The sequence below is a fragment of the Lampris incognitus genome, chromosome 1 (assembly GCF_029633865.1).
Source record: "Lampris incognitus isolate fLamInc1 chromosome 1, fLamInc1.hap2, whole genome shotgun sequence".
NCBI classification, from domain to species: Eukaryota; Metazoa; Chordata; class Actinopteri; order Lampriformes; family Lampridae; genus Lampris; species Lampris incognitus.
Genome location: NC_079211.1, coordinates 144988226 through 145132404, shown reverse-complemented (window position 1 = coordinate 145132404; position 144179 = coordinate 144988226). Strand labels below are relative to the sequence as shown.

Below are 144179 nucleotides of genomic sequence, written 5' to 3'. Positions count from 1 at the left end.
GAGGATGTTGATGGAGAAGTGTAGAGGAGGCCAGAAGGCGTTGCATTGTGTCTTTGTGGATTTAGAGAAGGCATATGGCGGTGCCAAGAGAGGAGGTGCAGTATTGTATGAGGAAGTCAGGAGTGGCAGAGAAGTATGTATGAGGGAAGTGTGACAGTGGTGAGGTGTGTGTGGTTGGAAAGACAGATGGGTTCGAGGTGGGATTACATCAAGTATCGGCTCTGAGCCCTTGTTTACTATGACGATGGATGAGATCAGGCAGGAGTCTCTGTGGCGTATCATGTTTGCAGATTACATTGTGATCTGTGGCGAGAGTAGGGTGCAGGTTGAGGAGAGGTGGAGGTATGCACTGGAGAGAAGAGGAATGAAAGTCAGTAGGAGCAAGACAGAATACATATGTGTGAATGAGAGGGAGGACAGTGGAATGGTGAGGACGTAAGAAGTAGAGGCGATGAAGGTGTATGAGTCTAAATACTTGGGGTCAACTGTCCAAAGTAACGGGGAGTGAAGAAGAGTGTAGGCAGGGTGGAGTGGGTGGAGAAGAGTGTCGGGAGTGAATGTGACAGAAGGGTACCAGCAAGAGTTAAAGGGAAGGTTTACAACATTGTTGTGAGACCAGCTATGTTATGTGGTTTGGAGACGGTGGCACTGACAAACACAGGAGGTGGAGGTGGCAGAGTTGAAGATGTTAAGATTTTCACTGGGAGTGATGGGCAGGATTAGGAAGGAGTATATTAGAGGGACAGCTCAGGTTGGACGGTTTGGAGACAAAGCAAGAGAGGCAAAATTGAGATGGTTTGGACATGTGTGGAGGAGAGATGCTGGGTATACTGGGAGAAGGATGCCGAATATGGAGCTGCCAGGGAAGAGGAGAAGAGGAAGGCCAAAGAGGAGGTTTATGGATGTGGTGAGGGAGGACATGTAGGTGGCTGGTGTGACAGAGGAAGATGCAGAGGACGGGAAGAAATGGAAACGGATGATCCGCTGTGGCGCCCCCTAACGGGAGCAGCTGAAAGTAGTAGTAGATGAAAAGAATAGTGGTGGGGAGGCAGAAAAGAGATTTTGACAACTCCTTACCAATGTGGAATATGCCAACTTCTTTTAAACACAATCTTAAATGTTTTATGACGAAATGTATCTTCGGATGCATTTCACTTTTGGGGTTGCAACCTCCCCAAAGCTACTCAGATGGTATAGCTAAATGTCAGTTTGACTTGGCAGGTTCATGAGTCCACATCTAAAAAGCTACTGACACATGCTCAATATTGGTTCATACTGCAACATGAGCAATAAAGAGGTCTGGCAGTCTCACACAGTTGCATTTGATAATGTGTTTCTGGGCATATGTAGTTATAATAGGACCTCGTGCCCCTCTCTTCACTGCATGCTGATTCTGAACATACTTGTAGGGCCACCAACTGCAATGCACACTAGAGAAGCAAAGTCTCATTTTAAAAAGAACCGTCTGGCTCTTACCTTAACAGCTGTTGTTGTGTGCAGGTATTGTGATGGACTCTGGTGATGGTGTAAGCCACACTGTTCCCATCTACGAGGGCTACGCCCTCCCCCATGCCATCCTCCGACTGGACCTCGCTGGAAGAGACCTCACAGACTACCTGATGAAGATCCTCACAGAGAGAGGCTACAGCTTCACCACAACTGGTACATGAACACATACATCCGTCTTTGTGAGGACAACTGACTACATTCATTCCTTAGACATTAACCATCAGATGCCTCACTTTAACCCAAGTCCTAATCCTACAATAAACCCTTTAAAGTAGGAAGGACCGACTAAAATGTCCTCACTCTGATGGTTTAAAAAAAAAAAAAAAACTCAAATTGGTGCTCGAAACTGAACACACAGAGCACGATGCTGACCAACAGAAGGTGGACACTGACATGGCTATTAAACCGCTTGGTGATTTATTTTACTTTTCGTGTTCAGCCATCTCTGGTGGACCAAACGGGTTTGTGAATGACACTCAAAATCAATCTGAGTCACCTACTAATTTCGGCTGCTCCCGTTAGGGGTCGCCACAGCACATCATCCGTTTCTTCCTGTCTTCTGCATCTTCCTGTCTTCTGAGTCACCTACTGTTTCCTTTGGAATTGTGTGTGTGATGGCATTTCTTTTTGCAAGACTGCATCATCTGAACAAAGATCTCGAATTTTTTTTTTTTAAGTTGATTCATTCAGTGGCCTAAATGTGCCTGTTGTGTGGTGCAGCTGAGCGTGAGATCGTCCGGGATATAAAGGAGAAGCTCTGCTACGTGGCTCTGGACTTTGAACAGGAAATGCAGACAGCCGCCTCTTCCTCCTCGCTGGAGAAGAGCTATGAGCTGCCTGATGGCCAGGTCATCACCATCGGAAACGAGAGATTCCGCTGCCCGGAGGCCCTCTTCCAGCCCTCCTTCATCGGTCGGTAAAACGCCACCACTAGTATTTCCAAATCACAAACACCCCCCCCACCCCCAAGTCACCAAAACATAAGGATTAACAGCTAATATTCCCCCTCTCCATATTCCACTTTAAACACTCAAATTTGATGACTACTTTGCACTTTATTGAAAGATGAGTTTGAACCTTTGGTTTTCTATGTCTGATGTGTAGAAGATGCAGGAACCTCTGAGACTGAGGCATTTTGGACTGGAAACGTTTACCTGTTTTTACTCAAACTAACTGGAGTCTGTCTCCTCAGGTATGGAGTCTGCTGGTGTCCATGAAACAACTTACAACAGCATCATGAAATGTGATGTGGACATCCGCAAAGACCTGTATGCCAACACGGTGCTCTCTGGAGGAACCACCATGTATCCGGGAATCGCTGACCGCATGCAGAAGGAGATCACTGCACTGGCACCTCCCACCATGAAGATCAAGGTACACATTCTTTTCCTTGGCTAAGCTGCACTCATCACATGTTGTTCCAGTGTTTTCCTGGGTAACATCTTCCATGGATTTAAAATCCAAAATATCGGTTGCTATTTTAGGAGAATGCAAACTGTTGAGAAGCTGAATATGTAGCCGCAACCATGATGCCAATCAAATCATCATGTGGTTAGTGCTGTCGCCTCACTGCAAGAAGTTGCTGGGTTGGAACCCCGGGGTTGTCTAACCTTGGGGGTCATCCTTTGTGTGGAGTTTGCATGTTCTCCCTGTGTCTACAGTGGGTTTTCTCCATGTGTTCCAGTTTCCTCCCACCATCAAAAAGACATGCATGTTAGGGTTAATACTCCTGTCTGTACCCCTGACCAAGGCAATGGGAAAAGAACTGGAGTTGGGCTCCGCGTGCTGCATGTCAGCTGCCCACTGCTCCTAGGTACATGTCTAGGATGGGTTAAATGCAATAAGGAATTTCCCCACGGGGATCAATATAGTATATCCAACAAACAAAACGGCTCTGCAGACTGGTCCAGAACAACACTCAATCAGTAGGATCTTGAATTTCTTTGCTTAGTGCTTGGTCCCTCGTGTGTTGCCCCCCCCCCCCATTTATTACAACTTGTTGCTTGGGATTTTGACTGTTTGGGAACGTGGGTAAATTCTGCTTTGTAGGAAAAAAGACAGAAATCTAATGGGGACACTGTGCAGCCTCCAACTGACATCTACTCAAATGTACAAGAATTTAAAACCTTTAGAGATTTGTTTTTTTGACCCCATACATGAACTTCCCTGCGCTGAAGGTTTCAGTACTGTTCTAAGTTCATCTGAAACCAGCTGGTTTCCCTTTCTGCCTTCTGACACTTTCTCCTCCCCTCCAGATCATTGCTCCTCCTGAGAGGAAATACTCTGTCTGGATCGGCGGCTCAATCCTGGCCTCCCTCTCCACCTTCCAGCAGATGTGGATCAGCAAGCAGGAGTATGACGAGTCTGGCCCCGGCATCGTACACAGGAAGTGTTTCTGAAGACGCTGCTCCTGGACAGAAGACCACTACTGAAATTTGCTCGGTGCCTGACCTCATCGAGATGCTTTCAGCATCTCCTGTGTTTACTATATAAAGTCTTCTGATGTTTCCCAGGTATGCTCATGACATTCCTAGCCCTCGTGTGCCAAATGTAAGCCAGTCTAAAGTGTCTGCAGACAGTTTGTCATGAGATTAGCTTTTCTAAAATGAGGGGAATGATGTCGCTTCAGAGAGATTTAGGAAGTCCATAATACCTGCTGTGAAGTTTTTTTTGTTTTTTTTTAATAACCTTTGTCACTGTTGATGGTGATTGTACTGAGGATTGTGGTAATGCTGGTGTTCATGAATATATTGTTTATTTCATATATAACCACTATAGTCACATTGCTGTTACACTTTATTATGGTGGTGTCATCACCCCTTATTTTGTACTGCCTCGATGTGTGTGCAATTGTCCTATGTACCTGCTGTCTGTCCTATATGTATGTTCGCACAAAGTTTCCCCAAAGTATTTCATATCTTGATGGTCTGCTTGCCTGTGATTTACAACAGGAAAAAGTGTTGAAAATGACCTGTAAATAAATGTCTGCAATAAGTGGAGTGATAATGTTTCATGACATGTTTTTGCTTCAGATAAAGAATTTCTAGTGGCTCACTTTCATCCTAGGACATTACTTAATTTAACTGGTGGTCCTCACTGAATTCTCTCTCACAAGTATGGGTGGAAGGGCCGTGGTCAGATATGTTAATAAAAAAATAAATAGATTTTTAATCGTCATTCATTGAAACTATGAATAATGCAAATATTAGTTTTGAACATACAGATGCTGCCTTGACTTTTACATGTCTCAGATAGCATTTGAAAGCTGCTGTAGATGACTGGAAGTGGGCAATTTTTACATTAGTCCTCCAAAAAAACAACCGCTGTCCCCCCTCACTCTGCTTCCTCCTTGTCTCCAGGATTTGAGGACATTCGAGGCTTAGCCCAGACTTCTGTGGGGGGGTCTTCCCCCAGAAATTTTTTTTGATAACAAACTCTCTGTTAATACTTTTGATGCACTCTGGCACCTACCCTATTTACATTCAAAGTACATGTCTTAATCTGGAGAGTAAACACCAGTTTTTGAGGTACACGTTTCCATTTTTCAATGATTAATTATGAATTGTGTTAACTACTAATAAGACACGTTAGCCCTTGACTAACGGGTCTGACCCTTTAGCCGAGCGGCTAGCGATGTCGCCTTGTGGTGCAGTACAGCTCGTATCGAATCCCGCACCGGGCGAGAAAATAACCGGTTACATTGGTCGCAACGGTGGGATGCGGAAGTGTGCAGATCCTCAGAAGTCTCTTCAGAGCGCGGGAAGAACAAAGCGCGAGGGCGCGCTTCCGGGGAGGCTGACGACTGTAATCTAATAAGACACGTTAGCCCCTAGCTAACGGGTCTGACCCTTTAGCCGAGCGGTTAACGATGTCGCCTTGTGGTGCAGTACACCCCGTATCGAATCCCGCACCGGACAAGAAAATAACCGGTTACAATTGTGATGTTAAACATATTAGTAGATGTTGATAATTAGCATGAATGGGTCGTTACCATTAGTTCGTTTTATGGACATTTTGATTTATTTACGAGGGAAACCCTACTAAAGGACAAAGGTATGCTGTAGGATCACACGAGTGTGGCCCGCTAGCTAAACGGCATGTCTCTTCATCATGACTGTAGGTGCCGAATCCAGTTCATATTATAAATCATCAGGCACTTTCAGCCGTTATTGTTGTGTCACGAAGGGCAGCCGACGGAACGTTTTGCCAAATGATGCGTACTGACAAGACCGCCATCGGTGCTGCGCCCTCACATGGTACCGACGGAAACTGTCACATCTGCTGCAAACGGGGCGCAAGCCGGAAGAAGAAAGGAGGAGTTACTACATGGGCTAAATTCTTACCCTTCCTTCTCTTTAGGAACGATCCACAAAAAAAGACTCCCCCCCCCCCCCCGCAGGCTCCGCCATTTCTCCTCTCCGCCATTTGTCCTCTACTCGCCTCTTCCCGCCTTAACGTGTCACATGACTCAGCGCGGCCAGTCAGACCCTCCCACATATGCGCGGCGCGCGGAGTTTAGAGACCCGCGTTTATGTCGACAGGCCGTTGTGTTACGGAGACTATCGGACGGTCACACACGTTACACTCAGAAAGTTCGGGGCTTAAACCCCGCCAACATGACCCGGCGGCGCCGATGACTGAAACCACGCGTCCTGACTCAACCACTTCCTGCGTCCGCCTTCGTGAGATTCAGCTTCGTGAGTTCGATACCTGCTGTTTATTCTCTTACTCTCTCCTCCTCCTCTAACCTCTTCATTTGCCCTGCTGACGTCGCTGTTTTCTGTGGTTAGTTCACTTGTTGCTAAATCCGCTAGTCTGCTTCCTCAAGCAGCTTTCTGTTGTATTAGAGGGCAGCCTTTCCTTCCTAGCCCGTTTACTAGTGTAACCGGTTATTTTCTCGCCCGGTGCGGGATTCGACACGGGGTGTACTGCACCACAAGGCGACATCACTAACCGCTCGGCTAAAGGGTCAGAAATGTTAGCTAGGGGCTAACGTGTCGTATTAGTAGTTTACACTAGCTTCGAGCTTAGCCTAGCTTAGCAGTTGGCTCTATTGCGTTTGTGTGGTTTTTTATTTATTTATTTAATGACAAAGAACAAACATGCAAGACATTACAATAAGAATGTGACTGACTGCTGTTTTGATGTCTGACTGCTGTTTTGATGTGACTGACTGCTGTTTTGATAGAACTGACTGCTATTTCGATGTGACTGACTGCTGTTTTGATAGAACTGACTGCTATTTTGATGTGACTGACTGCTGTTTTGATGTCTGACTGCTATTTTGATGTGACTGACTGCTGTTTTGATGTCTGACTGCTGTTTTGATGTGACTGACTGCTGTTTTGATAGAACTGACTGCTATTTCGATGTGACTGACTGCTGTTTTGATAGAACTGACTGCTATTTCGATGTGACTGACTGCTGTTTTGATAGAACTGACTGCTATTTTGACGTGACTGACTGCTGTTTTGATGTCTGACTGCTGTTTTGATGTAACTGACTGCTGTTTTGATATAACTGACTGCTGTTTTGATGTCTGACTGCTGTTTTGATGTAACTGACTGCTGTTTTGATATAACTGACTGCTGTTTTGATGTGACTGACTGTTGTTTTGATAGAACTGACTGCTATTTTTATGTGACTGACTGCTGTTTTGATATAACTGACTGTTTTTATGTAACTGACTGCTGTTTTGATATGACTGACCGCTGTTTTGATGTCTGGCTGCTGCTTTGATATAACTGACTATGTTTTTGATACAACTGACTGTTGTTTTGATAGAACTAACTGCTGTTTTGATATGGCTGACTGCTGTTTTGATAGAACTGACTGTTGTTTTGATATGGCTGGCTGTTGTTTTGATAGAACTGACTGTTGTTTTGATATGGCTGGCTGTTGTTTTGATAGAACTGACTGTTATTTTGATATGGCTGACTTGTTTTGATAGAACTGACTGTTGTTTTGATATGGCTGGCTGTTGTTTTGATAGAACTGACTGTTGTTTTGATGTTACTGACTGCTGTTTTGATGTTACTGACTGCTGTTTTGATGTTACTGACTGCTGTTTTGATATAACTGATTGCTGTGTTTTGATATAACTGACTGTTGTTTTGATAGAACTGAACGCTGCTTTGATATAACTGACTGCTGTTTTGATATGGCTGACTGTTGTTTTGATAGAACTGACTGCTGTTTTGATGTGACTGACTGCTGTTTTGATATAACTGACTGCTGTTTTGATATGGCTGACTGTTGTTTTGATAGAACTGACTGCTGTTTTGATGTGACTGACTGCTGTTTTGATATGACTGACTTGTTTTGATAGAACTGACTGCTGTTTTGATATGGCTGACTGTTGTTTTGATAGAACTGACTGCTGTTTTGATGTGACTGACTGCTGTTTTGATATGACTGACTTGTTTTGATAGAACTGACTGCTGTTTTGATACAACTGACTGTTGTTTTGATAGAACTGACTGCTGTTTTGATGTGACTGACTGCTGTTTTGATATAACTGACTGTTGTTTTGATAGAACTGACTGCTGTTTTGATAGAACTGACTGCTGCTTTGATATAACTGACTGCTGTTTTGATATGGCGGACTGTTGTTTTGATAGAACTGACTGCTATTTTGATGTGACTGACTGCTCTTTTGATGTCTGACTGCTGTTTTGATATAACTGACTGCTGTTTTGATGTGACTGACTGCTGTCATGATGTCTGACGGCTGTTTTGATGGAACTGACTGCTGTTTTGATGTCTGACTGCTGTTTTGATATAACTGACTACTGTTTTGATATAACTGACTGCTGTTTTGATATGACTGACTGCTGTTTTGATATAAATGACTGCTGTTTTTATACGTCTGACTGCTGTTTTGATAGAACTGTTGTTTTGATATGGCTGACAGTTGTTTTGATATAACTGACTGTTGTTTTGATATGTCTGACTCCTGTTTTGATATAACTGACTTGTGCTTTGCTATAACTGACTGCTTTTTTGATATAATGGACTGCTGATATATATTGCACTTTTATTTCAGCACTGCTTTTGCTCTTAGATGCTTATTTAGAGAGAAGATGCACTTATGACCTGTGATGACTAGTAGTTCTCCTGATTTCCTACGTTAAATGCACTTATTGTAAGTCGTGTTTGATAAAAGCGTCGGCTAAATGACCGTAATGTAATGTCGGATGAATTGGCCATACTAAATTGTCCCTAGGTATGAATGGGTGTGTGTGGGGGGGGGGGCCTGTGATGGCTTGTTGGCCTGTCTAGGGTGTCTTCCGCCCCCCACCCAATGACTGCTGGGATAGGTTCCGGCATCCCCGCGGCCAAGAGCAGGCTAAGCGGTTCAGATAATGGATGGATGGGTAAATAAATGGTCTTAATGTAATGAATACACCTAGTTTGGGTTTTTTCCCCATTCCATTTCATTCTATGCACAAAGAATCTGCCAAGAATAATTAATAAATCTACAACAAACATCATGTTCTATTGCATTTATGGTGTGTGGTGACTGTTTCGCAGTTACAGATAGGTTGTCTCTAGAGAGATGTTGTAGAGATCGGGGTGATCTCTGCGGAGTCAATAGATTGGAATGGATGAACACCAGACAAAAATCTTCACACCTCAGCTGTAGTTTTATCAAGGACAGACATTGTTGTGATGCAGGTCATGGTTCCAGCACCGAAAAGCGGATTATTACAAAAACTGGTGACTTGGTCGTTGGTCATTTTTGGCCCTTTTGCCGAGACTTAAACAAAATGAATGTGATTGTGAGTAATTTGTGATTTTGGGCGATACAAATAAAATGGACTTGACTACAGTGCAGATGTGGTTTAGTGTGTTAGTGTACCTGCACTGTTATTTTATCCAAGTCGTTTTGAAAAAGTTGTGTGAGGAAGCTAGGCCTGAGTGGCTAAAATGTAGGAGGCAGAGTCAAGACTTTTTCTATATAATAAAATGAGTTATTTACAGGGTGTAGCTACATACGAATTGAAAAAACTCAACTCCCAATAATTGAGCTTGAACTAACAAATAAATGAACAAAACTCAACAGACAACAACTGAGCTTTAAAGTAACAAATAAACAAAATTCAACTCGTAACAATTGGAACATCTCAGGAATCAGGAACAATTTGTAATTTCTTAGACGTACTAGCATACACAAAGAAATGAAATTTCATTTTCCCCAGCCCACAGCAGTGTAACACAGAAAACACACGTCCAAAATTTCACAAAAACGACACCACCAAAAACATAAAAAACAGAGAAAAGAAAGCAAAAAAAAAAAAATAACCCAGTTAACACGGAGTCCACCCTGCAACGCAGTCCAAAAAAAAAATTTCCTCTGTCCAGAGAACGAACTCCAGCCAGGATGTCTGTCAGAAGTGCTGGTTAGCTTAGCCCGCCCCGCCTCCGCACCCTGCCAGACCGCGCTAGGCGTTTCCTCCCCAGGCACAGCTCCAGGCAGGGGCGTGGTTCATGGGCCCATCGAATGAAGCAGACCAAGCTCTCCCAGCCGATCCAACGCCAGTTCTCCCAGCCAGACACCTTCAACACACGTCCCCCGCACAACGAGCAGACGCAGACAAAAATACTGCACAGTCGACGCTAGGCGAGGCCACCGCCAGACCGCCTCAGTGTTTTCTCTCAGGTACAACTCTGGGCAGGGCCGTACAGCTCCAGTGTGGGTTCCATTTCTGCTCGGGTACAATATCGACTTGGGGGTCCTTCAACTACATATGACGTCATGGACTATGTTGCTAGCTAGCGCTAGCTTTATAGTTATTTAGCTGTATGTTTTTTTTACAATCCACGTTGACATTGAGTTGGTTAGTAAAGGTGCGTGGGCCGAAGGCCTAAGCTGCGTCTAAGGAGCGAGGTCGGGTCCTGGACGAGCAAACACGTGCAAGAGCCGAAGGCTCGAGCTGCATTTAACGTCAATCTACTGTTTCCCGCTGTTCCTATGCTGAACTAGCTCCTACCCAAGCCCCTACCCAATCATAATGCATAAGTAGTGATGTCATCTGTAGTCGCAGGACCTCGAGCAGGGCGAGTAGTTCAAATACCGACACCGGAAAGGGCCGTAAGCTCTCTCAGCTGATCCAACGCTAGCTCTCCCAGCCAACAAACGAAAAAATTGGCGAAAAAAAAAAACTTCACACTAAGACACAAACTTAGACGCCGACAAAGACACTGCATGGTCGGCGCTGGGTGAGGCTGCCGCAAACGCGAGTTTGCGCCGCCATCTTCCCACACTCCAGTCTCATGCACACATCTAACCCTGATGTCCTTCAGCCCCATAACGACTCCAAAGCTACTTCTTAAATACTCCTCGAGTTGATCAACAGCACCTGAGTTTAGGCTGCACCACTGTGGCAAGGAAAGCCAACACCTGGTACCAATTGACATGATGGGACAAATGTTTGTGTTCTCACCCACTTTGTCACACACCTCCCCTCTTAAGACCGTTACTCCTCAGAGTCACGGGACAAGAAGTCAACAACGTCCTGAATCCTTGGACCTCTCCAGTCAGGGCAACTCACCTGACTGAAATGTTCCCCTCTGGACGCCCCCAATGGCTGGGCATCAAGCCTCTCTCAAACAACCTGGCAGCCAGTGTCTTCTGCCCCGAGCTCAGCAGAGGAGTCAGAGACGGGTGCTGCACCTTCTAACAGCTGTGGACACTCCCGATGGTCCTGCTGCACCCCCTGCTGAAGCTGGGCACAATGCTTCCTCGCTAAAAAGAACAGTACAACCAGTGCTTGAATTGGGCTGGTACTCACCAGTACGCAGTACAATAACTTCTGATTTTTACCCGTCCGCGTATTTCGGTGTCTGAATCAAGGTCAACAAGATCATATGCTTCAGCTTCTGGCTTTCTGCTGGCTTGTAACAAGAAGGCAGGTCCTTTGAGCCAGGTGCTGTCACTCAACATAGCTGCAGGCACAGAGCGTGTGCCTATGTCAGCCGGGTTACAGCTTGTGGAGACGTAGTGCCACTGCGTTGGTTCTGAGGCTCTTCGGATACGCTGCACTCTGTTACTAACATATACATAGAACCTCCTTGTCTGGTTGCTTATGGATCCTAAGACTACACAGCTATCTGTGTAGAATTCAGTAGCATCAAGAACAAAGTCCAGTTCGCTGGTGATGACCTCTGCAAATTCTACAGCTAAAACAGCAGCACCCAGTTCTAATCTCAGGACTGTAAGAGCAGACTGTAGAGCTAATTTGGTCTTTCCTAATACAAACCCTACATGAGGCTTCTCTTCTGCGTCAATGACTTTGAGGTAGACGACTGCTGCAATGGCTTTGACTGAGGCGTCTGAGAACACATGTAGCTCTTTTCTGGTGGCTGTTGAAATTGTAGCAGCAGCATATGGTCTCAGAATGTGTAGCTGTTTAAGATCACTGAGAAACCTTCTCCATGCATTCCTCTCTGCTTCCCTTTCTACGGATAGTGGCGAGTCCCAATCTAAGGCCTCGCTTGAGAGCTCCCTGAGCAGCATCTTTCCCTGGATGGTTACTGGTGCAGCAAATCCTAATGGGTCAAAAAGACCATTGATGGTGGCTAGGACACCTCTGCGCATGTAGGGTTTTGCTGAGTCAGCAACTTGAAAGGTGAAAGTGTCTTTCATTAGGTCCCACCTAAGACCAAGGCTTCGCTGAATGGGTGTTGCTTCAGCATCCAGGTTTAGATCTTTAAGCCCCTTGGCACAGTTATCAACAGGAAATGCTTCCATGACCTCCATGCTGTTAGATGCACGTTTGTGAAGATGAAAGTTGCATGTGGCGAGCATCTTCTGCGTCCGCTTCAGCAGATCAATGACTTCATTAGCTGTGGGCCTCGACAAGAGTCCGTCGTCAACATCGAACTCCCTCTCAATGAAGCGTCGTACATCTGACCCGGATTCTTCTTCACCATGAGCTGCAGCACGACGAAGACCATACATAGCAACTGAAAGGGATGGGCTGTTGCCGAACACATGAACTTCCATTCGATACTCACAGATGTCATTAGCAGGATCATTGTGCTCATGCCACAGGAAGCGGAGAAAATCTCGATGGTCTTCTCTCACAACAAAGCTGTAAAACATTTGTTCTATGTCCACAGTTACTGCTATGACCTCACATCTGAACCACAGCAGGACTCCTACCAAGCTGTTATTTAGGTCGGGTCCAGACAGGAGGACATCGTTGAGGAAGACACCATGACACTTTGCACTTGAATCAAAAACCACTCTGATTTGGCCTGGCTTCTGTGGATGGTAAACACCAAAATGGGTAAATACCAACATTCCTTTCCCTTTTGGAGTGGAGGAGCAGGCTCAGCATGGTCAAAATCAAAGATGTTTTGCATCTAGGTGACAAAGTGGTTCATCATCTCAGGCCTTCTCTCCAGTGTGCGCTGAAGAGATGTCAACTGTGTGAGGACCTGGTCCCAATTGTGAGGGAGGCACTGACGGGGTGTTCTGAAAGGGAGTGGCGCCACCCAGCTGTTGCCATCGTCCATGTACATCTCTCTGTTCATGACATCCAGGAAAAGTCTGTCTTCAACAGAGAGCCCTATTTTGTTGTCGTCCTTGAATGTATTAAAGACGAATTCTCCTAGAGTGCATTCATAGGGTGTAAGCATTTCAGGGATGGGGAAGAGTCTGTGCTCAGACTTGGACCCATACTTCTCTATGATGTGAACTTTGTTTGGGCATGGGCTGAAGAAGGAATTCCTTTTTTTTCTCATCAATCTACACACAATACCCCATAATGACAAAGTAAAAAAGGTTTTGTAGAAATTTTTGCAAATTCATTAAAAATGAAAAACTGAAATATTGCATGTACATAAATATTCACACCCTTTGCTATGACACTCAAAATTGAGCTCAGGTTCATCCTGTTTCCACTGATCATCCTTGAGATGTTTCTACATCTTGATTGGAGTCCACCTGTAGTAAATTCAATGGATTGGACATGATTTGGAAAGGCACATACCTGTCTATATAAGGTCCCACTGTTGACAGTGCATTTCAGAGCAGAAACCAAGCCATGAAGTCAAATGAATCGTCTGTGGACCTCCGAGACAAGATTGTATTGAGGCACAGATCTGGGGAGGGATACAAAAAAAATTCTACAGCTTTGAAGGTCCCGAAGAGCACAGTGGTCTCCATCATTCGTAAATGGAAGAAGTTGGATCCACCAGGACTCTTCCTAGAGCTGGCCGCCCAGCCAAACTGAGCAATTGGGGGAGAAGGGCCTTGGTCAGGGAGGTGACCGAGAACCTGATGGTCACTCTGACAGAGCTCCAGTGTTCCTCTGTGGAGATGGGAGAACCTTCCAGAAGGACAACCATCTCTGCAGCACTCCACCAATCAGGCCTTTATGGTAGAGTGGCCAGACGGAAGCCTCTGCTCAGTAAAAGGCACATGACAGCCCGCTTGGAGTTTACCAGAAAGCACCTAAAGGACTCTCAGACCATGAGAAACAAGATTCTCTGGTCTAATGAAACCAAAATTGAACTCTTTGGCCTGAATGCCAAACTCCGCGTCTGGAGGAAACCAGGCACCTCTCATCACCTTGCTAATACCATCCCTACAGTGAACCATGGTGGTAGCAGCATCATGCTGCGGGGATGTTTTTCAGCGGCAGGAACTGGGAGACTAGTCAGGATCGAGGGAAAGATGAATGGAGCAAAGTACAGAGAGATCCTTGATGAAAACCTGCTCCAGAGCACTCAGGACCTCAGACTGGGGCGAAGGTTTACCTTTCAACACATGAACGATCCTAAGCACACAGCCAAGACAAGGAAGGAGTGGCTTCGGGACAAGTCTGTGAATGTCCTTGAGTGGCCCAGCCAGAGCCCAGACTTGAACCCCATTGAACATCTCTGGAAAGACCTGAAAATAGCTGTGCAGCGATGCTCCCCATCTAACCTTACAGAGCTCGAGAGGATCTGCAGAGACGAATCGGAGAAATACCCCAAATATAGGTGTGCCAAGCTTGTAGCTTCATACCTAAGAAGACTTGAGGCTGTAATCGCTGCCAAGGGTGCCTCAACCAAGTACTGAGTAAAGGGTGTGAATACTTATGTACATGCAATATTTCAGTTTTTTATTTTTAATAAATTTGCAAACATTTCTACAAAACCTTTTTCACTTTGTCATTATGGGGTATTGTATGTACATTGATGAGAGAAAAAAGGAATTTAATCCATTTTGGAATAAGGCTGTAACATAACAAAATGTGGGAAAGGTGAAGGGGTGTGAATACTTTCCGGATGCACTGTATAAGGAAAATGCTTTATGACTATAATAAGATGTCACCCAGAGGGAAACCTTTCTGGAATTCACAATTGGATGACATACAATGGCGTAAGGCTTGGTTGTGCCCATTTCAATTCTGTATCTCAAATAAAATGAGAGAAATCCATTCTAAAATCTTACACAACATCTATCCATGCAACACATTAATTTCCAAATTTATTGACACAGAACTTAATTGCACCTTTTGTAGCGCTGAGCCAGAAACGGTTATGCGTTTGTTTTGCCACTGCCCCTCCTCATCTGTGTTTTGGAGTGACAGAGAATTTTATACTTAACAAAACTGGACAGTCTATAATTATGCCTAAAGACATTATTACTAAATTTGAATGTGAAAATAAACCTTTAAGTTACATGACGAATCTTATAATTGCAATTGGTAAATTTCACATACATAAAGTGAGGTTCTCTAGGTCCTTCCCAAACCTTGGTGCTTTTCTGGTTGAGTTCAATATGTATTTAGACACATTGGCCCTTATGACGAATAAAAACAGTGAACGCACACTGTCTTATAAGGAACTATTTTCTGTAGCCTCTGATTAAGTTTCATTGACTTTATTTAGGTTATTGTTTGTTTATCATGTTTAGATACTTTATACTTGTTTACTTTGCATATTTCATTGATAATCTGCCTTTTTCCATTTTCACTTGTAGAAATTTGAATTATATAAGAATGTATGTTTGTTTCACTTAGTTAAAAAAGTTCGTTGTGACCTTTAAACTTTGAGACTATACGATGTCTTAAACATATGTATTTTTTTATGCCCCCTGCTGTATTGTTTGATTTTTTGTATGTATGTGTGTGTGTGTGTATATATATATATATATATATATATATATATATATATATATATATATATATATATATATATAATGTTCTCTTTGTAATGTTTTGAATTGGATTTAAAGTTTTGTTAAAAATTGGGGGGGGGGGACATGTGTGTAACTAGCAGGAGGAAATGAATGAGCAGAAGAATCAAACTCCCAGACAACTGAGTGTACCTGGCATTATTTTTTATTAGACAGTCACAAGTTTGTTTCTCATTTGGCCGATGATTGTCAGTGAAACTGGGATGAAATAGGAACTTAATTTACAAAAATATATGATACAGAATCAATGAAAACAATAAAATAATATAAAAAAACAATAAAAATTCAGCACAGTCAAAAACCCGATGGGTGATGACTTCGGCCTTGACCGATTTCAGGTCTGTTTTCAGTTCATTTTGCAAGGCTTGAATCTGCTTGCTAATGCAATCCAGGTTAGTTTTTTTTTCTTCCCCTTAACATGCTTCTTTAAAAAAAAAAGTGTCTTCTTTACCAAGTGTAAAATAAATAAACAAGTAATAAATAAATTAAAAAAAAGATCCAGGCTAGTTTGAAACGATACCGTTGCGCCACTAGCATGGTTCTCGTCGGCTGAACGTTTTTGGTTTTTTTTACTTGGCTGTCTGGGTTTCTTTTGTTCTGTTTTTTGTTGAACTTCCGCTCATTGTCAGGGGTCTTCGCTGCTTCTGCGTTTACTTGTCAAGTTTTGATTTTTGGCGGAGTTTAACGTTTCGGTGTGAGAGCGTTCACGGCTCAAGCGTGCATGCTGCTCTACCGTCCCACCGGAAGTCCTAACTTTATTTTTTATATCCTTTGGGGTTTCTTGTGATGACTGTTGCTGCTCCATCCTGCTCTTTCTCTGTCCTTTAGCTCTTGGTCTGCAGGGATGGCTCTCTGCTGGTGAGGTGGGTCTTTCTCTTAGTGGCGCCGTCCTTTCTGGCACTTCCTGCCTGGCGAGTTTTGACTGGCACCTCTGCAGTCTTGGGCAGCAGTGGGAGGTTGGGCTGTTTTACTCCTGCAGATGATGGCAGCAGGCCAGTTTGGCATTTCATTTCACTAGCCATTCCGTTCGGTCTGCCACTCATCTACCAGGATGGTTTGAAGCTCCCGGCCGAGGCTCCCTCTGCCTGAGGAATCTGGGGGAACCGTAATCTCAGGGATGGCTCTCTGCTGGTGAGGTGGGTCTTTTTCTTGGCGCAACGTCCTTTCTGGTGCTTCCTGTCTGGCTAGATTTGACCGGCGTGACTGGCACCTCTGCAGTTTTGGGCAGCAGTGGGAGGTTGAGCTGTTTTACTCTTGCAGATAATAGCAGCAGGTCAGTTTGGCATTTCATTTCACTAGCCATTCCGTTCAGTCTGCCACTCATCTACTAGGATGGTTTGAAGCTCCCGGCCGAGGCTCCCTCTGCCTGAGGAATCTGGGGGAACCGTAATCTCAGGGATGGCTCTCTGCTGGTGAGATGGGTCTTTTTCTTGGCGGCGCCGTCCTTTCTGGTGCTTCCTGTCTGGCTAGATTTGACCGGCGTGACTGGCACCTCTGCAGTTTTGGGCAGCAGTGGGAGGTTGAGCTGTTTTACTGTTGCAGATAATAGCAGCAGGTCAGTTTGGCGTTTCATTTCACTAGCCATTCCATTCGGTCTGCCACTCATCGGCCTGGATGGTTTGAAGCTCCCAACCAAGGCTCCCTCTGCCTGAGGAATCGGGGGAACCGTAATCTCAGAGTTGGCTCTCTGCTGGTGAGGTGGGTCTTTTTCTTGGTGGTGCCATCCTTTCTGGCACTTCCTGCCTGGCTGGTTTTGACCGGTTTGACTGGCACCTCTGCAGTGTTAGGCAGCAGTGGGAGGTTGGGCTGTTTTACTCTTGCAGATAATAGCAGCAGGTCAGTTTGGCATTTAATTTCACTAGCCATTCCGTTCGGTCTGCCACTCCTCTACCAGGATGGTTTGAAGCTCCCGGCCGAGGCTCCCTCTGCCTGAGGAATCTGGAGGAACTGTAATCTCAGGGATGGCTCTCTGCTGGTGAGGTGGGTCTTTTCCTTGGCGGCGCCGTCCTTTCTGGTGCTTCCTGTCTGGCTAGATTTGACCGGCGTGACTGGCACCTCTGCAGTTTTGGGCAGCAGTGGGATGTTGAGCAATTTTACTCTTGCAGATAATAGCAGCAGGGCATTTCGGCGTTTCATTTCACTAGCCATTCCATTCGGTCTGTCACTCATCGGCCTGGATGGTTTGAAGCTCCCAACCGAGGCTCCCTCTGCCTGAGGAATCGGGGGGAACCGTAATCTCAGAGTTGGCTCTCTGCTGGTGAGGTGGGTCTTTTTCTTGGTGGCGCCATCCTTTCTGGCACTTCCTGCCTGGCTGGTTTTGACCGGCTTGACTGGCACCTCTGCATTGTTGGGCAGCAGTGGGAAGTTGGGCTGTTTTACTTTTGCAGATGATGGCAACGGGTCAGTTTGGCGTTTCATTTCACTAGCCATTCTTTTCGGTCTGCCACTCATCGGCCTGGATGGTTTGAAGCTCCCAACCGAGGCTTCATCTGCCTGAGGAATCTGGGGGATCTGTAATCTGATGACACGATTCCTGTTAGTGGTGGAGGGCCTCAAAACAACGTCACTCACCTTCTCTGCCCTGTCGGCCTTTTGCTGAACTTGGGCTTTTTTGGTGGCCTCCGACCGGGGCAGACGTGCAGGAGACAGTTTCCTTCGGCTGAGCAGGTTGGCTTCCATGCCAACAAAAGAGTTTCTGGCCACTGTGTGAGAAAATCAAGTCAATAAAAACACATCTTGAAAAGGCTTTGAGAAGAACCACAAAACAAGCGACCTGAGTCAGGAACTGAATGTATTTGAGATGTTTATCAGGCACCTCAATTGCCTACAACAATCAATAAGTATTTGTAAATGAAGTTTCTTGTTCCACAAAGAGATGGCCACTATTTGGAATAGAATAATGGGAATAGTGGATATCACAAGTCCCTTGTTGACAAACTGATGATTTGCTTACAGACCAGATCTTTATTTATTGATTGTTTTGTTGATGTTGAACTTCAGGCAATGCTTTCTTTTTTTTTGCCCCACAAGTAATGTGTAAAATTTTAAATGACCTTTTCTTTTCAGCTGTCTCCTCTTACCATCTGTTGTTGTGACTCGTCTTTTGAGGCTGAACTTAGATCTGCTGCTCTCCTTATGCTGCAAGATCCAAGGATGCTGCATGGCCTCGTCTGGCGTCATCCTTTTGTTCGGGTCCCATCTAGCGAATAACACATTTAGAAAAAAATCGTAAATGATCTTAAACTGATAACTAGATAAGCTTCGCAGTCTTAACACCTTTAGAAACAAACTACAGACACTCGGACAGTGGACATTGAATTTCGGGATATCCATTTGTACTACAAAGTTATTAAAGGCCAGATGTAACTGCTGTCAGGTGACTGGAAACTACTTTGGGTGTAATAATCCAAATGCTTTCATAAGAAGGGCTTACAAAAGCACAAAAAAGATACAAATGATAAATTAACCCACAATCTAAAAATACATGGTTTGCACACAAACTTTTCAGTTATTATCTACAGTTTCTCTGAGGGAGCTGACGTACTCCAAGCAACGCTTAATGAAGTCCAGGAGATGCGGTTCCTTGGTCCTCAACCTGCTGGCTAGATCTGTTCTTATGGACAGCGGAATTCTCTTTGTACTGTTCTGGTTATAAATCAGCATGCCCTTGGAGTCTGATACACACATAACAATGTCAACACACTGACAACTGGATGGCAAGAAATCTTTCCAGTTCAATCACAAAGTAGATCAAGGAATCAAATTGCTTACCAAAGAATATGTTCTTATCTGGTGCCGATGCAAGAAAATCTTGTGGCGGCATACCCAGTGCCTGGTAATACATATAAAACCAAGAGTGATTGATGCATCAAAACCAACACAGTTATCATGTATATACGTACAATTCACACGTACTGCACTCATCCCTCTTCTGCTATGTGTGGGTAGGTGTAAGTGCATGCTATGTGAATGTTGTTTCACTTGCTTTATTTATCCTATTTAACACGAACAGAAAACCTGATGAGATTTTTTTTTTGAGAATGAATATATATAAACTTAAGTCTCAGCTCATTAAATGGTCAAGGAACCATAGTTATTAGTATTATAGTATTCTACCCTTCTTATTACCTCTATCATGAAGGACAGTTGCGCTTCCTTGCCATTACCCTGGAAAAGCTTTTGTCCAGTGCAGAGTTCAAATATAATGCAGCCTAGACTCCACATGTCAATGGCAACACTACAGACATGGCCCAGGATCACCTCTGGAGCACGATAGGTCACAGGCTGGATGTAGGGATTGGCTGTGAGAGAGAAAAGAGTTGAGAGAGAGAGATGTGAGATGGAAGGAGTATTGTTTTGTGTTGTAATGCCATAGCAAGTCTCCTTCAGGACTGTTAATCCCAATTTATGTGTATTTTGTGTACTGTATATATGCTTTGTGTAGTACACGTCCATGTAACTGCCATAAGGAACCAGTGCTTACAGCTGCCTATGGAGTGCTGTGTCTGTTTCCCCACCATGTTTCATATTAACCTTTGCAACGTGATTTACAAGACCCTAAAAACAAACAGACACTCACCTATAGCCTCTTCCTCATAGCGGCATGTGCCAAAGTCAATCACTTTGAGGCCGTCTGGGTTTTCATTTGACAGAACAATGTTCCTCTGAAAGAAACATACACACATGAGCAGGACCATTTTGTTTTACTTCGGCAAGTCGTTCAGCTTTCTTTTCTCAAATGTCTTTAACGACATATTTCTGTACTCAAGGATTGTTTAAATTGTTCACAATGCACTCAATTTGCATTTTAATCATCTTTTTAAATGTTTGCTTAAAATTTGGACAGAAACGTGGTTCAACAAGTGTTGGTGCCGTGCTAAAATAAATCACCCTCTGTTAACTAGCACTGCCCGGGCTTTGTTAGACCAAAGAGTGGTATTCCCGCTGTAGACATGTAATGATGAGCCGTACCGGTTTGAGATCACAGTGTATGATCTTCTCTTTCGTCAGCAGCGAGAGACACTTCAGCAGGGAGGTGGCGTACTTCCTCACCTCTGATGTGCTGAGGCGCTTGTTGCCCCTGTTCTTCTCTTGCAAGGTTATTCTTGGGGATAAACAAGTCAGATCGGAAACAGGTTTAAATACCATCAATTATTCCAAGGGAGATTCAGTTTTGTGGGGCAGTTCAGGTAAACAGTGGACAGCATGCCTCATGTATGCCAGTGAGCAACATTTGTCGCACTTGAATGACGTGTGGCTGGGTAGTCGCTGAAATGCAGACTCGTTAGAAATCAAACAAACAGCCTTTATGTTTAGCTCACCCCAGCAGTTCAAAGGTGATACACAAATGTTCCCGAAAGCAGAAGTGATCCTTCATACGGACGACACTGTCGACGTTCATTTTGTCCTTTTGGAGGGCTTCTAGGATCTCGATCTCTTTCTTCCCAAACCCGTAAAACCTGGACGGCAAAGGACCAACGGGAACAACATGAGAGAATAAAGGTGACTGCAACACTATGTGAATCATAACATCTTAATTGTATCTCATTAGTTTGAACTTAGAACCGGCCCAAATCAGAATCGGATCATTATGCTAGCGTCCATTAGGACAACCAAAGGGAACAATAGGGTAAAGTAAAAAGATTATGTAAATAGATGAAATGATAATTGTTTGCTAATGCATGTGTGCCATGGGGTACAAATACAACAGTGGAACCAGTGGTTATCCGAACACAAGTTCAGGGATATCTTAGATAAACTGTAGCTATGGGACACTGCAGCATGTCTGGACCTATTAATTTCCATAGGGATATTGACGAGAATATTTATAATGTATGTATAAGGTGTCTATGTGTTCTGACTCTGATGTATGAATATGTGTGTTGTTGTGCATGCACAGTTCCACAGATACATTAGCTTTTTCCCAAACGAAGTCTGCTGAGGGCATAATGTGTTATCCAGCATTCTGCATACATGTAAAAATGCATGTGATAAATGTGTCTTAAAATTTGCATTTTCAAAATCTGTTGTATATGCATGTGCAAGAGTTGGCGTTGTTTTTTTGTTTTTTTACCATTCTTCGTTTTTCAGCAGCTTCATAGCCACTAACTCCTCTTCCTTGTGGTCCCAGCATTTTAGGACCTGCGCATAGGTACCTCGACCCAAAACCTCTAACACCTCAAAACGGTAGGCGATGTGGTCATGGGGGACCTGTGGACAAAAAGGATGGTTCTTTGACTGATCGCTAAAACCAAAAGAAAAAGATAAATATGCAACAAGGAAAGAGATTTCAATTATTGATCTAGACAACAAGACAGCATTGTGCCTGCCAACGTTATGGGAAGAGTAGACGAACTGTCAGTACCAGCCACCAGCTAAATTTTTTATTCTTGTGATTAGACCAACTGGGAAGAAGGATGGTCAAATAACAGATACAAAACTAGCATACTTTGTGTTGGCAGGGATTCGGTGCCTTGCTCATGGACCCTTCAACATGAATAGCGCTCATTGTCATGGAGGCCCCAACCCTTTCCATTGGAAGGATGACCTCCCTGATCCCCATGACGCCCTGTTCTCAAAGATTTACCCTCTCTCTACATCACACAGTTGGACAGTTACCTGCAGATAGCACATCTCTGAGTCATCATAGCCGTTGTTCTGCGGGGAGCTCTTTGAACCGCTGATTTTAGGGGACTGCAGACCGAGGTACCAGATCTCTGAGTAATCCGGTATCTCCTGCCACTCGAACTTTGTCAAAAGATGACCAAAGGCCTCCAACGCTTCTGCAAGGACGGAAAGAAAAACTGAAAGAGCCACTCTCTTCTCAGCTTATGTACACACTGAGGAAGGGAAGGTCAAAGCCACAGTGTCTCTGACAATACAAGTAACATGTTTCTCTTAATAAACGTGATACATCAAAGCCCTTAATCATCATGTAATGTCTGTAATAGAAAAGATTTAGTCTGTTCAAATGCAGCTATTGCTTTTAAGTTGCCTCTGAAGTTACTTCGTTGTATCCTCTCCTTCTACCTTCTCTACTCACTTTAAGACTATGAAAGCAACCTTATCCTCCTAACTCTTATCCCAACAACTTCTTGTTTTGTGTTGACCGCCCCCCCTCCCCCCAGAGAACCCGGAAATCTTTTGGACCAGCAGTGGGATGTGTGACCCCCCCACACACACAGAGACTGAGCCTCTATAACAGGTGTGTGTGTGTGTGTGTGTGTGTGTGTGTGTGTGTGTGTGTATGTGTGTGTGTGTGTGTGTGTGTGAGAGAGATCTCTACAATTCATGAACAACCCTTTCCTAGCCCGGCCGGAGGGTGTGCAGCAACGCGGCTTACTAGCTGCCTCCAACCTTTCTGGTGAAATGTGTGTTACAGAGACGCTAAATAAGGAAATGAGAATTCACCTGCAGGGGACATGGGCAATCTGAGTCCCTCAAAGAAGCGTTGTTTCTGCTCTGGCTGTTCACCCAGGCTTGGCTTGAGGCCTGTCCTCTCCTCTTTTGGGCGAGGGGCCTTCGGCTCTCTGTGCTGCTGCTATTCCCAAAGTATTGAGAAATTTAGAAATCACAATCACAATGATGTGCTACTGCTGCTACAACTACCACAACAGACAGGGAGACAGACAAATAACTTGAGGTGAATTGAAAATCGATGACACTGACCATCGGCTTTCTTTTGGGATGCCTGTTCAACTGGCACTGGTCTATTTCTGGCGAGACCATCCTGGACTGCTGATGGTCCGAGGAACGCTGCTGCAGAGTGTCTGAGTCCAGTACAGGGACGAAGTATTTACGCTTTTCCTTCTATGTATAAAAAAAGAGAAAGACAGACTATTTCATAGTGTTTGCATGTATGTGTGTGTGTGTGTGTGTGTGTGCACACGTGTTTGTGTTTAAAGAGAAATATCTCCTTTGGTCAACTCCGAAGGGTCTCACACTCAACATGTGTGTTTGACGGTAACGATGGCCTGTTGGAACCTGGGTCAAGGTGTAAATGTAAATCATGCTCCATATTTATATGTTGCCCAAAGGGATTCTGTTAAGGTCCCAGTGGCGCCCCCAGGAATGTTTAATAGGGGTGGCCTAATGGGGCCACTGAAAATCTTGGGGTGGCACACCAAAAGCCATGACTGAATTTCGGGAATTCTATGATGCTGTTGTAGTATACTGTATAGGCTAGTGGAAAACTGTCAATATGAGAGTTAAGAGAAATATACATTATTGATTTAAATGAACAGCACCTAATGTAAGATATCAGATAGAAGCATATTATGCATAATCAGAAGCATATCCTGCATATGCGACTCGTGGCTGTGGGGGGGGGGCAGGGATAGTATCGGCCACCCCTGGGCACCCCTTGGGGGCGCCACTGTAAGGTCCCCAATTGGATGAAAGAGGAAGGGAGGTTGAGTGAATGGTTTTGTTTTTTACGTGTCATGCTTTTGGGCACTCTTAACACTGAGATTTGTCATGAAATGTGCTTTACAAATGAAACGTGGTCTCATTATCGTGCAAAGGAGCGTGAATGAGAGAAAGCGCGTGAGCGTGAAAAGGAGGAGCGGCTTCGCGTGAGAGAGTAACGGCTGGAAGAACGCGGCGGGAACATGTCCGGGCATGCAGCCCGGCAGTTCCGGCAAGTGCCAGAAGGGGCCGCTGTATTCTGAGAAAACCATGCACACCCACCTTTTCGTGTGACCGTCCGCTCACCTCACGGAGATGTTTCTCCTCCCTCTCCCTCCACCTCCACCTCCTGCGGGAGGAAACAGAAAGGTTGGCTTCACCTTTAAAGAAGCACGGGTCCAAATGGCCTCGGCGTTTCCACACTTACTTCCGCTCCTCTCCGGTGTTCACGTCGTCAAACGAAAGGTTTATTGTGACCTGAAACGTCCCACGTGTGACTTTGCGCGGAAAACTACTAATAGAGTCTCTCGGTGGATATTAATCAGCTTTTTAACAAGGCTCGAAAAAAAAAGCCCTGTCTGTCGGCGGGATTCACGCGCTCTCGACGAAGCAGAAAGTCGATATGAAGATGGAACGCGTTTCCAGCGTTATATATTCGGCTCTTAAGCACGACGTCACGACGCGACGTCACGTGTGGGCGGAGTTATACTTCCGGTGCCTTGGGGAATAGTATCAAGCCAACATGGCGTCAAAGTGGGCGGGTTCTAGAACGCCGCTGCCTGTCTGTCAACCCCCCCCCCGGAAGTAACCTGGATACAACCTGTTATCACATTAACGTCAACACGTACACCATAGAAACGTGCACACGTGTATTTTGGGCCTCTATTCTTATATTTGACGTTTTACTTGTATTTCATTCACGTCAAGCTGCTGTGTTTTTAACCCGTTGTCAGTTCCGTTTTATTTGTAGAGCCCAGTGTCACAGATTTGCCTCAGTTGGCTTTACAGCAACACAACATCACGTCCTTACACCCTCGCATCAGATAAGGAACAACTCCCTTTAAAAAAACACCCTTTAACAGGGGGGGATTTTATTTATTTTCAGTTGAATGTGAAGCACTTTATAGCTTTATTTTTGTAATAAACCTTATTGTTCCAATCGTCACTGTCGTTTAAAGGTTTGCTCACTCAGCCTGCTAGGATAGAAAAGGCGTGTCTCTACAGCCGTACAACGCTGTCCCCATCTGAACTGCAAAATAATAAGTGTTTCCTTGTTTTACTGTAAAATCCTGGCACATGTCATTACACATGTGGCCTTTGTTCTGAATATCAGTCAGGAATCAGGAACATTTATTTGTCATTTCATTTGGTGCATTTCCGCCCATGAAGTGAAACGACATATCGTTTCCCCCTCAGCCCACAGCAGTGTAACACAAAGACAAAAACACATATCCAAACTACAAGAACACATATATCCAAACTACAAGAACACACATATCCAAACTACAAGAACACATATATCCAAATTACAAGAACACATATATCCAAACTACAAGAACACATATACCCAAACTACAAGAACACACATATCCAAACTACAAGAACACATATATCCAAACTACAAGAACACATATACCCAAACTACAAGAACACACATATCCAAACTACAAGAACACATATATCCAAACTACAAGAACACACATATACCAAACTACAAGAACACATATATCCAAACTACAAGAACACACATATCCAAACTACAAGAACACACATATCCAAACTACAAGAACGCATCTATCCAAACTACAAGAACACACATATCCAAACTACAAGAACACACATATCCAAACTATAAGAACACATATATCCAAACTACAAGAACACACATATCCAAACTACAAGAACACATATATCCAAACTACAAGAATACATCTATCCAAACTACAAGAACACACATATCCAAACTACAAGAACACATATACCAAACTACAAGAACACATATACCCAAACTACAAGAACACACATATCCAAACTACAAGAACACATATATCCAAACTACAAGAACACATATACCCAAACTACAAGAACACACATATCCAAACTACAAGAACACATATATCCAAACTACAAGAACACACATATACCAAACTACAAGAACACATATATCCAAACTACAAGAACACACATATCCAAACTACAAGAACACACATATCCAAACTACAAGAACGCATCTATCCAAACTACAAGAACACACATATCCAAACTACAAGAACACACATATCCAAACTATAAGAACACATATATCCAAACTACAAGAACACACATATCCAAACTACAAGAACACATATATCCAAACTACAAGAATACATCTATCCAAACTACAAGAACACACATATCCAAACTACAAGAACACATATACCAAACTACAAGAACACACATATCCAAACTACAAGAACACACATATCCAAACTACAAGAACGCATCTATCCAAACTACAAGAACACACATATCCAAACTATAAGAACACACATATCCAAACTACAAGAACACACATATCCAAACTACAAGAACACACATATCCAAACTACAAGAACACACATATCCAAACTACAAGAACACACATATCCAAACTACAAGAACACATGTATCCAAACTACATCAACACACATATCCAAACTACAAAAAAACAAAAACACACACACAAATGCAATTCATCCATCCATCCATATGTCCAATATATCCCAAAAAAAAATGTCCACTGTCCAAGAGAGCTAACGCCAAGATGACTGTCAGTTCCGACAGTCATCTTGGCGTTAATGACGGTCTGCCCTGCTTCCGCGTCCTGTCAGACCGCCCTCGGTGTTTCCTCCTCGGGCACAGCTCCAGGCAGGGCCGTGGTCCCTGGGCCCACCGGAAGCAGCACACCAGGCAACCCCAGCCAATCCACCTCCAGCTCTCCCAGCCATCAAACGAAGACACAAATAGTCGCAGACGTGGACAAAGACACTGCGTGGACGGTACTGGAAGAGGCCACTGCAAAGGTGAATTTCGCATCACCATCTCCCCGTACCAGAAGCAGAAAAATGCTGGCCATTTAGTCACACTCTACATTACGTCAATAACAGAAAACTGAATGACGATTCAATCATGTTGGTCTGACAGAAGGAGACCCCAAACCCCGACTAGTGAAAGCAAGGGATACTTATTTAGACGTGTTTCAAACGTTTTATTCTAAAGCTGTTCCGTACATCCTCTCAGTTATGCACCTGTTTGTTTGGATTTCTAAGTTTCAACAAAATTAGAGAAATTAACATTATGCAACCACCAACACTGACACCAGAACATGAAGGCCAAATTAATTAATTAATTAATTAAACACATGTACAAGGGTTTTGTTAACCCAATAAGAGGAAACACTTATGCTGTGATAGGATTTTTTGTACATGTGGTTACATAAAAGGAGTATGAATGATGCCACTCGGTATCTTTGTTGGCCTATCGAGAACAGAAACCATGAAACGAAAATAAAAAATCTGTTATTTTAACCCAAAAGTCTCGCAAAAGACTTAATGTCCATCCCTACAATATCTCGTTTTTTTTAACCTAAACTAATCTAACCTTGAAATTATTGGTATTGTGCTGCTGAATCTTGAATTAGTTGCATGAAAATTTGGTCTTTTCTAAAATATACACTACCGTTCAAAAGTTTGGGATCACCCAAACAATTTTGTGTTTTCCATGAAAAGTCACACTTATTCACCACCATATGTTGTGAAATGAATAGAAAATAGAGTCAAGACATTGACAAGGTTAGAAATAATGATTTGTATTTGAAATAAGATTTTTTTTACATCAAACTTTGCTTTCGTCAAAGAATCCTCCATTTGCAGCAATTACATCATTGCAGACCTTTGGCATTCTAGCTGTTAATTTGTTGAGGTAATCTGGAGAAATTGCACCCCACGCTTCCAGAAGCAGCTCCCACAAGTTGGATTGGTTGGATGGGCACTTCTTTGAGCAGATTGAGTTTCTGGAGCATCACATTTGTGGGGTCAATTAAACGCTCAAAATGGCCAGAAAAAGAGAACTTTCATCTGAAACTCGACAGTCTATTCTTGTTCTTAGAAATGAAGGCTATTCCATGCGAGAAATTGCTAAGAAATTGAAGATTTCCTACACCGGTGTGTACTACTCCCTTCAGAGGACAGCACAAACAGGCTCTAACCAGAGTAGAAAAAGAAGTGGGAGGCCGCGTTGCACAACTGAGCAAGAAGATAAGTACATTAGAGTCTCTAGTTTGAGAAACAGACGCCTCACAGGTCCCCAACTGGCATCTTCATTAAATAGTACCTGTTAGAGCCTGTTTGTGCTGTCCTCTGAAGGGAGTAGTACACACCGGTGTAGGAAATCTTCAATTTCTTAGCAATTTCTCGCATGGAATAGCCTTCATTTCTAAGAACAAGAATAGACTGTCGAGTTTCAGATGAAAGTTCTCTTTTTCTGGCCATTTTGAGCGTTTAATTGACCCCACAAATGTGATGCTCCAGAAACTCAATCTGCTCAAAGAAGTGCCCATCCAACCAATCCAACTTGTGGGAGCTGCTTCTGGAAGCGTGGGGTGCAATTTCTCCAGATTACCTCAACAAATTAACAGCTAGAATGCCAAAGGTCTGCAATGCTGTAATTGCTGCAAATGGAGGATTCTTTGACGAAAGCAAAGTTTGATGTAAAAAAAATCTTATTTCAAATACAAATCATTATTTCTAACCTTGTCAATGTCTTGACTCTATTTTCTATTCATTTCACAACATATGGTGGTGAATAAGTGTGACTTTTCATGGAAAACACGAAATTGTTTGGGTGATCCCAAACTTTTGAACGGTAGTGTATATATTTCATAAGACTACCAGCTTTGTTAATCCCAGTTTAATCCCCTTTTGAGATGAGCTTTCTTCCCCACGGGGGCCTTTGCATTATTTTCTATATGTGTACACATACACAAAAGTTTCTTCCTTTCAGATTTTGATCACCTTGAATCTATTTTATCGCCATGTAATTGCACCAAATAAAATTCACCTTTAACCACGTTACTCATCAATGGCAAACGGCCCGTGACTAGATGTGACAAACAGCAAGGGGACGGGCTGTGGGTCACAGACATACAGGACGGGTCACTGTGCCCACAGGTTTAAACTGCGTCGTGGTCGTTAAACTACCTCCTTCGGATTCAAAAAATAATTTCAATTCTAAATTCAATTCAAAATACAGCCGCAAGCGGCGATTAATGGGGTCCAAACAGTATTGCAGCTGCCTACCAACCAACATACATGCTGGTTCAGCAGTTAAATTCTGTAATGCTTTTAATTCATCATCCTTTAATCCCTCTATATCCCTTCTCGATCCAGATGCACTGTTAAATTCATTCAATGATCAGTGCCTATCCATCCTTGACCAAATTGCGCAGTTTAAAACTATGAAACAGTAGAAAATCTGAACAACAATGGAAGGTCAACAAGTCCGAATTAGCACATAACATCCTTAAAAACCAAATGTTAATTTACTAAAACAGTTAAAGATGCGAGATAAGCGTACTTCTCTGAATTGATACCTAGAAATAACCACAATCCTAAAATTTTCTTTAGACTAATTGATTCTGTTATTAATGGTCACTCCACTTCTTTTTTGAACCTGATGCTGAGCTGTCTGAAAAAAATGCTCACTTATTTTCTAAATAAGGTGGAGAATACCAGGTCCCAAATCCAGCCTGGCCCTTGCATTCTTTCCATTCTGCATGTTACTTCTGCCTCTTTTACCCAGTTTCAACCAATTACAATTTCAGTGTTAGAGAGTAAAGTCTATATATGAACTCCTCCTGTATCTTGGACATCATTCCCACTGAGCTGCTCAAGGAGGTATTTTCAACCATGTTAATTCTGCAAATGCTTAATAATTCTCTGGCCTCTGATTCTTTTCCAGATAGTTTTAAGCATGCCATTTTTCACCCATTGCTGAAGAAACCCAATTTAGACCCCTTGTCCTAAGTATCTACAGACCAACCACCAAATTGTTTGTTTTTTTTTAATCCAAGGTTCTGGAGAGAGTAATTTCATATCAATTGATTTGTTTTATGAACACTAATAGTGTTTTTAACAGTTTCCAGTCTGGCTTTAGAGCACTTCATACTACCGAGATAGCTCTAATTAAGGTTAATAATGATCTACTGCTGACTGCAGACAGAGGTGACTGCTCGATTTTAGTTCTTTTAGACTTAAGTGCAGCCTTTGACACAATCGATCACAGTATCCTCTGGCTTAGAGACTTGGGTTGGCATCAAGGCCTCAGCTCTTAGTTTATTATGCGCTTACCTCTCCAACAGAACTTTTTCTATTGTTCTTAGGAACTCTACTTCCTTGATGGCTCAGTTGAGTTGTGGTGTCCCTCAAGGCTCAGTTCTTGGCACCCTTCTCTTTTCTATATAAATGCTGCCCCATGGCCAGGTCATTCAAAATCATGACTTGTTTTACCATTTTTATGCTGATGACACATCAATTATACATTCCACTAAAATCCAAAGTTCCTAGCGCCCTAGCAAGCTCACAACTTTTTTTGAGATATTTTTGATTTTGAGATACTTTATTGATCCCCGTAGGGAAATTACAATTAGCTAGCTAATCAAGTTAGCTAGCTACTATAACATTATTTCGAAAATGTTAGCCCGGCTTAATAGTGTGAAAAGAAAGCGGTTGTCGCTGGACAAGGAGCCGAAAGAAACTCCAGTTAATACTGGTGCAACTGCAAATACAGAAAATGCTGTGTTAGAAATTTTGTCTGACTGGGAGCCTTCTCTGGTTGATCCTCCTGCTCCAAGTTCAGTGGCTCCCACGGAGCCTTCTCTCCCGCTAACGTCATCCAGCCCCTGATACTGCTGCTCCCAAGGCATTCTGGAGCCTTTTTTAAGAATGTGAGTATAAAACAATACATACTAATATTGAAAAAGTATATGTAATGAATACCTACCGATCAGCCACAATACTAAAACCACCTGCTTAAACCAGTTTTTTTTTCATGATAAAAATTCTTTAAACTGTATGTCTAGAAACACTTAATATTTCATTATATGATGTGTACTTACATACGCAGATAATCATAAGTTCTCATAAGTTGCTTCTAAAGTTCTCACTGAAATGTTTAAAAATATAAGTTGTATGTTCAAATTATGCTCCTTATTCACACATTTATTATATGTACCCAAACACTTAATTGTTGACCCATCTTGACCGTCACAGTGTTGATTTGAGTGATTAGTTAAACAATATTTCTGTTTATGTACAGGGAGAAGAAATGGCAAAAGAAAACTGGCCTCCCTCTCTGGATGGAGAGGACTAGACAGATAAATTCAAGAGTGAGTATCTAAGTTGTGATATCTTTATTCCAAGACACTTATATAATCAAGTGGTCATCTCTTGCTCTTTCTCTCTCTCTCTCTCTCTCTCTCTCTCACACACACACACACACACACCTCTGTTCTAATTATTTGTGTCTAATTTGCAGATATGCCTCTTCGGTCAGAGATGACAGAGCTGGGACCAGGGCAAGCAACCTGAGAGACAGAACAAACAAGCCAGCAGAAAGCAAGTAGCTACAATAAAACCACACACAGTTGCCAACTCACGGTACATTGTATCAATTTAGACGAACCCTCTTTTCCCGTACAAAAATATGAACTAAATAAATTTAAAGATAAGGTTTGAAGTTTTTTTTACTCATTATTATTATTATTCTTTACAGGGAAATGTGTCTGAAAATGATCCACTACTATGTGGTTTATCTAAGCAACTAGTTAGAGGGTTTATCTAGGCAAACCAGGCAAAAACACATGGCACCCAGTAGGGCCACAAGCGCGTGTGCCGAGCAGTTGCTGATTCAGAGTACTGGCACCTTGTTGATTCCTATTCAAGCACTGGGTACAACAACGTCAACACAAAAAAGAATACAGTAAGATACACAAACAGATAAAAAAATAAATAATAAATAGTTGTCTGGAAATATTTCAATATTCTCAAAAATATTTTAATCAGGCATTCATTTAGTCGGTGTCATTTCCCATATAAATGTTCCATTTTCCCCAGTTCTTTTTAAAGATATTCTCTTGGACTCTCAAAATGTATGTCCACTTTTCCACAACAAAAATGTCTTGTTCCTGTTTTGGAGTGTGGGGGGGGGGTGAAAAGAAAAAGTTGTCTTTTCTAAATGGGAGGAATACAATTACTACAACAGTTCATAAATCCATTTGTGGAATGGGGAGAAAGGTGAGTTTAATACTGGTTTAAGTCTGATCAGACAGACTACTGACGGAACTGTATTTATTACATGATGGACAGAAAGTCACATATCTGACGGATGTCTCGCATGTGTGCCAAGTATTCTCCAAGTACTACTAGTTAAATATGTTGTGTGCTAGTTTGTAGTTGTGGGTATAGAAGGGGTTTTACTTTAGGCAAAATGAAATGTCTCGTTCCAGTGTAAAACCATGTACACTGAACAAAATGAGCTACCTGGCAGAGATCCTGAGGACCTGATTGAGCAACGCTGCCATCAGTCACAGCCAGCTTTCTCTTTCAGTGTGTGTGTGTGTGTGTTTGTGTGTGTGTGTGTGTGTGTGTGTGTGTGTGTGTGTGTGTGTGTGTGTGTGTGTGTGTGTGTGTAAAAACACTTAAACAGCAGGTGTGTCTACTCGGCTAGCAGAAACACTGCCATACCGTCTGAGCCGCTGCAGGAACGGTCGTATCTGATCTGAAAGGTCAGAGGTCAGACAGATGTGGATGTTGGAGGATAAGGAGACAGGGGAGGAATGTGGACGCTACGACGGCTGGTGGTACGATGAAGTAAATCTGTCTGCCATGACTGTGGCTCTGCAGGACCACCGGGTGGGTGGCGTCCTCGGGGTGGCCTGCTGGCCGGTCCTGGCTTGCAGAGGAGCTGCGTGGTATGTGTGAGGAGCCGGAGGCCTTCACCTGGACCACATCAGGAGGAGGCTTGCCCGCATCTGGACAGTTTTACAGTTTCTCTTGAGATTTGTGTATTTTTTTTTCTCAGGGTGGGCTATTTTTTTTTTTTTTTTGGATTGCTTATTTTTTTTAATTTAAATTTTTTTTTTACATTATGCACTACTACAAACTGGATCCAGGAACGCAGTCTTGTACTTACTGGATAATTCCATTTAATATTTTACAATCTGGCTCTTGTTTCTGTAGTTTTTTTTCATCAAACATATTAGTTATGATATTTCACTCTCCAGCTTCATTTGGGACACCGGAGCACCCCTGACTCGGCTTTACAGCGGTGCGTTATGGTGGGGTGGAGGTGATGGATTGCTGTTTCAGTGGGTGATGTTATAACGCAACACCACCCAATGAAACCTCACATTCTTTTCTTCCCTCTCCAACCCCGCTCCGATTGGTCTGAACGAGGGTTGACAAAGTCAAGTCCTCTGAAGGAACACGAGGAACATGCAGATGTTCTGGATTTTGAAGAGCAGTGCTGTAGCTCTGAAAGGTCAAACCTGGGTGGCGGGGAGGAGGAGGAGGAGGAGGAGGAGGAGGGTGGGTCAGATTCTGTCTGTTGGAGCCCCCCGGCTATGGGGCAGGTGTCTACATGTCCATGGAAGGAGGATAAATAGCAGGAGTCTCTTTCTGTTGAGAAGTAGGTTTTCTTGGGTCCGACACACGGCAGGTTGGTCTGCGATCGTCCGATACCGACGCCATCATGGTCCTGATGAGAGTCGTCGCCTTTGGCTGTAAGTATCTTTAAGCTTCCTTCCGAAACTGGTTTAGAACCACCGTCCATTTCCCGCACATGCCTCTGTCACCGGTGTTAAGGAAGTGTCTTCAGCTGCCAGGCTGTCCTGATGAAGAGCTGGGTGGCTCTTCATCAGGACAGCCCGTTGCTTCAGTCACACGTTAGGTGAACGTCTTACTGTATTCATAATGCTGTTTTTGGTATTCATTATGTCCTTTACTGTATTTAGTGTATTCTTACAGTAGTCACCATATCATACTCTTTACAGTATTTGGAATGTTCTTGCAGTTCTTAGTCGTAATTAAAATTGCAATTTACTTTGTAATAATTGTTGTTTTATTGTTTTTATCTTTTATTATTTTACTTGAAGTATCTCATATGCTCTAAAATTGTACTCTCGTTGACTGCAAAGCACCTTTAAACAAAGTTTTTATTGTATTGTTTTGTGCTTGTGAGTGCTTTAATCAGCTTCTTTCCCATGTAGAGCAGTCTGAGGTGCTATATGAAAGTTTATTGATGTTACTATTACTATTTACAATGTTCTTGCAGTGTGTGAAATACTCAGCATTCACCGGTTGTATTTGTTTAGAGCAGGCGGGTGGAAAGCGACAGCAGCATTCTCTGCAGATGCAGAAGGAAATCACCTGACCTTAACAGAATGGCTGTACTTTCAGACGCTAATAACGACAAACTTGCTGTAGAGTTGTACCATGATTGTTTTATGAGGAGCCCTCCCGACCTTATGTCAAACTCTGCTCACCATTATATTCACCATTGAGCAGAATGGTGGCGCAGTGGTTAGTGCGGTCGCCTCACAGCAAGAAGGTCCTGGGTTCGAGCTCCAGGGTAGTCCAACCTTGGGGGTCGTCCCGGGTCGTCCTCTGTGTGGAGTTTGCATGTTCTCCCCGTGTCTGCGTGGGTTTCCTCCGGGGGCTCCGGTTTCCTCCCACAGTCCAATGACATGTAGGTCAGGTGACTCGGCCGTACTAAATTGTCCCTATGTGTGTGTGTGAGTGAGTGATGGCCTGGCGGCCTGTCCAGGGTGTCTCCCCGCCTGCCGCCCCATGACTGCTGGGATATGCTCCAGCATCCCCGCGAGCAGGATAAGCGGTTCAGATAATGGATAGATGGATATAAATAAATATGGATCACTGATACATACATGGGTGAAACAGGGACATCTTTTCACATAAAACAGTTTTAATAAGGCAGGGATGGACCCCTCGTACTGTTTTAACCAGACTCCTGTGACGATACAACACCCAGCGACAGACTGAATGAAGTGTTCGGGGGACAGAATGAGTCTGATTTGACGCATCCTACAAATAACTGAGTGTGTAAACTTACCTATTGTGAGAAAATGTCTCTTGATTTTTACTGCTGAAGTGGGAAAGAGTCGTGTAAAGCTAATGTGATGCTGACGGCTTCTGTTTGCAGTGCTGGCTGCTGCCTGGTACTTCAGCGGCACGGGTGAGTCTGTAATATTAACACTTGATGGAATATTAATGTGATGATATAATAACACATGATGATGGAATATTAACGTGATATAATAACACATGATGATGGAATATTAACGTGATGATATAATAACACATGATGATGGAATATTAATGTGATATAATAACATGATGATGGAATATTAACGTGATGATATAATAACATGATGATGGAATATTAACGTGATGATATAACAACACATGATGATGGAATATTAACGTGATGATGTAATATTGACACATGATTATGTACACTAGAAGATCGTGTCTGACTAACTTACCTCTCTAACAGACTAACATAGTACCACAGGACATAGTGGCTTTATGATGATGATGATAAGAATAATGAAGACTTCTACATGACACTTGTTATCGGTTATAGAGGGTAAATGTGCAAGCCACTGACTGGTCCAGATGAAGGACTGCAGGCCAGTGATTGGTGGAAAGATGACTTGATGTCGTGTGTTGTTTTGACAGAGGGGGAGGTGGTGTTCGCCTGTCACAACGACACTGCGGAGCTCACATGTGGTAGGAGAACACCAACACTAACACAGACACAAACGGGTCCATTTGAGTTATTTTATTTTCTACGACAGTGCTTCTCAATCGTTTTGGGGTCCTGGACCCCCTGCGTATTTTTGATCTACCCTGAGGACCGCTCCACCTGATCTTGGGGGAGGGGGGTTGCAATTTGATAGAAACAGTAGAAACTGCATTTTAAATTGCAGTATAGCATTTATTCACTCTTTGGGGCAAAAATAAGAGCTTTCAGTTGTAACTTAGATATAGTTAACAAAACAGAATTCTTATGCAGTAACTTTCAGATATATGTAACAAAACAGAATATGTATTCAGTAACTTTCAGATATATGTAACAAAACAGAATATGTATTCAGTAACTTTCAGATATATGTAACAACAGAATTTTTATGCAGTAACTTTTAACAATGCAAACGGGAGCGAGATCTCTTATTAAAATACAATAAATTACACTTGTGAAACAGATGTAATTAGAGAAAAAAGTCCTGTTACCCTTTATAGTTTAGGTAGATAAAGGTCTCAGTCACATTTGAGTAAAATAACCCTATTTCTATAAATGTCATAGGATCTTTTTTTTAAAAGATATTTTATTTTCACGGACCCCTTGCAATTACACCACGGACCACCAGGGGTCCGCGGACCCCCGGTTGAGAAACACTGCTCTACGACATACCAGCTGAGACACCAGCAGACGCAGCAGTAGATAAACTCATGAAAGTCTTAATACTGTAAACTACTAATAAGACACGTGACCGGGACGGCTCGGAAGAGTGGGGTAATTGGCCAAGTACAGTTGGGGAGAAAATCCTCCCCCAAAAAATTTTGATTTCCCTTTACCATGCAATTCAAAATAAAAGAATTGGGTCGGTACCTTGTAGTGGAAAAAGGGCATTTGACTCCCCGTTCAAACCAGCGTTCCTCCCTATCAAGGATGCACACATCCTCATCCTTGAAAGCGGGGCCACTGGCCTCTAGATGGTGTAGACTGTGGAGTCCTGGCCTGACGTGGTAGCTCTGCTGCTGTGCCATCCTCTGTTTGGTTTCCCCGGTGTACCGAGAGGATTGCCATGACTTGTACATTATTCAAGTAGTAGCTGGTGTGCCACCAAAATCTGTGACCTGTCAGATTATGTAACCCTGCCATCAAAATGTGCTACTTCGGCCTCCCCCCAGATGCTAATCCTAATCTTAACCAAAATCTTATCAAACCTACATCTAAAATTAACCTGTGTCCAATGCAGAGCCATAATTTAACCATTGCTAACTTTACGACTAAACTAAACTGTGTGTAACTGCCGTAATCTGTCTGAAATAGCGTGTTTTAAAAGCAGGGTCACATAATCTTGACGGGTCACAGATTTTGGTGTAACACCTGGTTACGTTTACTAACTCTGGTTTAGCAGTAGCTAGCTTCAGTGAAGCCGTAATCCCAGCAGTCTCGTGGCATTTTCCCTGCTCCATAAATTTAAAAAACAAAACACACATTTGCATTCCCTCTTTTCCTTAAACGCACCACCCACTCTCCTCTGCTTCTCCTCTACTCTCTCTGTTCCCCTCGTTCTTCCGCCTCAGAGGTGGGGGAGAAGATTAAATTGAACCACATCTTGTATAAGGTTGGAATGGGAACGCGGTGCGGTGGAGGAAAACGCCATCCGGAGGACGGACCCAACACCTACTGCTCCTTCCCTTGGGCGGAGATGGTGGTGGAGGACCTGTAAGAGACAAACTTCTCCACCTTTACTGGCTGAAACTAAACTCACCATTATACAGAATGTGTCAGTATGGTAACATCTGTACTGACGACACTGACCTGAACATCATGAACTGCATGATGTCTCAGTGTATGAAACCAGAATGACTCATTATACCAGTGTCTGTACAAAAGTCCCTGTCCTGGACTTCAGTCTCAAAAGCTATTTAAACTTGAATGTCAGTAGTATTGTTTGTGTGGTCATTAGTAAGCGGTGTGTGTCTCCTGTCCAGTTGCGGTAACAGGCGGTCCTGTAAGATCCCGGTGACCGAGGTGGTATTTGGAGAGTATGCTTGCAAGGAACAGACCAGATACCTGGAGATCTCCTACGACTGCTCCAAACCTGAAAGCGCTGGTAAGTACACACACACAATAAAACACACAATTTATACACATATAGTACGCACAAATATAGATGATGCTGTGTGTGAGGCAAGTATACAACCATGTTCAGAAAGCGGTGAACATGACTCCGTTAACCTTATACGAACTGCCTCTCGATGAAACTAAACTAATATTAACACTAAAACGTATACTAATGCTAACACTAATACTAATACTAATTGTACACTTATACTCATACTACAACTGAAAGTAGTATAAATGCAACCAAAGATAATTCTAATACTAACATAAATATGAATGACCACAAATACCAATAAAACATTAAAACAAATATGATAAAGTGTGAATAAATATGCTAATACTCTGAATATTGACGCCCACATTAATGCATATTAACACTAATGCTAATTCTTATCCTAATACATAAACTTATACGTGTGTGCTAATTAATGATCATGCTAATACTGGTAGTTCTGTTAACATTTACACTAATGCTAATGCTACTTTGTGATTTTATTTTCTCCAGGAGACAAACAACCCGTGGAGAAGTCTGATTCCCAACAGTAAAAAGATTCAAGTCATCGTTAATTTCTTCATTTATATCATTTAACATTATAATTCAACTCAAACCACCGACATGTAAAACCAACCACCCATCCTGTCTTCCTCCGCTAACGTACTTAGCATCGATCCAGGCTCATTGTGTTTTACTGATGTAGTTCTCCTCAGAGCTCACTCTGCTCTCTCTCTTCTCTCTGTAAATCTGAAATACTTAGGAATATTCTGCATTATATGTGAACGGAGACAGTTGGTAAATCATCGGTCTTTGTTTGAAAGAATACGTTTCAGAGTCACTAAAACTGAAATCAAATGTCTCTTCTTTCATTTTGTTCTTTTGTAGGAATAAATGTTTTTAAAGAGCAAGCATGTTCAGAGTTTTATTTCCAGTCTTTGTGTCTGTTTTGGAAGGATAAAACACGATATGCACTCACGTGTCTGGAATGCGAGGCTCACAAGGTTCTTGTTTTTCATCTTTCTGTGTTTTCACCCGCTGTCCTTTGAAAACACGATCCCTAACAGAAGTGTTGGCAAATAAAATCATAAATACAGTAATGTTAGCACGAATTTTGACAGAACCAATTGTTTTTAAATGAATACATTCATTTAAAGTGGGCATAATATACAAACTAGTAATATAATAAATGATAATCATATAATTTAAGATATAAATTCATACAGATTATGCTTTTACTTTTAAAAGACATAGCTCATCATGCATGGTTAAACTGCGGATCAAAGAAACGTGTTGCTGAAATCACCTTAAAATACAATAAACCTAACCTTACATTTCAACAGACATTTTTTAGGGAACTACCATTTGAAAGAAGTGAGCTAAAGGTAGAAATGCTGTGTGCAAGAGACCAGTTGGAAGGGAAGTAAGGCCAGGAACATCAGAGGTGGGTTCAAGCTCTTCTACCATGGTGTGAATGGGAGGAGAAATGGGGGAGGGGTAATTCTGAAGGAAGAGGATATCAAGAGTGTGCTGGAGGTGAAGAGAGTGATGAGTATGAAGCTGGAAATCGAAGGTGTATTGCTGAATGTTATCAGCACATATGCCCTGCAAGTTGGGTGTGAGATGGAGGGGAAAGAAGAATTCTGGAGTGAGTTGGATGAAATGGTGGACAGGGAGGGTACCCAAAGAGGAGACAGTGGTGATTCGGAGCGGACTTCAGTGGACATGTTGGTGAAGGGAACAGAGGTGATGAGGAGGTGATGGGTAGGTATGGTATCAAGGAGAGAAATGTGGAAGGACAGATGGTGGTGGATTTTGCGAAAAGGATGGAAATGGCTGTAGTGAATACATATTTCAAGAAGAGGGAGGAACACGGAGACGTACAAGAGTGGAGGAAAGTGCACACAGGTGGACTATATCTTATGTAGAAGGCGCCATCTAAAAGGGATTGGAGACTGCAAGGTGGTGACAGGGGAGAGCGTAGCTAGGCAGCATCGGATGGTGGTCTGTAGGATGAGTTTGGAGACCAAGAAGAGGAAGAGTGAAGGCAGAGCCGAAGATCAAATGGTGGAAGTTGAAGAAGGAAGGCTGTTGTATGGAGTTCAGGCAGGAGTTAAGACAGTCACTGGGTGTTAGTGAAGAGTTGCTGGATGGCTGGGCAAGCACTGCAGAAATAGTGAGGGAGACAGCTAGGAAGGTACTTGGTGTGTCATCAGGACAGAGGAAGGAAGACAAGGAGACTTGGTGGTGGAATGAGGAAGAACAGCGAAGTATACAGAGGGAGAGGTTGGCAAAGGAGAAGTGGATATTCAGAGAGATGAAGAAAGTAGACAGGAGTACAAGGAGATGCAGCATAAGGGGAAGAGAGAGGTGGCAAAGGAAAAGGAAAAGGCGTATGGTGAGTTGTATGAGAGGTTAGACACCAAGCAAGGAGAAAAGGACTTGTACTGATTGGGTAGACAGACGGACCAAGCTGGGAAGGACGTGCAGCAGGTTAGGATGATCAAGGACAGAGATGGAAATGTGCTGACAAGCAAAGAGTGTGCTGAGAAGGTGGAAGGAGTACTTTGACGGGCTGATGAATGAAGAAAATGAGAGAGAGGGAAGTTTGGATGATGTGGGGATAGTGAATCAGGAAGTTTGGTGGATCCGATTAGCAAGGAAGAAGTGAGGGCAGCTATGAAGAGGATGAAAAGTGGAAAGGCAGTTGGTCCAGATGACATACCTATGGAGGTGTTTAGGAGAGATGTCAGTGGAGTTTTTAACTAGATTGTTTAACCAGAGGGTGTGCTTCAATTATCGGGGCATCCATAGGCAGCGCTGGGGGGGGGGCTTAGAAGGCTTAAGCCCCCCCCCAAGAAAGGCCATATCACCCGTGTAGCACCCCCAAGAAATTTTGCAACTTCACACATTTCATTTTTTCACTGAATAAAATGAATTGTTCGACTGTGTGACATTATCTGTCATCACACAGTCGAACAATTCTTTTTATTCAGTGAAAAAATGAAATGTGTGAAGAAGTTACAAAATAAATTCCATCCATTATCCGAACCGCTTATCCTGATGAGGGTCACGGGGATGCTGGAGCCTATCCCAGCAGGCATTGGGCGGAAGGCGGGGAGACACCCTGGACAGGTCGCCAGACCATTGCAGACATTAATAAATTAATTTACAATATAAATTGTAACTTAAATTAATTGGATTACCTGTTCAACTGTGTGACATTATCTGGTCGTCACACAATAGTAGGGAGCAGGTTGAGGAGAGCCTGGAGAGGTGGAGGTATGCACTGGAGAGGAGAGGAATGAAAGTCAATAGGAGCAACACAGAGTACATATGCATGAATATGTTGGATGGAGGGGGAGGTCAGGACTGATTTGTTGATGGAGAAGAAGAGGACATATACAACGCAAGACAGGAAAAACACTGCAGTTTGAATTGACCCCATTTTGCTCTCCAGTTCGGACCCCAATTGGGATAAGCGGCTTAGATAATGGATGGACGTGCGTGTGTTTGGATTGAAAACTACTCCAATGATAATGCAACAGACATATAGCATTAATAGAGGCAAACCTTCAAGTTTTCAAAGTTAAGAGTAGAAGAGGACAATCTTATTCTCAAGCCTTCTCATGATGACACAGTTGAAGTGACTTTAGTGAACTGGTTCTGATCAGAGGCAGACAGACACTTGACTTTGATATTGTAACTTACACGAATAGAGACCATTTAGTCGACTGGTTAACGTTGTCGCCTGCGGTGCAGGAGATACGGGTTCGTGTCCCTGCTGTGGCGGTTCCCACGGCTGCCCCCCGAATTCACTGCATTTCCGTGTACGTTACAATATCAAAGCATCTGGTCACTTTCACATTCTCGGATAAAAACTCTGACTGCATGCAAAGGGCCCCTTTCACAAAATGCATCAGAAGTCACAACGTTGACAACAAAAATCCCCTTCTGCTCTGGAGGTGGAGCGTGAGAAGGACGAGGCCCTCCACAGCATGACAGAGGTTTGAGGATCAGAGTTTAAGGATGTCATTTTAGGGAATGAAGAGTGCAACATGATAGTCCCAGGACATCCATTATCCAAGCCGCTTATCCGAATTGACTGCTGGAGCCGATCCCAGCAGTCATTGGGCGGCAGGCAGGGAGACACCCTGGACAGGCCGCCAGTCCATCACAGGGCCGACAGTCACACCTAGAGACGATTTAGTACGGCCGATTCACCTGACCTACATGTCTTTGGACTGTGGGAGGAAACTGGAGCACCCGGAGGAAACCCACGCAGACACGGGGAGAACGTGCAAACTCTACACACCTGGGACGACCTGGGATGATCCCCAAGGTTGGACAACCTCTGGGTTCGAACCCAGGACGTTCTTGCTGTGAGGCGACCACGCTAACCACTGCACCACTCTACCACAAGCCCCAGGGCAGGGATCTGATTTTCTGCAGGGCAGAGAAGGAGAGGACTGACATGTTGTTACTCGAGGTCAAGGGTTAAAAACCATCAATAATCAATCACCAGACCTGGTCACTGATGTCCTCTTCCTTAAAGAACAGTATCAATACATAACCTGTGATCCTGTGATTGTGAAAAAACGTATCTCAATATCAGTAAATGGCACAAAAGATGTTGCAAAAAACTGGTTTGATTCAAAGAGTTATCAACATCTGCAGAGCCAGACCAGGCATGGAATAATATTTGAACTGGGATCCAATATGAGCAGCTGTATTAGATGTTTAAAGCTGCCCATAACAGTTGATTACAGAAAGCAGGAAACTCAACCACTTGATCCAAACCAACCACAACAGCAAATGTTATTTATGACGGAAACAAAAGGACCCGAAATGACTGAAAAACAGGCAGAAAAAGAAGAAGGTGGCTGTGACAGGTGTTTCAACTATAAAAGTAAACATTCGCAGCAGAAGTGCTTTTTTGATGAATGAGGCCTAGTGATGATGAGTACAGTTAACTCAGTGATAAACGTGTATGAATCTTCTGGTTTTGACATCATGATTGGAAACATCAATGGGAATTGGCTGGATCCTTTCACTGGAGGTGCACTGATATGGTGGTGGGGAGACAAATATATTGTTAAGCATGGGTATGGAATGAACCAAATGTTTTGGCATGTTAGCAGGATATCAGAATTATGTTTATTGGCCATGTAGGTTTGCACAAACATGGAATTTGACTCCGGTTTCATGGCTCTCTCAGTGCACTTAACATAGAGTAACACTACAACACAACAATCTTTTTAGATATACGTATACACAAGGATTGACTTATACAGGTGAAATAAGAGGTGATAAAGTGCAATGGTGCAGAGAATACTGGATTATTGCAGTGTAGAACTGAAGCAGCAGTTCCTGAGGCAGGTTGAATTTCTTGAGCTGGCGGAGAAAGTCTGCTGGGCCTTTTTGATGATTGTGTCTATGGTGGATGCCCACCTTAGGTCCTGGGAGATTGTGGAACCCAGAAATCTGTAGGTTTTCACCGAGACATCATGCTGTTGAGTATGGTGATGGGGGGCTCCTCCTGAAGTCCACTGTCATTTCCACTGTTTTGGGCATGTTCAGTTCCAGGTTGTTATGGCCGCACCAGACAGCCAGCTGATCAACCTCCTCCCATCTATGTGCAGACTCGTCACCATCCTCAATAAGGCCAATGATGGTTGTGTCATCCGCAAACTTCAGGAGTTTAACAGATGGGTCATCTGAGGTGCAGTCATTTGTGTAGAAGAGAAGAGTAGAGGGGAGAGCACACATCCCTGGGGGGTGCCAGTGCTGATTGTCTGGGTGCTGGATGTGATTTTCCCCAGCCTTACCAGCTGCCTCCTGTCTGTCAGGAAGTTTTTAATCCACTGGTAGATGGAGGTAGGTACATTGAGCTGGGTGAGTTTGGAGTGGAGGATCTCTGGGACAATGGTGTTGAACACTGGAAAAGCTAAGAGCTAGCACATGTCCTCAACACAGATCCTGAGTGTGGGTGGGGGTTCGGTGGGGAGGGGAGAGTGGCTGGCAGGGAGTGCAGGTGGTTGTGTGTTGTGGTTGGAGAGGGTGAGGGGTGTGAAAGTTTTTCAATCCTGCAGTAAAACACATTTAGGTCATCAGCCAGTTGATGGTTCCCTGCAGTGTGGGGGGATGGTCTCCTGTAGTGGGTAATGTCTTTCAAACCACTCCAGACTGATGATGGGTTGTTGGCAGAGAACCTGTTTTTCAACTTTTCAGATAAGCACCTTTTTGCCACTCTGATCTCCTTTGTGAGTGTATTTCTGGCTTTGTTATACCAGATCCTATCTCCACACCTGCAGGCTTCCTCTTTGGCCTGATGAAGCTGCTGAGCTTTGCTGTGAACCAGGGCTTATTGTTGTTGAAGGTACAGAAAGTTTTGGTGGGCACACACATGTCCTCACAAAAGCTGATGTAAGATGTCAGTGTCAGTAAGTTTGTCCAGGTCTGTAGATGCAGCCTCAAAAACACTCCAGTCAGTGCAGTCGAGGCAGGCCAGGAGCTCCAGTTTTGACTCATTGGTTACATTTCCTCACATTTTTATCCACAGAATTTGCAGAGTTTAGTTCTTGCCTGTAGGTGGGAATGAGATGAATCAGACAGTGATCAGAGAGTCCCAAGGCTGCATGGGGGACAGAGTGATAGACGTCCTTTAATATTGTATAGCAAAGATCCAGTGATTTTCTTTCTGGTGGGACATTTAACATGCTGTCTGTATTGTGGCAGTTCGTGGTTGAGGTTTGCGCTGCTAAATTCCCAAGAATAATGAGAAGGAAGTCTGGATATTTGCATTCCATGTTTGTAATTTGATCAGCCAAGGGTTTTAACGACTCTTTAACGCAGGCCTTGGGTGGTTTATAGACACCGACCAGAATAAATGATGAAAATTCCTGCAGTGAATAGAATGGTTTACAGTCTATGACAGAGAGACAGACAGAGACAGGCAGACAAGCAGACAGACACACAAGACAGTCAAATAGATACAGACAGACAGAAAGAGACACAGACAATCAAACAGACAGAGAGCAAGTAAGAGAGAGAGACAGGCAGACAGCGACAGTGAGACAGACACATCACATATAATTATATCACAGCACAGGTGGCAAAACCCAGTAAACAAGAGTCAAACACCACAAAAAAACAGCACCAGACTGACATTCATGAAACAGGTGCTTTATTATCTCTTGCAGTGGCCCGTCCTTAAACCGGTTATTACAACACTAATGAGAAGCAATGAGAAACAGAAAAATCAAGACATTGACATGTGGAGTTTCTGATTCAGAAAATACGGCATCTACAGACTGAGAAAAAAATTAAACACACACACAGGCCAAGTAGTTTGTTGAGAGATAAGGTTGGTTCAGGTGTTTGCATCCATCTCAGGGTCAGGAAAAAACATACATGAACGTACAAACCTCCGTCTGAAACAGAAACTACAACACTGCAGCCTGCAGGACACACATCTGGAAACCCATGAAAGGCTTACTGTCTGTCTATGGTCCCAGATGACAAACATGTCCCACTTTTGGTTTGGTTCTATCTGAGATACTGCCCCCAAGCGCTGACCAAGTCAATGCTCCAAGAAGAAATGTCTTTCTCTTAAGAAGGAATACTTTACAAGACGAGAGACGGACACCGAAACTAAATTAGGCTTCTTTTGAAAAGACAGGAGGGAGCGTCAGTCCTTGGCTAATTTAAAAGAAAAATATTTTACTGGCTGGATCCTCCTACAGGTTTTAGATATTCAATGACAAACTTCATCTCTGGATTGCAAAAAAAAAAAAATCTTCACAACCTCTTACTTTTGTAATTTTTTCCATCATACATACCAGTTATGATCTCATTTTACTCACCGTCTTCATCCAGTAGATGTTGGACATGGACCACCGCTGGACTCAGCTTCACAAAGGTGTCTAATGGGAAACCTGGACAGGAGGATCAGACATGTTTCAACAAGTCCAGTTTAACCAAATTATCTAAACCAGGTATTTGGAAGTGAAAGTTAAACGTTGTGACGTGAAATGTCCAATATGATCAATGGTGGATGACACTGCTGATCTACTTCCTGGTTCACCCTGCAGGAAGTAGCAGCCTATACTTACCAGGTAGTAGTAACCGCCCATAAACTAGCCGGCCAGCACAGTAGAGAAGTCGTGGATAATGGACAGTCATGGACACGGTCTGACTGAGACACGAGGGGGGTTTGTTGTTTAAAGACTCCTGTTCACTTGTCCCATAACACACCGATGTAGAGCTGAGTCCAGCGGTGGTCCACGTCCAACAGCTACTGAATGAAGCTGGTGAACAAAACGACTTCATAACTGATATATATGCATGATGGTGAAAACTATGAAAATGTGACCTGGCTTGTAAAAAATTGAATTACCCTTTAAGACCGGAAACTTTTTTTTCCCCTCTCAAAAACAAAGTCCCCCACCAAGACAAGTGAAGTCAATCAAGCCTTTAAATGCCACAGAATGAAACCAACATATTTCATTGTAAAATGCTATGCAACCATATTAGAAAATAAATAGAACTCGGTAATCATTTCAGAAACAGATGATCCTATCCTCAAAACACAAGACCTCTGCAATGGTCTTAAGATGACTTGTAAATTCACCACTATCAAATTACATGTTTTACTTTGTCAAAGCAATCATTTTGTCAGGGTAGGTGGGCAGTTGGTTGCTATTTAGTAGAGAACTCTATGCAGTCAATCTTTATGTAAAGAGACAAAATCAAATTTCTATCAAATAAATGAACATTTTCAAAAACATCAAAGCAAACACACCGGCTCGTCTACGTACCAAGGAAAACCCTCTAAAAGCAGTCTAAAGGAACGTCTGACACTCATTCGCTTACAGAAACTGCCGACTGATCAACCACTGTTCATTACACACTAGAAATGTTTGTGGATCAACAGTTATTTTGACATCTTTATTTTTTAGAAAACAGTTGACTTGATAGCCTGGCCGACTGACAAATTGAAAGAAAAACAGGATAAATAAAGCTTGCAGAACAGATGACAAATTGCATCAAGGGACTCTTAATTCAAATAATCTGTTGGATAAACACAAACCACAATTCCAAGAACTAATATTCGCCAGTATCTCCCATTTAATATGTCCCATACTTTTCGTTCAGCACTTAAATCCAAATTTTTTAGGCTTTTAGTTGGACATATCAACTCAACACTAACCAGGGACTAAGATTTTCATCTCCGTTCTAAATTCTTCAGTAGAATCTGCCAGCAACCAAGCTCAACAATAAACAATCTTCCCCCAGAAAAAAAATAATCCATGGTCTTTCCAAAATTCTTGGATGTTAATTTCCACAGCTGATCAAGGCCTGGACAAAAAAAAAAAAAAAACTTCAGGATTTTCCAAGTCTTTCCATAAATATAAGTTCGTTACTGAGTCAATAAATGGTCATTTTGCCAATTCACGGTTTAGGGGTGGCTGTTACCACTAGGGGGCATTAGGACTCAGTTCTAGAACTGTCTGCTCTATAAAACAAAGTCACATTTTTCATAACCAGAGGAAAAAAAGTTACTGAAAAGAAATTGTCACGAGTTGTGTGGAACTCTCATGACTCCTATTTGGGCATCCTTTTTCCACTTTTACCAAGTTCGTGGCCACATTTGGGGGATGATCTGTAGCAAAGAGGGCCAGGAGATCTGATGTAAACCCCCCGCCCCCATTTGTTTTAATTCTGAAACTAAAATTGGGCCAATATGAAAAAGAAAACAGCCCATGTTTCTTCATTCCAGAAAAGTTGACTTTGGATATCCAATCATTTGTTTCATGACGACTGAGTTTCTGTTGATTTTGTACTTGTGCCATAAAGCATTTAATGAAATGAAAGTGGACAAGTATTAAATCATTTGCTCTGTAAACTGGAGAATTTAACAATGCTTTGTCATGGGCACATCCACTGTGCATGACCACTGTCTGAAACAAGTAGCACTTCCTCTGAGTCGAGTGACGATTCTGGGTTGGGTGTTGTTTTTTTTGGGTTGTTTTTTTTTTTTGTAAATCGCTTTGCCTTCGTTTAGCCCTCATTAAAAGTCAGTCACAGTGTCAGCAAGTCGCTCTCTCAATTGTCCATTGTTTTATTCTTGACATGAACGCCATTATCACTGTCCATCTGTTCGCTTCAAACATCATTACTGCCATCATAATCCATAGTATTGTCATTGAAGTCCAGACACGACTGGTTAACCTGTTGGGGTGATTGGTAGGGATATCCCATATGACCAGTCCCTTTCGGACGGAAACTGGAACAGAACAGGCATCAAATCGCTCCTAGTAAACAGATGGTCGAGTTCAGCTGGTACCTGTCTCACTACAGCTGAGTATCAACAGAGTGGGTGTTGTTTCACTCAGTAAACAAAGTGTAGGTTGAGTCAAACAGGACATCTTCCTCATCCTGTATATTCATAGGATTTATTGCAAGTAGAGAGGAAGTATTGTCTCTCTCGAACACACATGCACACACAGAGTCCAGGTATGCAGATTATCCCAACAGTTCGATCTGATGTGTGGATTTATTCTCACACTGCCGTTTCCCCTCCATGAGCCGGTTTAAATGGACTCATTTAAATTATGGACACACCTTAAAATGAGTGGTATCAGGAGAACATTTGTAAAATACAGAGTGCAATAAGACTGCCATACTGATCAGACCTAGGGTTACACATCAAGGTTTATATTGTCATAAAGATAAACACGGAGCAGATCTAGGTGTGCTAACCAGGTTGTGTTTACACCGGTTAATTCAGATTCACATAACAGGTGCTGGGGTTGAGGGTTAACAAACCCAGTGTCAGGGGAGCACCACTTGAGTATCCCTGTAAAAGCTCAGAGTTGGATTCTCTTAAGACAGCAAGTGTCTTGTGAGCAAGAAAGCAAATTCTGACCCCTGGCCTCTGTGGAGGGGAGATTCTCTTTATTCCTGGCCTTCTTTAATCAGAGTCTGACGGGACGTGTGTGAGTGACGTGTGATCTGTGAGGAGGGTAATGAGTGTGTCCTGTGTAAGGAGAGGGATGCTTGCTGTCTGTCACCGTCGTTGTTGGCTGTAGACGGGGAATGCCAGTGTGACGTTGAGCGAGTCGTTGTGTTGGACCAGCGACGTGTGCTGGTAGTGCAGCACAAGCTCCTTCAGAGAGCCGTACAGGTTGTAAGGCTCTGCAAACCCGTAACCGGTCTGGGTCTTATTGATGACGCAATGCTTCACCTCTCCATCCACACTATGTTAGAGAGAGAGAGAGAGAGAGAGAGAGAGAGAGAGAGAAAGAGAGAGAAGGGGGGTTACCACATGATCGTTTACCATCTAGATTAGTCAATCACAGTCAGACAAAGGGACAACTGTGTGATACACGGATGAGCATACTATGAAGCAGGTAAGGTGTATTAACCAGCTGTCAGACAGATAAATACAGACAGAGATACTAAATGACACAAATACACAGAAAAATATGGACCAACTGACAGTGAAAGAAAGATAGATAAATATAGACAGACGAATAGCGGGACAGACAGACAGCTAGACAGACAAACAGATAAGGGTTCTTACACTACGGAACAGGCGTAGCAGCCTGGTTTGCTGCTGTCTCGGACCAGGAAGGTTCCGTCTCTCTTCCCACGGAGCAGCGACTCTGCCTGACTGCGGTTGATGCTGCCCAGACGCCACAGACGTTCATCATGGTGAGGAAGGTCCTCCTCATCCTCAACCATGCTGTACTCACTGCAACCGCAAGGAAGGCATACTCCATTACATACAACAAACACACTAAAACCCCGTCGAACTCACTGTTTACACTAGATCTATAAATATAGATCTAGTATAAACAGGTTCTATATTATTTGATCTAATCAGTTGCCATATAATAAGAGTATAAACTTCAATTCAATTTATTGTCATTAAAAACAATGTGCAGGCACATGTTAAAAATGAAATGAGAGCTGTGGCTTCACCAAACAGTGCAAGACAAGACACCGACAAACACAGCAAACACATTAGACAATTAGATTCTATATTATTGATTGTAGTGTAAACAGGCTCTATGTTATTTGTTCTTGTAAAAAAAGGCTTGATATTAAATCCGGTGTAAACAGCTGCTATATTATCAGATCAGGGGCCATATTCATGAAACATCTTAAGGCTAAAAGCAGCTCCTAACTGGCCGATTTAGGGGAAAATTCTAAATATAATCGACGTGTCAATCCTAATTTTAAGACTCATAAGGTTTTTGGTTAAGAGTGATTCATAAGGATTTTAGCTCTAAAACTAGCTCCTAAATCTGCTAAAAGTTAGCAGTAGCGGAGAGGACTCCTCATTCAAACCAGAACAGACATCAACTGCTGCCGTTAGACTGGGAGCTGATCGCAGCTCCCGGCACTTTTCATTATTTCTTTGCCTCCATGGACAAGTTGTGAAAGAAGTAAAAGTTGGTCTTGTGTCCAATTTGGCTTCCGTATGTGATGATATGTCTGGCTTGTTCCCATCAGCCATGGTCATTCTAAATTAAGGAAAAGGCTGCATTTTAAAGCCAATACAGCCTATCCCATAATTATTTTAGGGGATTCCAGACATTTAAGTGGTTTTGTTAATTACCTGAAAATAAAGCCTACTTGATCAAGTATTTTATTTTTGATTCAGCGGCACATTTTCTTTAGAAATTCTAAAAGTGTGTCGGGATTCCATCCGATCCAAACTGCAGTTTCCTCGTTTTTTTCTCAAGAATGCACAGACACAGGTGTCCGGGTAGCGTAGTGGTCTATTCCACTGCCTACCTACCAACACGGGGATCGCCAGTTCGAATCCCCGTGTTACCTCCAGCTTGGTCGGGCGTCCCTTCTGACACAATTGGCCGTGGCTGCGGGTGGGAAGCCGGATGTGGGTATGTGTCCTGGTCGCTGCTCTAGCGCCTCCTCTGGTTGGTCGGGGGGGGACTGGGGGGGAATAGCGTGATCCTCCCACGCGCTACGTCCCCTTGGTGAAACTTCTCAGTGTCAGGTGAAAAGAAGCGGCTGGCGACTCCACATGTATCTGAGGAGGCATGTGGTAGTCTGCAGCCCTCCCCGGATCGGCAGAGGGGGTGGAGCAACGACCGGGACAGCTCGGAAGAGTGGGGTAATTGGCCGGATACAATTGGGGAGAAAAGGGGGGGGGGGATCCAAAAAAAAAGAAGAAGAAAGAATTCACAGACAAACCGATCCTGTCAGCTAATCACTGTGGGCATAGTCAATGAGCATGTTCAAGAAACCCAACGTCTCTATGGCAATGGGGTCAACCCTGCCCTCGCCACTTAACTTAAGACCACCAAGATCCTGAGCGAAGTTGGGCTCAGCAGCTTCTTGAAACCTTTCACAGTTTTACAGTCATTTAGGAGAAGTCTTCGTACTAAAATAATAAATACTCACTCCTCTGTGGTCTCGTTCTTCAGGCCGAGCCATTCGTTCAACTTCCGCTGCCTCACTCCTTTCTGGGTCAGCCACCTGACACACACACACACACACACAAGTTAAAAGACTGGTTAAAGTCTAATGTCAAAGACAAATTGTGACAGCAGAGAACGCTCTAGAAAATGTTGAACATGGGGATGCGGGCCAGCTTCTCCCCCAACATAGAGGATGTGAGAATGATCCCATCCACAGACGGACAGAAAGGGCGTGGGTAGGTCTCTTACACAACATTTCAAATCACGGTTGCCAAGTACAGTTGTATTCTTCTACAACTGGTCCGTGGGAGCAACCCAGTGCAACATGTTGGGATTAAGTGCCTCATTTAAGTGAGGTTGTGTGTGTTTCTTTTTTGGTTGTCTTACATGAGGTACTGGTCTCTGGTCTTGCGGAGCTGGATCAGGTCTGGTTTGATGCTGTTCATCTTCTTGTCGATCTCCCTGTAGTCGGCAGCTTGTTTCTTCAGATCCATCTCTAGGTGGCGCTTGCTGTCCACAATTTCACTGATCCGAGACTTCAGCTTGTCATAGTTTCCCATGATCCTTTTTTTTTTTGGGGGGGGGGGGGGGGGGCAAGATTTTATTATTAAAAAGTTAAACCCTGAAGATGAACAAACAAATAATAAATATGTTTTTATTTAAGACAATAACTAATCCATGAATATCAAATCCTGCAGACTTTAGTAGTATTTGATTTGAATGGCTGGTGTCTGGCAGGCACCAGCATCCCCGCGACCCTGAGAGCAGGATAAGCGGTTCGGATAATGGATGGATGAATGGATGTCTGGTAGGACTTTGCCAGGAAAAATGACAGGGTGCATAGTGTTGTTTTTTCTTTCATCACAGCAGCCAAATGAGGAAGAAGAAGGCAGGTAGTGTTGAGTCTGAAGAAGAAGTGTAGTTGTTGTGTCTAACCAGCAGATATGACAGAACAGGCTGGGAGAAGACCTTTGCCAAGACATAGTAGTACTACATCAATGAGTAAAACAGGTTCTACCGGGTTTTATGTTTACACTGCTGACTCATTCATTATGAGTGCTCAGATCTGCTAAATGATGAGTCAATAATCAAGTCCTCTAGTCTCGCAAGGAACTTTGTTGTGACGACGGACACACCAAGGTTTATTATTCTCAGATCACATTACAGCTGTCTCCTGCTCTTGTCGCGTCACTTTACACAACATCACACTGTACCTGTCACAGCATGCTGCCCAGCTCTTGGTCCAGGCTCTAGTTCTCTCATGGCTAGACTACTGCCAAGCACTTTTGCCTGGTCTTCCTTTCTTTGCAATCCAAACATTCCAAAGAATCCAGAACGATGCTGCATGCTTGGTCTTCAGTCTCACAACATGTGCATGTCACTCCTCTCTTTGTCTCCTTACACAGGCTTCCAGTTGCTGCTCGTATAAAGTTCAAAACCTTGTTGTTGCCATTCCAGGCAGTGCATGGAACGGCACCTAGTTACCTGCAATCCTGTATCAGCATGTACACTCCTTCTCCATCACTTCACTCTGCCTCTAGTAGGCTTCCAGCTGTCCGATCTACTAAAATTATACCCCTTTCACACTGGCCAAAAAAACCTGCTAACATCCGCCTTTTTACACTGACACACTTTTTACACTGGCTAGTGTGAAAGGGGTATTAGAAGCTCTAGAATCCAAACTTTTCTCTCACCGAGCCCCAAAACGGTAGAATGACCTGTCTCCCTTATAAGTCGCTTTGGATAAAAGCGTTGCCAGATTTGTAAATGTGAATGATAGTTGGTAATAGGGGTGGGCGATATATGACCTTAAAATGATATGATGCTTCAAGGCAGGGTTGGGCGGTATGACAGTATATACTGTGCAATGGTAGAAATGTGTCCACCGGTAGAGATCTGGCAATACCGTTTCAACCACGGGAGCTCACTTAGCCACAGACAGACATCTACCATCATGTGAATAATGGCCATTTTTACCCCTTCCTGCCTGTGTCTGTTGGATATGTCTGTCACTGTGTGGTCTGTGTGGCATGTGACAGCCTACCTCTGGATCTCCTTGTCATTACCCTCACGGCGGAACTTCTCAATGTACTCTTTGCTGAATCGCTCCTGTGTCTGGCACTGCTCCTCAAAGATCTTTATGGTCTCGTTGAAGGCCTCGATGGCCGTCCTCTTCATCTGGATCTCCTGAAAGACGTGAGTTGCAGGGCAGAAAGAGAGGAATTAGAGAGGAGGAGGGACAGAGAGGAGTCGATGACTACCTTTAATAAACATGTTAAGATTTTCATGAACTAGAAACCAAGATTCATGAGAGACAAGAGATTATACACAGAATAAGAGCACATAACAATCAAGTATGAGAGAGCCAGTAGAATACCAGTCTGACATGGCTGAACTGCGTCTGGACAAGCTCACAGAGGGTTTTCTAATTGGCTTCATTGCATAAGAAGATGTGATTAACAACCCTTAAGTTGCGTTTTCATTCAAGCTAGAAAATGCGGGGGGGGGGCACAATGCCACCTGTCAGTACACAGCGAGGCAAGTTTTCACATTCACAGATTGTCCACCAGTGATGTGACTGGCGGACACAACTTCAGCTTGGCCTCATGGCTGCTAACAAGTATCTCTACAACATGTACAGACATAATGTTGAAAATCCTCGTTGTTTCCTTTGAGGACCATTGACCCCAGATATCATTTACCAAGACGTAAAGTCCTCCGTCTTGAAGTGTTCCCAAACATACAAATTCAAATTCAACAATTGTCAGAAAATTTGTTTGTTTTTGTTTGTGTTTTTATGACATTTAGCCAGTATGCACCACAACAACATGTTTTTAATTCCAATTTTGCATGTCTAATTGTATTTAATAAAGGCTTTTTATTCTCAATGTTTCTGACTGAAAAAAATCATCCTGTTCAGCCATTTTATGTGATGTGTATGTGTGAGTATATATATATAGATAGATAGATAGATAGATAGATAGATAGATAGATAGATAGATAGATAGATAGATAGATAGATAGATAGATAGATAGATTGATATACATATGTGTGTGTGTGTGTGTGTGTGTGTGTGTGTGTGTGTGTGTGTGTGTGTGTGTGTGTATTCATTTATCCATCCATTATCCAAACCGCTTATCCTGCTCTCAGGGTCACAGGGATGCTGGAGGCTATCCCAGCAGTAATTGGGCAGCAGGCGAGGAGACACCCTGGACAGGCCGCCAGGCCATCACAGGGCTGACACACAAACACACCTAGGGACAATTTAGTACGGCCGATTCATCTGACCTACATGTCTTTGGACTGCGGGAGGAAACTGGAGCACCCGGAGGAAACCCACGCAAGACATGGGCAGAACATGCAAACTCCACACAGAGGACAACCTGGGACGACCCCCAAGGTTGGACAACCCCGGGGCCCGAACCCAGAACCTTCTTGCTGTCAGGCGACCGCACTACCCATTGCGCCACTGTGCCGCCTCGTGTATATCTGTGTGTGTATCTGAGAGTATTTATGTTAACCAGTCAGTGACAGAGTATTCAAACATACCTGGGAGGTTCTGGTGTATTCTTCGTATAGTCTGTCATACTCGCGGTTCTTCTCCTGGTACTGCAGGTGGTACTCATGGAGTTTCTTCCCCACAGCCTCAATGCTGTCCTCCTTCACCACCTGGTCCTGGATTAGAAAACCACAACGTTACCATCCTCTTCAACAATATCACCATAAACATCATCATCATCAGGTTTTATTCAATGTCCTCCTGCTTTTGACGAGCAGGTTACCTTGTTCACCCTGACCTGAACCCTAACCTGATGAAAATAACTAGCTAGCTGACTGTCCAGTCATCCAACTCAACTACCAACAGTCCAGCAGCCAGGTATCAGATGGCCCATCTGTCATTCTGTGTCTGTTGTACCGTCTAAGATGAATGAATGAATGATGAATAAATGAGTGAATTTATTTGATGATTAAAAAATATAACAAGGTGGGGATTTAGAGTAATAGCACCAGGTCTTCTGGTGGGGGGGTTCAGGGGTCTGTAGTTTTTCAGCAGTCGTATGGCAAAGGCAATGAAGCCATCTCTACCGCTATAGTTCTTGAAGCAGGTAACATCATATCTCCTGAGGGTAGGATCTGGATCTAACACACAAGCTAACAAACTTGTTAGCTAACAACTGACCAGCGGATGCTTAGATATGGAACAGTTTTGCATTTTGGTTGGGTTACATTGGGAAATAAAGACAGCAGATTAGCTGACCTGTTGGTGTTTGGAGACGGGGTAGAGCAACTTGACATCTAGTTTGGGGTTGTACTGGGCCAGAGACTCATGGCGGTAGTGGTTGATCAGCTCTACCACAGAGCTGAACGTCAAGGGGTCGGAGAAGCCATACTTCCCCTCGCGGTGGAAGATCTTTATCAGTTTGTTGTTGCCTCCTTTCCTGTGGGGAGAAAGGACAGAAGATGAAGAAAAATAAAAGCCATGCTGGGGGGGTTTCTTTTGCCGTGCACCAATATATTCCACTGGGCTTGGATTTAGTTTTTCAGCATTTAAAGCGCCATATTCCAGTGTTTTGCATTTGTTAGCCCATTTGCTACAAATGGTGTACACTTCACATTACTCCTGACCATTTTCAAAAGCAAACTGTAGTTTGGTGACTACTCATCCATTGGTCTCCATTAATTTCAGTACAGTATGAATATCAGCTTGCAGATACTTGAAACTTATTTGAGACAAATCATCCATCACAGTGGAGTTTGCGGGACAAGCGAGGTGCGAGGCATTTGGATGGAGGCAAGGCGGGCGGTTGAGATCTTGCCCATGATTCTCTTACCCTTGCTTGCACCTCAACAATGTCCTAAAGCCTTAATCCCAGCCACACCAGTTTAGTACACACCCATCTACACAAACCATACTCTAGACAGCACCCACTACCAGGTCAGGGTCGGCTGGGCAGGGGGAGTGTGAGTGGTTTGGGTCTGATGAGCCAAGACAACTCATACCCCACACCCCGCCATTTTAATTTCATCCACGACACAAGCGCACATTTAGCACTGGGACTACCAGGATGGGTGGGATCTCAGCAGGTCGGTGTGGGTGTGTGGTTGGCCGGAAGGGCCCCCAGCCCAGGTGGATCGTTCTGTCCCCCGGTGCTGGGTGGTGTCTTGCCTTCTGCATTCCAGCACAGCTGTGGCGAGCACTGCCAGGTGATTTCCAGGGGCCTTGGGTGGGGGCTCATTGTCGCAAGGGTGGGCCATGGAGCGGGGTACTGCTGTCGGCACTTGCTCCTGCTGTATGGCTTTTCTGTGATGGGCACCATGAGTGCAGGGGGCACTGGGGGGACCGCATGTCTGGCTCTCCCTGGATGCTGGCGGGGCCCTGTCTGTAATTACAGGGGGGGGGCTTACTGCAATCAGGTGTATTTGACTATGTGGGTTTATACTCAATGCGTGTGGTTGGATGGGGCATCTAGTCACTGGCCCTGGGCATGAATGGGCATGGGCCCAGTCTTGGCAATGTGCCATTCTGTCAGTGGCAGGGCCCAGGTCCAGGCCAGCGGTCTGTGCTTGCTGTCTGCAGCCTGGGTCCTACGCCTACTGGTGTGACTTGTGCTTGCACCTGGGGGTTGGTGGTAGGGTGCACCTTGGGGGTGCGGGCCTGGTTTGTGCCTTTGGGGACTGGTTTGTGCTCCTAGGGGCGTACGTGGCTGTTGCTCTGTCGGCTCCTGGCCCCCCTGTGGGCTCGGTGGTCCTCTGGGGTTGTGGTGCTTTGGGCTCCAGCTGTTCTCTTGGTCGTGGGGCGTCTGCATGACTGCTGGGCCCTTGGATAGCTACAGAGCCTGTCTGCTACTCGGAGGCACTAGGATAAGTCGCAGATCTCAGAGACCAGCGTTTATTGGGATTAATCCAGTGCACTCAATTGGGGAAACGTTACATACACCTAGCTGGACACGTCAAATGCACATAAACACTGCTAGCATCTGCCTCACACACTCCCTGGAACACTCCAGAGTACATCCTTCTTCCCAGTCGACCCCCCACCCTCTTTTCCCCCCTTGTCTTCTCCATTATTGCTATAACTGCTACCCCAAACTGATATTAAAAAACTCAATTTAATTATGGTTTGTCAAACACATGTCAGCGTCTGTTTCTATGTCTCTGTCTTATCAGGTAAATATTGTCATTTCACATTTCTAAGTTTCCTTGTTGAACTTGTGATTGTCCCCCTCTTGCAGAAGCGAAGCTGATGGTTGTTTAGCTGATCAGACATGCGAAAGAGGGGGGACCGTTGGCAGCTATAAACATGTAACAAAAACCTCGTGCTCTCGTCATCTCACAGATCATCCAAAGGACTGAATTATTATAAGCAGTTCTTAATAAATAATAAAGATTGCCTTTGCAGGTGGGGAACCTGATCTCCACTAGCAGATGAACTCTGTCTAGGAAACATTGGCATACAAATTCCCTGTGTTGTATGCCAAGCCTGCCGACAGCACTGGTTAAAAAAAAAAAATTTTTTTTTAAGAAACAATTTTCCTGTATTACTATAGAATATGTACTGGTTTATGTTGTAATACTAAAATACCTAAATATCACAATGACTGCTGTAAAAAAGAAACCCACCATACACCTAAGATTTGTGAAAATATTATCAATCATAAAAATCATATTAATAAACTGATCTAGAAATACTACTGGGAAAAAAAGGAAAAAATAAGTGATGGAAGTCAGTAGAAGACAGTGAGTGACATGTATCACAGTTGACCAGTGATGAAAAAAAAGTTACAAAAAAAACCCAAATAACAAAAAACAGGAGAAATATCTGAATGTGCTCACAAGACGTCATTTTTAGTTGTTTGTGCGTGCAAGTCATTTTAGGATAGAGATGATATTAGATATATTATTTTCAAAAATAAAGTCAGACCTGAGCTTTAAGACCTGAAGAGAAAACACGGTCCATGACTTAAGGATCAGACTATATCTCTGCTTGCTTTCCTTTATTTGATTTAACTGACAGCTGTAATTCATTTATTTTATTTTACTTTTCATTTACTTTATGTTCCAGTACATTTACAGGAGGGGTCAGCTTTGCATTACTGAGGCAGAATGGATCACAAGGCTGACCAGATAAATACGAGCAGGAACATCAGACAGACCTCAGAGTGAGGGTGTAATCTCCGTGCATCTTGGTGGAGGCGTCTCTGACGAGGAAAGTACCGTCCGCCGTATCTCTGAGCTTCTCATTCACCTCCTCTCTGAAACACACATACAAACACACACATTCATAAAAACCAGCACACAACACAATATAACATGCCTTTGTTGTGGTATTTTGTGATTGGTCCCCTTTATTGCTAGTGTGTGCGTGTTTGTGTGTCTTACTGTGTGAACTAGAGTGTGTATATATTATGTTTGTGTGTATGTGTGGGTGCATATTGGTGTTTATGTATTAGTACATGTATTTATGTGCGTGTGTCTGTGTGTGACCAGATGAGGCTCTTCATCGTATCCCAAAAAAGGATAAGATCCTTCTTCTGGGAGACTTTAATGCTAGGGTGGGAAAGAACAATGGTATATGGAGTGGAGTACTGGGTGGGGATGGGGTTGGTCAGGTTAATGCAAATAGTCTGAGGCTGCTAACACGCTGAAGAGCACGACATCACCATTATGAACACACTGTTTCAGCAGAAGACCAAATACAAAACATCCTGGATCCACCCACGATCTAAACACTGGCACCTAATTGATTATATCATAAGACGTACTGACACTAGTGATGTCTTGCTGGCCCGGGCCATGAGAGGTGCAGAATGCTGGACGGATCCCCGCCTGATCATGACCAAACTCCATATCAAAGTGCGCCCCCTACAGCGTCTCAAGAAACCCATGAAAAAAACAACTGAACTGTGCTAAATCGAAGTCAGCCCCAGGACGGAATGAGGGCACTAGAGTTTGGGGCCATTCTGAGTTCTGACAATTCCATGGATCAGAAATAGACCTCCCTAACCTCATTACTACATCAAGCTGCAATCGACTCTATAGGCTACACAGCCAGAAAACATCAGGACTGATTCAACAAAAACTCTGACACCATCATATCCCAGCTGGAAACCATGTGAGGGCACACAGGGCTACTCTCAAAGCCCCTGTATCAGCCATCTTTTGGCAGCAGTGGCAAACAGCACGTAAGGAGGTACAACCAAACTTGCGCACTGCAAAATACATGATGGATGACCAAAGCTCACGAGATTCAATCATATGCAGACAAAAATGATATGCACAACTTTACAACTCTGCCAAGACTGAGGTGTTATGTCAATGGAGGTTCAGTGCCCCCCCCCCAACTATACCCGTCTTCACTATAGAACACCAAATATTTGAACAGCATCCTTTCTGACGGCTGCAACACAGATCACGAAACTCATAACAGAATCAAACAAGCCTCTGTAGTCTTCGGCAAACTCCGACGTAAGGTCTTCCAAAACAAACACACCTCCACACCAAAATTGTCATTTACAAAGCCGTCTGCATCACAACTCTCCCATACAGCTGTGAAGCCTGGGTCACATACAGCCACCACCTAAGGTTGCTGGAGTGATTCCACATAAGGTGTCTGCAGTGAATCATGGGAATCACATGGCATGACCGTGTTCCTCATGCTGAGAGTCTTGCTAGAACAAACTGCAAGAGCATAGAAGCCACAGTGACTGAACACCAACTGCGCTGGCTTGGGCATGTCATCAGGATGCCTCAAGAATGCCTGCCATGTCAAGTCCTGTATGGACAGCTTCATCTGGGCCGCCGGTCTGCAGTTGGTCAGAAGAAGCAATACAAAGGGCAGCTAAAAACATTGCTGAAGATGTATTGTTTCGGCCCCTTGAGACTGGAGCAAGCTGCCATTAACTGTTCCACCTGGCGGGAGATCTGCCACAGAGCTATAGAACTGCTGGACATTGAGAGGAATGTAAAAAAAAACAACAGAAAAGACTAAGGAGACACACAACCATACCTGCCCCCACTAACTCAGACTTCATATGCCCAACATGCAATAAAACTTGTCTATCAAGAATTGGACTCTACAGTCATCAAAGAACACACCGTTAATGAGGAGGGATGTCATCATCTGACTCAATGGACTACCAGCAAGTAAGCAAGTGTATTAGACTGTGTGTATTCGACCAAAAACGTACTTTCATCATGCTTATGCGTACTAAAGATGGCTGTCATGCATAAGGCTGCTTGTGCACATCCTTAAAAAGTAATGTTGCGTGTTTGCCAGGTGCAATACCCACAAAGACATGACAAGTGTGTTTTTTGGTCTTAGTGTAAGTGTGTTTGTATGTGTATTACCTCGAGATGTCCCCCCAGTACCACTCTGAGTCCTGCAGAGCTGTGCTGCTGGGGACTGGAGTGGATGGCTTGATTGGTTTAGGAGGCAATGCTGAGAGAGAGAGAGAGAGAGAGAGAGAGAGAGAGAGAGAGAGAGAAAATAAAAACCAACAGTCAGTAACATAAAATTCACAGGATCCAAATCAACTCAGTACACTCCCAAAGATCAGCTCATCATCCACAACACAGCAAAGCATAGCACATTTTTATAACACCACATACTGCAAAAACTGTGTTGTTTATAAGGGGTGGGGATACCTGCAGTCAGTTTAGACTGAAGATGTCACTTATGCCCCTTTTCCAGTACATGGTACCGGTTTGACTCAACTCGCAGTGTTGTTTTCCATTACCGTAACAGTACCCCCTCAGTGTAGCTGGTCTGCATTGATTCTGGTGCCCGCTCCAGTTTTTTTGGGAACCTCGACAAAGGTGGTACCAGAAAAATGGTAACAGTTACCAAAATACCAGTACTTTCCAGTAATGGAAAACGAAAAAGTCGAGTCAAGTTGAGCCGGTACCATGTAGTGGAAAAGGGACATTAGTTGAGCGATGAAACGTATCTGTCAATAAACGTATCCAGATGAACTGATTCAACCTTCTTTTATCCACTGCTACAGAATCTTAAGTCACCGTAACTGCGCACTTTATTACTGATGACTTGCAGCTCATGTCTCACGTGCAGGGGATATACACTCACTGGCCACTTTATTAGGTACACCTTGCTAGTACCGGGTTGGACCCCCTTTTGCCTTCAGAACTGCCTTAATCCTTCGTGGCATAGATTCAACAAGGTACTGGAAACATTCCTCAGAGAGTTTGGTCCATATTGACATGATAGCATCACGCAGTTGCTGCAGATTTGTCGGCTGCACATCCATGATGCGAATCTCCCGGTCCACCACATCCCAAAGGTGCTCTATTGGATTGAGATCTGGTGACTGTGGAGGCCATTTGAGTACAGTGAACTCATTGTCATGTTCAAGAAACCAGTCTGAGATGATTTGAGCTTTATGACATGGCGCGTTATCCTGCTGGAAGTAGCCATCAGAAGATGGGAACACTGTGGTCATAAAGGGATGGACATGGTCAGCAACAATACTCAGGTAGGCTGTGGCATTGACACGGTGCTCAATTGGTACTAAGGGGCCCAAAGTGTGCCAAGAAAATATCCCCCACACCATTACACCACCACCACCAGCCTGAACCATCGATACAAGGCAGGATCGATCCATGCTTTCATGTTGTTGACGCCAAATTCTGACCCTACCATCCGAATGTCGCAGCAGAAATCGAGACTCATCAGACCAGGCAACGTTTTTCCAATCTTCTATTGTCCAATTTTGGTGAGCCTGTGTGAATTGTAGCCTCAGTTTCCTGTTCTTAGCTGACAGGAGTGGCACCCGGTGTGGTCTTCTGCTGCTGTAGCCCATCTGCCTCAAGGTTCGATGTGTTGTGCGTTCAGAGATGCTCTTCTGCACACCTCGGTTGTAATGAGTGGTTATTTGAGTTACTGTTGCCTTTCTATCAGCTCGAACCAGTCTGGCCATTCTCCTCTGACCTCTGGCATCAACAATGCATTTTCGCCCACAGAACTGCCGCTCACTGGATATTTTCTCTTTTGCGGACCATTCTCTGTAAACCCTAGAGATGGTTGTGCATGAAAATCCCAGTAGATCAGCAGTTTCTGAAATACTCAGACCAGCCCGTCTGGCACCAACAACCATGCCACGTTCAAAGTCACTTAAATCACCTTTCTTCCCCATTCTGATGCTCGGTTTGAACTGCAGCAGATCGTCTTGACCATGTCAACATGCCTAAATGCATTGAGTTGCTGCCATGTGATTGGCTGATTAGCAATTTGTGTTAACGAGCAGTTGGACAGGTGTGCCTAATAAAGTGGCCGGTGAGTGTAGTTACTGCACAGCGGAGCACACTTCCACTGGAGCATGTAGACCAACTCCTGTTCTTACACAAAAACTTACACATTCCAGCATTCACCAGCTAAGCGCATTTGCTATGTTGCACTTCCATGATTTCATTGTGGCCTGTTCTTTACATTTTCTCCATTATTTATTGTTTTAGCACATATTCCACAGAAAGCATTAGTTTTGTATGAGAGCTGGTACAGAATTCTATGTTGGTTTTGTATGAAAGCTGTTTTTGATTTTAATATACCGCAAAATGTTTGTTTTGTTTTTGTTTTTTTGTCTGAGGGATTCTGTGCTCATTGCCCATAACAGGAGGATTTCGGTTGAAGTCTTTATTATTTATTTGTAAATGAGGGCAGCTTTGTATGTTACCAAAGTGACTGCTGAAGTCTTGCTGAAGCCCGTGTTAATTTACAACAAGGACGCTGCTACAGGCACACTTCCGTTTCTTTTCTTGTTGGTTCTTTGCAATGCTGGGAAACGTGACCTGTCAGCTGACACATCTCTTCTATTTGTTACTGTATTAATAAAAGAAAATGGACGTAAATTCATCTGTTTATCTTAATTATTGATCACTACAAATATGCTATCTTTTAAGAGTAGTATGTAGTCACACAGGGAGAATAAATCATGTACGGAAATAGATGCATCAATAATCGTTTTATAATCGCATCATGGCCCTCTGAATCGCAATCGAATCGTGAGGTGCCTAGAGATTCCCACCCCTATTCTTCACTGTTACATTTTTCAATAACTTCACTTAAAACATCTAGAAAGACTAATCTCTCTACTCCCACAACTGGAGCATAAATATTAATAAACATCATTTTTATATTTTCAATGCTAGCTGAGAAAGCGTACACTGAAAGGCATAACCAAGTGGCTGGGCTCGTGTACAGGAATATCTGTACTGAATACAGACTGCAAGTCCCCAAGTTCAAATGAGAGACACCACCAAAGGTGGCTGAGAATGGCAGAACTAAGATCCTGTAGGACTTCCAAGTTCCCGACTTGACAAGCAAGTGCTGGCTAACCAACCAGACATTGTGGTGGTTGACAAGGAACAGAAGACAGCAGTAGTGATCGACGGCAACATCAGGAAGAAAGAACATGAGAAGCTAGAGAAATACCAAGGGCTGAAGGAAGAACTAGATCGGATGTGGAAGGCGAAATCCACAGTAGTCCCGGTGATAATAGGAGCACTAGGGGCTGTGACCCCCAGACTGAGAGAGTGGCTCCAGCAGATTCCAGGAACAACATCTGAGGTCTCTGTCCAGAAAAGTACGGTCCTAGGAACAGCTAAGATACTGCACAGAACCCTCAAACTCCCAGGCCGCTGGTAGAAGACCTGAGCTTGAGGAAGACAAACACCACCCAGAAAAGTGTGAGATGGAAATGGATTATATATATATATATATATATACATACATACATACACACACACACACACACACACACACACACACAAGGCTTGTACTGTCTCATAGAAAATTTACTTGACTAACTGGATTATTGTGCTCCTTATTTGTTGAGCACTATCCCTACCGTTGGGTGTCTCTTTTAACAAAGTTGTATATATATATATATATATATATATACACACACACACACACACACACAGTGCATCCGGAAAGTATTCAGACCCCTTCACTTTCCCCACATTTTGTTACGTTACAGCCTTATTCCAAAATGGATTAAATTCCTTTTTTTTCTCATCAATCTACATACGATACCCCATAATGACAAAGTGAAAAAGGTTTTGTAGAAATTTTTGCAAATTTATTAAAAATAAAAAACTGAAATATTGCATGTACATAAGTATTCACACCCTTTACTCTGTACTTGGTTGAGGCACCCTTGGCAGCAAGTACAGCCTCAAGTCTTCTTGGGTATGAAGCTACAAGCTTGGCACACCTATATTTGGGGTATTTCTCCCATTCTTCTCTGCAGATCCTCTTGAGCTCTGTAAGGTTAGATGGGGAGCATCAGGTCTTTCCAGAGATGTTCAATGGGGTTCAAGTCTAGGCTCCGGCTGGGCCACTCAAGGACATTCACAGACTTGTCCCGAAGCCACTCCTTCATTGTCTTGGCTGTGTGCTTAGGGTCGTTGTCATGTTGAAAGGTAAACCTTTACCCCAGTCTGAGGTCCTGAGCGCTCTGGAGCAGGTTTTCGTCAAGGATCTCTCTGTACTTTGCTCCATTCATCTTTCCCTTGATCCTGACTAGTCTCCCAGTTCCTGCCGCTGAAGAACATCCCCACAGCACGATGCTGCCACCACCATGCTTCACTGTAGGGATGGTATTAGCAAGGTGATGAGAGGTGCCTGGTTTCCTCCAGACGTGACGTTTGGCATTCAGGCCAAAGCGTTCAATCTTGGTTTCATCAGACCAGAGAATCTTGTTTCTCATGGTCTGAGAGTCCTTTAGATGCTTTCTGGCAAACTCCAAGCGGACTGTCATGTGCCTTTTACTGAGCAGAGGCTTCCATCTGGCCACTCTACCATAAAGGCCTGATTGGTGGAGTGCTGCAGAGATGGTTGTCCTTCTGGAAGGTTCTCCCATCTCCACAGAGGAACGCTGGGGCTCTGTCAGAGTGACCATCGGGTTCTTTGTCACCTCCCTGACCAAGGCCCTTCTCCCCCGATTGCTCAGTTTGGCTGGGCGGCCAGCTCTAGGAAGAGTCCTGGTGGATCCAAACTTCTTCCATTTACGAATGATGGAGACCACTGTGCTCTTCGGGACCTTCAAAGCTGTAGAAATTTTTTTTACCCTTCCCCAGATCTGTGCCTCGATACAATCCTGTCTCGGAGGTCCACAGACAATTCCTTTGACTTCATGGCTTGGTTTCTGCTCTGACATGCACTGTCAACAGTGGGACCTTATATAGACAGGTATGTGCCTTTCTAAAGCATGTTCAATCAATTGAATTTACTGCGGGTGGACTCCAATCAAGATGTAGAAACATCTCAAGGATGATCAGTGGAAACAGGATGAACCTGAGCTCAATTTTGAGTGTCATAGCAAAGGGTGTGAATACTTATGTACATGCAATATTTCAGTTTTTTATTTTTAATACATTTGCAAAAATTTCTACAAAACCTTTTTCACTTTGTCATTATGGGGTATTGTGTGTAGATTGATGAGGAAAAAAAAGGAATTTAATCCATTTTGGAATAAGGCTGTAACATACCAAAATGTGGGGAAAGTGATGGGGTGTGAATACTTTCCGGATGCACTGTATATATATATATATACATAATCCAGTGAGTCAAGTAAATTCTTTATGAGACTGTACAAGCTTGTTTCATGCCATAAGTAATCACCAGCTGTCAATAAAGCTACTCGGGAAATAACATACCATTTTACATGGGTGATATGGGTGTTAGATGATAACATTTAAAAACTCTATTTTGTGTTTACTTGGGTTTTCCTCATATATTTTTTTTTCTAATTTTGTATTAAGATCTGAAAACATTCAGCATGGCAAATATGCAAAAATAGAGGAAATCAGGAAGGAGGACAAATATTTTCTCATCACACTCTGAAAAGGGGTGTAGATATGGAGCACAGTGATGTTGGTGTCCATGTATAAAGGATACAAAGGGATGTAGACGGAGTTGGCAGTGATGTTGGTGTCCATGTATAAAGGATACAAAGGGATGTAGACGGAGTTGGCAGTGATGGTGGTGTCCATGTATAAAGGACACAAAGGGATGTAGATGAAGTTGGCAGTGATGGTGGTGTCCATGTATAAAGGATACAAAGGAATGTAGATGGAGTTGGCAGTGATGGTGGAGTCCATGTATAAAGGTTATAAAGGGATGTAGAAGACAGTGATAGAAGTGTCCATGTATAAAGGATACAAAAGAGTGTAGATTTAAAGGACAGTGATGGCGGTGTCCGTGTAAAACAAATATAAAGGGGTGTAGATGTGGAGGACAGTGATGGTGGTGTCTGTGTATAAAGGATGTAAAGGGGTGTTGCGATAGAGGACAGTTATGGTGGTGTCTGTGTATAAAGGATGTAAAGGTGTGTAATGTAGAGGACAGTGATGGTGGTGTCTACCCACAGATGTTACGTTTCTAACACCAGTGTGCTGTCTTTCTACTTGCCTCATATTTTATTGATCTAACACACTGGACACCACGTGTGTCGGCTACGTCACATGGGTCTCTCTGTATTTGTTGCCCCATATGACGGACAATTTGGAGGGGGATGACAGCACCATGACAAAAGAAAAAGCATCAATTATCTCCCTCAAAACCGCTGTATGATGCCTCTGGTTCTTCAATGAATTTATGATGAGGACAATCAGTTGTACCATCCTACATCCAAACTAAAAAACATCAAAATATATTTATATATATATATAAAAAAAAAGTCAACCAACTCTTCAATAACTGCTTAACGTCAATCTTAATGAAATCCACTTTTCACTGGCACCCAGCGCTACAAGGCATCTCAACCACCTCCTGCAGAGGATACAGTAATCTGATTACAATCGGTCTCCATGGCATCTCGGTGCATTTTCATCTCAATTTCTATGCAAATGAGCACAACTGGTTTGCGGCTCAATCTCCTAAAAAGTGTCCTGATAACAGGTAGAAAAGGAGGCAGCGGCGGGCGAGCCCTACCTGGTCTCTGCATGTTTATATAGCAGAGAATCTTCTCTCTTCTTTCCCCCTCCATCTCGCCTCCTCTCACCTCACTGACACACAAGTAAGAGGGGGACCAAAATCTCCTCGCTTCATCTCTCCCTCCGTTCTTCCCCTCTACGCAGGCTGGCGACCGGCCAACAGATCCGTGTCAAACCAAATGGACATCAGGCTGACGGGCGAAGTCTATGCCAGTTTTTTCCTTCTCCTCGTTTTCTGCTCTCTCTTGCTCTGCTCTTTCTCTCGCTCTCTCGTTGAACGACAACAGATATTAGTCTTTGTATGGATCAACAAATCCCCCCCCCGTTTCTTCTTTCTCTCTCTTACTGTCCTCACAGATCCAACTTTAGGCTAAGCTGGATTTGGACCTTTGCTGAGACAGGTATGTCTCAACAGATATCTGTCAATAAATAGAAAGACTTCATTCTTTCTTCACATACATCAAGTAGTTATTCTGTTAAACCGGCCTCTTCTCACTGAACAGGTCAATCTCTCTCTTTCCTCCACCAGCACAACAGATCCAGCCTCATTTCAAAGCTCCAGAGAGCAGCTTGGAGATGTGTGACATCACCGCTGCTCCCGGCCAATCCAGTGGCAGCGATGATGTCACCAAGACAACCGCCCCCCCCAACCCCCGCCTCCACTGCTGCATCTTTCATCTTCTTCAGAGCGATGATGTCATCCTACTGGCTGGCTGCTACTCTGACTGACTGACTGCTATTGGGCTGGTTTCTGGTGTTTCTGTTCACTTCCCTTCCTACCTGCATCCATCCTCTTTTTCTCCTTTCCTGTTCTCTCCTCTTTTCTTCCCTTTCCTCTTTTTCCTCTTACTAAAAAGTTATATTCTAATCTGAGCCAGTATTTATGTTAGACAGAGTTTTGCATGTGGCGTTCAAACCAGCCATGACAGATGCAAAACAGCATAATCTCAGTTCCTAGGCCTTGGTCTCATCAGTATTTATGACACGCATTTAGCACAGAAATCAGTTCATCTGTAGGGACTCGGCAATATCAGTGGATTTGCCTATGGTAGTGAAGTAAATTTGCATGATGCCTGTGTGTTAGGTTCTAATTTGGTGAACTTTGACATTTGTAATTGTGCCACTGACCAATAGAAAAGCTGTTTTGACTGTGGTGACCTCTGTTGGGGCAGTCACTAGGCAGAGTCCAAAACGGAGGAAAGCTAACATTTTATGCCTCTTAAAGACTGTGTGATTTTAGCAATCCTATAGGTTTATTACAAGCCACACTGTGCGATATGGATCTAATAAACTTGGGTACGACATCAAGTTTGATGTATGTAGACTGTGCGATAGCACCTACTGAATTGCAAGCTACAATGCAAGTCCATGTGCCGCATCACTGCGCGTAATCGATCTACGCCACTGGTAGAGCAACATGATGCCAAGCTGGAGTCAAGTCCTTTCAAGTCGCCGCAGCTCGTTTTGCTCATTTTGTTGAATCCAAGGCATTTGGGTCACAGATGCTAACAGTCTGTTTGTGTTTAGCGCCAGCAAAGATTCTGCGTCAGGTTGACCAGTGCGTCATTTCGTGCTGCATTTCTATTGGTTGGTTAGTAGATGTACTAGGTCGTAGCAGCAGTCACATTATGAGATGGTCATCCTAAATTTGACACTGTCAGACTTTCGTCCCAGGTTATCTTCGGTCGCGAGACCGTAATAACGGCCGTCCTTTGAACCTGTTTCACAGTGGTGACGTAGGACCACACTTTTGGAGCCATGACCAAAGATATCGCCACGTTTAGTCACCTTTCGTCTGAGATGGCCCAAACTTCACAGTCTGTAGGAGGCTTTAGTAGTGTCACATCATCCAGTCTTATAGGAGGAAGCCAGTTGAATTTGAATATTAAATGTGTCTGTATATAGCTCACTCTGCCCACAAGACTGTAGTATAGGTTCTGTTCGTGTGGTGACAGGCAGCACAGCAATAGGTGTTTTAAAATAACAAGAAATCAGTATGAGCCCGCAGGTGGCAGGAAGCACACACTTCATACCATAATCCAGCTTCGTCTTAAACCCAGCATCAAATACATGGGAACGTCACCCAAAGGAGAACACATTTGGACGCTGTTTATTTTTAAGTGTTGTGCGTCAAGAACATTCCTCAAGCCACCTCCGTTAAGTGAGTAATTAAGGTTGTTTTTTTGGATAGTCACAACACAAGTAAGAAACATCCTGTACAGAGGAATGAACGGCACTGTTGGAAGGAGGCTGTTGGTTGGATTGACATCACATGGGTCAAAAGGAACTGTGATCCCCGCCTCTCTTCACCAAACAGTGCTGCCAATAAGAGAAGCTACGGCAAGTGAGACAGTGAATAATGCAGTCTGTTTTATCGCTGCCTGTTGTCTGAAGTGGAACTAAACTTTGTGAAATCCACGCCTATTTGAATGATTACTGGTTTATAAGGGAACCGGACTGTAATGGTGCTTTGGATTGTGACGCTGGATATCACACAGTTGCTGGGCTGGATTGTGTGTTTACGTGGATGGAATGGAAAGTGGAGGAATCATCTGCTCTGTGATTGAATGAGATTGCTCTGCTGACGTCACACAATTGACAGTTTTGAAAATGGATGAAAATGCTGAGGTTGTTGAAGATGCTTACTCCTGTTGAGAGTGTTGCAAAAGGTGATACTGAAAAAGAGAAACTACTACTACTACTACTTTCAGCTGCTCCCGTTAGGGGTCGCCACAGCAGATCACCCGTTTCCATCTCTTCCTGTCCTCTGCATCTTCCTCTGTCACACCAGCCACCTGCATGTCCTCCCTCACCACATCCATAAACCTCCTCTTTGGCCTTCCTCTGTCCAGCCACTGAGAGTGCACAAGCCGGTGCATTCTTAGTGCTGGTCCCAAACCCGGATAAATGGGGAGGGTTGCGTCAGGGAGGGCATCCGGCATAAAATCTTTGCCAAATCAAATATGCAGATATTGAAAAGGAGAAAAATTACTGCAAAAGGTATTATATGCTTCGGTTGAAAATCCACAAAAGAATCGAGATTTAAACCAAGCTTCTAAAATCGAGCGATGGATTGATAATCTGCGCAGTGTTGAGAAACTTTTGAAGGAGTTTAATAAGCTGTGTGATGATGCTGCTGAAACCCACAACTCATGCATGGAAACTGAAATGCCTGAAGAAGAATACAAAAGGCAACCAGTTTGGTTTGAAAAGTAAAGCAAATGAGGATTTATTTCACGATATAAAGAAACAGTTGATGGATGCTAAAAAATGTTGTGAAATGGAGATTGAAAACAAGGATGAAATTCAACCTAATGACTGTATTTCAAGTGTCTCTCCACATGGCAAAATGTGTTCCTCATCCAAATCTAAAGCTTGTACAACAAGTTCTGCATGTTTAAGTGCAAAGGCTGAAAAAGCAGCACTAACACAACGCATGACTGATCTGGAAAAGACACATGCACTGAAAGCTCACGAGGAAAAACTGCATTTGCAGCAGGACAGACTGAGAAGAAAAAAGGAACGACTGCAAATGGAAACTGAACTGGCTGCTGCTACGGCTAAATTAGCCACACCGGGAAGCCGTGAAGCGGGAAATGTCTCCATCCCATCTAATGGAATGAATTCATATTACAGTAAAGAAGTGACATAACAATCAGTTAAGGAAAAATTATCTCAGCCAGATCCACCGTCACAACAGCCTACAGCTGCACGACATATTGTTTCAGCATCGCCATCGCGATGTGCAAAGTCACATCACAGGACGTGCAATGTGAAGTAGGGCAAATGAACTCAAACACTTCATGCTACAACCTTTTGCTGCTTGATACAAAAGGAAAACTCACACGGTTCTCATTTTCCACGACTTATCTAAAAGACAAATCTGTCTGATATCATTTGCTACAATTTAAGGGATCTTGGGATACACGGAGTTTGCTGCTGGTGAGTGACGGGCAGGCTCTGCATGCACAGCGAACCACCAATCACAATCATTCTTGATTGGTTTATCAAGCAACCAAAGCGGGCCCTGCTATTCGTCGACTGCAACCTGAAACGATCGAGGAACAGGAGAAAAACACTGAAATTGAAGATTTGGTAGCATAAAGAAAAGCAAAGTCAGCTGCATGGATTTTTAAAATTTTCAAATTATCTTTAAGACCAGGTGGGTTTTTTTCCCCTCTCATTAACTGTTTTTATTTTGGTGAAGTGCAGATACATATATATATGGCGGCACGGTGGCGCAGTGGTTAGCGCAGTCGCCTCACAGCAAGAAGAGCCTAGGCTCGAGCCCTGGGGTAGTCCAACCTTGGGGCTCGTCCCGGGTCGTCCTCTGTATGGAGTTTGCATGTTCTCCCCGTGTCTGCGTGGGTTTCCTCCGGGGGCTCCGGTTTCCTCCCACAGTCCAAACACATGTAGGTCAGGTGAACCAGCCCTACTAAATTGTCCCTAGGTATGAATGTGCGTGGGTGTGTGTACGTCGACCCTGTGCGATGGTCTGGCGTCTCCGCCTGCTGCCCAATGACTGCTGGGATGGGCTCCAGCATCCCCGTGACCCTGGGAGCAGGATAAGCGGTTTGGATAATGGATGGATGGAATGGCAGATACATATTGTGAATTCTGGACCGTGCATATTTTGGCGTGTTTATTTCCAACCCGGCTCAAATCTCGTTTGTCGGTTGTTGATCCTTTTCTTGACCCTTTCAGACGACACAATTTTAGCTCCACTCGCCACTGGGTTCAGCGCAGATCTGACTGTGTTTTTGGGAAGTCACAGAGGACGGAGCAAAATAGGTGGAGATCTGAAAAATCTCTAACGGGACTTTTCAAAACTTCTAGCAGGACAAGTTAGTCGTTTGGTCTCAATATAAGCATAAATTTGTTGTACGATTCAGGGAATTCTGATGCAAACTATGTTATCTCATCTTCCATTTTGTCTTCCTTGCCTGGCTGGCTGCCTTATTTCTATTGGTCACGCAGGGATTCCTCACAGCGCGGAAGCGAGCTCACTGACGCAGCTAAAAGCTGTCGTGGCATGGCGAAAACCATTTGCTGATAATGGGTTTCAGAGCGCAGTGGTGCTGTTGTCACGCTGTCTGCCTGCTGTGCGCCGGGCATGCACAGAAGTATTCAGCTCTCATGGTAGGACGGCCACATATCTACACACTTCAACGAATACCAAAACCTCTAGAATTCAGTTTTTTGTTTTTGTTTTTACTTTCTATACAGATGCACTGCCCTACAAACTCACCCCGATCATGTAGCATGATTACTTTTTTCCAAATAGAACTATTCAAGTCATGTGGTGAACATTCCTGTATTTTTTCATATCACAATATATATTGCAGAAAAAAATATCACCACTTGAGCTTTATCCAATATTGTGCAGCCCAACAACAGCCCCTCAAAAACACTTGACACGTGTCCTAAAGGAAACATGCACAAACAACATGCAGATGACTTCATTCCATTACAGCAAGTACAATCCTCTGAACTGTCAATTAGAGGCAACGCAACCTTCACTAACTCACAACAGGACCAAAGGACATGTGTAAGAAGATTTACACATGCATACAAATTTCTCTTTTCTTTCTTGCTCCTTTTGAGAAATCATGAAATTATAAGTGCACACCAACACAATTATGGGCCCGGTGTGTAGGAGGCATTTGAATTTGAATATTAAATGTGTCTGGATGTAGCTCACTCTGCCCACAAGGGTGTAGTATGGGCTCCATTCATGTGGTGACAGGCAGCACAGAAACGGGTGTTTTGAATGAACAAAAAAAATCAGTGTGAGCCTGCGGGTGGTGGGAAGCAATCCAACACCGGTTTCACATGCAAACTGCCATAACCAATAATTACGGGTGTCAAGAGTACACCCGTCACCTTCAACCAACGCCGTGACTGCAGCTATTCCCAAAATCCTCTGTGAATCATACACATGACCATCAATGGTCACGGCAGTTTGCTTTTATGTTTTTATAAATAGCCATCTCAGACTGGAATAGAAACTCTGCGCACACACACACACACACGCTGGTGTTACCTGGAGCGGCCTGGCTCATGTTGAGTTCACTGGTGATCAGAACTTCTAGAACCTGAACCAAAGGATCCGGACCGGACTCACAGCTTGAAACCAAACCAAAACCAGAACATACAGTTAGTCAGGTTACCAGATGACAAAAACACAAAAACAAACATGTTGGTGTATTTGTGTGTTCATGAGTGTATGTTAGGCCCCATTAAAACATGCATGCTGTAGCTGGCAGTTTTCCTCAGCCCACACAGTTTCCATCTGTAAGATTTTTTAAACATGTTCTCTGCTTTTACAGGTTTACAAATGAATCTCTTGCTTAAGTCAAATGTCTGTTATGAGGAAGTCACAGATTCACTCATCATGACTGGTTCACCCACTCCTGTAAAAGCATCTTAACACGGCAACCGGAGGGCTTTTGTTCAAACTATCACCGTCTGATAATGTTTCTGTAAATGTTAGTCCGAAGTTGGCAGATTGCCAATACAACTTCTGCAGAATATCGACTCCAGCTCGTGTTCACCCATGGACACAGGACAAAGCCGGATGATTTACAGGTTAGGCTGCATGTGTGTGTGTGTGTGTGTGTGTGTGTGTGTGTGTCTCAGACCTGGCAGCCTGTCTGAATATCAGTGGGCTGAATCCCTCGGCGAGGGCCCTCGGGTTGATCTGGTTCCTGGGGTTTAGCGAGCAGAGACGGGCGAGGTGGCGCAGCAGGCTAAGGAAGGTGAGGCCGTACTGGGGCGGACAGGCGGGGCTGCTGGCGATGCCCCGCAACACCTGAGCACACTCCTCCGCCTCTCGCACCTCTGGACAAGGACAACCACCGGACTTAGAACCACAGTTTCCTCCACAATGACCAGAACTTAACCTCCCCCAAAATTCAGTTTTTAAATATTTTTGAATAAGTGAGTTAAAACAAAGTTGGGTTTGACCTTGTGTTTCTAGAAAATGTACAGTTCAAAACTAAGCTTTACAGTTTCTGGGCACCGATGCATGTTAATAAACTACATCGACTAGAAGTCACTGCGGCACAACACCAGTGCCCAGCCGAACACTCGAGAGAGCTGACGTTTGAATGGTAACCTGGACAACATGTTGAGGGAAACTCATTCATTAACTAATTAACAAATGAGTTAATGATCTCTCATTTAGTATTCACAACACGCATCCAGATTAAAATATTAAGACAGATGTTAACAGAAACAGGTAAGCTCTTGCTAGATGTACTAAGGTATGGTCAAGGCTCAGCGTTTTCAGTTTTTATTTTTCAAAGCCATCCAGCATGCTGAATTTCGCCGCAAGAGGACACTGTTACATAACCTCAGACGAACAGGAACAACTTTTGGATCCGTGGAAACATAAAATCCGGGGGAAAATTAGTTTAAAAATCTGGGTATTTTTCGGTGAAAATCGGCAAAAACCAAAAACGCTGAGCCTTGGGCATGGTAGAGGAAACAGGTTTGGCCTCAACAGCAAGCAGTAAATACACACACCCGATAACGCAAAGGAGACCAAATACAACTTTAAACCATCATATTCCATTTCAAATTGTAAGACACAAATTCAAAACTTTGATAAAAATTTTTGAAACCCATGTTTACATTTCAGCATTCAAATTCAAATTATTGCCGTCTAAACGTGATTTCTGTTGGCACCAACTCGGACCTCCATGGCAGAAGTCTGGACTTCATGGAACCAGACCATTACGCTTCATAAAAAAAAAAATCAGCTAATGTCAAATGAGTGTCCATTTACCTCTCTGGTAGTTTTCATTGTGAATATGAAAACTACTGCAAAGCAACATTTTGTGTAGTTTTTGTCAAGAAATTAACCTCCTGCCTGATTAAAAGCAAGTTCCAACATGTCTGCCTGCCAGTTAGACACCATGAGCGGAAAAACAGAAACCCTGCGCCTGTAGAAGAAGTGAGTCTTCCTTTTCCATTTACAAATGATTCACCACATAAACAGGTGCATGCGACGGCAACTCCATTTCCACACTTGCTTTACATATGAATGGATTACCAAGAATGGGCTTTATGTGTGATCTAACACGACTTTGAAAAAGGCATCACGGGCGCCGGGGGGGGGGGGGGGGTTGATCGTCACTAACACTGTACTGTTGCTCGGCAGCCGAGCCGGCAATCTCAGAGTTGTACAATTGAATGGCTCAAAAGGCAAGCAAGTAATGGCCAGCCCACAATAACTCAGTTAACATCACAATACAAGGGCCGACCAATTTCAGAACACACAAAGCAACACACTCTTGGCTGTATCTCAGCAGATGACCATACAGGGTACCTCTCCTGCCCCAGGTAAACTCCTGAAGGCATTTGCAGTGGGAAACTTCCAGTTCCAGCAGACTCAGGTAAACATGAAGTGACAGACCCGTCACACATATTTACAACTGTACTGGACAAGGGGGACGTGTGATGGTTTGGGGGGCATTCAGCTGTAACACATGTCGTCAATTAATACTTTAAGATTGACTCCTTGATGCCAGAGAATACCTTAAAATCCAGCATCCATTGAAGGAAGTCTCAGTCCATCAACCTTGGACAGTTGTGTGGAACACTGATCTCTGCATGGGTGGCTTTGGGACCGGGATGACACAGGATGCTTGTAGAGTCACTGACACCAGGTGCAGCAGCTGATATCAGGGACAAAGGTGGTCCAACGCCAACCAGGGTTTCTATTTTTGTGGTCATCGAGTGTAGTCTGACTCATGGTGACAGCCAGAGGTGAATTTTGGCTCTCCGGACCATTTACATAAGTCTGAGCTGGTCTGGTGTGGCGTGTGTCAAAAACACATGTCTAGTGCAACACAAAGCTTCTCCAGGCAAGTCAAGCCCACCTTCTTGTGGTTCAGACTTCTCATTAACGGGTCTCTGGCTATGGGCGAATCGCCAGTGCCCTAGAAAGTAACCGGCCCCCTGCTGCCTTGTGGGATAGGTTATTTAGCCAAAGGCTAAAGGCGGGGCAAACCCCGACAGAAAACCTCCGGAGGAGTAACCCCCCCCCCCGTAGACCAATTACTATGGCCCAATTGAACGTGGACATATCCTGGTAATTGAGTCAGGGTTACCCCAGTTATGGGTTAAATAACAAAAACTACTGCCTTGTAGACACTCTGGGGGAGGTAAAGGCTATGGGACCAACCCAGACAGAAACTGGGTTCCGAAGGAGTTGTGACCTCGGTCTACCATCAACAAACGACAAGCATTGTTTGACTGCGGTCGAAGAATGATGATGATATGATCCACATTAACTTGCCCTGTGTGTAATCAATGATGGTACATTATAATTGTTACTGTGTTCTACTCCTTATGTTCAACACCTATTTCATGTCTGTCTGTCCTGGAAGAGGGATTTCTCCTCTGTTGCTCTTTCTGAGGTTTCTCCCATTTTTCTTCCTGATGAGGTTTTTCTTGTGGCGTTTTTCCTCGTTTGAGTCGCTTCACTGATTGTAAAGCCCTTCGGGACTACTACATGATTTTGGCCTACACAAATACATTTGACTTGACTATTATTACTATCCATTATCCAGGGTCTCAGGCTCTCAGGGTCGCGGGGATGCTGCAGCCTATCCCAGCAGTCATCGGGCAGCAGGCGGGAGACACCCTGGACAGGCCGCCAGGCCATCACAGGGCCTCAACTTGACTAACAATGGTCAAAAGCCACGTTTCCATAACCAGAACTTCCTAGTCCCAGGATCTACTTTTCAAGGGACTTAAAGGGTCCATTGTTATCTGCGTTTCCCCCACGGTCTAACAACCCGCAAAGATTAGGCAAATTAGTCAGCTGACATATGGAAAAGTGACAGCTGTTTTACAGCAGCACGCCTCAGTTTTCTCCGTCTAGAAATTCTGTTTCTTCTCCTAATCAAAAATATTTAAACAAAAAAAGAAAGATTGATATTGGGTGGCATTTCCACAGAACTCTAAAAGCTGTTTCATAAAGAGTATTATTAAGAAGTATTTTTGATGTGTAGTTTCTTTTTCCTTATGACAGGCATGAGACAAATCATGCAAAAATATGTTTAATGTGAGCAGAGCACCACAAATGGCCACAAAGTACAAGACAGAGCTGATGTTCCTCCCGGAGAAAGGTTGCCCGCACCGAGACCTGACCATCACCATTGACAACACCGTGGTGATGCCAACTGGGACTATGAGGAATCTGGGTGTGATCCTGGACGACCAACTGTCGTTTGCTGCAAACGTTGCATCGGTTGCTCGCTCCTGCAGATTTCTCCTCTATAACATCAGGAGGATTCGCCCATTCCTCACCGACGAGACGGCAAAGGTGCTCATCCAGGCTCTGGTCATCTCCCGGCTGGACTACGGCAACTCCCTCCTTGCTGGCGCCCCGGTGTCGGCCATCAGACCTCTGGAGCTTGTTCAGAAAGCTGCATCTCGTCTGGTGTTCAACCGCCCTAAGTTCTCCCACACAACTCCCCTTCTCATGTCCCTACACTGGCTCCCAGTAGCTGCTCACATCCAGTTTGAGACTCTGGTGCTAGCCTACAGGGCAGTGAAAGGAACAGCTCCTTCCTATCTCCAGGCCATGGTCAAGCCCTACACCCCCGCCCGACCACTTCGCTCTGCTGCCTCGGGACGCCTGGTTGCCCCATCGCTCAGAGACCCCTGCTGCCGATCGACCCGGTCACGGCTCTTTTCTGTCCTGGCCCCACAGTGGTGGAATGAACTCCCCCCACTGATGTCAGGACAATGGAGTTGCTGCCCATCTTTCGGCGCAGGTTGAAAACTCACCTCTTTAAGAACTACTACCCGGTTACTTGTTCTCAGCTCTTATTGTATTCACTCATTAAAAAAAAAAATCTCTTTCTTGCACTTTTACTTAAGCACTGGTTTTGCTCTTAGATGTTTGTTTAGATGCACTTATGATCTCTGATGACTAGTAGTTCTCCTGATTTCCTATGTTAAATGCACTTACTGTAAGTCGCTTTGGATAAAAGCGTCGGCTAAATGACTGTAATGTAATGTACTTTGTATTTATTAATTTGGGGAAATACACTCAGTATAATATCATGTATTTATCACAAAAATGCATGCCGGTATTTATTGTGAATGGTCCATCAGCCGACGTTGATCTGGCACAGCATCTGAGACAGCAATGACGTAATTAATGGCAGAGAAAATGACCCGAGTAGTGTCCGAAAGTGTTTTTTCACTTTGCCGATAATCTCACTATATAGTCCTCTACACAGAACTCCCTAGCTGGTGAGTAGTGAATGAGACACAGCGCTGGTTTGCTGCTGAAGAGTTACTGTGAGTACTTGACCAATCAGAAATGTACAGCGCTTTAAAGCCCCAAAGTTCCAGTACTTTTGGAGAACACTACTCCCAACCACGGGCTTTTTGGGGGGTAAAATAATGTCCCCAGAACTTAATTTAGACCCCGGTGCCTGCAGTGGAAACACATTGAATTCCTCAAAAGGTTGCTAGTTCCTGGGGAAAGTTCCTGAAATGCAGCTAAAGTCACTTCCCAAACCAGACCTGCATTAGGATAACTGGTCTCTTGTGACCAGTTGAGAAATGAAACTGGGTCAACTGGGAGGGGTTCTGACCTTGCACAGTGTGCACCATGTCGGCCTGCAGCGAGCTCGGCAGAACGGGTCCCGGCAGGTCCTGCAGGAATCTCACCACCCCGTCACAGAGTGTGGATGCCTCCAACTGGTCCAGGTCTGAAAAACAAACACACCTCAGTTAAAAGGAGGTGAAACATGATCCGGGATGAAAGCAGAACTACAGAGGGGCTAATAACATGGATTATTGGGGGGGGTCCGGGTAGCGTGGTGGTCTATTCTGTTATCTACCAACATGAGGATCAGCAGTCCGAATCCCCATGTTACCTCCGGCTTGGTCAGGCGCCCCTACAGACACAATGGGCCGTATCTGTGGGTGGGAAGCTGAATGTGGGTATTTGTCCTGGTCGCTGCACTAGCGCCTCCTCTGGTCGGTTGGGGCACCTGTTCAAGGGGGAAGGGGAACTGAGGGGGGAATAGCGTGATCCTCCCACTTGCTACGTCCTGCTGGTGAAACTCCACTGTCAGGTGAAAAGAAGCGGCTGGCGACTCCACATGTATCGGAGGAGGCATGTGGTAGTCTGCAGCCCTCCCCGGATGGGCAGAGGGGGTGGAGCAGCAACCAGCACAGCTCAGGAGAGTAGTATAATTGGACGGGTACAATTGTGGAAAAAAAAGGGTGAAAAAAATCCCCCAAAAAATAAAAAAATAACATGGATTATTGTGATCAAACATTTTAATCCATAAAATCAGTATTCCTTATTTCAGGAAACAAACTTCACACAACTCCGGGTATCCCCATCTTCACCACCTTATATCTGGTCGGGGTTTTAAAGGGCTTAAAGGAAAATCTTAGTTTTCTATTTGTACATTTGATGGTTGGTGAAGCTGAACCCAGTATTTCAATGTCTAACTGTACCTGTGATTAGTTTCATCTGTGAAAATTGGTAATATAATTATAACTGCAGCGAGGTCTGGTCATGTTGAAGGGTATCGTATAGATTAACTGGTAACTCAAAGAAATACTGAGGAGTCACATGGCTGAGGTGCTGGTGAGCTGGGCGGCTCACGTCATCAGAACATCATCAAGCCCAGCGGGTTTGCTTTGGGTTGGGAATGACCTCAGGTCCACTAACACACCAGTAAGAGAACTAGTTTAATGAGAACTCACCAGAGTCGGCCAGCTGCCTGGCATCCAGACCTCCTCCACCGAAACTCCAGTACAGACTGGGACTCTCTACACCTGCAAAAACACACATCAGAAATAGTAAAACACCAACTTGAAGAACAACAACCCAACGGAAACATCACATAAAACATAAAAGACACCGCAAAAAATACACAAAGCAACATAAAACCATCACATCAGACATAAACGCAACAACATAAACCATAACACATCACACCAAATTAAACAACACAACGACATGACAAGTTGTCCGCTACAAAGTAATGTAAGCTTCTATTGCATGAGCAGCCATAGTGAAGAAAAGCCCCCAAGTCCTCCTATGTTGGTGCCTTGCTTTACTTACCGAGCGCCACAGCAAACCTGGCTAATGTTGTGCATTAGTTTGCATCTATAGTGTGTGTGTGTGTGTGTGGGGGGGGGGGGGGGGGTCCTACCTTTGGCCTCGATTGTCTCCATCAGTCTGCTGAGGAGTAAGGGGGCAGTCTCAGGGGGCCCAAATTGGTCTGGTAGGTCTGGTAGAACAAAGCCTGGACACACATGCACACACAAAAACGCCGCAAATATATTTACTTAACACAAAATCCTTTCTGAGGTGGACTCTGAGCTTTGACCCCTGTGTGGAGGGTGGCATATTTATAATCACCTGGGGCCGGTTGCACCAACAGGGCTTACGCATGGTCTTAAGCTAAGTCGGTCGTAAGCTGGCGTTCCGAGTCTGACCTAATAGTTAGGCCGGTTGCACCATCTGGGCTTAAGCTTTCTTCTAGCTAAAACCGGATGCAAATCTCACGCCTGGTCAGGGGCAGGCGTAGAGTAAAAATCTAGGCTGTTTCAATAGTAACAACTTTAAGCAACACAGCTTGCACCACTGATCACGGCACGTCTCGTATATCGACGTTACACCATGTTGGCTTGTAGATGGGAGAGAGAGTGATTTGGGGCAGAAGTAATCCATTGGACATATACAATTATGAGGCGCTGATCGAGACGTTCCGACCCTACAGGAGATATGAACTTACTGAAGAGCTGCCACCGCACTTGCGGTTTGTGTCGGACCACTACGCAGTGTTGTCACCCGTGCTGCAGCTGATAATAGCGCTCGGCTTTTAGCAAACGGTGCCGCTCAAAACACGGTTGAGACCTGATCAGCATCCACAAGTCCACCTCCTGTCAGGCCATCTGCACGGTGTCACCGGCACCAAGCTGCCGCCTTGTGCGGTATTATTAAAATAGCTATTATTAAACTAGCAAACTAATTAAACAAGCGTTGAACAACTATTTATGGCCTCTGTTATTTCCCTCCGAGTCGACTTCTTCTTTTTATCTGCTACTATGCTGGACTGCTTGGCAGTCAGCGTTTCTTGTGCTGGCTGTACAGCTCCATTAATCTTCTTATCTCAGCGTCCCTGAAATTGGATTTTCTTTTTCTTTCATCCTTCGTAACGTTGCCACAAATTAGAAACGATTAGCTACAAATTAGCAAGACAGCGGGACACTGTTAACAATGTATCCTAGCAACGCATACTGCCACGCAACAGCCACAGTCGCATGGGCATTCACATGGACGGGCACTGATAAAACTGGGCGTGGTTAAGACTAGACTTAAGTTTGGTTGGTGCGACCGATGTAAAGTCCATTCTAAAGACTGGTCTTAACAAAGACTGACTCAGCAGTTAGGACCAGGAAAGACCAGTTAGTAAAGACCAGTTTGTGCAACCCATCCCTGGGGAGAAAAGTGTTTATATTCAAGATTAACACACTGATGTAGTGCGTTTGTGTGTGTGTGTGTGTGTGTGTGAGAGAGAGATGTGCGCCAGTACACCGAGAACCTGATGTTTTTCACCACAAGACAGAAAACAACAGAAATATAGCAAACACGCACAAACAGCTGACTTCCTTCCTGGTTCTCTGCCAAGGCTGCTGGCAACACAACCACCACAGCTTTCTGCGTGTACATTGTGTGTGTGTGTGTTCTCCTGGATCGCCACCTTATCGTGGTGAAGGTTGTGTGTACTAATGATCCAAAGAGCTATGCCGTCCGGAGCTTGGCTCCTGGTAGTGTCACCCAAGGCGGACAGGTCAAGGGGGAGGTTCCAGACGAAGCGCAATCCAACAAAGACCTCAACGGTGGAACTGGTGGAAGATGTATCCAGGTCCCAACGGCAGCGAAGGTGGATGAAGGTTGCAACAGAGGGTGGTCCCCAGTCGTCTTGCTTCTCCGTGCCGTTGGACTTTGGCCAGCCCCCTGCCAAGGACTGTGTGGTGGCTGCAGGTGCATCAGCCACTCCACGTAAATGGCTGTCACGCGCAGGCGTCCTAATGGACAATCATACTCGACTGCCGATGATGTGTGTGTGTGTGTATGTATGTGTGTGTGCATGTGTGCAGGGTAAAGTTGTCAGTGAGGAAGCAGATGAAGGAAACTGGGGTTTGTTGTAAGTCTGACTAAACCCGGAGAGACAAACCTCCACCAGCTACACAACACAACCAGCCAGCTGACCATCCAGCATGAGGTCCTGTTTCCTCTCAACATCGCGTCCTCTAGAAAAATATGAAAGCTTTTGACACGGACGAACCTATGAAGCAGTCAGCGACTTCATTAAATACCGGTTTGATTCAACCTTAATATTCATTCTAAATGTTGATTACGCCCGATCAGCGTCGGACAAAAGCCCACTTCATTCGAAGTTTAAAAACCTCGCCAAAAGAATAAAAGTGGAACAGTAGCATACACGGACCGTTAACCACAGGCAGGATTGCAACACAACACATCTATTTTTAACACTGGAACGACCGGGATTTCACGCCTACCTAAAATGACCATGGGTTGTCAAAATGATGGCCGGTTTTTTAACTCTATATTCTGTCAAGATAAATACCCAGTTGAGATATTAATGCACTGCATATGTCAGTATGTCTGTTATGAAACGACTGGCACCAAAATTAACATTTTAACAACTATAATACTATTTTTAAACAATTTAAACTTCAGAGAGATATGGTTGAACTTGAACTGCAAAATTTAAAAAGTGAAAATATTACCTGATAAACAAAATTGAGAACGCATATTGCTAAGCTAACAAACGTAACAAGGCCTATAAAACGTGAAATGTAAAAAAAAAGAAAAGAACTGAAAATAAATATTGAAACAGTCCCAAACAACGACCGGAACTTAAAAACTACTAGAACGACCGTGGGCGGTCACAATGACCGCCATGGTTTTTAAACTCTATATTCTGTCAAGATAAATACCCAGCTGAGATATTAATGCATTACATATGTTAGTATGTCTGTTATGAAACTAACTGACACCAAAATTAACATTTTAACAACTTGAATACTATTTTTCAAACAATTTAAATGGCTGCCATCCAACGCTTGTAAATACTGCAATGCCTCGGTGGTAGTCATGGTGTCTGAAACCAGACATGTTGGGAAATCAAGTTTAGACTATTTCTCTGCACTGAAGGACGCTAGTGAGTTTCTAGGACAGAGCAATGAACTTCTTGAAGGAAATGATGCAACCAAAACAGGTCATAAATCATGGCATGATGCGCACGATGACATGCAAACAAATTACAAGCAGACATTTTGACTGCTCATGGTCGTTTTAGGTAGATTTGATCATAATTTTTTTGTGCAATTGGTCTAAAACTCATTTTAATGCAAATATATGCAAGTTGAGGGGAATTCAAGGAGCGGCAGGTCTGTACCTTTTTTTTGATACAAAGTTATTAAAATTTGAAAATGCAAAACAGTCATAATGACCGTCTCAGTCATTCTAGTGTTAAGGGGAAAATATCAATTTCCAACCGCAAGCAGATTTTATCATTAGAGAAAACTCATACCAGACTCTGACTCTGTTGGAAGATTGTTAAGTTGATTTTTTTTGGTGCCAGGTCTACTACATTTTGTCTTTGGGGCCAAATCAAATTTATGATTCACAATTCGCTGTTGGTTTTTGTAACGATGGACTGAATAGACCACATTGGAGAAAAGACGGGTCTCATGGCCCGCTGGATTTTTAATCAACATTAAAATCATTCTGCAAAATCATGTGCTGTGTCACTCACACCACAGTCGGCAGGAAAAAAAACACCAGCAGCGCAACCATTATCACCATGACCCAGTTTAACTTTTGTGGAGATTGTCTTATCCTACTCACCCTCTGACTCCGAGTCTGCTCTGGCTGATGCTGCAGAGGGTGGTCTGGGTGGGCGGGGCTTGGGTGTGGGCGGAGACATCCTCTTCCTGCCAATGAACTCCACGTAGGTCCCCGGGAAGTCTCCTTTTTCCTATTGGTCAGATGGTTGTTAAAAATTCACTCAATGTGTCAATCACAGAGCTGTAAACACGATAATTAAAATTAGTCATTTTGGATGGATATCCTTGTTATTCTATCCTTATTCTGATGAGGGAAGAAAATTACAACAGTGCAAATGTCAAATCACGTGTCAAACTCTACACTGATGAATCCTCAAATCTAAAGCCAACATGTGATGATTTCGTCATTGTAGTCCTGATCCAAAACCTTACATGTACAGGCTCTCACATGTTTGACTGAGATGGAAAATCTCGCTTGTTGGAAAGAGGTGAAAATTCTAATGAACATTTAACATAATGTTCATTGCAGCTTGATAATATTAGCCAACTAGAACTAAACTAAAACCAATACAATATGACTGTCAACTAGACCATATTACAGCACAGTTTCATCGTTTTTCAAAATGGACAGCAAATATGTGTCAACCTAAACTATATTTATTTCATTTCACCAGAAATGAAATGTCTACGAAATCTGAGATATGAAATTATGCACTTCACCAGAATAAGTTTTGTTTTCATTCTTTTTCTAATTGTAAAAGCATAGACAAAACTCCGGAGGCGGGACTCAGCTTCAAGACAGTCTTACCTGTGTGGTCTCATTGAAGCCTGGCAGCCAGCCGATCTCTGAGGGCCTCTCCTCGGCTCCGCTGCTGCATCCCAGGGCCAGCAGGGCCCCCTTACTGACCAGCAGCATGTCCCCTACATGCAAGTCAATGTCCTCCTCTCTCTCCTTCTTATAGTCATAAAGTGCCCGGTACTGAAAGCCCTCTGAACTCATTTTTGATATGTGTTGATAGCTTCTAGCAGTTACAATAAGCCCACCAAGTCACGGTGTGGAGGTTTATAGAAAAAATAAAATAGGATTTACTTTCACCTGAGATTGACGCAGAGACACGATTTGGAACAGCTAGACTAAGTGAGCATGGCTTTTCATAGTGTATGTCTCCCCTGTCTCCATGTCTGCCAATATCTTGTCATCCCTCCAAACCAGATGACGACCTGTCAATCAACACATCCCGTCCGTGCATGTAGAGGAGTCTCATCAGAGGTAAGGGCCACATCTGTGGCGGCGTCGGGTGCACCTGAAAACCACGAAACCGTCAGAGGACTAGACCAGCATCGCTGCGCAGCATCTCATCCGCCGAGACGAGGTTCCCCATTTCTGAGCGGAGAGAATGGAGGAGGCCGCCGTTACTCTGCGTTTGTTTGTGCACAAAATCAAAGAGGCGTTTGCATTTGCCCCTTTTGTACGTCCCGCTGTTGCTAAGCTAACATTTCGGGGACGTTGTTCATTAAACTCGGTTTATATTCTGACATTACCGACTGTGTGCAGGACACACGCATACACACGCACACACACGTATACACACACGTATACACACACACACACGGCCCCAGGAAACAGGAAACGACAAAGCATACCGATGTCTCAAAACGCTCTCGTCTCACCTCAGTTTCAAAGGACCGAACCTTCGGCGCAACGGCGAACCAGAGCCATAACGAAGCGGAGAGCAGAGAAGAAGGACCCAGTAAGTTTCCTCGCCCGGCTAACGTCTCTATTTTATCGACGCTTTCCACCGCGGCGACACTCGTGGAACTCGGCCGTCTGGGTTCTAGCGGATTACAGACTGGGCTGTGTCGTCACATCCGGTAACCTAGATCTCTACGCGCATACGAGCCAGTCGGAGGAGAGCGGAGCGTGTGTCCGTGAGCACCGCAAAGCGTGTGTACGATCGCGCGTAAATATGTTCAGCGTCGACAAGACCTCCTTGGAAAGACACACGTGATAATTGTGGAAGACTACCCGCTTGCGTAACGGTTGCGTCTAATGCCCGGGCGACGTATTATTTTTTTCCCCACCCGCATTTAGCGAGGACCGCCCCCTGCTCTGCCTCTGATTGGCTAATCGTTAACTAACCCTAACGGAAAGGAGGTAACGAGTACCAATCAGATGCAGAGTAGGGCGGGCCTTCGCGAAATGCGGGTAAGAAAATAAAGCCACATTGACGCGAGTCATGAGTCATGTGACCGATGTACGCCTGTCACTGATAAGAACGCAACATGTCTCTAAATGTCACACTTCTGTTTAGACAGACAGACAGATGGAAAGTGCGGATGTGGACTCGGCTAGTTTAATTAACATGTCTAGTCAGGGAATTTCTCATAGTATAGATTCAGGCTCACAGCTTGGTCTATATTCTACAACACACACTTTCTCCCTTCCCTGCAGTATTGCTCCCAGGCTCTCCTCTCCTAACAATCTACCACTGCTGGTGGGGAAATGTGCAACCAAGCACCTGATAATGTACAGAACCAAACGTCTAATCTTATCAAAAGTGGGACCACACATCGTTCAAAGCATAGGTCTTCAAAATTGCCAACTAATAGTACAAGGTGTCTAATTCCAATCAATATTTCACCTATTGGTAGCTCTAAAGTTCTGCCGACTACTGATCACTTCAACGAGATGCTTAAATTTGGTTTCATAAATATCAGATCACTGCCTACCAAAGCCTTTCTAATAAATGATCTGATTCTTGAACATAGTTTTGATATTGTAACGTACATGGATAAGTAGACACGTTGGTCCATGGCTAACGGGTCGGACCCTTTAGTCGACTGTTTAACGTTGTCGCTTGCGGTGCAGGAGGGTCGGGTTCGCGTCCCGGCTGTGGCGACGGTATCTCGGACTGCCCCCCGAATTCGCTACAATATGGTTGGGTTATGTGAAACGTGGCTGAAACCAAATGTTTTCTTCCCTTAAATGAAGCTTCCCCACCTGACTATACTTTTGCCCACGTAGCCCGGGCAAATAAACAAGGTGGGGGCGTCGCCTTAATATTTAAGTCCATTTTCAATTTAACAAATGTGAACCCCCCCCCTCCTACTTGGCCAGTTTATCCACTCTTCCGAGCCGTCGCGGTCGCTGCTCCACCCCCTCTGCCGATCCGGGGAGGGCTGCAGACTACCACGTGCCTCCTCCGATAAACGTGGAGTCGCCAGCCGCTTCTTTTCACCTGACGGTGAGGAGTTTCGCCAGGAGGACGTGGCGCGTGGGAGGATCACGCTATTCCCCCCCCTAGTTAGTTATACACGGCGCTGCCCCCAGTTCCCCCTCCCCCCTGAACAAGCGCCCCGAACGACCAGAGGAGGCGCTAGTGCAGCGACCAGGACACATACCCACATCTGGCTTCTCGGCCAATTGTGTCTGTAGGGACGCCCGAGCAAGCCGGAGGTAACGCGGGGATTCGAACCGGCGATCCCTGTGTTGGTAGGCAACGGAATAGATCGCTACGCTACCCGGACGCTCAACAATCTCACTTCTATGGAAAACAAACAAAGGTCCATTAGAGTATTCCTCATACCACCCATATCCCTTTTGAATGTAGATTTCGAAATATTATCTAAAGCTCTCGCCCTTAAACTGGAACAATGTTTGCCCTCCGTGATTTCTTCAGAGCAAACAGGATCCGTGAAGGGTAGGCATGGCTTCTTCAATTTACACAGGCTTTTTAATAGTATGTATACTGCATCATCTCCACTGGCTGAGATGGGTTTATCAGTTGATGCTGAAAACGCTTTCGACCAGGTGGAGTGGGATTATTTGTGTTACAGCCTCAACAAATTCGGTCTTGATCAGACATTTATTTTGTGGATAAAATTCCTATACAGTTCACCTATGGCTAGTGTTAGAACAAATAATTCACACTCCCCCTATTTCCCGCTCCATTGAGGAACCAGACAGGGATTTCCCCTCTCTCCTCTCCTGTTTGCGATGCCTATCGAACCATTAGCAATTAAGCTACGAACTGAGAAAGACCTGGGAATCCAACGGGCAGGCCAAGAACATAAAGTGCTGCTGTATGCCGATGATCTTTTACTCTACATTTCTGACCCCATGAGCTCTTCCCTATGCGCTTACCATTTTTCAAAGCTTTGATAAGATTTCAGGTTATAAATTAAATATGCACAAGAGCGAACTACTCGCTATCAACTCTAAATCCAGGGAGATTTAATTTAAGCCTTTCAATTTAAGGTAAAACTGGATCACCGGACCTATATGGGCATCAAGGTTACACATTAAATATAAAAAGTTATTTGAGGAAAACTTTATCCCCCTTCTTGAACGCACCAAGACAGATTTTCAGAGATGTGTTAATCTCCCATTATCACTAACTGGACACTTTAATATTATAAAAAAATAACACTTTACCTCAATTCTTATATTTATTTCAATGTATCCCAACTTGTATGCCAAAAAATATTTGAACACACTGGACAAATATATTTCTGCATTCATTTGGAATAGTAAACTCCCAAGGATTCATAAAGATTTTATGCAAAGAACAAAACAATTGGGAGGGCTAGGCTTACCAAATCTTCAGTTCCATTCAGTTCCAGTACTGGCTTTGCTTGGTTCCGCTCGTCCATTAAAATTGTATACCTACAAGTGTAATCCTTTGGTGTAGGAAAGGGTTTGGATTACATTCAATGTCGATTCAGGCACCAATTTATTCTAATCATGTGTTCCCATCCTCTACGATAGATTCTGCTTTTAAGATCTGGAACGCTAACGGTATACATAGTTTTAAGGACCTGTATATAGATAAGATATTTACCCCATTTCCTCAGTTTACTCAAAAATGTAACATCCCCACAGACCCATTTCTTCCATTATTTCGAAATTTCATGCATAGCCAATATCCCCAGTTCCCCAATTTACTAGCTGAAACAACTTTAAATAGAATTCTCGACATAAACGTGCTCAACAGAGGAGTAATCACAGTGATATATATTGACTTTGCATTCCCCCTCTTTCCATTACTAGATCCCAGTGGGAAAATGATTTAGCATCTGAAATAACAGATCACAATTGGCAGTCCATTCTTCAAAGAGTACATTCTTCCTCAATTATGCCAGGCATGGGCTCCTACAATTCAAGGTCGACGTACACCGTCTTCATCTATCCAAGGAAAAGTTGGCCAAGATTTATCCAGGGGCAGATCCCTTATGCAACAGATACAAGACAGTAACAAGATCTTGCATACTTTTTGGACTTGTCCAAATCTTCATAATTATTGAACATCTGGATTTGATACATTTTCTGAGGTTTTTGGAGTCAAATTTACCCCTTCCCCTTTGATTGGAATTTTCGGAGTAGTACAAGAGGACACGCGCCTTCCCAGACATTACTCGAATGCAATTGCTTTTGCTTCCTTAATTGCTAAATGCCTTATACTTATGAATAGAATAGAATAGAATACTCCTTATTAGTAATGTTGTACATACATACAAATGAAATTTACTCTCTTCATTTAACCCATCCCAGCTGTGTAGCTAGAAGCAGTGGGCAGCTGCAGTGTCCGGGGATCAACTCCAGTTATTTCTTCCCATTGTCTTGGTCAGGGGTACAGACAGGAGTATTAACCCTAACATACATGTCTTTTTGATGGTGGGAGGAAACCGGAGTGCCCGGAGGAAACCCACACAGACACGGGGAGAACATGCAAACCCCACACAGAAAGGACCTGAGACAGCCTGGGGTTTGAACCCAAGACCTTCTTGCTGTGAGGCGACAGTGCTAACCACTTGGCCACTGTGCTGCCCAGTGAAAGTGGAAGCAGGAGGCCTCTCCCACACATGTCCAGTGGGCTGGAGAACTTATGGGTTTTTACATATGGAGAAAATAAAGTTGACCTTGGGTGGCTCGACAGGTAAATTTTATAAGATATGGCAACCATCTCTGACATATATGAAGACACTTAAACTATTCAATCAAATTACAATGCAGATTAGCTATAGACAACCGTGACTAATATATACATTATGTGCATTATGTATGTGTATTTATGGTTATGTTTTGATCTATTTTGCCAATTTCATTTTATTTTAGTTCTGTACAATGTCTTTTTGTTTATCTGGGGGGGTATAAAAATAGACAACATGCAAACTTTTATATTTTGGTATTTCACATTGAAGGTATTACAAAGCTGGTATCTTGTTAAAGAAAAGGAAAATAAAATTTTAAAAAGAGAGAAATGTGGCTGAAGTAGTTTTTCTGTGCCACCAATAAGCCACCAACAGCCTCTTTATGTGATAAAATGTGTAAAATTAATATGGACTGATTAAGAATTATGTGGAAAAATTACCCAAAATGCAAAATAGGCAAAGACACATGGTCACATTATATCAAACAAACAGCAGCTAAATAAGAAAACCCATCTTGTATAGAATCTTGCATGGAGTCTATATCCATCCATCCATCCATTACCCGAAGCACTTATCCTGCTCTCAGGGTTGTGGGGATGCTGGAGCCTATCCCAGCAGTCATTGGGCGGCAGGCGGGGAGACACCCTGGACCGGCCATCACACACACACACACACACCTAGGGAAAATTCAGTGCAGCCGATTCACCTGACCTACATGTCTTTGGACTGTGGGAGGAAACCGGAGCACCTGGAGGAAACCCACACAGACACGAAAAGAACATGCAAACTCCACACAGAGGACGACCTGGGACGACCTCCAAGGTTGGACTACCCTGGACCTTCTTGCTATGAGGTGACCACACTAACCACTGCGCCACCATGCCGTCCTAACATAAATATGAACTTACAAAATTCAATTCAATTCAATGTATTGTCATTAAAAACAATGTGCAGGCACATGTTAAAAACGAAATGAGGGCTGCGGCTTCACCAACAGTTCAAGACAGACCCAGACAAACACAATATAAGATATACACACATGAAGACCAAAAGCTAAAGTTAAAAAAAGAGACTGAGTATAAACATATTTACAGACATTCAGTGGGTGGCCAGGTTCAGGTGGGCAACAGCTTGTGGAAAGAAGCGGTTTCTGAGCCTGGTAGTTTGGGCTCTGAGGCTCCTGCAGCGCCTCCCAGAGCGCAGGGGGGAGAACAGTCCATGGTTGGGGTGGGTGGGATCTCTGCTGATGCTGAGGCCTCTTCGAAAGCAGCGTTTGTGATAAATGTCTTTTATGGCTGGGAGCTGGGTACCGCTGACATGCTGGTCCGCCTTGACGAAACTTAAACCGATACAAAATGTAAACCAACAGATCCTACAGCATTTCCATTTAGATTTACTGTAGATAAAAAGGACGTCTTTACTCAACCATTACAGATGATGAATGGATTAAATGAACCACACATTTTCAAAGTTATAAATATATAAAACTGTATACACTTCCTGTATTCATTTCACACAGGAAGTGGGTTTTCTGTGGATTCTCTCGAACTTCCTGCATGACAAGCCCCCAGTACTGATTATATCAAAACGTACTGCGAGGAGGTAAAATCTTTGACCTCTAACAAAGGAGCCCAACAGTGAGCTGCGTGTTACCCTCGAGTTCAGTTCCAGTTTCTATGTTGGAAATAGAAGAAATTAGGCCCGTCCACATTAATACCACGTTTAATGTCATTTAGGACACCTGCAGCATTTGACGGTAATCCAGACGCTGATCTTCTACCAGACAGCAAAAGTTGAAATGATTGTTTCTCAAATCCAGGCTGAAAACTCTGATAGCTGTTATCACATCATCTATCAAAATGATGGGAATTTTATTTTACGCCTTTATTGGATAGTGGCAGTCGAGCGAGAGACAGGAAAGGCAGGAGAGAGAGCGGGGATGACATGCAGCAGAGAGCCCGGGCCGGATTCAAACCCAGGCCGGTGTGGTAAGGACCCAGCCTTATGTGGTACCGGTCTACTAGGAGAGCCACCGGGGCGCCCCTGGGAATTTTATTTTAGCGTTTTTCTCGCACCCGCCTTGCGTCATCTCTCAGGTGGCTGATGTCAGCAGGCCACAGAGCCCCCAGCTGGTCAGAAGGTGAATATATCACCCAGTTTATGTACGGACAGAGTGATCTTCCCCAACAGCCGCAGCTCCTCCTTCAGGGATTTTCCTACCTGCTCGCAGTAGCGGACATCGCAGAACACCCAGATCTGAGCGTGCTCCCTCTGGATGTTGGCATTACACGTCGGCAGCCTGGCAGCCCGTATGACTCTGCTCAGCTCCCTCCACACCTAGACGGGGAAGAAGAAGAAATCTGTCGACCAACCAACATTTTCATCTTTCCCATCCATCAATCCATCTTTATTATCTATCCATCCATCCATTCATCTACACGTTAATCTTTGTCACTGTTATTTTTCCCCCGTTTTATCCAGAGGACATTTCAGAATACTACAGAGAACCACAAGCTTAGGTGTGATTTATGGCTCCACGTCGAGGTGATGGTGGGGATCCGTCATCAGGGCTTCCAATATAGTGTAGTGTTTGATTTACATTGTTCTGTGTAGCACTTTGTAACCTTGTCTAGAAAAGTGCTATATAGTTTATTATTGTTTTTATTATATTACTGCAGACGCAACCAGCAGACTGCTATGGCACCGCCACAAAACTAGAGGTCTGGCGTTCGGGTAGCATAGTGGTCTATTCCGTTGCCTACCAACACGGGGATCGTCGGTTTGAATTCCCGTGTTAACTCCGGCTTGGTCAGGCGTCTCTACAGACACAATTGGCCGTGGCTGCGAGGGGGAAGCCGGATGTGGGTATGGGTCCTGGTCGTTGCCCTAACACCTCCTCTGGTCGGTGGGGGCGCCTGTTCAGAGGGGAGGGGAAACTGGGGGGAATAGCGTGATCCTCCCACGCGCTACGTCCCCCTGGTGAAACTCCTCACTGTCAGGTGAAAAGAAGCGGCTGGCGACTCCACATGTATGGGAGGAGGCATGTGGTAGTCTGCAGCCCTCCCCGGATCAGCAGAGGGGGTGGAGCAGCGACCGGGACAGCTCGGAAGAGTGGGGTAATTGGCCAAGTACAATCGGGGAGAAAAGTGTGTGTGTGTGTGTGTGGGGGGGGGGGGGGTGTCAAACAATTTATTTTTTTTAAACAACACTAGATGGCGACAAAGCAGACGCTGATGTTATCGTGTTTACATCATCCCACATTCACTGGTAACAATGGCAGTTAAGAGGTTTTCAAAGGAGAGGTTTTGCTAGATGAGCTAAAAGAGCTCATTCTGTCGACATGTTTGAGAAGGAGAAAATTATGTTGGAAGAGGAGATGGTTTACGAGACCACTGGATATGCTGAGGCAGAACAACAGGGAATTTACCGTGTTTGTTCACTACATGTGACAGACGAATGAACTAACGAGCGCTAGCACCTGAAACACGGAGCAGGTCAACAGTCCAAACAAACCACCAATCACAGCTCTTACAGTGTGTGGTGTAGCCTGCGTAGCCTCGGTGCACAGTTACAATTTTGAGGAGATGAACATAGCTATCTATACAAGCACCGCAGATAGCTGCAGCGGAGCTCTACCGTCACCTCGACATGGAAACAAAAGCCACATCTTAGAGAGGCAAACAAAAGCAGGGAGTACATGATGATGTCAGAGGTGGAGGAAATGCCAACCTGTTCTATGCCTCCCGCTGTCTCCCAGTTGTGTTTGCAGATCACCCATTTAGCTCGCTGCTGCAGGTGGAGCCTGTGGTTCCACACGATCCGGCGGAACTGCTTTGACAGGGACTGGCGGCTCTGAAGCGACACACCTCTCTGCAAAACCACACTCCACGACCTTTTGACCGCCCTCTCTGCAGCCGGGACATCATCTACGCGTTCCTGCGGTTGTTGTTTAGGTGAAAATCTGGTCGTTCCTCTTCGTGCGTTTTGCTCCGGATTCGTTTGCCTGTTTGGCTCTGGACTTGTTCGTGTGTTTGGCTCTGGGATATCGCAACACCTTTTAGTGAAGAAGCCTCCATCTTTAAGCTGTTGTAATTGGTTTTGTGTTGAATGTCTCGTCACCACCTTCTTCAACACGGATTCTGATCTGCTGTTAGATATATGAAAGCCATCTTTACACTTCTGTCTGGAAGACTTCGGCCCGTCTCGGACTGAACATGTAGTGACATCCAGCAGCTTTCCAGTGTGGAATGCACACAGCGAGCTTCTAGCATTTTCCCGCTGGTCTTGGACCTCCTCTAGGATTTTCTGGGTGATGGCTAGGATCAAGAAACAGTGTTAAAACATAATATCAACACATCATATATATTCTCAATAAGAAATAAAATAAAATGGAAAAAAGAGAATGGCATGAACGTGTCTTCTCAGGAGCTGGGCTCATTACAACCAGAGTTTATACACTTTTCACCAATGGTTTTCAACGATTTCTAGAACACTTCTAGCTTAAATTCCATGACCAATAAATCTATTTTTTTAGAGTTGGCAATTAAAAGGTGTGCTTTAACACTATATATGAATTTAAAGTCAGTCTATATTTCAAATGCTGTCTCTGAGATACTCTACTCTCAACAACTTTTACAAATTGTTGATTTGAGGACACTGATTACTGAAACTGCACTTGCCTGGTACCCTGTCGACAAACTAGCTAGCTAACCGATACGAGAGCTAGCCAGTGGAGACATGTTAGCATAATTACACAAAACGAAAAAGAAAAAAAAACTTGCTACAATGATTCTACTCACTGTAACTTCACTGCTTCATCAACAGGAACGTACGTTCCTGCTGATTCCGGGAAAAAAAAAAGGAACGCACATGAAGAAAGACTTAGCATCATAAGAGAGCATTGTTTCATCCCCCTCCATAATGATGTCCCTCACCTTATCCACAAAATCTAGTGTTCTGAATGTGACATTCATTACTGCCTACCAACGGGTTGAGAATAGATGCAAGAAACTTAAGAGATGTTATACGTCACCGAGTTAATCATACTAACAATAGGAAGTACTGGCAAATCCTGTTTATGTATCTTAGGTAAATCATACAGGCTAGGTGTAGCTTCCCCTGGGTATAATCTCTAGTACAAAATTCTGTCAATAGCATTGTCCTTTTCTAACCGCTTCAGACAATCTATCACCTTTTTCTTGTAACCACATCCTGGGTCTCATTTCAGGGACTCATAAGTATTCATGTTGCCAAGTAACATCATAACTTCCTCGTGTTGATCTGTCTGGTTTAATACAACAGTGCATCTGCCTTTGTCTGCCGGAAGGACGATGACACTATTGTCCTTACTGAGAGTCGTGAGAACTTTCCTCTCGTCTCTACTGGACGCTGGATGCTGGCAGCTTCACATTGCTGAGAGGCTAAAACTTTGTTTGCAGTTGCTTCGCTTTCGGGTGCGGAAGTGGAGTCATTGAAACTCTAGTAATGTTCATGGCAATTTGCTTATATGAAACTGATCCAGTTTAGACTGATGAGCTCACTTAGATGAGTGATGAAACGTTTCTCTCTCAATAAACGTTGTGTCCAGAGGAACTGATTCACCTTTCTGTGATGTTCTTGCCTGGATTATTGAGCATGCATAAAGACAATAACTAATACTTATATTTCTCCAATTCTATTCATCATTCTCGATGATCATCATAAAACCTTTTGCCAAATCAAATATGTGGATCATAAGTCAGATTTCCATACCGGATCAATCGAGGCCCAGGTTACCAATGATCGCCACCAGTACTGTTGACAAGCGGGGGGCCAGTGAAAATGTATGTAGCATGCATAAAGACTGTCAGATTTCCTTAACTAACAAACATTTTCAATATTTTAAATTCCCATTACTTTTTTGGGGTCGGGACATTTTATTTTAAAATTTACTTTTCTTTTTTTTTCCTTTTCCATATTTTTCATGTCTGTATGAATCCTATTTAACGTACTTGTATTCGAGCGACACAGGGTAAATGCAGCCTCTCCCTGTGGGCTCATCGGAACCTTCAACAAGTTTTTTTCCACATCAGGGAGCACCCGTAACAACTTTAAACCTTTCACAGTTTGAGAAACACTGACCCGGCGTGAGACGAGGAGCTGGTTTGGAGGGCCTGACGGGTAGCCAGCGGTCTCTGCTGGAAGGGAACCAGGGGGCAAAGACAGGCAGCTCTCGAAGGGGAAAGGGCTCTAGCGCTCTCTCTGTCCTCTCCACCAGAACACTAAGTTCGGCAGCAGCAGTGGGTCTGTAATGCAGTACCACATCCTCCATTTAGTCAGGGTGGACTCGGTGCGCCACCAACAGTATTCTCCTCTTCATGCTCCTGTAAAATGAGTAAATAGGCAGGAGGAGCCCGCTATACTTTTATTCAGCCAGGTAAATCCTGAAAGAACTAAATATGTCTTCTGAATGAAGGACTTCAAGTCACACACATTTCCACACTGCTCTCACACTGTGCTCTCTTTCTCTCCCTACATGTGGAGGAACATAAAGCGCAAAAAGGTTTTGCCTGCTGGTGAGCACCTAAATAATTCAGTGCACTCCTCCACTGAATAGATCCAAATAAAGCAATATAAAAAAACATGACCTCTCATTCGTTTGCCCACTCACCAAAACTAAAAACAATTTCAAGTGGATGCTTTCACCGTGGAGTCAGAATTCTTTATAGGGTTGAAATGAATTGGTCAATTTAACTGGGACTAAATCCACATGAAGTCACACCAACTACAGGACGTGCTCGGATTTCAGTCACTGGTCTGGTTCAAACAGTTAAAAAAGTCATGTTCTAAATTAAGATCTAAATTTTTCTCCATTTGCAGGTCCCTGGATAAAAATACTCATTAAAATCCTTATACTTTAGCAAAGACAGCTGACTCAGTTCATGTGGATATGTTTATTGACAGATACGTTTCATCACTCATCTAAGTGTCCTCAGTCTAAACTGACTGCAGGTATCCCCACCCTAATAAACAATATAGTTACATAATGACTGAAACCAACGATCAGTTTCATATGCAAGTATGGGTGTGACCATTTACAGTTTCAGTGGCCATGTGTACTATGTGCTTCTATTCTTAACCCGTTGGTAGGCAGTAATGACATCATATCCAGAACACTACGGATTTTGTGGATGAGGGACATCATTATGGAGGAGGATGAAACAATGGTCTCTTATGAAGTTAAGTCTCTCTTCACGTGCATTCCTGTTGATGAAGCAGTGGAGGTAGTCCGTATGAAATTACAAAACGACCCCACCCTGAGCAATAGTACCACCCTTAACACTGACCAAGTGTGTCTGCTGCTGAAGCTGTGTCTTCAGTCCACGTACTTCACATACAGGGGGCAGTACAATAGGCAGAAGCATGGATGTGCTATGGGTTCCCCAGTGTCACGAATAGTGGCCAACTTGTATATGGAGGAAGTGGAAAAGAGGACTCTGATGTCCTATCCAGGGACACCACCTAGCCAGTGGTTCAGATTTGTGGTTGACACCTGGGTCAAAATTAAATCTCAGGATGTAGCACATGTCACCGACCACATCAACTCTGTGGACAACCACATCAAGCTCACCAGGGAGGATGTGAAAATGACAAGTTACCCTTCTTAAACTGTGAAAGTGCAATGGGGCAGCGCCCATGAGCTATTTTTAGCCCTTCCCGAGCGGAAGTGGAAGATTCGCAGGAAACAGAAGTCAGACATCGGATGCACTAGACTACATTAGAAGTAAGCAGTTTGTTGTAATTTTCTTCGTTTTTTGCATAATCTAATATCGGATACATGGCAGTATATATGCGAGTTGGTGTTGTAAACACAGCCATGCTGTACTGTCTAACGTGCTCCGCATGTCTGACTTCCTGTGACGCGTCCATAGCGACAGCGATGCTGCGACATCACTCAGACGCTGCCCCCATTGGTGATGGGGGACATTTGATTGTTGATATTTACCGTAAACCAACACATACTGATCAGTACTTAAGGTTTGACTCTCATCATCCACTGGAGCACAAAGTAGGAGTCATCAGGACGCTGGACCACTGAGCTGACAACGTCCCCACTGACACAGCGGCCGGAGAAGGGGAGAAATCCCACATTAAACAGGCCCTAGTTAAGTGGGGTTATCCTAACTGGGCACTTGTCAAAGCCAAGAAAATGCCCAAAGAGTGCACCAGCCGATCGAAGAGAGGAGAAGGACACCAGCTGCCTAAGTGTAAACCAGTGGTGGTTCCATATGTGGCGAGAGTGTCGGAACAATTGAGACACGTATTTTCCAAACACCGTATCTTGGTTGCTTTCAAACCCCAAAACACACTGAGTCAGAAGTTGGTCCACCCCAAAGAATCGGGCCCCCTGGCAAAAAAAAGAGCAATTTAACAGCGTGCACTATGTGCGCTGTTAAATGCCAGGAGGATTGCCATGACTTGTACATTGGAGAAACTAAACAGACGCTGGCCAAGAGGATGGCACAACACGGGAGAGCTACCCCCTCAGGCCAGGACTACGCAGTCTACACCCACCTACAGGCCAGAGGCCACTCTTTCAAGGATGAGGATGTGCACGTCTTTGATAGGGAGGAATGCTGGTTTGACCCGGGAGCCATCTGTGTGAAGTGTGAAGAGGGAACGACCATCCCTGAACCAAAGCGGGGGGGGGGGGCTAAGAGTACATCTGTCACCATTTTACAGTGCTGTGATTGCAAACATTCCCAAATCCTCTGTGACTAATACACACAGCCATTGAAACTCTAGTTCAGTGTTTCTCAACCCAGTCCTCAAGGACTGGGTTGAGAGATTTTCATTGTAACCCTGCATAGGTAGCCCTGCTTGTACTTACTCGACCAATCATCTCGCAGCACTTAATTATGCAAGGTGTGCAACGTCTGACATAATTCATTGCTGATTGGTTGAATAACTACAAACAGGTACCCATTCAGGGTTGCAAAGAAAATATGCAGGATAGGGGGTCCTTGAGGACTGGGTTGAGAAACACTGCTCTAGTTCAGTGTTTCTCAACCGGGGGTCCGCGGACCCCTAGTGGTCCGTGGTGTAATTGCAAGGGGTCCGTGAAAATAAAATATCTTTAAAAAAAAGATCCTATGACATTTATAGAAATAGGATTATTTTACTCAAATGTGACTGAGACCTTTATCTACCTAAACTATAAAGGGTAACAGGACTTTTTTCTCTAATTACATCTGTTTCACGAGTGTAATTTATTGTATTTCAATAAGAGATCTCGCTCACGTTTGCATTGTTAAAAGTTACTACATAAAAATTCTGTTGTTACATATATCTGAAAGTTACTGAATACATATTCTGTTTTGTTACATATATCTGAAAGTTACTGCATAAGAGTTCTGTTTTGTTAACTATATCTAAGTTACAACTGAAAGCTCTTATTTTTGCCCCAAAGAGTGAATAAATGCTATAATGCAATTTAAAATGCAGTTTCTACTGTTTCTATCAAATTGCAACCCCCCTCCCCCAAGATCAGGTGGAGGGGTCCTCAGGGTAGATCAAAAATACGCAGGGGGTCCAGGACCCCAAAAAGGTTGAGAACCACTGGTCTAGTTAATGGCCACGCCCATATTTGCGCATTAAACTGGTCGTTGGTTTCGGTCGTTACGCAACTGTGTTGTTTATAGGGGGGGGTACTTGCAGTCAGTTTAGACTGAAGAGGTCGTCAGCGATGAAAGGTATCTGCCAGTAAACGTTGTACACATGAACTGATTCAGCTTTTGATTTTCCTACTCGGATTACTGAGCCTGCATACAGACTGATAGTTTAGCGTCTGTATGCAGGCTCGATAGTCCAGGTAGGGGAATCAACCAGAGAACAGCGGATCCACACGAACTGCTTTAACTTTCTGTGACTTATAATGTCGTCATACGAGCCGCAGGGCGCCACAGCGGCTGGCTAGCTGGTCCCTCCGCTATTTGCGTCGTACAGAAACGTTTCCGGCGGCGATTTTTGAGGCGCCCTTTCTCGCTTTGTTGCGAGATTTTTCATCATTTGTAACGTTTTCCGGTGTTTATGTGTATCGTCACGGTCCGCACAGTGCGCTGCGTTGTTTTGCAATCAAGCATCAAGCATCGTTTACAATCCAGTAAGATCATATTATTATCAAGTCAATATTGTATATCTGTTTTCGTCCAAAGCGCTCATTTATTTTACCGGTTCTCTTCCTCCGTCCAACAACGTTCTGTAGGCTTAGCGTTCTTACAAAGTCTAACGATCATTCAAGCTATAGTTAATCTCATTCACTGGTAAGTCGGTAAATATGTAACACAAGTCAAACAGCTTCATTAACTCAACTTACAAACCTCTGTTAGCCGACTCAGAGGCAGTCCTCCTCGTCTTCCGCTTCTTCTTCTTCTTCTGCTGCTGCTTCTTCTTCTTCTAGCACCTTTGACGGCCCTTAAAGTTGCAATACCCACTATAAGATGCCTACCGCCACCTAACGTACCGGAGTATGTAGAACAGGCTCCAGTTTGCATGAGTAAAAAAAAAAACTACCCGTTATTTATTAAAAAAAAACAAAACAACATCTATCACCCTTCTCTGTGTTTCCCACACCGTATCTCCTAATATCCCTTCCAACTCTTCCTCCTCTTCTTCCTCCTTTCTGCTTCCGCTTCTTCTGCGTCCTCGGATTTTATTGGCGGTGGGCAAATAGCTCTCGAGTGTACTACCGCCAAACGCTGATCTGGAGTGTGAACACAGGCTCCGCCCCCTCTAACGCTTCTACCAGTTACTAGTGTAAACTAGTAATAAGACACGTGTCTGACCCTTCAGCCGAGTGGTTAGTGACGTCGCCCTGTGGTGTGGTACACGCCGTATCGAATCCCGCACCGGGCAAGAAAGTAACCGGTTACACTGTCAAAACAATAAACACAATAGACATAAATAAAACGATATCAGACAAAGCTGTCTCCAGTGCTAACCACTGGGGCCCCGTGCCGCCTTTGACGCTTCTTTATTACCTCATTAGACTCATCTTTCCGCCATGGAGCCACCTTTCACCTTTTCATAGCCACTTTGCGTCTGATTGGCAGCCCCAATTAAAGCATCTCTTACATTTCCATTAAATAGCTCTACATCCTGTTCTCTATATTTTCAAAACTTTTATCATTTACATCTCTAAATATATCCCGCTGAGCCCTTCCAAATATCCGCCTTTATCTTCTAAGCCCACCTTGCTTCCACTACCTACTGTCAGGGCGATTGGGCCGTCTGTCTGCGGGTGGGATGTGGGCATGTGTCCTGGTCGCTGCACTAGCGCCTCCTCTGGTCGGTTGGGGCGCCTGTTCGAAGGGGGAGGGGGAATATCGTGATCCTCCCACGTGCTACACCCCCCCGGGTTAAACTCCTCACTGCCAGGTGAAAAGAAGCGGCTGGCGACTCCACGTGTATGGGAGGAGGCACGTGGTAGTCTGCAGCCCTCCCCGGATCGGCAGAGGGGGCGGAGCAGCGACCGGGACGGCTCGGGATAGTGGGGTAATTGGCCAGATACAATTGGGGGGAAAAAAAGATAACAAAAAGGGGGAAAAAAGAAAATGTGGCACACTGAAGTTAACACACGTCACCGTGTGTCATGACGATGCAATTCTCAAACTTCAGCAGCATGTTCCCCGTGAGGTGTTAAGCTGAATCCGGGGTCTTGTGGTACTCAATTCCGCAGGTCTGTCCACATCTATAACACTGGTCAACACAATTTTTCTTGCATGGGGTTTTCCAACGGATTCCAGCTAACTTCTGGGTGCTGAATCCAAATCTGGCATTAGTTTTTGCCTATCACATCAGGTTTTTGAACTATGAAAAATCCTTATTTTTGAGAATACAGCAATTTTACACTCGAAGTTAAAAAAAACACTGTTGCATTAGACGATTGATAGATGCAAAAATGATTACAATGAATAAATAAACACTCAGCCTAGCATGAAATTACTTAGGAAATGAATAGGGGTCATTTTTATCCCCACCGAGATTGCCAGACTAGATGGTCAACTTTTATAAAATCCTGAATAAGGAGCATACAGATAGCGCAAAAACTTGATGTGATAGAGCAAATCTGAGCTCAGATTTGGATCCAGCAGCCCAAAATTAGCCAAACACAGTTTCCAAAGTCCATGCAAGAAGAAAAAACGATATTTTTGTAGACCAGTGTAGTAAGTACACACCCACACATACACTACAAAGTATCTGCACTAGTTCTTGCAGAGAGCTGGCACTCTAATTTAAATAGAAAACCAAACTGATAATACTTTTGCCTTTTCACTCATGTCTAATTTTGTGTTTGTGAAAATAACAATTCATCCAGCCAAGCTATAAAAGAATCCCAGAAATTACGTGCAGCACAGTGGTTTGTCAATAGGACATTTTATTCATACGTCCGTAGTCTTTATTCAAATTACAGTATTGTACTTGCTGAGATGACCACCGGCTGCAGCCTGAACACCTGTACTACATTAAGTAATTAATTTTTTTCTTTTTTTTTGTGGTTTTTTTTTTTGGAAATTTATTTTGCAACAGAAAAGAAGCACATATGTGATGAGATGTGATGGTGTCAGGTAGGTAAAGTTATATTGCTGGTCTAAAACAAAGAGCTGAACATGTTGTAAAGGATCAGAATATGGCACATTTGGTCCACGTTGGTAGCTGTATCATCTCAATCATTTCCAAACATGTACTAAAACAAGAAGAAAAACATATCTTCAAAGAATCATATTAATGGTGTTTGTGTTGCCCAGAAGCACAGCATTATGACAGCATATTCAAAACACAACTGTAGGGGGGGGCATTGTTCCTTAAGTTTTTTTTTTTTTTAATTATCCGTTTATCAGCCAATCGCATGTCTAGTCTCCCTGTTACAATTTCTTTTCTTTAGATTAATCATAGGGGATGGGTCTTCATGGATGATTGACAGGGTTGGCTTTGGACATTCACAGGAAGTAGTCAGGAGTGCGTCTGGTCACGTGGGGCTCACCGCGACGAGGGGCGGGGTCAAACTGAAGGCTGTGAGGAAGAGGAGGTGGAGATGATCTCATGAAGACGTGGCATAAATTAACTCATTAACAAGCAGCTTTTCTAAAACATTTAAGGCCCATTAGTTCAGATTGCAATATTTTCTATAATATCAACAGTTCTACCAGCTGGAATGGAACCATTTCATCACATTTTCAACAGTGTTTTATTTCTACACAAGTATAAATGTGACTGCGATCTGTATTCCATTTTATTTCTTGCCCCTACTGAGGTCTTTAAATGTTATAGAATTCAGTTAAAAGTTTAAAATATATTGGTAAAGTTTAGTTAAATAAGTCATGAGTCATTTGATTCCTCAGTTCTACTGGCTGCACCCATGCATTGTGCTTTAACCAAAAAGATGACATCAAGGAAAACTATTAGAAAGCTAATTATGAAATGTCATCTGAATATAAATGACCCGACTCTCCCCTGTGTGCAAGAGGCATGAAGAAGATTCATGAATTCTAAAACTTCATGTTATTGTGACCTCTGCTCACACTGGATTTAAAACATTAATGAATCATCCACCAGACAATGACTAAGGGGTTGACAGAAGATTGATATATTAGCACATGACATCTTTTAGACTAGTTTGCAGTAAAACCTATTGACAAAAACACAAAATCCAGGTCAGAATCGAGAGCCTGTAGGTTAACTCACTCCGTTCTCCTGAAGTGGCTTTGAGCAAGAAACTGCATGCTGAGCTGCTCAGTCACTGTAAATCACTAAGGATCAGTTTCTGACATGTTAAAAAAAAACGGATTGGATGGTGTCTCTACTTACAAAGAGTATTTGAGGGTATCATCCAGTTCCATGATGGCTGCCTGGTTTCCACAGCGATAGCAGTAGTTCGGAGCACTGAAGATGGTCACCACATTCTTATCATGGCCCCAGTTATAACCCTGGAGGTACAAAGATATCACATCAGACCTACAGAATGACATCTTAATGTAACTTCTCCATGCCTGTAGATGTCAGCATTCACTTATCATGGTCACAGTGTACAATGACATATCACTCACAATATCCCAAAATACTGCCCCCCAACCCACTTTCTTTTTAAAAAAAATACATGTGCAAAATGACACGAATACACCTCAAGGGGCTGTTGCCCTGTCCCACGGTTCTTTCTCCATGACCATAGACATTGTCATGGAGAAAGGACCTGGGGGTCAGGTCAGACAGACAGATGGATGGGTACACCCCTACATTATATAGACTGCATGAGGAAAAAGACAGAAAGGAGGACAAAATACCCCACACTTCCACACAGAGAAGGGATATAGATTGATGGATAACATTCACACCTTCAACACAACACCTCCCTAAAGAGAGAGGTTGAGTGAGACAGATTAGTGGGATATAGTTAGATGACAAGAAAGATTCCTGCATACCTCCGTGAAGACATCGTGTATGTGGGATACAACGCATGATGAGAGACACAGAGGGAGAGAGACAGATAAGAGAGAAAGAGAGGGATTTGTTCGTACCTCCATGACCAGCTGATGGGCACGGGACACCAGAGTGAGGCCATTGGCATGGTTGAAGGTTTCAGAGATATCCTGGCCAAAGGTGTAGCCAGCACCACGAGGAGAGATCCCCCAACCACCACGGTCATCTGGGTCTGACCACAACAGATCACACATTGGACCCTGCAGATAAGACAAGAGAGTGAGTCAGACAGAGAAATCCTTGATAAGACCCCATTCCACACATACCTGGTGAATCCCAGGAGTTTAGCTCTGTCAGACTCCTATGAAATGTTCACCTCCATACCATCACCTCCTTGTTTATACTGAATTTAAGACCAGATTACTCGTGTATTTTTTTGTTCCAGTTTTAAAGCTGAATGTTTATTTCCTCCATGTGTATGATGGAGTCAGGTCCTATAATCCTACCAATCATCTTTACCATGGTTGGAGACAGTCTTCGTATACCACTGTTGAAATGTTTTTACCAGGTAGGACGAACACTGGCGCAACAGTAAAAACATGTGTTGGAAACAACTCCGGCAGGAAAAAAAGATTGAAACATGATGCCGATGTGGCCATGACAATCACTACTGTACAACAGTGTTCCCATTTAGTTTGATGTAGTTTGTAATATGTGTTAGCTTTGGTCCCAGGATCCATTTTTACAAGGGCGGTTTACAACTGCTACACCTTGTTTGTAGTCCCAGAAAATCAGTGTCAACAGGTCTATTTCTCTCTGTCTCCTACATCCAGTTCTATCACAATGCTGTTCTACTGGAAGATTGACTGACTATAGAACACAATCACACCACCTTTCAAATGGATGAAATACCGAACTAACGGAGAAACGTCGAAGATTTCAGCTTTAGCACAACATGGAGTTGCTTTTTGCTATTGTTCTTACATCAGCTTTACAGATGGGAGGAGCAAGAAAAATATTTGGTCACTAACATGTGAAGCCATTGTCTTTGCATTCGTACATCTGAACAGAGAGAAGCATTTTCAATGGTTGTGTGTTAAACTAACGGGTCAAAGTGAACATGTTTAATGTGTGAACGCTGAGAATATGCGAGACCCGTTTACACCGACATCATTACAGGAAAATCCTGTTCTCAAGTATAGAAGGTTACCATGTCCTACCCAGGAGACATTTACAAGGATTTTTGATCCGTGGAGTCCTTCAAACCAAAGATTCCAGTAAAAATCCACATCCGAGTTTGACATGTTAAGGGTTATAGAGTTTGGGTGCATGTGTGTATGTTTAAATGAGTGTGTGTGTATTTGTGACTACATGTGTCTGGTGCTCTACCTCATGTGGGACCTCCTGCAGGCGGTCTAGGGCTCGTATGTGATCCAGAGTATCTATGGAGGGAGAGAGACCTCCATGGAGACAGAAGATCTGAGAAAGAAAGAGAGAGAGAGAATACAATAGATGAGTATCATAAGGATTTGATGTTGAATTCTTGTTTATAGTCAAAGTCCTGCCGGTGTAAAATCAACTGGTTTAAAAGTAAGAGGAAGGCATTGGAGATCGGACAAGGACAACAGTAAAACAAGTCGAGTCTCATACTCAACGGAATGACTGAATATTTATTTACTGCACTGGCTAACCAGGTGAATCAGTTCAGATATTTCCCAGAGGAAACTGTGAAAACCTTCAAGACTTGAGGGTATCAGGTGTCTCAATCCTTTTCATAGACAGACCTTGGATTCATACTCCATGTGGAAGTGAATTTTCCATGTTGGATTTTCACAAGAGAAATCTTGCTTACTATTTTCTCCTGTTGACCATCAGGGAAGAGTCGAGAGACAACAGCTTTAATTTGCAAACTGCACACACAATGAGTCTCAATCTGACCCCCTCTGGTAGTTTAAGTACAATGTTACAATTTAATTTAGCAGATGCCTTTATCCAAAGCGACGTACACTACCGTTCAAAAGTTTGGGATCACCCAAACAATTTTGTGTTTTCCATGAAAAGTCACACTTATTCACCACCATATGTTGTGAAATGAATAGAAAATAGAGTCAAGACATTGACAAGGTTAGAAATAATGATTTGTATTTGAAATAAGATTTTTTTTACATCAAACTTTGCTTTCGTCAAAGAATCCTCCATTTGCAGCAATTACAGCATTGCAGACCTTTGGCATTCTAGCTGTTAATTTGTTGAGGTAATCTGGAGAAATTGCACCCCACGCTTCCAGAAGCAGCTCCCACAAGTTGGATTGGTTGGATGGGCACTTCTTTGAGCAGATTGAGTTTCTGGAGCATCACATTTGTGGGGTCAATTAAACGCTCAAAATGGCCAGAAAAAGAGAACTTTCATCTGAAACTCGACAGTCTATTCTTGTTCTTAGAAATGAAGGCTATTCCATGCGAGAAATTGCTAAGAAATTGAAGATTTCCTACACCGGTGTGTACTACTCCCTTCAGAGGACAGCACAAACAGGCTCTAACCAGAGTAGAAAAAGAAGTGGGAGGCCGCGTTGCACAACTGAGCAAGAAGATAAGTACATTAGAGTCTCTAGTTTGAGAAACAGACGCCTCACAGGTCCCCAACTGGCATCTTCATTAAATAGTACCTGTTAGAGCCTGTTTGTGCTGTCCTCTGAAGGGAGTAGTACACACCGGTGTAAGAAATCTTCAATTTCTTAGCAATTTCTCGCATGGAATAGCCTTCATTTCTAAGAACAAGAATAGACTGTCGAGTTTCAGATGAAAGTTCTCTTTTTCTGGCCATTTTGAGCGTTTAATTGACCCCACAAATGTGATGCTCCAGAAACTCAATCTGCTCAAAGAAGTGCCCATCCAACCAATCCAACTTGTGGGAGCTGCTTCTGGAAGCGTGGGGTGCAATTTCTCCAGATTACCTCAACAAATTAACAGCTAGAATGCCAAAGGTCTGCAATGCTGTAATTGCTGCAAATGGAGGATTCTTTGACGAAAGCAAAGTTTGATGTAAAAAAAATCTTATTTCAAATACAAATCATTATTTCTAACCTTGTCAATGTCTTGACTCTATTTTCTATTCATTTCACAACATATGGTGGTGAATAAGTGTGACTTTTCATGGAAAACACGAAATTGTTTGGGTGATCCCAAACTTTTGAACGGTAGTGTACATCTGAGAGTTAATACAACACAAGCAAGGAGCTAGCCAGGAGACAACAATGCAAGTAAGTGCCGTAAAACTAGGTTCAAGTCCGATAGGACATAGGTGTCAACAGGCAGTGCACAAAGGCAATGCATAGGGAGTAAAGAAGTGTTTTGTTTTTGTTTTGTTTTTTTTTATTAATACCATCAGGTGTGGAGGTGTTCATGAAAGAGCTGGGTCTTTAGCTTCTCCTTAAAGATGGAGAGGGACTCAGCAGCTCGAATGGAGTTTGGTAAGTCGTTCCACCACCGGGGAACTACAGAAGAGAAGAGTCTGGCTAGTGACTTAGGGCCCTGTTGTGGTGGGAAGTGCCAGACACCTTTCATTGGCAGAGCGTAGTAAGCGGGACTGAGTGTAGACCTTAATGAGGGAGTTCAGGTAGGCGGGAGCCGTTTTAGTTGCTGTTTTGTACGCGAGCATCAAGGTTTTGAATTTGATGCGGGCAGCAAACTGGGAGCCAGTGGAGGGATATGAACAGCGGAGTGACATGTGCTGTTTAGGGTTGGTTGAAGCCAAGCCACGCCGCTACGTTCTGGATCATTTGCAGAAGTTTGAAAGTGCATACAGGGAGACCTGCAAGTAAGGAGTTGCAGTAGTCAATGCGTGATTTTACATGAGCCTGCACCAGGAGTTGTTCTGCATACTCAGACAGGTAGGGTCTAATTTTCCTGATGTTGTACAGGGCAAATTGGCCCGACCGAGCAATCAAGGCCACATGAACCTTAAAGGTTAGCTGGTCATCAATCATGACACCCAGGTTTCGGGCAGACTTTGTGGGCATGAGTTGGGTTGATACAAGCTGATATTGATCTGTTGTTGTAAACATGGACTGGCTGGGATGACAAGGAGCTCAGTCTTAGATAGGTTAATCTGAAGGTTGCGTTCTTTCATCTATACAGAGATATCAGCAAGGCATGATGATAGCCGTGCCAAGACTGTGAAGTCATCTGGTGGGAATAATAGGAAGAGCTGGGTATCGCCAACATAGCAGCGGTATGAGAAACCATGGGAGCGGATGATTTCACCAAGTGAGGTGGTGTATATTGAGAAGAGAAGGGGAACGAGCACTGACACTTGAGGCACCCTTGTGGATAAGCCATGTGGTTTGGAAACTTCTCCCCTCCAAGATACTCTAAAAGATCTCCCTGAGAGGTAGGACATGAACCAGCAGAGGGAAGATCCCTGAGATACCAAGCTCAGTGAGTATGGAGAGGAGTTGGTGGTTGACCGTGTCAAAGGCAGCTGATAGATCTAGCAGCAATAAAGCTGAGGACTGACCAGCAGCTCCAGCCAAACGCAGTGATTCTATTACCGACAGGAGTGCAGTCTCGGCAGTGACCCCCGCTTAAAGTCAGACTGATTTGGATCATACAGATTATTCTCAGAAAGCAATTCACAGACTTGTTTAAAGACCATGCATTTAAGTACCCCCCCTTTTTTCTCCCAATTTAGTGGCCAATCCATCCCTATTTTAGTTCCAACACCCACCATCAAACTGCATGCGTTCGTCAACTGCATCTCTCTGGCCGGCAGTCTCGAAGGAGACGCCTCCCCACTTTCATGACAAGGCGACTCCAGGCCGAACCACTGTTTTTTCCAACTCCGACACACACAGAGACACATTCATGTGACGAACACAAGCTGACTCCGCCCCCCTCCCGAAGACAGCGTTGCCAATTATTGCTGCTTCATCGAGTCCGGCCATAGTCGGATCTGACGAGACCGAGGCGCGAACCCCGGTCCCCGGTGGGCAACTGCATCGACTCAAAGCCGACGCTTAGACCGCTACACCACCGCGGACCACCAGAGGGGATTTAAGTATTTCTGATAGAAAGGGTAGGAGTGAAACCGGTGTGTAGTTTTCAACCTGGGCTGGGTTGAGTGTAGGTTTTTTGGGCAGTGGGGTGACTCAAGCTTGCGTAAATGGAGTGGGGAACACACTCGTAAGCAAGGAGCTAATGATGTGTGTGTCTGCGGGGTTAAGTGCGGGCTAAATGGTCTGTAGGAGATTGGATGGTATCGGGTCCAGCTGACAGGTAGTGGGGCGAGATTCCAGCAGAAGCTTGGAGACTTCCTCCTCGGTCAGGGAGGAGAATGAGGTGAGTGAGGCACTGTTAGCTGGCAACGGCAGACAGAGTTGGTCAGGCTCAGAGAACTGTAATCAGATTACATTCTATCCATCATGAGTCTGGGGTGTGTTTTAATGTCAGTAAGTAAAACAGGACTCATGTCTAATCACATGAGACACATGTTAATGCCAGGTAGACAGTCAAACTTTTCTATAGACTATCCCTAAAAACCAATCTCTACCAAAAGGAGGATCCCCATTTGTGGATCTATCCATCTTATCCACTCTGTCAACGAGGATGCTGAGCAGAAAGCAAATCATCTATCCACTAATCCATCTTCCCTTCCAAACTATTTATCTCTCTATACATTCCTCTATAGCCTTAACAGTTTTCCTCCCTCCATTATTCTTACAATCAAGATGTCCTACCTGTCCGTCTACGAGGGCAGTGAGTGGCAGGTAGTCGAACAGGTCTGTGAAGTACTTCCAGACGTTGGCATTACCGTACTTCCTCAGGCACTCATCGTAGAAGCCATAGACTTGCGTGATCTGCCGTGACTCATGGTTACCACGCAGGATGGTGATTCGCTCCTGGAAACGCACCTATAAGGAATACATGGCCAGTAAATCATCACAACAAGTACACTGCAGACAACAACACACATGGCCAGTAAAACCCCGAAATGTCAGTAATGTCAGTTATCAAAACAGCTCACCAAAACAACAAAATTACATAAACTGGAGAAACAAATTAATGAACCAGAGTTTGGGAGAACATTTCCTGATAACTTTAAAAATCACTTCCAAAGTAAATGTTCCTGTCTGCAAAGGCAGAGATCTCAATCGAGAATCAAACTCAGATTCTTTCATGAGGTGTCCCCACACCACTTCAAATTCACACCCGAGTACCAGTCTCCTATTATTGGTAATGGGAGCTGACCAGTACAACCAGTCTTCCACATGGTTTTTCATTGTTGTTCCAAGATGCAACAGTCACCATCTGGTCACAAGCCAAAATTGGACCACCACTCAGTAGGGTTGGTCATCAAGAACCAGTTCCAAGTTAGAACCAGTTCCAAAGTTCCGTTTGCAATGGAATCATTAAGAAATTTTAATTTCGATTCTGCTTATTGGTTCCTAAACAAATTTTACTTGCGCTAGTTTCAGTTTCAGTACCAGGACCTGGCTATCCGTCTGCGCCTATGGTCATGCAAGTTCAATGCATGCATGTCTTCCCATCTCCTAAGCAACCCACTGGTGCTCTTTCTGGATTGAACGACATCGCACAAAGCAATACATTTTGTTTTTGTTTTGTGGGAAGATCAATAAGAGTAGCGAGCACACGAGTCTGGGTAGAGCCGTGCACCATCATTGACCGCAGCAAGTGCTCAAAAGTGTGGCTTCATTTTGTTCCAGAAATAATGGGTCAGCACAGTGTAATACCTATGCCAAACTTATTTTCTGCAAGGAAGGATGTACTACTAACATGACAAAACACCTTCACCAGCATGGTATAAAATCAGCGCATGTACCGTTTGACATGTTGCACTGGTCTTACTCTCCCTCACATGCCTCGTCCTTCTCAGTCAACCCTCAGCCAACAGTCAGCATCTCGTCACAATCAGGTTAGGGAAAATTAAACGTTTGCCTTATTCTTAACAGCAAGATAGCAAACTAGCAGTGGCATGGGAATTTTTTTTTTTAGAAAGCCAAGCGAGACAATACCTCTAATCTATATCCTTTTTTGGGGGGGGGGGTCTTAATTGACAGGAGTGTGTTGCTGCTTCAAGAGCCAACGTAATGTAACCTGATGAGCTATTAGAGCGCAATCATAATTTTACACGAAATTGTATCATACAGATGCAGGACTTGCACACACTCGTTATCTACCTTCTTGCTGTACAAATACAATATTGTCCAGTTAACCAGATGCATGGTTCAGATTCGATAATGAATATAACAAGTATTAATTCACAAACTCAATCAGATGACGCTTAAAGTTTTACGTTCACATCATAAAGTATCAGTAGGCCACATGTATGAAAAACATGATTTACAAACCCCATTGTATTTGCTTGACATACACAAATACTTTCCATACTTATCGTTTCAAACTAGGCCATATGTTCATTATACCACATGACCTTAAAGACTAACAACCAAGTACCAGACCTGCAGAGGCTATAAACAATCACCATCTCATCTAAACAGGTAACCTGGCCCTATGGGCGCTGTCTGTGCTGCTTATTTTGTGTGTAAACAATCGCAATAAAACAGCTACTTCAGTGGACTGACTAACACATGCAGCTAAATCCAGTCAAGCAAGACGCAAGACACCATAGCAATATAACCACATCAAAAATTAAACTCATAGCTACCTGGGCAGTTCCTTCAACAGTAAAGCCCAGAGAAAGCGGTGTGCAATATACTCACCCTATTTGAAGAGGGAGGCCATTCTTGTGACGGCCAGCAAAATAGCCGCTAAAGTTTAGCACTACCAGCTAGCCACTATGTGCGGACATAATTTTCTTCATTTAAAAGCTGAATCCCTCCTTTTTCCTTCTTCCTCTCCGTATGCAGCTGCAGTTTTAGCGTTGGCCTGCTGGCAGTCTTAATTTTAAATTGCTGCTGTAGTGGTAGTTGTTTTTTTTTTTTTTACTAAAAACTTCAAATCTACACCCTCCATAACTGCACGCCACTACTTGCCAACGGTGATGTCAATTAAAAAGAAAAAAGGCAGTTAAATTTCACGTTTTTTTCCCCCCCATTTCAACAACATTGATATGGAGCCGTATTAGCCATACGACTAACATGCTACGATTTGGTTGGTTTGAGGCCAAAGGGTGGCTAGCTCCCTTGGTATAGGTCCAATCCATCTCGACTAATCACAGTTGGGCAGCAGCATGACAATAGCCTTATCTGATTGGTTAATCCTTCTATTTTTTTTCACCAAGGGAAGCCAACTCCAGCCTGGCCTCCTCACAGACTCGTCTACAGTAGGAGTGCAATACAGTGTTTCACCACACACACTGACTGACATTCTCACCTCATGTTAACATTTAGAGGGGCACTATTTCACTCAATGCAAAATACTCAATGAGAAATGGGGAAGAGGTGTCAGCAACACCACAGAAGGATTACCAAAACTGTTAAACTAACTGTTTTTATTAAAATGACAACTACATTCTGGAAAAAGGGGGAAAGCCTGTCTTCCTCCCCTGTCGACCTCTGGGAGAAAATGCCACTGCAAACTAGCTATACTCGATCAAACTGCTAAAAGCTGTCAAATTTGTGCAATGTATTTTTTGTAGATGAACCTTCACGCAGACGTTCCTACTTTTCTCTCGTCAAAACCCACACGATCTTCAGCTCCCGAAACTGTAAATTAATTGGTTTTTAGACTGTTGTGTTGTCATTTTGGTGGGTTTCAGAGTTACAGATACAGTACAGTGATTGAAAAAAAAAGATTCTTATTGACTCATATCATTTAATAACAGCAGCCAAATTAAACTATGAAATTAATTTACAGTTTCCATAAACTGTATGTCAATTGTGAATATGACTGAATATGACTTGTGTAAAGTTTTTTAAAATAAACTTTTTTTTGGTGAAATAAGCATGTGTGACCTGTTTTGACCCTGTCCCTCTGAAAGAATCAGAACTGAGAATCATTAAGAACCGGAAGAGATCCAGAGATCCAGATCATTAAGATCCATCAATATTGGTTGGTTCTGCTTTACTTTAAGTGTGTTTGTCTCTGATAAAAACCTTGTTAGAATTATTGCCACTGTTGGCTAATCGCTGTCGACTGGTGCTAATCAACTGACTAACCAGCAGGGACTGTATGGATCTTCTCCCACATATAACAGATAACAAGCCCTTAACAAATGTCGTCCATCTGCATTAGTATCTAATCAAGTCAGTCACAGCAGCACATTCCTCTGTGTGGAAAGATAACAAACGCTACACGACGTCACAGCTTTCCAAACAGGTTTGTTGTGTAATACACTATTGCTCAATAAGACCGCTTAACCCAACAGAACAGCAGGGGCAGGGCTTTGACTAACAGCAATATCACAAGCTCACAATTTCTCCATAGCAAGAGAGCGCCATGTCTGGAGAGAATAGCAGTCCGTAGATCCTACAAATGACTCTCCTATTCAAATTTGTTTCTGACGTCTATGTTCATCTTTCAACCATTTTACTAAAATTCAAGATTTGCCATGTTTTTTGCACTCAAACTCTATCAGCAAAATGGTTAGGTCCCCTTTGTAGTGTAGAGAACTTCCAACACGCACACACGCACGCGCACACGCACACACACACATCTAGCCCATCTTCAAATGGGACCACAGCAAACATAACTCCACATTAAAGGGACTTAAAATAAGAGACTCTTTACACTCACCATACAGATATAGTGAGTTTCAGATAAATGCAAACAGAAAGCACCAACGTGGGGAAAAATGTTTCCCGTGGGACATATTTTGATGACGTACAACTCCCCCTTCTCTCACATGCACCACTACATAGTAACAGTCCCCCAGTCATCTGAAGGGTACGACCACACATGCGCGAAATTAACATTGGCGAATATTCACCTCCCGTTCACTTGCATTCTGTGAGAGCGAAGGGGCGAATAAAACATTCGCTTCCAGTGGTGAAGGAAGTTTGCGTCTTTGCTTCCTGTGGGAGTTCAACTTTGGCGAAATTTGACCAGCGAATCTGCAGCCCCAACAAATAGCAAAGAAATGTGAGTGGTTTAGCCCACTTGGCGTCACATCCTGCACTGCCCACATTCAGCATGACAGGATATGAATTCCGCCTTGATGGTCATTCACCTCCATTCGCGCATGTATGACTGTAGCCTAAGTAACCTGGCACAGGGTTTTCAGACAGAATACAAGACATACTGGATCCGTAAAGAAATTAACTAGTTTTTGAAGGTTTTTACTTTTGTGAATTTAACTGCAAGCTGACAGGAGATAAAGGTGACAGGAAAGATTGCAAAATGCCAACGAAGACGATACCGTATGCTGAATCTTTCAAAATGATGGACGGCATCTGGGATCATCCGTCAAGTGTTTTTAAAATGCAGTTAATGAGGAAAGATTCTTGGTCAACACAACCGCTGTATACACTGTTCATTTTCCCTTGAAAAGTCCTAGCAGAAAGTAATCGTCATGGACAACTCAAAGTTTATGATTTGTATACTCATAGGTTACTTGCTGTCTAAAATGCACCAGAGACAGGGAATGTCAAAACAGAAACTCCCCTGATATGATTCTTCTGTACTGTGACTTTACATTAGACACCCTTTGTGCGCATGTACGCACGCGTCTCTCACACACACACACACACACAGAATTACCTTTAGCGTGACGAGCAGCGTGACAGTCTCCACTGAGTAGTATCCTCTGTCCACGTAGTCACCCATAAACAGGTAGTTGGTGTCTGGGGACTTTCCACCGATCTTGAACAGCTCCATCAGGTCGTGGAACTGACCGTGCACATCGCCACACACCGTGACCGGGCATCGCACCTGAAACCCACAGGACACAACCAAACGCCGTCAGTAGCAAATCCAAAATCTCCCCCGTGTAGGAGGATGAACACAGTCCCCCGTGCCAGCAGAACATCTTTTCACTGTGACACCGTCTCAGTCCAGAACATGGACCGTTCCATCATGCAGCTTTTGGATTTCAGAGTGATAGCAAACCAGTTCAAAACTGTACAAACATAATTTGCAAAAGTACATTTATCAACCGTTACACCCATGTCAGACCATGTGCCCCCCCCCTTTTCTCCCCTATTGTAACAGGCCAATTACCCCACTCTTCTGAGCGGTCCCGGTCACTGCTCCACCCCCTCAGCCACATGTGGAGTCGCCAGCCGCTTCTTTTCACCCGACAGTGAGGACTTTCGTCATGGGGACGTAGCACATTGGAGGATCACGCTATTCCCCCCCAGTTCCCCCTCCCCCCCGAACAGGTGCCCAGACCAACCAGAGGAGGCGCTAGTGCAGTGACCAGGACACAAACCCACATCTGGCTTCCCACCCGCAGACACCGCCTATTGTGTCTGTAGGGACGCCCAACCAAGCCGGAGGTAACACAGGGATTCAAATTGGCGATCCCCGTGTTGGCAGGCAACGGAATAGACCGCCACGCCACCTGGACGCCTGTCAGACCATGTTTTGACATGAGACCAACGCTGCAAACCTTTTGGTAGATACAAAAAACATTTTCAATTTTAGATAACAAAAATAAGTAGATAAATACATAAATAAATAAAGTCTTCTGATGTTGACGGTCATCAAAAAAAAAAACAAAAAAAAACCACAGCTCCTGAATAAGAAAAGGATTATGGGAGTTCTTTTGAACATTCATAGTAAAAAGGTATGAAACAGGCTTGGGCGACTGGACAAATATATCACCAATCGGCAATTGGCTGTGTCCAATCTGCAATTGGTATTTTTTTGGGGCGATTTTTTTTTTTTGTGCTTTTATTTTGCCAATTTAACGGTCTGTCCCCGTGAGAATTCAACTCGGTAAAATAATTAACCTATAAAGCACAAACTTCAAAGCCTGTGTGAATAGGAACTGGCAGTTAGAGTTGGGCAAGCTCTTGCTGCACTGACTTCTGACGAGTTGTTCACAAACCAGGGCAGGAACTAGTTGCTGTCTGATAAGTTGGTGCTGAAACACGTCAATTCATAAATCATAATTGAGAGCTAGACCACAAACCCTTATGTGTAGTTGTGCATCCTGCTCATTTCATAGCGTAGTTATGTTACACCCACCCGTTTGTTCATTTGGAGGCTGCAAGTTGAGGCGTCCTTTTTTTTTTCTCTCTCTCCTTTACAGCGTGTAGGACAGCTGTTCAGCCTGTCTTTACAGCTTATTGCTTAGCAAAGCTCTCCGGGTGATTTATTTTGTTTAATTGAAGAGGAGTACCCTATAGGCTGTCATGTTTCAGTAAAATTAGATTTTCACTTTAATTCTCAGCAAATTGGTCGTGTTAGAATCTTTTGTCAGTACTATTCATTTGCAAAGACGGCAAATTACTTCATTTAGGTCCTTGGCCGACCGGTTGCATTTGGTTTAAAACCGAAATAAACCCAAATAGGGGATTTTGTATTCTTTTTCGGAGGGCGGGGGGTGTATCGATGAAGATCCCACATAAGGCTTCCCTTTTCTGATGCTCTTCCTGAGGTGTTTTCCTCACCTGAACGGAGTCTAAGGACAGCAGGGCTGGGTACCATTCACATGTGAACCGACATCGGTACCCAACGGTACCTTTTTTCTTTGGTACTTTACACTCTCTTTAATAACAAAAATCTAATTTCAGTTGTAAAAAAAAAAAAGTCCAAAATTCTCAATTTCTACATTGTTATCTATTTTGTTATTTTTATTTCTAAGATTTTGTTGTAACACACCACACAAAATAAAACCCTTCCCTCCCCTCCCTCTCCCCTCCCAACAACCCCCAGCTGGTCGCAGTCAGCAGGGCATAGCATGAGAACGCTGTCATGTGGGTCTGGGAGGAAGCACATGTGATACCCTGATCTAGGACTTGCAGCGCTGAGGTTAGTTACTGCACTGGGGTTGGGAAAAGGGGGGAAAGTTGCAGATTTAAAAAAAACAAAACAAAACAAATGAACAATTTTCAGCTCGCCGTTGCCCTGAATGTGCTGGACTTTAACAAGCTGTAGGTTTAGGAGAGGGGTAACGTAGTCTCGCCCTCTCCAACGTATATTCTCTTTCCCAGATGTGCGCTTGCAACAAGCAGTAAACAAGGAGGGATTTTTCAAAAGCCTCATAAGGAAACTTATCAATATCTATTTTTATTCACAGTATTGAAATATGGCACCAATTGATCTTAAGTGAGTAGGTACTCTGTAGTTCCCATGTAAACCGGTCGGTATCGAGTTCGGTACCCAACCCCAAAAAGACGACGGTGTCATTTACTGTATATTCCCGTTTCTCACATTGGGAACTCAAAGCCCTGAACTGCGATGATAGATTGATAGAAAGATCAATTGATAGGTGTGACTTGACATTAAAATTGACAGCAGAGGTCACACTGAACTAATAAAACAATGCGTCCACCCATCTATTAATAACATACTGCTGAATTAAATAGCTCAGTGTTAAGTATGGAGGAGTGAAAGGTCTGACACCTTGACACCAAACAGACCCAAATTTATCCCGATGTCCATGGCATCATGCGAAAAACATAAACTCCACTTTCTTTACAAAATCAGAATTAACACCATTCGACAGCACTGATGATACCTGGCATGAAGCAGAATGACCATGTTGTATTTTGGAACAAACCCTTCACACCAAGCCTCCAGCTTGGTACAAACGTTACATAATAGACAAAGTGGAATATTGTTGAGTCTGAAGGATTATTCCAGTTATGATGCTGGAGGGAAGAGCTTTCACATCGGAGGATCTCCACTCTGATATTTTATTTAACCATTTTGGGGAAAGCTGTTCAACAAAGCTGTGGCCAGTCTGAATACGTGCTGTCATTCTGTCAGCTAGAGCTGTTCCAAACAAGTTTTGATGGGCTTTTGAGAGAGGGCACAAGCACAACATACACCATCTTCAAACCTGCCATTATTATTTATTACACGCTGCTTTGTGTCTCCCCACCTGCCGCCCGATGACTGCTGAGATAGGCTCCAGTATCCCCACGACCCTGAGAGCAGGATAAGCGGTTTGGATAATGGATGGCTGGGTGAACACGCCGCTTTGTTGAATAATCCATTAAGATTGGTTAATACAGGCATTCTGCAGCCTATTATGGCAGACTGCTTTAGATGCTTTTAATAATATAGAAGCTGAGGCGTCTGGGTAGTGTAGCGGTCTATTCTGTTGCCAGCAACACGGGGATCGCCGGTTTGAATCCCCGTGTTACCTCTGGCTTGGTCAGGCATCCCTACAGACACAATTGGCCGTGTCTAGGTGCGGGAAGCCGGATGTGGATGTCACGGTAGTCTGCAGCCCTCCCCGGATCGGCAGAGGGGGTGGAGCAGCAAGCGGGATGGCTCGGAATAGTGGGGTATTTGGCCAAGTACAACTGGGGATAAAAAAAAGGGGGGGAGGATCCTTTTTGGAAAAAAAAAGAGGGGAGAAGAAAAAAAGAAATATAGAAGCGCCATTTCACATCCGAACCGATTCCTCTGCAGAGACCTCTGGTAAGTTTTGTTGCTTTCTCCAGGCGACACGCTGTGAAACATTCAGCTTAAGTTATATATTGCTTCATCTTGTGGTGAGGTTGAAGCTTAGTAGGACTGGAAGTAAATGGCTGGAAAGCCCTCATCTCAGCGACTTCTGGATTTAGTTAATGGCAGTGTATTAGTTTGGGTCAGATGGGATTTTGATTTATCGAGGTAGTAGCACTCCGTCACTTTAACTTCACAGTTTAATGTTCAATAAGCACACTGACGTAGGAAATGTAGCTGCACGCCTGTCAAATGGTTCTGTCAAACGGCTTCACCAGTAGATGAGCGCTGTAGATTTTCTTAAAGCTGCAAAATGTCTGAGAAATAGCTTTGTGGAGGAGTAATGTATATGAAAAGACATTTAATTCAGGTCAGCCATGCCTTCAATTCACATCTTGATGAGCATTTATCCATAAAAGCCAGGCATCATTCAAATTAAAATTGTTCAGTTTAAATACAGATATTAATCATACATGTAATAATATCGGCCCTGTGACGGCCTGGCGGCCTGTCCAGGGTGTCTCCCCGCCTGCTGCCCAATGACTGCTGGGACAGACTCCAGCATTCCCGCAACTCACAGCAGGATAAGCGGTTTTATATATATATATATATATATATATATATATATATATATATATAAGCCTAAATAACGACAGATTAAATTTATGAGGTTAAGTTCATTTTTTGGTCCCATTTCTTTCTGATCCAGCCTGTTTAAGTAGACCCACAGTGTTTACTCAGATTGCTGAAATGCAGGTTGTTTCATTTGTTCCTTTTGCAGGAAGATGAATTTCCAAACCCATGAGTTTTTTATAATCCTCCCTCAAAGAGGATTGATCGCACCTGTTTATCAACAGATTCGTTTGTTTTACTTTTTCTTTTTTCTAAATCCCTGAAACCTTCATTAAAAAGTTGGCTAGAGCCAGTCCATTCTGTGGGATGTAGGAGTAAGGTCTGCACACCAAATTGCTCCCAGAAGCTGTTCTATTCGGCAACGTTTTGATCAGTTAGATCTTCCCCAGGCCCTGATCAAAAGGTTGCTGAATAAAATAGCTTTTTGGAGCAATTTAGTGCGCAGACCTTACCCCTTCATTGTAGTTGTGTTATTTTTGTCTTATACTGTAATATTTTCCAGAAAAATCCAGATGTGCCCATACTTGGTCCCCTTCTGACATTCGGTGGAAGGTCCCATTGATAGTCAATCTCTGCACCACCAACAGGACATCTCAGGGGAAGGATAGGGATGTCCTCCTGTTTTACTCATTGGGTCTCATTATTTATTCTCATAAGACCCCAGTACTTACTGGCCATGCACTAAAAACACTGACAAAATGACGTTTCAATGTCACCATGGTATGATATATTGTATGGAGCCAATTTCCCACCAAAATTTAACAAACAAAACATGTTTTACAAATGCCCTATGATTCACTAATAAGCAGTGTGGTTTGCCAATACGAAACATCAAACAAATACACAACATGTTTCTAATAACATCACGCTTCAAAAACAAATACAGCATGTCTTACAAGTACACACACACAAAAAAAAAGTCCTACAAAGGAAAAGAAAAAATGCGGCTTTTGCAACAATCTTTCCACCATGATAGTGCTGAGGATTTTCTCACAAATGTCCCGAGTAATTCACCGTCCACAACAGCTGGTGGCAGCATGAGTCTATACGCATCAGGAGATGGCGCAGAGCCGATTGAACAGGCACCGCCAGCCACTGTACACAAGAGGATGACAGCGTTCAAGACCAAGCTAAATCAAATCAGATTGCAGCCGACAGGTGAGTTTGTGGTTGTTGCTGGTGAAAAATCAAACGTTTAACTAAACTCCACAAGTTACTGTGTCGTGGGCTGGATGTTAAATATGTAGCGTACGGCGCATGACTGCAGGAGGTAAGCTAGTTTACACAAATGCAGGCTTATTTTCATTTGTTTCTAGCTGACTTAGTGTATAAGTTCATTGGAGTGGCCTGTCTCGGTTCATATAGGGTACACTAATCATACAGTTTGTAGCTTAAGGGTCTTCAAATTAAATTTAGTTCATTAAATTCAGGTAACTGGCTGCTCGTGATCGCGTAATATTATGGGATAAAACTCAAGACAGACTAGATTTAATGTGCAAATTGGCCTACTGAAACAGGCTGTATTCTTTTTATATTCATTCCTGTATAATTTCTTGTGAACTCTGTTAATGTAGCTTGTATAACGGACAACAACAACATTGATAGAGCAGTCTTTTTTTTTCTTCCTGATTTTCCTCCCAATTTAGTGGCCAATCGATCCCTATTTCAATTCAAACACCCACCCTCGTACTGCATGCGTTCGCCAACTGCATCTGTCCGGCCGGCAGTCTTGAAGGAGGCGCCTCGCCACTTTCATGACGAGGCGCCTCCAGGCCGAACCACTGCTTTCTCCGACACACACAGAGACGCATTCATGTGACGAACACAAGCCGACTCCACCCCCCTCCCGAAGACAGCGTTGCCAATTATTGCTGCTTCATCGAGTCCGTCCATAGTCGGATCTGACGAGACCAGGGCGCGAACCCCGGTCCCCGGTGGGCAACTGCATCGACACAAAGCCGATGCTTAGACCGCTACACCACCGCAGACGATAGAGCAGTCTTTTAACAGAAGTTGATATGATGTTAAGTTTAAGCATTTGCCTGTTAACCTGAATGAAAAATATGAAAAGTAATCATCGTGAACAAGCGAAATAAGATTGTGACATCTGTTTGTTCACATCAATTTTTTGATTAATGTATCTCGATAACCTGATTGACATTAAGTAGGTTCTTCTCTTATCTGCATGGAAAGAGGTATGTGAAGTAGTAGGTAACCTATTTATCCGTTTACCCGTTTACAAAAAAAAAACATCTAGGAGCCAAATCAAATTTCCAGGAGCCAAAATGTAGTGATGTTATATGCTATATTAATAAAGGATTGCCTGACACTGCCTTTTCTTTCTACTATGTCTGTCTTTGTTTGCTCTGCCTTCCACGCAATTTATTCTTCACATACACAATATGTGCAATGTTCAATATACTGCAATCATATTGCCATAAATACTTAAATGCCCAGTCTTCTTTAATTTTTTGTTCAACTATGTACAATTCGTTGTTTCCTGCTTATTCAGGCTCAGAGTCTGTATCTCCCACGACCATGTCAGTGTTACTTGGCCAGCCAGAGTAGTCAGGCCTGCATCTTCTTTTGCTTGCAGACAACCAACGCTTCACACTAGGTTGTAGGTTCACCAGCTCTGCAAACGGCAATAGCCTCTATTAAGGCATGTTACTGAAATATATTTTATAGCAAATATTAAAATCTATTTCCTCGTTAACATAAGTTACATGCGGCACTGATATCGGTAGGTTAATGTGATTAAGCACAGCAAGATGGCAAGAACAGTATAACAATCTTATGCCCCTCTTCCACTACATGGTACCGGCGCAACTCGACTCGCCGTTTTCATTTTCCATTACTGGAAAGTACCGGCATTTGGTAACTGTTACCACTTTTCTGGTACCGCCTTTGTCGAGGTTCCAAAAACCTGGAGCGGGTGCCAAAATCAATGCAGACCAGCTACACTGAGGGGGTACTGTTACCGTAATGGAAAACGACACTGCGAGTCAAGCCGGTACCATGTAGCGGAAAAGGGGCATTAGATAACATTTCTTAGTAAAAGCAGTGACAGCCAAACTAAGCCTGTGGAAAGATTATTAAATACATTTCTGGTTGCAGCATTAGGTAGTTAAGCACAAAAGTAACTACATTGAGGTCTAATGTTAGCTAAACTTATATGCTGGTAAGCCACATTCCTAAGTTTGGACAAAATCTAATTAACATTCATAGTATTGACAAAACTAAACATTACACAATAACTTACGTCCAGTAGCTGCAACGACCGGGAACAACAACGTGAGGCGTTGTGGCTTAGTCGCTCTTCTCCTGCGCCCATAGCTAGGCTAACGTTAGCATCAGCAGTCCCCAGCATCAAGTGTGCATAGTGTCCTCAGGTTATCAGTCACATCCACCCCTCGCTTCTCACCAGCTCCACCCTCTCGTCCAAATATGGCTACTTCTAGCTCCAAAAAAACAAGATGGCGACGGGAAAATGCCAAACTCGAGGCTTCAAAACAATAGTCCACAAACCAATGGGTGGCATCACGGTGGCTACGTCCACTCGGCTCTGCTCAAACTCCTGGCGTGTTTAAATTAACTCAGAGTCACCTGCTATTGTGGAGGGTGAATTACTCGAGGCATTTGAGAGAAAATCCTCAGCACAAGCATGGCGGAAAGATTGAACCAAGTCACGTAATATATATATTTTTTTTTAGTAGGAGATTATTTTTGGACTTGTAAGACATGCTGCATGTTTCTCAAGCATGATGTATTGTAAGTATATTGTGTATTTGTTCTGATAGCCTTTTTTGTAGTTGCAAAACAAAAAGCATTAGTTTGTCAACGGTGTTTTGTATTTGCAAACCACAGTGTTTCTAAGTGAATCGTAGGGCATTTGAAAAACATAATCAGTGCGTTTGTGACCATATGGCAGCTTTCTAACACCATACCATTCATCCCTAATATGAGTTTTAAGGTACAGCCTGTTTCATGAACTAGACTGCAAAATTCAAAGACCAGTAGCTGACTGGTCTGGACTTGTCTGCCACACAAACATGAATAGAGGCTATGAGATATAAAAAGTTATAACCTAACAATACATAAGCTAAACATTATAATAAATACGTTTAAACATTAAGCCAATGCTCATATACAAGAGTGTCTAACTTGCAGAGAAAAGGGCACAGCCAGAGATCAACCCTGCAATACTTCAGTTACTGCAGTCACTGGTGCAACTTCTCAGCTTTCGTCACCAACAACTATTTAGCCCTCACACCACACCAAATAATGGGATACCTCACCTCCTGGACGTTAGACTCCTTGGTCAGAATCTCTTTAGCCTGGAAGACACACACACACACACACACACACACACACACACACACACACACACACACACACACACACACACACACACACACACACACAGTCAAATTCCATTACACAGAACTTACTCAAACTACATTACACTTGCATAAAATTAAATACAAATAAGCAATATCTTTTTTTTTCTATCCACCATATAATGCCAAGCCTGCATGATTTTACAGGACACCATTGCTTTTAAGTAGTAAACATTATAAATTTTTCAACAGCATAAAAGAGGTGACATTTTTGGAGCTTTTTTTTGTGCATTTTACCAAGTAGGTTAAAGACTTTCATATAGTTGCCTTGTATGGTTTTGTCAGTTGCAGGCCAAGTCTGCATTGTTGTTGCACGATTGAAATTTCCCCAGAGACATTAATAAGGTCGACTGCACCTTCAAAGTAGAGTGCGTGGAATTAATACATAAACGAAATTATGTATTACCATGCAATGTTTTATTTTACATCTGTTGTTGGGTTTCACAATTAATTCACATTACTTCATAAAAGTGGAACTTCACATTCAACAGCTATGAAGGTCTGAATACTGGCTTGACTAAAATAACTAAATAATTTACATAATCTAGCATCTGCTGTGGAAAATGGTCAGTGTTGAGTGCAACATGCATCATGAACAGCAGTTCATCTTACCCCACATACAGCAACTATTAACTGTGATTAATAACAGTAACTTTAATCCTAGCCTGTGCAATTTCTATAAATACCCACTATTATATTTCCTTTGCTGTCTCTATTGAATCTGAGTCTGACGCTGGAGCACACCTTTACCTGCGCAATGACGTCATAAGGTGTGTGCGGGTTGGTCGTCAACACAGCAAGACGGAAGAAATCACAAAGGATCAAAGCGGCTGACAATAAAACTCAATGACTACTTATAATGACACTATGACCGCCTAACCAACCACCACTGCCTTAAAGGCCGGTGGGTTGTGTACCTCGGTACCCCAACATCAGGGGGACAGCTTCTTAAGAGCTGGTTCATCTGTCATTCCGACCACGAGATTTCATTCATTCACACAGCAAGAGCTCTAAAACGCCGATGACGTGCCTAAGAGCAAAAAACACAAAGACTCAACTAAAGACCAAAATCTTGGGAATTTAAAGCCAAAACTGTGTTTCCCCTGTCTTGACTCCCACCAAACAAGTTTGTTATGGAGCTTCGTGCGACGTTTCAACGACTGAGCCTGACGGGTTTTATCGACAAATGTGCCCACGTCGTGGAGCCGGACGTAAATATAAACTGCCATAACCGCCGGTCACTCGGGAATGGTTTGTAAAACGTCAAATACATGATAAAAGAGGAGAAACTGGGGGGGGGGCGCCGCCGCCGTGTGACATCCTCCTATTAATAGCGAGGCCGAGAAAGGCGGGCCGGTGTAATTGCTGGAGATTGGCGAAACGACGCGTTTCCCCGGCCAGACCTTGACCCCCAACATCGTACACCACCAACTGGGGAATCTGTCACATCGCTCGTTCAAATACGAGCGCGTCGCCTGGCATTTAACGGCCGCGTTTGCTCGGAGGTGTCGCGCCACAAGCCCCGGCTGATTCACCCCGGGAATGGAAACGGCAGCCTGGCTTTTTCCGGGTATTAGTCTGCGCCGCTTTGGCATTCTAGGCCAAATTGGGAGGAGGAGGGGGGGGGGTTTGGACAAGATTTCCCAGGAGAACAGCGTTCACTTCGTCCCCGACTCACCTTTTCGCAGAGCGTCCTGACTTGGTTCTCCGTTAGCTGCTTACACTCGTTTAGCTGTTCGATCCACTGGTCCAACTCTTTAGTGAAGGAATTGTCTTCCATGACAGCGGCGGTTAGCCTGCCAAGCTAGCTGGGGTTAGCTGCCTGCCGACGGGAAGTGAAGGAACGGAGCTAATTTCTTTTCGCGTTAGCCGCGTTAGCCCTTTTAGCTCGCCGTATCGTCGGTCTTGCCCGGTCCCGCCAAATCGGTCACAAGCATCCGCGGTGAGACCTAAAAACAGCGACGCGTTCAGTCAACCTCTATCATGATAAACACATATACGAGGGGTATATATGCTCCTAACGGCCGGTTATCGCACGGGGGGGTCGAACGGATCGAAGTTCCCCGACGCGGCGGATTGCAGCAGCGTCACAGCGGCTAGCCAACCTACTGAAAGGGCTAGCGCCGACAGCATCCGGGACTTTCCAGGCAGCCCTTGTCCTCCGACACACGCCCCCACGTGGACAGAAGAGACGAAGAAGACGGCGAGCGAAAACCAATTCAAGTTACGCCCCCCCCCCACTTCCACTTCAATCACGATAGACCAACCGGCCAACCAAACAAGCTGTATTTTATAAATCAGGAATACTTTATTAACCCCCGAGGGGGGGGGGGTCCTATTGCGCACACGCTCTAGTAAAGGACAAAAAATGACGATACACGATCACAAGAAAATAGAAATAATAAGACCGAAACAAACAGACATACAAAATAAGAAATAAGAATAAAATATGAACGATTGATTGATTTTATTTCGAACATGTTAAAATAATATATATATATAGGCAGGAATACAAAACAAATGGAAATTCCTTCTTTCAGCTTTTTCCCTGTTTTTCAGGGGTCGCCACAGCAGATTTTACAGTTTCCACCAGGAGCCTGTGAGGGCACAGTGCCAATGACCGTTGTTCGATCTGGTATGGTCTTGTCAATCTGCATATTGATTTGGCAAAATTTTACGTGGGATGCCCTTCCTGACACAACCACTAACCCTATGGACGGGGGCACAGGTAAAGCGCTGGATGCCATCCCAGTATTCATGGACTTGCGCCCATGCCTGTCGCTATACAAAACAAATGGAAATAACTGAACATATTTTGTAAACTCTGTAACAACACAAGTAATAACTAGTCCACGTCAGAAAAGGGCGTAGGATGAAGTAAAGAACTTTTCTGGTCCTACCCCCCCCTTTTTTTTTTACACATTATCAGTCAAATCAAAACAAAACGAAACTTTAAAAACAAAAGTGAAAACAAGAAAAGAAAGACCAATGCGTAGAAATCAAAATAAACAAAACAGCACAAGTCAGACAAGGCACCTTACACGTCATGTTGTTCCAGTCCATATATATAAACATACACTCACTGGCCACTTTATTAGGCACACCCGTCCAACTGCTCGTTAACGCAAATTTCTAATCAGCCAATCACATGGCAGCAACTCAATGCATTTAGGCATGTAGACATGGTCAAGACGATCTGCTGCAGTTCAAACCGAGCATCAGAATGGGGAAGAAAGGTGATTTAAGTGACTTTGAACGTGGCATGGTTGTTGGTGCCAGACGGGCTGGTCTGAGTATTTCAGAAACTGCTGATCTACTGGGATTTTCACGCACAACCATCTCTAGGATTTACAGAGAATGGTCCGAAAAAGAGAAAATATCCAGTGAGCGGCAGTTCTGTGGGCGAAAATGCCTTGTTGATGCCAGAGGTCAGAGGAGAATGGCCAGACTGGTTCGAGCTGATAGAAAGGCAACAGTAACTCAAATAACCACTCATAACAACCGAGGTATGCAGAAGAGCATCTCTGAATGCACAACACGTCGAACCTTGAGGCAGATGGGCTACAGCAGCAGAAGACCACACCGGGTGCCACTCCTGTCAGCTAAGAACAGGAAACTGAGGCTACAATTCGCACAGGCTCACCAAAATTGGGCAATAGAAGATTGGAAAAACGTTTCCTGGTCTGATGAGTCTCGATTTCTGCTGCGACATTCGGATGGTAGGGTCAGAATTTGGCGTCAACAACATGAAAGCATGGATCCATCCTGCCATGTATCAACGGTTCAGGCTGGTGGTGGTGGTGTAATGGTGTGGGGGATATTTTCTTGGCACACTTTGGGCCCCTTAGTACCAATTGAGCATCGTGTCAACGCCACAGCCTACCTGAGTATTGTTGCTGACCATGTCCATCCCCTTATGACCACAATGTTCCCATCTTCTGATGGCTACTTCCAGCAGGATAACGCGCCATGTCATAAAGCTCGAATCATCTCAGACTGGTTTCTTGAACATGACAATGAGTTCACTGTACTCAAATGGCCTCCACAGTCACCAGATCTCAATCCAATACAGCACCTTTGGGATGTGGTGGACTGGGAGATTCGCATCATGGATGTGCAGCCGACAAATCTGCAGCAACTGCGTGATGCTATCATGTCAATATGGACCAAACTCTCTGAGGAATGTTTGCAGTACCTTGTTGAATCTATGCCACGAAGGATTAAGGCAGTTCTGAAGGCAAAAGGGGGTCCAACCCGGTACTAGCAAAGTGTACCTAATAAAGTGGCCAGTGAGTGTATGTGCACTGTGCTCCAGCATATAACACCCTATCTATACTGTATTACTGCAGCATGAAACAAACAGCACAAACAAACACCCAACAGGGTAAAATAAGTCGAAGGGCCAGTCTAATTATTGACTCAGAGTGTCTGACACTCTGAGGAAAGAGCTGTAAAGTTTGATGGTCACAGGCAGGAATGACCTCATGTGGCACTCTGTAGTGCATTTCAACAGAATGCGTCTATCACTAAAACTACTCTTGTACCCAACCAGCACTTCATGGAGTGGGTGGGAGACATTGTCCATGATAGCACATAACTTCAACAGCGTCCTCCTCTCAGAAAGTCCAGAGAGCCCAGCTTCACCCCCACAATGTCACCGGCCTTGCGGATCAGTTTATTGAGCCTGTTTGCATCTGCTACCCTCAACCTGCTGCCCCAACACACAACAGCAAACAAGAGAGCACTGGCCACCACAGACTCATTCCACATCCTAAGCATTGTCTGGCAGATGTTGAAGGACCTCAGCCTCCTCAAAAAGTAGAGATGGACTCTGTCCCTTCTTGTAGAGGGCATCAGTGTTCTTAGCCCAGTCCAATGTATTGTCTATATACACCCCCAGGTACTTGCAATATTCTACAGTGTCTACACTGACCCCCTAGATGGAAACAGGGGTCACTGGTGTCATGTCCCTCCTTAGATCAACAACCAGCTCCTTTGTCTTGGTCACGTTGAGCTGCAGATGATTCTGCTCACGCCATGTGACAAAGTTTCCCACCACAGCCCTGTACTCAGCCTCCTCGCCCTTGCTTTGAGACTTTGAGCCCTTTGGGACTGCAACTGTAATTAAGGGCTATACAAATAAACTTGACTTGCTGATGCATCCAACTATAGCAGAGTCAACAGAGAACTTCTGAACATGGCAGGACTCTGTGTGGTAGTTGAAGTACATGGTGTAGAGCAGTGTTTCTCAACCGGGGGTCCGCGGACCCCTAATGGTCCGTGGTGTAATTGCAAGGGGTCTGTGAAAATAAAATATCTTTAAAAAAAAGATCCTATGACATTTATAGAAATAGGATTATTTTACTCAAATGTGACTGAGACCTTTATCTACCTAAACTATAAAGGGTAACAGGACTTTTTTCTCTAATTACATCTGTTTCACAAGTATAATCCAAAGCAACCCCAGACCATCACATTACCTCCACCATGCTTAACAGATGGCGTCAGGCATTCTTCCAGCATCTTTTCATTTGTTCTGCGTCTCACAAACGTTCTTCTTTGTGATCCAAACACCTCAAACTTGGATTCATCCGTCCACAACACTTTTTTCCAGTCTTCCTCTGTCCAATGTCTGTGTTCTTTTGCCCATCTTAATCTTTTTCTTTTATTGGTCAGTCTCAGATATGGCTTTTTCTTTGCCACTCTGCCCTGAAGCCCAGAATCCCGCAGCCGCCTCTTCACTGTAGATGTTGACACTGGTGTTTTGCGGGTACTATTTAATGAAGATGCCAGTTGGGGACCTGTGAGGCGTCTGTTTCTCAAACTAGAGACTCTAATGTACTTATCTTCTTGCTCAGTTGTGCAACGCGGCCTCCCACTTCTTTTTCTACTCTGGTTAGAGCCTGTTTGTGCTGTCCTCTGAAGGGAGTAGTACACACCGGTGTAGGAAATCTTCAATTTCTTAGCAATTTCTCGCATGGAATAGCCTTCATTTCTAAGAACAAGAATAGACTGTCGAGTTTCAGATGAAAGTTCTCTTTTTCTGGCCATTTTGAGCGTTTAATTGACCCCACAAATGTGATGCTCCAGAAACTCAATCTGCTCAAAGGAAGGTCAGTTTTGTAGCTTCTGTAACGAGCTAAACTGTTTTCAGATGTGTGAACATGATTGAACAAGGGTTTTCTAATCATCAATTAGCCTTCTGAGCCAATGAGCAAACACATTGTACCATTAGAACACTGGAGTGATAGTTGCTTGAAATGGGCCTCTATACACCTATGTAGATATTGCACCAAAAACCAGACATTTGCAGCTAGAATAGTCATTTACTACATTAGCAATGTATAGAGTGTATTTCTTTAAAGTTAAGACTAGTTTAAAGTTATCTTCATTGAAAAGTACAGTGCTTTTCCTTCAAAAATATGGACATTTCAATGTGATCCCAAACTTTTGAATGGTAGTGTAAGTTACAACTGAAAGCTCTTATTTTTGCCCCAAAGAGTGAATAAATGCTATAATGCAATTTAAAATGCAGTTTCTACTGTTTCTATCAAATTGCAACCCCCCTCCCCCAAGATCAGGTGGAGGGGTCCTCAGGGTAGATCAAAAATACGCGGGGGGTCCAGGACCCCAAAAAGGTTGAGAACCACTGGTGTAGAGGGTGAAAAGGAAGGGAGCTAGGACCATCCTCTGCGGAGCCCCAGTGTTGCTGACCACTCTGTCTGATACACAGTGTTGCAAGCACCCATACTGTGTCTACCAGTAAGGTAGTCAACAACCCAGGACACAAGGGGGCATTTGGCATCTACCTGTATTGCTGTCAGCTTCTCACCCAGCAGAGCCAGCCGGATGGTGTTGAAGGCACTAGAGAAGTCAAAGAACATGACCCTCAGTGCTCGCTGGCCTATCCAGGTGGGCATAGGCGCAGTTAAGCAGGTAAATGATGGTATCCTCAACTCCCAGTTGGGGCTGGTAGGCAAACTGGAGGGGGTCTAAGTGTGGCTTGACCATTGGCCAAAGCTGCTCCAGGATAAGTCTTTCTAGGGTCTTCATAATGTGGGAGGTCAATGCTACCGGTCTGTAGTCCTTAGAGTCACTGGGATGCAGCGTTTTAGGCACAGGAACAAGGCAGGACATCTTCCACAGCACAGGGACTCTTTGAAGTCTACGGCTCATGTTGAAGACATGGTGAAGCACTCCACATAACTCAAGGATACAGGCTTTGAGCACCCTGAGGCTAACACCATCCAGGCCTGCCGCCTTGCTTGCGTGAAGTCTTGTCAACTGTCTTCTGACATGGTCAACTGTGAAGCACACTGTAGGTGTTACAGGTGGAGGGGGGGTTGTCAAGTTGGAGAGGGCCATTCGTCTGGGAACCCAGGGAGGGGGAAGAGTAGGGCCCCCATTGGAGGGTGGGGGGCTGTAAGAAAGAGGAAGGAAGAGGAGGAGGGGGGCAGTGAAGTTGACGGTCAATGAATGCAGGCAACAGATGAGACCAGGGGGTACGGGGAGGGGTCATTGTGTCAAATCTATTAAAGGACACATTAAGTTCGTTGGCCCTGTCCAAGCTGCCCTCAATTCCTCTGCTGCCAGTCAGCCTGAAACCAGTGATGGTCTTCATACCACTCCCGACCTCTCTCATGTTGTGCAGTTGGGAGTTTCTGCTCCAACTTCCTCCTGTAATTGTCTTTAGCCTCACTGATTCTCACTTTACGGTCCCCTTGGATTTTTCTCGCCGCCTCCTTACTGCCAGCTCTAAAGGCCCTCTTCTTTACAGTCTGTTCATTCTTTGCATTCAAGTTGCGTCCTCTTCTGACTACAAGTTATGCCCACTTCAAGCTATGCCCCTTCTTTTTTAAAGGTGTATGACCCTCCAAGGGCATTCTGGCTTTCATCTGTTTGTCATTGTGTATGGGACCTGCCTTTCGTTTTTGTCTATAGACAAGATCCTCGTCACCAGCACCTCCAAAACGCAACACTTGCCCCACCTCCGGACTCTTTTCGAGTGGCTCAGCCAACACGGGCTGATACAGGCTGATCGTCAATCCAGCCAAGTGGCAGTTCGGGCTGACAACCATCAACTTCCTCGGACACTGAGTCACCAAAGACAGGGCGGTACCCCTCCCGTCAAAGGTGGCCACCGCTGCGAACTTCCCGCGACCGCTCACAGTCAAGTCCCTACAGGAGTTCCTTGGCATGGTGAACTTTTACCACCGCTTTATCCCCCAAGCTGCTCAACTCATGCGACCACAGTATGAGGCCCTGAAAGGCAAGGCCACCAAACACACTGTGGACTGGTCCGCGGAGAGGGACAAGGCGTTTGTGGATGCTAAGACTGTTCTGGCTGATGCAACAATGCTGGTGCACCCGTCACCCAAGGCTCCGATCACCATTACCACAGACGCTTCAGACTACGCAGTCGGGGTGGTGCACGAGCTGTGGGTGAATGGCACTTGGCAGCCACTTGCTTTCTTCAGCAGACAGTTATGCCCCAGCGAACGGAAGTATAGCACCTTCAATCGGGAGCTCCTCGCTATCTACCTCACCGTTCGACACTTCCGTTCCCTACAGGAGGCCCACCAATTCACGGTGTTTGTGGACCACAAACCACTGACGTTTGCCATGGCCAAGGTGGCTGAGCTGTGGTTCGCCCGCTAGCAACGACAGCTCTCCTACATCTCGGACTTCACCACAGACGTACAGCATGTTGCTGGCAAAACCAACCTCGTCGCCGACTGCCTCTCCCGGGCCATTGCGGGGGCCGTCCACTTGGGTCTTGACTATGCCGGCATGGCAGCTGACCAGGCCACCGACCCGGACGTGCAGATTTTCAGGACGGCTGTCACAGGGCTGCAGTTAGAGGATGTGGCTTTTGACGACGCCGGTACCATGCTCCTGTGCGATGTCTCCACAGGTCAGCCCCGGCCCATCATTCCCACTGGCTGGAGGCGGTGGGTTTTTGACGCTGTCCATGGTCTCTCCCACCTGGGCAAAAAATCCTCTCAAACACTAGTGGTGGCCAAGTTCGTCTGGCACGGGCTCAAAAAAGACATGAGAGACTGGGCTGACACCTGCATGGAGTGTCAGTGCTGTAAAGTGCACCGTGAAGTGCACCACAGAACGTGTATTTTCCCGTGTCTATGAAATGTACATGATAAAGAAAAATGGTGTAACAACAAAAAACAAAATGATAACTTTTTGGCAGCAGCGGCGCCAGAAAATGTCTGTTGAAAAACTCAAAAGTACTGCCAGGTTAAAAACAAACTGCAAAAAAACCACAGTCATCAGACAGGTATGACGCTATATCTTGAGCGAGACGGACATGAGCACAATAGTAGTACCAACAGGTAGGTCTTGTACCGGAGGTTTGAATAGTCTAAACACTTGAATTTAGAGTAGAAAACTAGCAAGGAACAGGGATCGCCGGTTCGATTCCCCGTGTTACCTCCAGTTTGGTCGGGCGTCCCTACAGACACAATTGGCCGTGTCTGCGGGTGGGAAGCCGGATGTCGGTATGCGTGTCCTGGTCGCTGCACTAGCGCCTCCTCTGGTCGGTCGGGAAGCCTGTTCGGAGGGGGGAGGTGACTGGGGGAAACTCCTCACTGTCGGGTGAAAAGAAGCGGCTGGCGACCCCACATGTATTGGAGGAGGCATGTGGTAGTCTGCAGCCCTCCCCGGATCGGCAGAGGGGACGGCTTGGAACAGAGGGGCAGTTGGCCAAGTACAATTGGAGAGGAAAATGGGGGGGGGGGGGGGACTAGCAAGGATAAATGAGGAGAGGTCCTTGAAAGCTGAAAAATAAGTTATACAACAGCCACGGAGCTGCCGACCCGTGCACACCGCTTGTGTATTTCTGGTGAGTTAGCTGTTAGCGAAACAGCAAGTTAGCACTCTGGTTGTTGCTAACCTTGAAGATTGTTGTTTGATTATATTGTAGCGAATTCGGGGGTCAGTCCGGGAACCGCCGCAGCCCGAACCCGAGTTTCCCGCACCACGGGCGACTACTACGTTAACCAGGCGACTACAGGGCCTGACCCGTTAGCTCAGGGCCTAGCGAGTCTATTGATCAGTGCATCTTCCAATATGCAAAAAAAACCAAAAACAGTCGAGGTGAACTAATTAATTAATAATTGTTGAATACTGTGAATTTAGGAAAAAATGTTGAGTTAGCTGATGATTAATATATATATGTTTCATACTATATCTTCTGTCGTTTTGCTGTGACGGTTATGTTGTCAGTAAACTAATCCACTGAGCTGGACAGATGGGATTAAGTTCTAAACTCAGAAGTGAAACGTTGTTAAAATGTGTCGTCATGGAGACGCGTGTAACATGTCGAGATTTTATGTATCCTGAGGAGAAACATCAGTGAACTGTTGATATGGACAACTGAGTGATTACTCTGCTGTTTTGTTTTGTTTTGTTTTGTTTACTTGCACCTCCATCATCCCACTGCCTTCTGGCCCTCATCTCCGCTCTCCCTGGATCTTCGCAAATCCGTCTTCATCTTCAGTCCTCATCTCTACTGTTCATCAGATTCACCTTTCTTCATCTTCTTCATCCTCTTGGGAGCCAGGATGGACAGATTTCCTGGCTGAGGGTGGTGGTAGGAACTTCACTCAAAAAACCCCCCACCAAAAAACCCCTCAGGAAACAGGGCTGAACAAACAAAGACTAATTTCATACTCCCTTGGTTATCCCCATGAAAGGTATAGACTTTTATTCTGAGTTCTCTTTTTTTTTCTTGTTCTTGTTGTTTTTGTTGAATAATGAAACTGGTTGTGGTTCGGGTCGTCACGCCACTGTATTGTTTATGAGGGTGGGGATACCTGCAGTCAGTTGAGCCTGAAGAGGTCACTTATGTTTCTCTCAGTAAATGTTGTGTCCAGATGAACTGATTCAACTTTCTCTGAAAAGCCAGTAAAAAAGTAAGCCAAAAAAAACCCCAAAAAACCCCTGATAAGGTGCGGTAAAAATGTAAATAGCCTACTAAGCAAATATTATGAATTTACATTTTGACAATATTTTGCTCACATCCAGAAAACGGTCATATAAGTTGAAATTCCTAGATCAAACTACATTACAGATGAACAATTCACCTTCAACAACACTTGCTCATTTTAAACCCAACGCTTTTTCAGCAATTATGAAAATAAAATCTTTCAGAGGGTTCGAACTTGTGCTGACTCACAATCTCAAGTTGAGTACCGCTGCATGTCAGTGCGAAAGAGCCACACAAAAAGACACCGCGCTCCCCGCCAGTCTTTACAGGTGCAGCTCCACGTGTTTGGTTGACAGGCTACAGAGGCAGATTTCCTCCCCTGGACTCCACAGCAAAGCGTCGTTTTCTGTGTCCCCCCCGTGAGGAAGATTTCATCCACAGAGCTGGCGACAGTATCGGCAGGTTCTGGGCGAGGCCCATTTACACTCGTCTGGCTGGAATGTCTGACCCTGAGGTGGACCAGGGGGTTCAGGCAAAACCAAACTTTACAGAACTGAAAACATTACGCTGGGCCATGAAAACCAGGAAGGAGGGAGCGTCCTCCTTTCTCCTTTTTTATCCACAGCGCAGCCGCATAGTTTAAGTGGCGTTTAATGACAAACCAGTCATTACTACACCATTAGTGCACATCCGTTTCAAAAGATGTACATCCGCCTTAAAACCATGTGTAGAATAAAGAAAACTATTTCATACAGTTCTCATACGGACACGATAAACCCATGTCACAATTCACGGTTTGCCTTCTCAGGGCAGAGAAGGAGCGCCGTTGGACAGCGCAGAGAGGGCAGCAGTGCAGTAAGGTAGATTACCTCGCAGGTGAATCAAGGCCGAGCAGTGAATTTCAAGTACAACACATTGTTGGACCAGGGTCCACTGCTTGAACGATGGCACCTGTGCGACGGTTCGAAATCCAGACGCTTCAACATCCATTCCTGTATCATTCATCATTTAATACGCCAAACACCTCTATGAATTATTGGATGGTACGCGGGACAAAAATATTTCTTTCAAGATGTGTACTTTATCTTATTATGTACATATTCATTTCTGCTACGGAAAAGCCCTAGGGCTTTTGAAACAAAGAGGGTGTTGTGGAGTTAGAAAACAACGAGACAGGAGACGTGAGAGTAGACGTAGTCGAGGTAGTTTACCAGCTCCAACTTTGCATGTCATACATTCGACAACGACACTGAACTCTGTGTACCAGAAGCGGAAGTGCATTATCTGACCCCTCGCCTCTTCCCTTAAAGGTGCACCGTCCTCTTAGGTGAATGTCTCTCGTTATATAGATGTGGGCCACCACAGAGTAAATATTATGGTCTCGTCCCAGATTATAATTCTAGTGCAGTGCTGGTAGTTAACCACTAGGTGGCAGTAACACATCTCACACACAGACACCACTGATTGACGCTGACGGGGAGGGACTTCCTCTTGGTTAAAACGTTCTGCCCTCTTGGACAAGACAGAGCTGCACAGGGGCAAGTCACGTTGCAGTCTGGCCACTGTATATTGATTAACCCTGTAATGATCAACCCCAGACACCTGAATAGTGATATTACGAGTCGGAGGCTTCGTGTTGTAACAGTTTCTTAATTCACATCATTAGGATTGTCATTTTTGTGTAAAGTGGGGGAGAATAGGGACTAGTAGGGACTAGAGAAGAAGTGAAAACTATAATAAACAAGTCATGCACACACGCACACACAAAACTCGCCTGCTAAACTCACCTCCTACTCCTACTCACCTCCTACTCACCTCCTACTCCTACTCACCTCCTACTCCTACTCCTGTTGAGCGCCACACCTCCTGAATGTTCAGCAGCGCTGCGCACACACGTACACTTTAATCAGTAGCTGTCATGTCTGTTCTCCAGATCTGCCCCCAGAGATTTCACCCACTGCAGAGGAAGTGGCCCATCAGGAATATGGGCCCTCCGCTTCAGGACGCCAATTACTCATTCTGTAAGAAAAAAACAAAACAAAAAAACAAACACATTGTAACAGTTGTGTAACATCACTGGGTCTTTTTCCTGGATTCTGGGGGGGGGGGGGCTTAATTACAGCCATGTAATTTCAGAGAGAAATCTTGTCTGTCAGTTGTTACTGAATTACATGTCTATGGACGATAACATAATAAGACTTTCATGAGTTTTTCTAGTGATGTTTATCTACTGCCGCTTCTGCTGGTGTCTCAGCTGGTATGTCGTAGAGCAGTGTTTCTCAACCGGGGGTCCGCGGACCCCCTGGTGGTCCGTGGTGTAATTGCAAGGGGGTCCGTGAAAATAAAATATCTTTAAAAAAAAGATCCTATGACATTTATAGAAATAGGATTATTTTACTCAAATGTGACTGAGACCTTTATCTACCTAAACTATAAAGGGTAACAGGACTTTTTTCTCTAATTACATCTGTTTCACAAGTGTAATTTATTGTATTTTAATGAGAGATCTCGCTCCCGTTTGCATTGTTAAAAGTTACTGCATAAGAATTCTGTTGTTACATATATCTGAAAGTTACTGAATACATATTCTGTTTTGTTACATATATCTGAAAGTTACTGAATACATATTCTGTTTTGTTACATATATCTGAAAGTTACTGAATACATATTCTGTGTTGTTACATATATCTGAAAGTTACTGAATACATATTCTGTTTTGTTACATATATCTGAAAGTTACTGAATACATATTCTGTTTAGTTACATATATCTGAAAGTTACTGAATACATATTCTGTTTTGTTACATATATCTGAAAGTTACTGAATACATATTCTGTTTTGTTACATATATCTGAAAGTTACTGAATACATATTCTGTTTTGTTACATATATCTGAAAGTTACTGAATACATATTCTGTTTTGTTACATATATCTGAAAGTTACTGAATACATATTCTGTTTCGTTACATATATCTGAAAGTTACTGAACACATATTCTGTTTTGTTACATATATCTGAAAGTTACTGCATAAGAATTCTGTTTTGTTAACTATATCTAAGTTACAACTGAAAGCTCTTATTTTTGCCCCAAAGAGTGAATAAATGCTATAATGCAATTTAAAATGCAGTTTCTACTGTTTCTATCAAATTGCAACCCCCCTCCCCCAAGATCAGGTGGAGGGGTCCTCAGGGTAGATCAAAAATACACAGGGGGTCCAGGACCCCCAAAAGGTTGAGAACCACTGCTCTAGGTAGTACAAGCAATCTATCAAAATCAAAAATCAAATAAAGGGGGTCCGCGGTGGTGTAGCGGTCTAAGCCTCGGCTTTGTGTCGATGCAGTTGCCCACTGGGGACCGGGGTTCGCGCCCCGGTCTCGTCAGATCAGACTATGGCCGGACTCGATGAAGCAGCAACCATTGGCAGCGCTGTCTTCGGGGGGGGGGGGGAAGCAGTGGTTCGGCCTGGAGTCGCCTTGTCAAGGAAGTGGGGAGGCGACTCCTTCGAGACTGCCGGCCGGAGAGATGCAGTTGGCGAACGCATGCAGTACGAGGGTGGGTGTTTGAACTATAATAGGGATCGATTGGCCACTAAATTGGGAGAAAAAGGGAGAAATCAGGGGGGGGGGGGAGTAACAGTCAATACAGTTTGACCGGTTCCATATTTCATGACACCGGTATGGCGGTACATGAACCGGTATACTGGATGGACTGGTATACCGTGGCGGGGCAGATGCTCCTGGCCTTACTCCCCTTCCACCTGGTCTCTTGCACACACCTACCTTCCTTCTCTCCATCATATCAGCCAGCTCTCTCCCTTTACCAGCAATAGTGCCAACATTCAAAGTGCCGACTCTCACCTCCACACTCCGCTTCCTCCTCTCCCGCTGCCTCTGGACATGCCTTCCCCCTCTCCCTTCTCCTTCACCCAACAGCAGCATGGAGCTGTCTGCTGGCCAACTGGGCTTCAACCGATCCTGTATGGAAATCAGAATAGGTAGAATAGGTAGCACAATACCTGTTGGAGGCCTCATTACTGAGGCCGTCTGAAAAGCTGTCCTCGGCGATGTCTCTGCATGATCAATACAGGGCTTTTAGTTCCACGAAAAGGGTGAGCAAGCTCCACAGTGTGCCCACTTGTCTGGCCATAACAGAAGAAGCCATAGGACTCAATGCAAGGCTGGTCATGGGCCAGTACAGCAGTGTCATCCAGTCAGCTTGCTGCTGTTCTCATACTGTGAACAACCAGGAAGAAAACTCATCTGCAACACTGTTAGGGGGGAAAGAAGCAAATGACACTGTCATGCCAAGGAAAAACTGAAGGTATCGGATTGGTAATGTCGTCCAAACTTGTGTGACATCATCAGGAAGAGTCACCTCTACTGTAGACTATTCAAACTTCCGGTACAAGCGCTACCTGTTGCGTTATTATGAAACCCACTGCTTTTCTGGGCACTCTGTCTCTGACTGGCCAGTACTCGTACCCGTTTTCCGCGAACTCTGCCTCTGATTGGCTAGTACTCGTCGCCTCCGTTGGTTAGGTTGGCTAAGGTTAGGGTTAGGGTGGGGTTAGGGTTAGCCAATCAGAGATAGAGCAGGGGCGGGTCTTCCTAGTCTTGCCCAGAAAAGCAGTGGGATCCATAATAACGCCTACCTGTTGGTACTACTATCGTGCCCATGTCCGTCTCGCTCAGGATACAAAATAGAAAGAAAAACACGTCGAATGAATTCTCACTTCACTCTCAATTACACCACTAGGGGGCGACAATGGACCATAATAACCGAGGTCTGATGATTGGGGGTTTTTTTAAGTTTGTTTTTAACCTGACAGTCTACTACTACTACTTTCGGCTGCTCCCGTTAGGGGGCGCCACAGCGGATCATCCGTTTCCATTTCTTCCCGTCCTCTGCATCTTCCTCTGTCACACCCGCCACCTCCATAAACCTCCTCTTTGGCCTTCCTCTTCTCCTCTTCCCTGGCAGCTCCATATCCAGCATCCCTCTCCCGATATTCCCAGCATCCCTCCTCCACACACGCCCAAACCGTCTCAATCTTGCTTTGTCTCCAAACCGTCCAACCTGGGCTGTCCCTCTAACCCCAGCTGTCCCTGTCTCCCTAATCCAATCCTTCTTCATCACTCCCAACAAAAATCAGCCCCGTCTTCCCTTTCACTCTTGCTGGCACCCTTCTGTCGCAGATCACTCCTGACACTCTTCTCTTCTCCACCCACTCCACCCTGCTTGTCATGCCAACAGCCCCAAAGCGTCATCCTCTCTCGTCAGCCAATTGAGCGGTGCTGCTACCAGTGCATCCCCCTTAGAACCCGGCCTTCATGTGCCTGTCTTGTTCCCAGACTGCTTGGCCAGAGTGTTCAACGTCTCAAGAGCTCTCCTCTTGTTTGCACAGCAGGCAAATCAGCAGGCTGTAACCGAGAGTGGATGTGACATTTTTGGAGGCTTGCTGGCCCTGAATCTTTGGTTTGTCTGCCCCCTCTGCAGCGGTGGAGATGACTTTGAGGTCAAAATAAGCATGGCAACGGCTGAGACGAGTGAGGCCGCGGCTCCTCTGGAATCAGTGCTGAGAAGCTTCTCCTCAGTGATGCTGTTCCACCTCGAACTTCGGATTCAGCCTAATGTCTGCACATTAGGGAAAAAAAGAAAAATAACTATAGTTGCCCTCAGATATATTAAGTTGTTGCTGAAGTGGCTTTATGAAATTGGAAGTCTACAAATGTTCACCGAGTACCGTGGAAGGTGTCCCCCCCCCCCCAAAAAAAACAGATGTTCCTAGTTTCTAAAACAGAGTGTTTATAGGATTGCAGTTTCAAATTTTTTGGTATATTAAGCAATACAATGATTTTATATTGGCCTAACATTAGTCTTCCTGACTGCCCAGGAGTCATTGTTTTCTGTACAACACTATTGCAGATTCTTCATCTCACAAGTCGAGCACACATTCTGACAAACTAGGTGTGTCACTGACCACCAATGTTACAAATATTGTGTAAGGAAAGATTGGTCGTTGTCAGAAAGCATACGACAGGGTGCCGAGAGAGGAGGTGTGGTATTGTATGAGGAAGTCGGCAGTTGCAGATTAGTATGTAGGAGTGGTGCAGGATACGTATGAGGGAAGTGGGACAGTGGTGAGGTGTGCGGTTGGAATGACAGATGGGTTCAAGGTGGAGGTGGGATCACATCAAGGATCGGCTCTGAGCCCTTTCTTGTTTGCAGTGGTGATGGACAGGTTGACGGACGAGATCAGGCAGGAGTCTCCGTGGACGATGATGTTCGCGGATGACACTGTGATCTGTAGTGAGAGCAGGGTGTAGGTGGAGGAGAGCCTGGAGAGGTGGAGGTATGCACTGGAGAGAAGAGGAATGAAAGTCAGTAGGAGCAAGACGGAATACCTATGCGTGAAGGAGAGGGAGGACAGTGGAATGGTGAGGATGCAAGGAGTGGAGGTGATGAAGGTGGATGAGTTTAAATACTTGGGGTCAACTGTCCAAAGTAACGGGGAGTGCAGTAGAGAGGTGGAGAAGAGAGTGCAGGCAGGGTGGAGTGGGTGGAGACGAGTGTCAGGAGTGATTTGTAACAGAAGGGTACCAGCAAGAGTTAAAGGGAAGGTTTACAAGATGGTAGTGAGACCAGCTATGTTGTATGATTTGGAGACAGTGGCACTGATGAAAAGACAGGAGGTGGAGCTGGAGGTGGTGGCAGAGGTGAAGATGATAAGATTTTCACTGGGAGTGATGAAGGAGGACAGGATTAGGAACGAGTATATTAGAGGGACAGCTCAGGTTGGACGGTTTGGAGACAAAACAAGAGAGGCAAGATGGAGATGGTTTGGACATGTGTGGAGGAGAGATGCTGGGTATACTGGGAGAAGGATGCTGAATATGGAGCTGCCAGGGAAGAGGAGAAGAGGAAGGCCAAAGAGGAGGTTTATGGATGTGGTGAGGGAGGACATGCAGGTGGCTGGTGTGACAGAGGGAGATGCAGAGGACAGGAAGAGATGGAAACAGATGATCCGCTGTGGCGCCCCCTAACGGGAGCAGCCGATAGTAGTAGTGCTGCGATCTGCCCACATTCAAGTCATTAATCAGGACTCGCCTCTTCAGACTTCATCTCTGAATTATGGGATTTATGATGCTTCTTTTTCTTCCTTTTGTATCTAAGTCAGACAGTACTGCTGGCGCCATGTGTGGCTGCCGCTTCTCCGTCTCGTAGACCCCCTTCCCATCCACCCCTGCATGTCTGCCCCCCCTTCCCATCCACCCCTGTATGTCTGCCCCCCTTCCCATCCACCCCTGTATGTCTGCCCCCCCTTCCCATCCACCCCTGTATGTCTGTGTTGTTTATCTGTTGTCGTTTCACCCCGTTTATTGTAAAGCGACTTAGAGCATTAGGAAAGCACTATTTAAGTTTAATTTATTATTAGTAGACGATCAGCTAACATCCATTTTACATCTGTATGTAAAAGAGGAAAGGTGACGATTGTAACAGGCTGACAAAAGTACAAGAGTTGTTGAGTTTTGAGTCTTTGGTGACCTGAACAAAATCAGCCCTGCTGTGTGTTTGTGCTCCTTTACCCAGCAGTTCTCTGCTCTCTTCTGTGCACAGGTGAGATCTGAGTATGCCCGGCTCAAAAAGACCCCCAGTGCCGTTACACAGCAGAGATTCGGCCCTGCGGGGGGAGAACCAGCTCCAAGGCAAACTGGAGAACTTGGGAGCAGGTGCTCAAGGTGAGGAACCCAGCACCTGGGCCGGACATTTTCCTCAATTTCTTTGTGATACATTCCAAGCACATGCATCCAGGTCCTGGTTTTAAAAAAATTTTTTTTTTTTACAGAACCTGAACCCTCTGCCAGCCCCCCCCCCCCCCCAATGCCTTTTCTACAGTGCCCGTCTGGTTGTCTTTGTATATACCGTCTAATGTCCCTGACGTGTCTGTTGCTCTCCAGTGCCGAGGTCTCACCAGGAAGACTAGAAGCTTGGAGCATTCAGACCCCCAACCCTCCCGACTCCTCTCCTTCCCCTTTTATATTTTGCCCACCCTTCAGTCCCATTTCAGAGGCTCTCTCTCCACATGGCTGTGCTTACCTTTTCCTCTTTATGTGGGCTGCTCACCAGACACGTGAGTGGCCACCTGGCGATACGACCACAGCACTGTGTAATGTGATTGTGTATGAGGCAGGCCAAAATAGTTTGACACTGAGAAGACATGGTTGGGGAGGGGGATCTGGGTAGAGGTCACTCTTTATGATGTCACACAACTTTGGACGACATTACCAATCCGTTACCTTCAGTTTTTCCTTGGCATGACACTGTCATTTGCTTCTTTCCCCCCTAACAGTGTTGTAAAAATTTTGTTTTCCTTTCTGGTTGTTCACAATATGAGAACCCATGACCAGCCTTGCATTGAGTCCCATGGCTTCTTCTGTTATGGCCAGACAAGTGGGCACACTGTGGAGTTTGCTCACCCTTTTCATGGAACTAAAAGCCCTGTATTGATCACGCAGAGACATCGCTGAGGACAGCTTTTCAGACGGCCTCAGTAATGAGACCTCCAACAGGTATTGCGTTACCTAAGGGGGGCAGCAAACGTAACTGTGCATTGTTTTTTAGTTCACACAGAAAAGCATCTCTAGTCCTCATCCATGTCTGCACAAAAATCTTTTGACCCGACTTCACTAAAAGACCATTTTAACATTAACTGTACATTCATGACGACATGGCAGTTGTGTAGTTTGTCTTCAAAGGTTTCTAATGCCAGCACAGTTAATCAGGTGTGAAACTATCACGCCTCAGTTTGGAACAGAAGACTGGAGATGCAGCTTTGTTGGGCTCAGTGCCATGTTTTTTGTTTAGTTCTACTAACAGCAGCCCTCTCTATGCCCACCAACAATCCTACCCCTGCCTCCTGCAGACAGCATATGCATGAGGCTGC

General features: G+C 44.2%; 4 protein-coding genes across 8 annotated transcripts in view; 1 reads left to right on the top strand and 3 right to left on the bottom strand.

The window, feature by feature from the left end:
• The window catches only part of LOC130125370 (actin, cytoplasmic), an 11158-nt gene extending 7250 nt beyond the window's left edge, over positions 1 to 3908 (top strand). For 2 of the 3 annotated variants that reach the window (XM_056294939.1, XM_056294931.1), the window contains 4 exons: positions 1501 to 1662; positions 2230 to 2421; positions 2702 to 2883; positions 3765 to 3908. In XM_056294939.1, coding sequence (XP_056150914.1) covers positions 1501 to 1662; positions 2230 to 2421; positions 2702 to 2883; positions 3765 to 3908 — 680 coding nt within the window. The remainder of the gene's footprint in view (positions 1 to 1500; positions 1663 to 2229; positions 2422 to 2701; positions 2884 to 3764) is intronic. The other variant, XM_056294947.1, reaches the window with a different exon arrangement.
• Positions 3909 to 46958: 43050 nt separating this feature from the next.
• LOC130107686 (phosphatidylinositol 3-kinase regulatory subunit alpha-like) lies at positions 46959 to 86324 on the bottom strand. Of its 3 annotated transcripts, none has more exons than XM_056274403.1 (17): positions 86004 to 86324; positions 85141 to 85716; positions 84394 to 84523; positions 80663 to 80755; positions 80211 to 80282; positions 79082 to 79198; positions 74102 to 74300; positions 73504 to 73586; positions 60858 to 60948; positions 58664 to 58762; positions 55768 to 55948; positions 55059 to 55184; positions 53553 to 53695; positions 51896 to 52072; positions 51492 to 51566; positions 49642 to 49812; positions 46959 to 49315 (listed from the first exon to the last, which is right to left on the bottom strand). In XM_056274403.1, the coding sequence occupies exons 2-17, from the start codon at positions 85330 to 85332 to the stop codon at positions 49126 to 49128; spliced, it is 2139 nt and encodes a 712-aa protein (XP_056130378.1). In that variant the 5' UTR covers positions 85333 to 85716; positions 86004 to 86324; the 3' UTR covers positions 46959 to 49125. The 3 variants fall into 3 exon arrangements, with proteins under 3 accessions (XP_056130378.1, XP_056130386.1, XP_056130393.1); XM_056274411.1 differs by having other exon boundaries at positions 85141 to 85636; XM_056274418.1 differs by lacking the exons at positions 84394 to 84523; positions 85141 to 85716.
• Positions 86325 to 92084: 5760 nt separating this feature from the next.
• zgc:101664 (uncharacterized protein LOC450064 homolog) lies at positions 92085 to 100656 on the bottom strand. The gene is made up of 4 exons (XM_056294897.1): positions 100622 to 100656; positions 96384 to 96625; positions 93993 to 94579; positions 92085 to 92600 (listed from the first exon to the last, which is right to left on the bottom strand). Exons 2-4 carry the CDS (start codon positions 96571 to 96573, stop codon positions 92397 to 92399), a joined length of 981 nt encoding a protein of 326 aa, XP_056150872.1. The 5' UTR covers positions 96574 to 96625; positions 100622 to 100656; the 3' UTR covers positions 92085 to 92396.
• Positions 100657 to 102661: 2005 nt separating this feature from the next.
• On the bottom strand, positions 102662 to 126416 carry LOC130123719 (serine/threonine-protein phosphatase 2A catalytic subunit beta isoform-like). Its single transcript, XM_056292996.1, has 8 exons — positions 125969 to 126416; positions 124189 to 124227; positions 115394 to 115564; positions 110452 to 110625; positions 106107 to 106196; positions 104816 to 104977; positions 104109 to 104227; positions 102662 to 103313 (listed from the first exon to the last, which is right to left on the bottom strand). The coding sequence occupies exons 1-8, from the start codon at positions 126068 to 126070 to the stop codon at positions 103241 to 103243; spliced, it is 930 nt and encodes a 309-aa protein (XP_056148971.1). The 5' UTR covers positions 126071 to 126416; the 3' UTR covers positions 102662 to 103240.
• Between the last annotated feature and the right edge of the window lie 17763 nt (positions 126417 to 144179).

Excerpts from the sequence above, each read along its gene's own strand:
- LOC130107686 (XM_056274403.1), bottom strand. The coding sequence starts at position 85,332 with ATGAGTTCAGAGGGCTTTCAGTACCGGGCACTTTATGACTATAAGAAG. Across the intron at positions 55,185-55,767 it reads CCGTCTCCAAACACCAACAG|GACCAGGTGGTGAAGGAGGA; the intron begins GTCAGCTAATCT and ends TTTCTAATCCAG. Across the intron at positions 51,567-51,895 it reads ACCAGAGACCAGTACCTCAT|GTGGCTGACCCAGAAAGGAG; the intron begins GTAAGACAACCA and ends TGTGTGTGTCAG.
- LOC130123719 (XM_056292996.1), bottom strand. The coding sequence starts at position 126,070 with ATGGAAGACAATTCCTTCACTAAAGAGTTGGACCAGTGGATCGAACAG. Across the intron at positions 124,228-125,968 it reads TCAGGACGCTCTGCGAAAAG|GCTAAAGAGATTCTGACCAA; the intron begins GTGAGTCGGGGA and ends TGTGTCTTCCAG. Across the intron at positions 104,228-104,815 it reads CCCATCAGCTGGTCATGGAG|GGTTATAACTGGGGCCATGA; the intron begins GTACGAACAAAT and ends TTGTACCTCCAG.
- zgc:101664 (XM_056294897.1), bottom strand. The coding sequence starts at position 96,573 with ATGGAGGATGTGGTACTGCATTACAGACCCACTGCTGCTGCCGAACTT. Across the intron at positions 94,580-96,383 it reads AGCTCCTCGTCTCACGCCGG|CCATCACCCAGAAAATCCTA; the intron begins GTCAGTGTTTCT and ends TCTTGATCCTAG. Across the intron at positions 92,601-93,992 it reads CAGCGGGAGGCATAGAACAG|GTGTGGAGGGAGCTGAGCAG; the intron begins GTTGGCATTTCC and ends TTCCCCGTCTAG.